The following is a 144,179-nucleotide window of genomic DNA, read 5'->3' on the forward strand; positions in this document are numbered from 1 at the left end:
CATATACAGCTAATTTTATATTCAACCTTGGGCTAGACACTGTGAAGCATACACACAGGAATATGAGAGACTGTTCCCTAGGGTCTTTCCATCTGGAGTGGAGGCAGGACAGATAAAGGACTGATCTGGAAAGTTGAAGAACAAGGAGACAGTCTGTGCTAAGAAACAAAATGCACACCCCCTGCAGGGCTAGAGGACCCCGTGGAGGAGGAACACCTGTGGGCTGAGAGCTGAGCAGCCAGGGAACATGGCCTGAGAAGACAAAGAGGGAGAATGTCCATTCCCTCCATAAATATTAATTGAGCACCGACTGTATGCCAGACGATGCTAGGAGCTGGGGACACATGGTGACAGGACTGACAAAGTCGCTGCCCCACAATGCCATGCTCCCGGCCACCCCAGCCCGGCTCTGAACACAGCACCAGCCAAGCATCCTGTGCCTGAAGAGGGTAGGGGTGGGGAGTCCCGCTGTCCAGGCCCTCACCCACAGCTGTGGGAGCACAAGAGTAAGAGGAGGCCCAGAATTATGAGATGGCCCGGACTCTCGTGCCAGCACTGCCACTAATTCCCAGGAACAGGTCTCTTCCTTCTCCACAGGTCAGTTTCCCCATCAGTACAAATGAGAGCGTAATGATTATGGGCACAGCTCTGGAGACAGAAACTTGCAGGTCCAAGCCTGGCTCTGTCACTGAACCAGCATCTTTACCTCCACCAGGTGGCTTAGCTTCTCGGAGCTCCAGTTTCCTCCTCTGAACAAATGGGTGACGTGATAGCACCTAACTCGAGAGGGTTTGGGGGGTAGCGAGTATTAAACAAGGTAATGCATAGAAAGGGCGCCAAACGTATACTGGGCAAATGTAAACCACAGCTGCAGCTTGGTTTCTTCCACCAGCTCGGGGAGATTCGGAATTCCTGGGGCAGCCCAGCCACGAAGATCAGACCTGAGGTAACAAACAGCACCAGCTCAGCAAATTGAAACCGGATAGCCTAGAATGTGGGAGGGAAAGAGGCTGCAAAACCATTTGAAGAAAACAATCGAGGATAGTCCTCCAATTAGCTTCTCCAGCCCCTTACCCACATACTCAGTCCAGCACTGCCACCTGCTGGAGGTTTGCAGGAAAAGACACCTTTCCCACTGGCTGGGTATCTTTAATCCCAGCTGGAAAAGACGGAGTGGGAACACTAGAAATGGGGTGGGGCAGCATGCAGCTAATTCCATTGGAAAGTTGTGGGTGGAAGAGATTTAAGCTCTGGAGCTATAAGACTCAAGTCCAAAGCCTGGATTTTCTATTTATCAGCTGTCAGACTTTGGGTAAACTATTTAAACCTCCCCACGCCTAAATTTTCTCATCTGTGAAATGGAAATAACAAGGTCTCCTTCTAGGGGGATAATACATGCAAAGTACCTAACACGGTGAGAACTCAATAAAGGGTTTTTCCCTCTGGACCTCTCCTCTCACCACACTGCACCTCTAGGGTTTAGAAGGTGAGGTACAGTGCAGGGGTCAAGTTCTGGGGTGTACCATCATCCCTGAGTGCTTGTCAAAAATAAAGATGCTGTGCTAATTATTAGAGAAATGCAAATCAAAACTACAGTGAGGTACCACCTCACACCAGTCAGAATGGCCATCATTAAAAAGTCTACAAATAACAAATGCTGGAGAGGGTGTGAGAAAAAGGAACCCTGCCACACTGTTGGTGGGAATGTAAGTTGGTGCAGTCACTGTAGAAAACAGTGTGGAGGTTCCTCAGAAAACCAAAAATAGAACTACCATATGATCCAGCAATCCCACTCCTGAGCATATATCCAGACAAAGCTATAATTCAAAAAGATACGTGCACCCCTATGTTCATAACAGCACTATTCACAATAGTAAAGACATGGAAAAAACCTAAATGTCCATCAACAGATGAATGGATAAAGAAGATATGGCACATATACACAATGGAGTACTTACACTCAGCCATAAAAAAGAATGAGATAATGCCATTTGCCGCAACATGGATGAAACTAGAGATGATCATACTAAGTGAAGTAAGTCAGAAGGAGAAAGACAAATACCATAAGACATCCTTAAATGTGGAATCTAAAATATGATACAAATGAACCTATCTGTGAAAGAGAAACAGAATCACGGACATAGAGAACAGACTGGTGCTTGCCAAGGGGGAGGGGCTTGGGGGAGGGATGGAGTGGGAGGTTGGAGTTAGCAGATATAGGCTTTTATATGGAATGGGTAAGCAGCAAGGTCCTACTGTATGGAACAGAGAACTATGTTCAATATCCTATGATAAACCGTAATGGAAAAGAATATTTAAAAAAAGAACATGTATGTATGTATAACTGAATCACTTTGTTATACAACAGTAATTAACACAACATTGTAAATCAACTCTACTTCAATTAAAAAAAAAATACAGATGCTCAGGCACCACTGAAGTTGCTCCAGATCTGCTCTCCAGGGATGATAGTCTAGGAGTCTGCATTTTAGCTAAGTCCCATGTGATTCTTTTTTTTTCTTTCTTTTTTTTTTTTTTTTGAGGTATGCGGGCCTCTCACTGTTGTGGCCTCTCCCGTTGCGGAGCACAGGCTCCGGACGCGCAGGCTCGGTGGCCATGGCTCACGGGCCCAGCCGCTCCGCGCATGTGGGATCTTCCCAGACCAGGGCACGAACGCGTGTCCCCTGCATCGGCAGGCGGACTCTCAACCACTGCGCCACCAGGGAAGCCCCCATGTGATTCTTATACTCAAACTTTTAGAGTCACCAGCACAGTGCAAAGAGCACCAAGGTAGGAGTTCTAGTTCTACCAGAAGGGCATGTCCTTTGGCCTTGCTCAGTTTCTGTGTCCCTGCCCATGAAATGTGGCCAAGAGTCCTGGCCGGTGTGCCTCACAGTGGGGGGGCGGGGAGGATGCACTCTGGAAACTGTTGTGCCAGTGCTAACAGAAGAAGTAGGGGTGGTCAGAACAGCAGGGTATGGAGACGTGATGGGGGAGAGGAGGAACAGGCACGGCTCCCCAGCCCCTCCTTCCGGGAAGGGCCAGGATGCCCAGGGGCTTGGTGTGCAGGGCAGACGAGCCTGATTCTCAACCCTCACAGAGCTTGTCACCTGCAAGCTATGTAACCCATGCCACGGGGAGGAGACAGAATTCCAGCTTTGGGACCCACAGCAGCCACCAAAATAGGCTGGTCCTTTCTGAGAAGAGGGTGGGAAAAAGGGGAAGAACCCAGGTTATTTCTAGAGCAGCAGCCCCTCCACTCCCCCATGCCCTCCCAGGTCACCTTCCTCTCCCCTCTGGGGTGCTGATCTCCTGGCTGGACTCACAGCCTTCCGGCACCCTGGAGGCAGACGGGGTCTTCATTTTGCAAACAGTAAAATCAAGGCCCACAGAGGAGATGAGCGCCACTTGCCCAGCATCTCTTAGTAAATCCTTAGCCCAAGGCTCACGAAATCCTCCTAACAATTACAGAGTAGGCAGGGCAAGGATTAGTATTGATATTTCCATCACAAAGAGGAGAAATCCAGATCAGAGATGTAGATATGTAATTTATCCAAGAACCCATAGCAGAGCTGAGCCTCAGACCAGGCTCTCTTCTTACTACCAAGTCACCTGTTTGTATTCCCACTGCAGGTAAGACACTGGGCCAGGTGACCTCCAGGCCTCCTCCAGTTCTACCTTTTATGATCCCAGGGCTATACCCTGTTCTTTCAGGTTTATCTCCCTCTAGTTCTCTCAACAAACCAACAACTCAGGCCTCCTCTCTGTCCTCTGGGCAAACCTCAAAACTTTCCGCTTGTTTTTCTCTATTCCAAACCTCCCTCCACCCCATCCAATCTCATGCCCACTCTTGCATATTTTTGGAAATTCTCCGGTCCTTCAAAGCCCAGCTCAAGTCCCACCTGCTCCAGGAAGCCTCCTCTAATCCCCCTGGTGAGGAATTTTATCAATTTGGTGTGGACCAGGGCAATGGGATCCGAAACGCCAGCCATTCAATTAATGAGCACATGAGCCAGGCCCTGTCCTGTGCTCGGAAATGCATGTACCTGTATTATACATATTGTGTCCATGTGCATCGTACACTTGTATACACATTCCTTGACTAATCCCCGAAAGCTCTGACAATATGGCCATCTTACAGATGTGGGAACCAAGCCTCAAGTTGCTGACATGATGCACTTGAGGTTATTTGAGAAGCTGTCATCCTGCAGAGAAAGGCTCAGGGGGAAATATTAAAACCCGGTGTGAAGAGGGGACAGTGTTACAGGGAAGCAGGTTTCAGAGCAACATAAAAAGAATGTGGAACTAAAACCCCATGAGGACCTGTGGTCACAGGGCCCAGGGTCCAGAAAGGCCTTAGGGTGGTCATTTTCCTTGGGTGACAGCAGCTGGTTAACTAGCACAGGACTTGGACAAGCCTGGTCTCACTCAGTACAATCATCTTTTTAGAAAGACAGTCTCCTCATTCTACGTAGAAGGAGTTAAAGGCTGGATAAACAGGTTCACCCTGGCCATAGTGGGCCTGGGACTTGAAGCAAGCTGGATTCCAGAATCTGTGTGCTTTCTGATACAGGGGTCCCTCCTTATCCCCATGGGGTCCATTCCAAGACCCCCCGTGGATGCCTGAAACCACGGATAGTACCGAACCCTGTATATACTGTTTTTTCCTATACATACATACCTATGATAAAGTTTAACTTATAAATTAGGCACAGTAAGAGATTAACAACAATAACTAATAATAAAATACAATTATTATAACAATATACTGTAATAAAAGTTATGTCAATGTGGCCTCACTCTTTCAAAATATCTTATTGGACAGATTTAGTGACTTTTCCGTTTTAGCTAAGCACTTATCATGCACTGTGGTCATAACTTTCACAATTTGAGGTGCACAGCAAAACTAGCATGAATTTCTTTTTCCTTCTTTACCATTGCACAGATAGAAGATTCATTCTTACCATAGATCTTAGCAACCTCAGCATACAATTTCATCTTTTCTTAATAAGTTGAGAACTTTCCCCTCTTCCCTTAGATGAAGCATTTTACAGCTTCACTTTGGCATATCCGAATTGCTAGCATCACTGCTCCAGCCATTAGTAAGTAAAATAAGGGTGACTTGAACACAAGCACCGTGATACCTCAACAAGTGATCTGATAACGAAGTTGGCTACTGAGTGACTAATGGACAGTATAGCTAGACAGAGGGATGGTTCATGTCCTGGGTGGGGCGAAGCGGGACAACACAAGATTTCACCACACTGCTCAGAACAGCGTGCAATTTAAAACCTATGAGTTATTTACTTCTGGAATTTTCCTTTTAATATTTTTGGAGCTCAGTTGACCATGGGTAATGGAAACTGCTGAAAGCGAAACTGAGGATAAGGCGGGACTGCTGTCCACGACTGATATATTATTTACAAAGTTACTCAGAAATATTTACGTAGAAGGCCCCTCTGCTGATGGGCTGGCTCATGGCCACAGTCCTGACCTGCTGCCATCCTGGCTACCCGGACACCCTCCTGATGCTCAGTCGACTCTGACGCTCCAACACACTTGATCCTGTGTAAACGCACTTGTGAACCTTCAGGTCTTCATGAAAATGAGCGAGTTTCTGGAGGGGCTCGCTCCTCAGTAGATTCATGGCCCGGTGCCAGAACAAGTCCCTGGACAAACAGAAAGCACCACAGGGAGAAAAAGACTGGAGAAAGGGTGCGCGTCCATTCACCCAGCAAGGTCTGAGGGTCCCTCTGCTGGTGTTGGGGGTACAGTGAAAACAAGACAAACCTGGCCATGGCCCCCGGAGTCCCAGACACAGAAGCTTCCTCCTTCTCAAGTTAGCCATGGAAGAGGAGAGCACAGGAGGGCACCTCCTACCCGGGGACCCTGGTGGTCCCACCCTCCTGGAGCCCCTTCTTAGCAGCTACTGTGGGCTCTACCACTCTCCACAGCCAGAGAGGGGGAGGGGTCAAGGTACCTGTCAAGATACCCCAAGAGTCCTGCCCGCTCTTGGCCACAAACTCTACCTCTTGTTGCCCTTCCAGGCCCAGCTCTGAGGGGACCTTCCCTGGGTAACTTCCCAGAATCCCAGCTTCCCCACCCCACCCCCCAGCTGGAAGTGAGCTCTCCCTCCATCCTGTGTCCCTCCCCCTTCCCTGTGTGTCCATCTGATCCACCCAAACAGAGCCCAGGCCAGGAGCAGGCTCTGATCCCCTCAGGGACCTCTCCAGGGTCTTGGAGGTGCTAAAACCATTTTCTAAAAGAGCGAGTGAGTGCGTGCGGTCAGGCAAGAACAGAAGGGGCCAGCTGTTCCACAGTCCTGACCTTGTGAAGGAACCTGATTGATGACAGGGAATCCAGGCAGAAGAATGCGAGTAGTTTGGGTTAACCTTGTCTACCTGAGAAGCCACCTGGCAGGCAGCACCACCAAAAGCAAACGAAGGGCAGCCAGGTAGGTGTCCACAGGAAGCATTAAAAAACTAGAAACTGTGGTCAGTGGTGACTGGGTTATCCAGTGAGTTCAGGCAGCATTTCTACAAAAAGGGTCCATGGAAGCTTAATTTGAGAGGTGATCTGTAAGAACAGAGGTCACGGTCAAATTTGTTTAGTGAATATAGCACATTTCTCCCCTTCTTACAGACCTGCAGTGCCCCCCCGCCCCCCCCGTCCCCCCCTCCCCCCGCAGCACACTAAGGCACTGAGCAGTCGTGCTGCAAAGACAGCAGTTTAATCTGGTGCTTCCCACACTGAATTGCCTTTGTCTTTTTAAAATTTTTTTTTAGTAAAACCTACTTAACATCCCAAGGAACTAGCATTGCATAGGACACACTCAGAAAACAGGAGGGTGCTGGTTATTCAGATGTCTGTCTCTCAAGGAGGCAATTTTTGATGGTCTGGAAATGTTTTCTTCCTCTGTTTAAAAAAAAAAATCTGTATTTGACAGGCATTACAGCTTTAAAACAAAAGGACAAAATCCCAGTGGTGGACTGTTAGGTGGCGGCTAGCCAAGTGGGAAGGGGGAGGAATCTGTCATGAAATCTCCTTTGCCCTCTGTCCTTGACTATAGACATGACCTTTTAACAAGTGACTTTTCTGTGCCCCCAGTTCCTGTTTTGTAAACAGTCGTGAGGATCAAATGAGTTACTCAGTAACAAGTGCTAGAAGATTCACAGCATCCAAATAACCTTCTATATTATGAATAGCTCTTATTGTCCCAAACATACAAATTCAATGATTTCCTTTTCCACTCACGTGGTAAGTTTGATGGGCTTATAACTTAGTGTAATAGTCCTTTATGTGACATAATTTTGGAGCACTACGCACTAAAGAACAAAAGAGAGAGAAGAGGTACAGTGAACATTTAGAAAAGGAAGGATTCGTGTGTGCCACAAGATGGGCTGTTAGGAAGGCTTCCTGGAGGAGTGGAAAGGTGAGTGGGGCGTGGCCTGGGCTGAGAGGACAGTCCTGGGAAGGGAAGGACGCCAAGTGAACATGGGCCTAGAGGTGACAATGAGCACAGCGTGGGCCTCGTTAACTCAGCTGTGGACAGGCAGGGAGTCTGCTCCCAGGAAGACTGCTGCTGACAGGAGACCAGCCCACCATGGGAGCCGGTGGCTCTGCTGCATCTGCTGAGGAGTAGAGTCATGCCCAGGTCCTGGAGGTAAGGAGAAATGACAGCTGGTCTGATGAGCAGAATGTAGCCTTTGCTTCCTGTGAGCCCCACCCCTCCCCAGAAGCCCCTCCAGGGCCCAGTTGGTTGGGAATAGCATCATGGCCAGAGGCAGAAACCCACTGAAGCTCGCTCAAGTGTAAAGGTGGTTGGAGAGAGATTCCGGGGGAAGGCAAGCAAGGGCAGGGGGGCAGCTGGACCTTGGGAAAAAAACAGAAAAATACCGAGTGCCAGGGGCTCTGTCTTTGTCTCTTTGACTTTTTCTCTTTCATTGTCTCTGTCTCTCTAAGTCAATATCTCTCTCCCTCCCTCCCTCCCGCCCTCCCGCCCTCCCTCCCTCACTCCCTCTCTCTCTCTCTCACACACGCACACGCACACGTACACATCTCTATTCCAGTCTCTCCCTCTGTGTCTCTCTGTGTTTATCTCTCTGTCTTTCTCCATCTATATGTGTGTCTCTGTCTGATGTTTATTGCAATCTCTTTCGCCCTCTAAAGGCCTCCCTCTCCCTCTCCCTCTCTCTCGCATCGCACTGTCTCCCATCTCTGGTCCGTCTCTCTCCGCAGGCCCTCTTTATCTACCTGCTCCTCAGCATGCATGGCACACAAATTGCCACCCCAGCCCCCAACACTGGACTCTGCTTGGCCTCTGAGCCCCAGGGCTCAATAGCATCTGTGACCCTCAGCAACAACTCTATTTCAAGAGAAAATCTGACTGACCCAGCTCAGAGTTCAGATGACCACTCCCAGTCCAGTCAGTTTTGGCCAGGGAGAGTCCTGTGATGACACCACGATGGCTTCATCTAAGAAGGAGTCTGGGATGGGCATCGCCCTACAACGCAGCTTTTACAGCAGGACAGAACTGCACAGTAGGAAGGGCACTCACTAGGAGTCATGGGATTGTGTCTCCTATTAGCTCCCATGGAACAGCTGTGTGACCTGGGGCAAGACTCTGCCCTCTCTGGGTCTCAAATACCCCATCTATAAAATGAGGAGTTGGATAAGGTGTTCTGTTAAGAACACTTCTAGCCCCCAAATTCTATGATGTTCTATTTACAAAACAGGCATGGAGAACAGGAAAAAGAGAGAAGAACCTAAGAAGTGACAGAGCAGAATGCTGAGAAAAGAGAAAATCATGTCCTGTCAGAAAGGGTTGGCGGAACTGTGTCCAGGGCAGGTGCTGAGAGTGGGGGGCTGTCATTCCCGGGGCAACAGAGGTGGACCAATGGCTCCTGGAGCTCACAGATGCAGATTCCAGGCCTGTCCCAGATGGTTTAATTCAGCAAGTCACTCCAGGGGACTGTGGTACAAGTGGTCTCAGAACTTCCCTCTAGCATTATTGAGCGGGACTTTTCAAAGGGTTAGAGCTGCCTTAGGAGGAACTGGGCTTCCTAGGAAAGGTAGTGATCCCCCCACCTTTGGGAGTATGCAAGAAAGGCAGGGCTGCTCTGGATGACCTCAACCATCCCTTCTTGCCTCCAGTTTCTCCATTACTCTGAAGTTCAAACGAAATCAAGACTGCAGTGGGAGCTCAAGACTCAAGCGGGGAAAGGTTTCCCCTCTTCCTCAGCTGCTTCTCTGGCCCTCACTCATCTAAACTAGAGGCCATGGACCTTATGTCCAGACAAGGGAAAGGAAGACACCGGGCAAACTGATCCTCCTCTGCCTCTCCCATTACAGCTCCTGGGCTTTCAAAGGCTAGCTTCTGGGTCAGTGGGAGTGCCTTTAAGAAACTCTCTTAGACTGGGGCTCACTCATCTTCCAGAAATAAGCAGAATCTGGGTGGGAGGGGGGAGTTCAACCTAGACTCTGCAAGGAAGCCCCAGATCCTGAAGCCATGAGATTAGAAGAACGGCTCATCTCCCTCCTCTGAGGAGGGTCCCATAGCCTGTGGGCTAATTGGGTTCCAATTAGCACCTGGGGTTCTGTGTGGCTTAGGGAGGACTCATAGGTCTGGAAATTTAATACTTTCTTAGAGGGCTCAAGAATTCACAAAGCACCTTCACACCAACTATCCACTTAATCTTCTCAGGAATCTGGTGTAGTGGTTGGTTGTGTGTCAGATGGCGAAACTGAGGTTGAGAGAGGCTGGGCTGGAAGTGGAGGAGAGGCAGAGCTGGAGGAGAAGCAGGTCTCTGCCTCCCTCTTCCTTCCATGCCCCCAACTCCTCCAGGAAAGCCCTGGCTTGGAGAGGTGGAAGGACGCCCCACCCAGTCAGGGCTGGAGCTGGGACCAGGAGAGGGTGGGCTGTCATGGGAGCAGGTGGATGGAGCAGCGCGCTTATTAAGCAGATGGTCCTGTCTCAGGAGGATGAGAAGAAGTGACCAGCTGGGATGGAATCCTTGGAGAAGGGGGCTGCTAGGGAGCTAGGCAGACAGCAGGCTAGTGGATTTGGGTATCAGGAGACCTATGTGTGTAGCCTGGAGTGAGGCCCTACTTCTCCCCAGGCCTCAGTGTCCCTGCCTGTCCTTTGGTGGGGCTAGACTCCGTGGCCTCCAGTGTCCCTCCTACTCTGGTGCTGTCCCTCCCTGAATTTCTGCCCAGCCCCTAGCAGCAGAGGGCCAGTGTGACCCAGAGGCCACAGAAATTCCCTGGACTTTCAGGTCAGCTCTGGTTCTGCCCCAGGCACCCCTAATCCCCACAGTGACCGGAAGTTTCCTAGAAGACTCAACATTACCTGATGTCCACAGTGGATGACCACACTGCAAAAGTTGCAGTGATTGGTACAGTCCAGAAGATGGAGCCAAATATCCTGGAAACCTAAGTTTTACTTCCTGGTGAGTTTTTATTTCTAGAGCTACAGTTGCAGAAACTAAACCATAAACACAGTAAGAGATGTACTCAAGGTACCCCACCTGCTCAGTGGCAGGGCTGGAAACAAAGCCCCTCTCTCCTGCCCCTGGGGCCAGCAAGGATCCTTCTACCCTCCCCTCCTCTCTGCTTATGCCACAGGATTCTGGTCCAGCCAAGTTCATTCCAAGATGCCCTGACATAATTGTAGCTCATTTGTGTTAGGTTGATGGGACTGGGGAGATCCTGAGGGAGAGACAGTGAACCTTTAAATGGATGGGGTCGGGCTTTCACGTTTCATGTGTGGATAGGCAATATGGTCAAACACAGTCATATGTGAAGCTATCCTCCCCACATCCCCCCACCCCACAGCTGTGTTAACTTTGGGCAAGTCTCTTGAGCTCCTTAAACCTGTTTTCTCATCTGTAATTTAGAATGATACTACAGACCTACTGCGTTGTTTGGAGAATGACATTAAAAAATTGAGAACAGCTCTAAGCACTATGCCCGTGGCATAGTAGGGGGAAAAAAGACATCCTGGGGCAGTAAAGACCAGGGGAGGGTACACACAACAGAGAGATATAGATGTTAGTCCAAATTCTGACACTAGCTTCTCAAAGTCTCTGACCTTAAACTATGAATGGCTGCTATCAGATTCCTTCCAGAGAGTATGGTAAAGGTGTAAGGAAGGAGAACCTCCACTCCCACCCCTACCACCACCACCACCCCATCACTGAGAGGCTTCACGGGGAGGAAAGAGGAGGAAGAAGCAACCAGAGAAAAATGATGGGGCAGCATCAAACTGTTCCTACTTTAAAACTTTTCCAGGAGCTGCCCAAGGCAGAAGGCAGCTGCATCCATTAATCTGCTTCTACACAGGCTTCAAAGAGAAGTTTGTTCGGAAGGTAAATTGCCAGAGGAGAAGGAGAATGTTATTTGGGAATGCTGTTCCTTGGACACGGGACTTAGACAAATGACCCTTAGATGCAGCTGGGGCCATTCCCCTGACCAGCCAAGGTGAGGCTGGAGAGGAATCAGGAGCAGAGTTCCTCAGTCTAGGCACAGCGCCAGCATCCTCTAAGCATGCCCTATGAAGCCCACAGCCCCTTTTCCCCAGCCTCTCAGCCCTACTCAGTAATTTGTATGAGGTCTTTGAATCCATGTTTACAGCCATGTGACATTGATTGGTCCATTCACCAAGTGCTGAAGTCACTTTCCAGTTGGCCAACAGCTTCCTTCCTGGGTCCTCTATGCCTGAGCAGAACCAGCCTCCCTCATCCCAGGATATCTGCCTGCCAGGAGCAGCTCAAACCGGGACAGCACAGTCATCCCAGAGAGTCTCCACATGAGCTGTGACCCTCGCAAATCTCATTTCCTAACTGTTCTGACACAGAGAGGGCACAGGAGCCTCACCACCTGCTCAGCCTTCTTCTGCTGCTCCTCACAGGGTGTATGCTTCAGCTTCCCCTTCTCTTTCTGCAGCTCCTTCTCTCTTTTTTTTTTTTGTGGTACGCAGGCCTCTCACTGCTGTGGCCTCTCCCGTTGCGGAGCACAGGCTATGGACGCGCAGGCTCAGCGGCCATGGCTCACGGGCCCAGCCGCTCTGCGGCGTGTGGGATCTTCCCGGACCAGGGCACGAACCCGCGTCCCCTGCATCGGCAGGCGGACTCTCAACCACTGCGCCACCAGGAAAGCCCTGCTCCTTCTCCTTGTCATCATCTCTGCCAAACCCTGGAGAGGGGGGTGAAGAGAAAACATGCTCAGGTGAGAGGCTGGCTTGACGGTGTGACCTGAAATCATCAGGGTCTGTTCCTCCCTTGCCCACCTCTCCCCTTCCCCTCCTCCTTGCATGTGCGCAGGTTTTTCAGCTTTCTCAAAGCACTTTCATATTGAATATTCCATTTGAGCCCTACTGCCATTTTCAGAAGGGATTGTGGACCCATTTCACAGAGAAGTTAACTGAGATCCAGAGAAGGTAAGTGGCATCTCTAAAAACATGTAAGGAAATTGGTGCCATGGGTGAACTAGAATCTCGAATTTCTCCCTCCTGGTCCAGGGGTTCTTCCCCGACCACGTAGAACATGACAGTTGAGGGAAACAGCCCAGCTCCCCCCATCAGCGTTGACTGGTGGCCCTAGTCAAGTGCCTCCCCAGGAATGACCTGCAGCCTCTGCCTTTGGGGGACCCTTTGGGGTCAGCCTTTGGGTCTGTGTGGGCTGTGGGAAGGGATACTAGGCACCTGGTGTATGTAATGACAAGTGAGTGTCCACGGATGATATGTGTGCACGTAGCACGCCCGAGCTCGGCCATTCACACTTTAACAACCTACACATGCATGTTCCCCAGTGGCCGTTTCTGCTCATGGCTGCCATGGCCTCTCACCCCAGAGTTGTTGGTCTGGGGCTCCAGATTTCTTGATAGCCATTGTTTTTCTCTAAATCCTAGTCAGACCTCGGCAGCTCTGGGGAGAGTTTCCTGTTGAGATGGCCCCTTCTCCCACCAGCTCCCCGGAAGGTCATGCCCAGGATACAGAGAAAAAAATCCCAGGTGAGCAGGACAAAATCCATCTTAAGTGAGATTTCTTGCTTTTGTGCACACCAAGCTGAGAACAATAGACTGACAGCAGCTGGCATCTTCCTGGCATGTACCAGTTTACAGAGGGGGTTTATGGATGTTGTCTTCTATGATGGGCAGCCCTATGAGGTCAGCACTGCTAGCCGATTGGACAGATGAGGAAACAGAGGCCCAGGGAGGTGAGAGGAACTTCCCAAGAACCCACGGAGAGTCAATGCTCCCACAGAGTTCTCTTTGCCTAAAACCTCAGGTTATCTCCCAACAAAGGAAGGAGGTGGGTCAGGCGGAGAGGTAGAGTGGGGTGTAGAATAAGGACCCTTTGACCCTCCTTGTTTTCCTATTCTCTGTCTCCCCGAGCCAGCCTCCAGCAGCCCAGAAGCCTGGAGGGCTCCCCTCCTCAGACAGAGCCCCACAGGGAGGGGGCCTCCAGACCTGGGAGCACAGGCTCCAGAGACAATGGCCACTAAGGTCCACCCCTCCGTTTTTCATGACTCATCCCCACCCTGCACCCACAAGAGCCACTCTGCTGGATGGCGACTGTGCCCCTTCTCAGACTTGGTCTCGAGATTCTCTCCTGAGAACGCTGACACCTCCCCTCCTGACACCCTCACCAGACAACCTGCCAGAGTAGCAAAGACAAGGCCAGATCAGAGAGCACCGGGCTTTAAAGATGGGATTTCAGACTGCAGAGGACTGGAAAGGATGGTTGTGTAGATGTGAAAACTGAGGCCCAAGGGGGCAGGGACTTGCTGAGAATCTGTTGGGGGCTTAGAGGCAGAGCTGGGCTGGAACCCAGGTCGTGGAACTACCCACGAGTGCACCTGGCCAGGCATGCGCCCCACCTCCACCATCCCCTGAGATCACAGGAACTGATTTTTGCAGCCCCTGAGCTGCCCAAGGTCACCTTTCCTCCTCCCCAGGGAGTCTGCCCTCTGATTTGGGGACACCTCCACCTGGGTTTGGAAGGACACATCCACCCCAGTGAGAAGGGGAAATGAGTTTCTCAAAGCCCAGCCAGCTTAGAGACCTAGGGGCTCCCTTACAATGCACCTTTGACTCACAAGCTCTTACGGGTGCATATTTCTCAAGTCCTCCTGCCCATAGAAGGCTAGAGGAATTGGAGTTTTTCTGCATGGCTCTAATGGACAGAATTAGGACCCGTGCGTGGAATTTATACAGAGGCAGATTCCAGCTCCACATAAGACAGAACTTTCTATGGTCAGAACTGTTCTAAAATGGAATAGTCTGTCTTCTGAGGTGGTGAGCTCCCCAACACTAGAGGCAACCAACCTGCTAGGGATATTATAGAATAGAGTTCCTCAGAGTGTAGCCCACCTGTATCAGCATGAATTATCTGGGGTTATTCTTAAAAGGGAAAATTCCTGGGACCCACTCAACACCCACTGAATCAGACTCTTGAGTGTGGGTCCAGGAATCTACCTTTTTAACAAGCTCCCAGGTAATTCTGAGGTAGGATTCTGACAACTGAATGTTTGAGAATTCCTGCTCTAGAAGAATACCAGATGGAATTTGCTCCCTTTCACCTCTGAAATTCTATGATTCTATCCTTCTATGAAATACATAACTCCCCTAGTTATTTGTGTTGTATAAGGGACATCCTAAAGACAAATTTATTTTGTTTATTTATTTTTTTTCGGTACGCGGGCCTCTCACTGTTGTGGCCTCTCCCGTTGTGGAGCACAGGCTCCGGACGCGCAGGCTCAGCGGCCATGGCTCACGGGCGCAGCCGCTCCGCAGCATGTGGGATCTTCCCAGACCGGGGCATGAACCCGTGTCCCCTGCATCGGCAGGCGGACTCTCAACCACTGTGCCACCAGGGAAGCCTAAGACAACTTATTTTTAAGTTACAAAGTCACAGCTCCATGATGGAAGACAGCAGGCAGAGGAGGTGCATGGGGGCAGGCTAACCACAAAGGCAGCTGTTAATTCCCTGCTCCTCTACCCAGTGCTGACCTGAAGTGACAGCCTAATATTGCAGATCTTTGGCTATCTAAGACTCAATGGTCCCACCCAATTTTATCTCAACGCATTTGTATCCAAGGCCCAAATTCACTAGTCATAGCAGGAGCCAAGAGAACAGAGGAAATATCCACTTACCAATCTGGAGCTGGAGGGCAAACTGGTCTCTGGGCAGGGCTAACAGATACTTCCTGGAGCTTCTCAAAAGTCTTCACACTTTCTACGCTTCCTCTTTTCAGCCCTGAGGTGAACAAACTCATCCAAACATCCTAAGGCCTCACAGTCAGATCATGACAGATGTTTCCAGCCAAAGCCTGGGGCTCAATCCCACTCCACCTCTTGCCCCCCTTGATCTCCCTTGTCAGTGGCAAGGCACACCCTCCATAAATTGTGGACATATTTTATGCCAGCCTTCACAATTCTCTCCCCTCTGACCCAGGAAATAGTCACTTATGTGTTTAAAGATATGTATAAAATGGTAGCAACTACAGTATTATCAAAATAATAGACCTAACAGAATAACCTTAGCTAACACATATACAATACTTATTTGTTTCATTTCCTAAATGCTATTCCTATATTAATTTATTTAATCAGCACAATGAACCACGAACCAGTACTGTGATTATCCCCAGTTTAGAACTTGTACATCCCCTCAGTAATTGAAAAATAATTTGAAACAATCTGAATGTCTAACAATAGGGGATTTGTCAAATAAATTATGGAGTTTCCCTAAAATAGAATATTATGAAGCTATTATAAATAAGGTTAAAAATATTTAATAAGCCACAAATATGCTCGTTTGGTAATATAAAAAGCACAGGAAATAAAACTACATATAACTGAATTTGGGGTGAATGTGCATAAGAAAAAAAAACATACCATGGTTAGGTCCTTGGCAGGGAAATCTTTCTGGAGTGGGCTGGCATTGAGCTAGGGTTTGTGCAGAAAGCTAGTAGGAGCTGGGGCAGGGGTTGTGCTCCTGATGGAAGCTGCATGAGCTGTTGCCACTCACAATCCCAGGTAAGAGGCCAGAGGGGGAGCTGAACCTGAGAGGCTCAACACTGACTGACAATTTGGAGATCACCATTCACTTCTGATTCTGTTACCACCTGCATGGTGAACATGGCCAAGTCCTATCCTTTCTCTGGGCCTCAGTTTCCCCATTTGTACAAAGGTGGTAATAACACCTTCCCTGACTCTCCCATGAACCAGGAAATGCAAAGCTCAAGTGAGGGCTTAAGTTCAGGGATTCCTAAGGTAAGCTGTGGACAAAGCTGGGCTCTCTCTCCTGACCACTTACTGAGGCCTTACTAAAGACCAGAGACCAGGCTAGAGCACATACAGGGCCAGCTTCACGGGTGTGTAACCAGTACAATCACACAAGGCCTACACTCACAAGGGCCTATGCTTGGGGGTTTAATGCTCTGGGGTTATAACCATCGTGAAATGCTTAATAATTTTATATTTGAATTTAGCTCTTGTTAGCAAAGTTAGATAGACAGTGGAACGTGTGCTGGGGGCTTGGAGCCTCGGCCAACGCATGGCCCAGCTCGCTTTTTCTCGGGGTCGGGCCCCGGGCTCCTGTGAGGGTCTGCGTTAGCCTGCCAAGTATCCTTGTGCCTGAGAGAGCACAACATTCAATAGCAAATAAAAAACTCCATGGCAGGTGGACAGAGGAACCATGGAAGAAGGTGAAAAGCTCATTCTTGCTTTTTGAACAAGGAACCCTGCATTTTCATTTTGCACTGGAGCCCACAAATTAAGTTACCCTGGGCAAATCTAAACATAAGGAATGTGCTCATTTTATTTCATTTCACAGGCAAGGAAGTTGTGGTTAGTTTATGATGCCTAAGGAAACATACCTGGAAGTAGCTTAGACAGAATTTGAACCCAGGTCAATTTGAGCCCAGAGCCTGTAGTCTAACCACTGCGCTGCAGGCAGTCAGGTGACTGCGCTGGTGGGGAGCCCCTCCAGAGCAGTAGCCCCTGATGCCCTCCAACCACAATCAAGGCTGTCACGATTCACACCAGGGGCAGCGTCTTCACCTGGACGGAGAAGGCAGAGCCCACCTGGGGGCTGTGAGAGGATTAGGAAAGCCTTCACACCTCAGAATAATTTTCATCAGCTGAGATAGTCTGGCCTGATCTCATCTGGCTGTATGAGATTCTTCTCTCTCCTGGGGAAGCTGAGTGGGCCCCAGAAAAAACCCACAGGGAGCACATTTTCTTGCTGTCTGGTTCCAGAGCTCACCCTGGCTCTTAAACATCTTGCTGTTCTGCCTCCGCAGGGGAAGTGAGCGGGGTAAGGATTGCAAGCCGAAGTGGATTTTATTTTATTTTATTATTATTTTTTTAACATCTTTATTGGGGTATAATTGCTTTACAATGGTGTGTTAGTTTCTGCTTTATAACAAAGTGAATCAGTCATACATAAACATATGTTCCCATATGTCTTCCCTCTTGCGTCTCCCTCCCTCCCACCCTCCCTATCCCACCCCTCCAGGCTGTCACAAAGCACCGAGCCAATATCCCTGTGCCATGCGGCTGCTTCCCACTAGCTATCTACCTTACTACGTTTGTTAGTGTGTATATGCCCATGACTCTCTCTCGCCCTGTCACAGCTCACCCTTCCCCCTCCCCATAACCTCAAGTTCGTTCTCTAGGAGGTCTGCGTCTTTATTCCTGCTTTACCCCTAGGTTCTTCATGACATTTTTTCCCTTAAATTCCATATATATGTGTTAGCATACGGTATTTGACTTTTTCTTTCTGACTTACTTCACTCTGTATGACAGACTCTAGGTCTATCCACCTCATTACAAATAGCTCAATTTCGTTTCTTTTTATGGCTGAGTAATATTCCATTGTATATATGTGCCACATCTTCTTTATCCATTCATCCGATGATGGGCACTTAGGTTGTTTCCATCTCTGGGCTATTGTAAATAGAGCTGCAATGAACATTTTGGTCCATGACTCTTTTTGAATTTTGGTTTTCTCAGGGTATATGCCCAGTAGTGGGATTGCTGGGTCATATGGTAGTTCTATTTGTAGTTTTTTAAGGAACCTCCATACTGTTCTCCATAGTGGCTGAACCAATTCACATTCCCACCAGCAGTGCAAGAGTGTTCCCTTTTCTCCACACCCTCTCCAGCATTTATTGTTTCTAGATTTTTTGATGATGGCCATTCTGACTGGTGTGAGATGATATCTCATTGTAGTTTTGATTTGCATTTCTCTAATGATTAATGATGTTGAGCATTCTTTCATGTGTTTGTTGGCAGTCTGTATATCTTCTTTGGAGAAATGTCTATTTAGGTCTTCTGCCCATTTTTGGATTGGGTTGTTTGTTTTCTTGTTATTGAGCTGCATGAGCTGCTTGTAAATTTTGGAGATTAATCCTTTGTCGGTTGCTTCATTTGCAAATATTTTCTCCCATTCTGAGGGTTGTCTTTTGGTCTTGTTTATGGTTTCCTTTGCTGTGCAAAAGCTTTGAAGTTTCATTAGGTCCCATTTGTTTATTTTTGTTTTTATTTCCATTACTCTAGGAGGTGGGTCAGAAAGGATCTTGCTGTGATTTATGTCATAGAGTGTTCTGCCTATGTTTTCCTCTAAGAGTTTGATAGTTTCTGGCCTTACATTTAGGTCTTTAATCCATTTTGAGCTTATTTTTGTGTATGGTGTTAGGGAGTGATCTAATCTCATACTTTTACATGTACCTGTCCAGTTTTCCCAGCACCACTTTTTGAAGAGGCTGTCCTTTCTCCACTGTACATTACTGCCACCTTTATCAAAGATAAGGTGTCCATATGTGCATGGGTTTATCTCTGGGCTTTCTATCCTGTTCCATTGATCTATCTTTCTGTTTTTGTGCCAGTACCATACCGTCTTGATAACTATAGCTTTGTAGTATAGTGTGAAGTCAGGGAGCCTGATTCCTCCAGTTCCTTCTTTCGTTCTCAAGATTGCTTTGGCTATTTGGGGTCTTTTGTGTTTCCATACAAATTGCAAAATTTTTTGTTCTAGTTCTGTGAAAAATGCCAGTGGTAGTTTGATAGGGATTGCATTGAATCTATAGATTGCTTTGGGTACTAGAGTCATTTTCACAATGTTGATTCTTCCAATCCAAGAACATGGTATATCTCTCCATCTATTTGTATCATCTTTAAATTCTTTCATCAGTGTCTTATAATTTTCTGCATACAGGTCTTTTGTCTCCTTAGGTAGGTTTATTCCTAGATATTTTATTCTTTTTGTTGCAATGGTAAATGGGAGTGTTTTCTTGATTTCACTTTCAGATTTTTCATCATTAGTATATAGGAATGCCCGAAGTGGATTTTAAATGGCCGCTGACAGCTGATGGGTCCACCCACTCTAGGTAGCAGTGTTCTCTCACCCCAATTCCATTTGAGCGGCCCCCTTTTTAAGCCATGCCAACCCTGAAGATATAGGAGAACCAAAAACCACCCAAAGGTGGTCTCCTTAAACCCCAAAGAACTTCAAGATGCAGAAGAAAACCCCTCAGCTTGTTTGCGCTATTGTGTATTGTCTCTTCCCTCCCATTGGATCTTGGTATCTCTCTTTCACCTTGGCCGACAGCCATCCTGTCCTGATTCCCTTCCTACAGTGTATTAACAGCAGCAGTTGCTTTTCTGGGAGGGTGTAATGTGAACTTGAATGAGCCAGCACACAGATATTTTATCTTCCCATTGCCTGTCTTTTAGGTAATCAAAGGAGACAGGCTATAATATGCATTCAACCATCAGGACTCTTTAGAGACCCTAAGTCTATTGGAGAGAAAGGGCTTATTTTTCACATTCAATTGGGATATAACAGGAAGTCCTAAGTAAGTCTCATCCCTTTGAAGGATGAAAAATCCTGTTACTCTCTCTGTCCCTCAACCTGCCCAGGCTTATCTTCTTCCCTGTAAGGCAAGATTGACACTTCTTAAATTATGTCTTTACTGCCCCCTGATAAGTTCAGGTCAGAATTAGCTAATTGGCTCAGCATCCACTGGAGGCATGGAGAATCCAGACCCAATGGTCCAATCTCCTCTTTCCACAGCCGAGAACCAAGCAGCAGTCAGTGCAGTGGCTATGAAGGCAGGCCGAGGGTGGTGGTGAGTCTGCTCTCCCACCACACACCGTGTGACCTCAGGCTAATGTCTTAACCTCTGCAGGCCATCAGAACAGTTCCAGCTTTGTTAGGCTGTTGTGAAAATAAATGGGATGATGTACTTAAAACCTTCAGCACACTGGCCTGGCACATAGTAACCACTCAATTAACAGTAGCTATTATCATTAGCAAGATTAATGCATTGAAACTGTCTCCGTATAAATCCTGTGAGTTAGAGACTAAACCAGCATTAGAACCCAGTTGTCCTGGGTAGGTCCTGTCAAAACCTTTATTTATAAATGGCTTTTATTTAATTTATAATGCTTCTTTCACCTGTTTGATGCAGAATTTGGCTTTAATGATGCTGGTAAAAGAATTCCATAAACATCTTTTCCATTGAGTTGGTGGATTTCAGTGAACAACAATGGATTAGAATCACCCAAGAAAATTTCTCAAACCCCTTCCACTTTGGAACCTGCTCCCCAAGTACCTGTTTATGAAGAGGAGCCAGACGGAGCTGCACTTGCCACCATTCCTGCTTCCGAACACCTGTGATAGGGACGGTCACCTGAAAGAGAGGCCCCTTAGGCCTTTGTTAAACCCAGGAAGTGGGCAACATTTCTTGACTCTTTGGCTCCCTTGGCCCAAAGCCCTCCTCCTTGCTTTTTTTTTTTTTAACTTAAATAGGTATTGAGATAATTATAGATTCACATGCAATTATAAGAAACAGAGATTCTGTGTTCCCTTTACCCGTTTCCCCCAATGGTAACATCTTACAAAACTAAAATAAAATTTCACAAGGATATTGACATTGATACAATCCACCTGTCATTCAGAGTCCTCAGTTTTCCTTGTACTCATTGTGTGTGTGTGTGTGTGTGTGTGTATGTGTGCATTTAGTTCTATACACTTTATCACATGAGTAGGTCTTTGTGGCCACCAGTGCAGCCAAGTTACTCCATCACCACAAGGATGATGTGTTGTTCTTTTAAAACCACACCTACTAGACTTCCCTGGTGGTGCAGTGGTTAAGAATACGTCTGCCAATGCAGGGGACACGGGTTGGATCCCTGTTCCGGGAAGATCCCACATGCAGTGGAGCAACTAAGCCCATGTGCCACACTACTGAACCTGTGCCCTAGAGCCCTCGAGCCACAACTGCGGAGCCCATGCACCACAACTACTGAAAGCCCATGCACCCTAGAGCCTGCACACTGCAACTACTGAGCCCATGTGCCACAACTACTGAGTCCATGTGCCACAACCCGCACGCCTAGAGTCTGTGCTCCGCAACAAGAGAAGCCACTGCAATGAGAAGCCTGCACACTGCAATGAAGAGTAGCCCCGGCTCGCCACAACGAGAGAAAGTCCGCGTGCAGCAAAGAAGACCCAATGCAGCCAAAAATAATTTTAAAATAATAATAATAAAAGCTTAAAAAATACCCCACAACTACCTAGCTACCTCCTCCCCCATCCCCATTCCTAACCCCTGGCAACTATTCTTCTGTTCTCCATTTCTATAATTTTGTCATTTCCATGTTATATAAATGGAATTATATACCTTATGCAGTTTTGGGGGATTCGATTTTTTTCACTCAGCATGATTCCTTTGAGATTCATCCAAGTTCTTACATGTATCAACAGTTTGTTCCTTTTAATTGCTGAGTAGTAACCCATGGTGTGGATGCATTCACCCACTGAAGGACATCTTCGTAGTTTCCAGTTTGGGGATGTTACAAATAAAGCTGCTGTGAACATTCATATACTCCTCTTTCCTCTTTGATCACTAATTGATGCAGATTCACCAAGATCTCTGTTCCTCCTGCTGCAAACATGACTTGTCACTACACCATCCTTTCTATGCCAACTCCTAGTAGCTTTGGATAATCTGCCCAGATGCTCCCCTACAGACACTTATCACTAGACAGGCGCCTTCAAGCCTTTCTCCTAAAAGAAATAAAATAGAACAAACGTGAGTTTGGGAGCCAGACAACGTGAGCTCACACTGCAGGGGCTCTGCCTTTTACAGTGGTGAAGTCTCATGCGAGTTACTTAACTCAGAATCTGTTTCATAATCATAATAAAACAGCTGGTAGTTAAGGTTTCTTTATCAACAACCTGTGATGGCAGTGTAATGTAATGGTTAAAAACAGGAGGTCTGGTACCAAGCTGCCTGGGTTTGAATCCTGACTCTACCACTTGTTGGGTATGTGACCTTGGGCAAGTTATTTGTGACCTTCCTGTGCCTCAGTTTTTCCATCTGTAGATAGGCATACTAATAGTTCCTATCTCGTGAGGATTAAATGAATACACACAAAATGTTCAGAACAGCACCTGACACATAGTATTTACTAAGCATTAGTTCCCACTGTTATGTGGCAGGCACTATTCTAAGCACTTTACACAGATTATTTTACTTAATCCTATCAATGACTTTATAATATACGAGTGCTATTATGAGATCAATTTTACAGATTACCAAACTACAATTTAAGGGATTAAGTCAATTGCTCATGATCACAGGTCTGGAAAATGAGGGAAGTCAGATTCAATTTTGAGTCTGTCTTTGCTTCTCACTTCTACACCATCCTGCAGGCCCATGAACTGGGGGAGGCAGCGCCCTGCCTGGCAGAGCAGTTATGAGAATTTACAAAGTTATGTGTCTTCTGTGGTGCCTGGTAGTCAGTGGGCTCCACATGTGTTAGTGTCCTCTTGTAACTATTGGTAGCTGATGAACAACAGATCATTCTATAGTTCTATACACAGCAGAAATTGGCCTCTCAAGACACAAAGCACCAAAACAGAAGTAGCAATTTGAGGGTTCTGAGGATGCATCTGCAAACATTTGCAATGTGACCTGCCCAACAATCACAATCAGATTTGGGACGAGTCCATCCAGCTCAGCCACAATCTATTACAAGAGAGCAGCTGCCTCACTTCCTTTCTCGGAGGGCTTTGCAGCTACCATGCAGAGATTGCTCAGACAGTGGCACCCACGTGAGCTCCTACAGGACAGAGGCCACACATTCTGCAGTCTGTTCCCCCAGCCCTTAACCCAGTGTCTGGCATAACCTCTCAGTAAATGTGTGCAGAACCCCAGGGAGGCTCTGGTGCAATGGAGAGACTAGGCCGGGATTCAAAGACCCAGATTCAGGTCTACCCTGAGCTTGCTATCAGCCATGTGACTTTGGGGGTCACTTTTTCCTATGAGGCCTCAATGTCCCCAGCTGTGAAATGAGGGTTTTTCACCTTCCATGCTCGAAATCCCTTCCAGCTCCATATCCTCTACTAGCAGCAAAGCACTAAGCAAACTTTCCTCTTTTACTTTTCTTTTTCCCTCCCACTCCCCTCCTTTTTCTTCCTTCTTTCTTTCAGCCAGACAACAAGTATTTCCTGCCATGTGCCAGACCCAGTGCCAAAAGCTGGGAACTCAACAGTGAGCAAGACAAATACAGAAAAAAGGTACTTAATATTTGCTGATTTACTGAATGCACTAAATGCCTAAGAATATTCAATTCTTACTTTGAAACTTTTGCTTCGACATACATGCTAAACATGCAGTTCTCGTTACTCTCAATGATATGCCTGGAAGAAGGAAAGGAAGATCAGGTTGTACTAAACACTTAAGAGAAGGCCTTCAGTTCTGACATAAACAGCTACAATTACTATGTAGACAATTCAGGCTTAAAACAGGTTTGGCTGAAATTGCCGAGTCAGTGCACCAGTAACCCAACTGAGACTGGCTGGTAGACACTGTGAAAAACTACTCCCATTCCAACTTTAAAAACATGTTTTAAAATATTAAGCATACTGGTGCATGCACAGTTGTGATGGGGAAAATGACTTCCTCTTTAGAACTAGCTTAAGAGCGTAGCAATGGCCCGTGTGCACAGAAGGAAAAAAATGTGGGGCTGACAAGAAGACACAGATGATGATTCAGTGCTATTTGTAGTCTCTGTATCTCTCCCTTACAAGAGTCAGCCAGTCAGAAACTTAGACGTCTAGAAAATTCAACATTCATGCGTGAGGGTGAAGTTGATCTGTCACTGCAGCCTTCCTTTACCTTTAGCCTAAAGGACGTGTTAGTTCAGACAATATTCTGATTTATAAAACAATTTCCCTGAAGAGTTGATTGGGGAAGTGATAGACATGAAGGGACTTTGGGATTTGGCCAGATGATGTAGTGACAAGAAAGGATGTAATAACAAGGGTCACAAGTAAAACAAGGAGGAACGAGTGACTGGTTGGTACGTGAGGAACAGGTTGCGGTTGAAAAGTGACACTAATGGGCGAGTTTTCCAAATTCTCCTCATGTATTAGCCAGAGAACTTGATGACATATTAATTAAGAGGTTTGTTATTTTTAGAACTTCCTCATTTCTCAAATGCTTCATTCTAAATCATTTATGAAAATGAACTTCACATTGCAAAGACATAATAAGCGATTTCAACCTTTGACATTTATGAAGAAATATTATGCTTACTGAGAGCCCACTGTGGGTACAATTTTATCTGGGTTTTTCCAACCTGAAGAGTATACTCGCCTTTAAATTCGGAAAACATCTAAAAGTGTAGAAAAATGTCTATTTCTCAACTGATGGCATCAATAGCAACTACTTATAAAACATCTCTCCCTGAAATAGGTCTTTATATAAAAACAAATTCAAAAGAGAGGGTCCTCATTCAAGCAGAGGAACCCACAAAATCTTGTTTCCTGATTGTAGGACTGGAAAATTTACATCTGCGCATCAGTCCTGATTTCAGATTTGTGGTAATGCCACCCATATGAATTACAAATTCACATTTCAGAGACCTGTCAATCTACGTGTCTAACCTTAAAAAAAAAAAAAGAACCACCTATCAAAATTAAGTAAGGAAAAAATAGCTTGTCCTTAACATGTTTCCAAGGTACTGTATAAAGGAAAAAGGAACAAGAATTAGTTCATGGAAATTTCTATTTCTTTTAGATCAAATTAATAAAGTCTCTTTTAATCATAGCCTTTAAAGATCCCAACAGTAGGAAGAGAAACATTTAATCCAGTAAAACCTGAACATTTAACCTATCAAGGTGTTAAGTGAATTGGGAAGGGGAGGTAGCACATACTATGACACAGCAGTAAATCTTAGGTACCAAAAAATTTAAAGGAAGTAGCACCAGAAGAGTAGGTATCATCAAGAAACTACATCATGTACTCACCCCAAATGGAATAATGAAGCATGCACCATCCAAAAACCATCACCATAATCCAACAGGTTCCAATGAGTCCCCTGAATCTACCTATTCCACCTATCAATGAATGTTTATGCTCTTACTTCCCTTACTCTACTGAATCAAAGAACTTTCATTCTTTTTCATTATATTCTAGGTGAAAGGTAGGTAACTGTTACTCAGAATTCATTGGTCCTTTCATCATTTCATTGGTGGTCTCCTAAATCCACTAAAACACATGTGAGTGGGTGGGCAAACCTGATGAGAGGGATGAGAGAGAAAGAAGAGACAGTGACTCACAATGGCCTTTTGTAAGGTCTAATCTAAAACAGGTGAAACTGAGGGCTGCAAAATGGACAGGCATAAAAAGTCACTGTTCTATCCCCCACATCTATACCCCTCTTCTTAAAAGAAAAACCTTAGATGTGTTTCCAGATCAAAGAGTAAAAACTGCAAACTGCCCTTATATGAGAATCTGAACAGGTAGTAGGTAGTGTGGCCAGTTTCTAAACCTTACTCAAGAAATACCACCCTCAGGGATCCAGGTTCAGACACAGCAACTGGGCCTGAGGCACAAATTAGGGCTGGGGACACCAGCTTTACTTACCACAACACAACTGTTTTTCTGAAATTACAGAATTGCTCACTTTGGGAAGGGTTAAATGTTTCTATAAAAAGAAATATTCAAAACCTTTTCTCATCATGTTAGAACAGAATATAAGCAGAGTAACATTTTAGGGATGTTGGTGTATCTTTTTAGTCCAAATCTACTTATTTTCCTCCTTGCTAACAAACTGCCCCCTACCCCACATAAGGTGATCACACAGAAATAGTCTTGATATCAACCTGTTATAGGTTCGCTTTGCTATTTCTGTGGTCTGAGAAGATATCAGGGCTCACATTTGCAAAAGTAAATAAAAGGATCAACTGACACGATTATTATATTTTATTTAAAGGTTTTAAAAGATAAGGGGCAGAGCTCACAAAAGTTACCTGAATCATTAAAACCCACAAACTTGGAGAAATTTTTTTTAAAAGAGTGGATACCAAAATAGCTTTCAGGAAGAAGATAACCTATAAGTCTTTTAGATTGTTGAACAAAGCAAAAGAAGGCTTAAGGTATGAAAGATAAAAGTTATATTTATAAACATGCTAAAGAATACATTAAAAGAAACAAAAAAGAATGAGGAAAAATACACTGTCTTAATCCTGTTATACATAAACATCATTTCTATGGGACTCTACAGTCCACTTCAATATTCAAACAACAAAATCCCCATCATTGAAAGAGCTTCAACACTCCTTTGGAGTTGGCTATTACAGAATTTATCCTGCATATCGGGTATGCATGAAAAACATCCTGGAGACTCAGAATATCTGCAAACATGAAACTGTTTCTCTAAATTGCATTTATTGGTCATGAATCCCGTAAAGGGGGGTCAACTACAACTTGAAGCTTGTCATCTTGCAGTGGGAAAGCAATTTGAAGCCAAAGGGCACCTTGCTATAGTCCATTCATGTGGCTCTAAGTATATTCTATAAGCTTCTCTTCAATGCCAAATATCTACTGAGAATTAAAGAGGAGATGAAACTTTCTAACCAATTCTAAGAATTCATGTAATAAAGGGTAATCATTACAGAGTTTATATATACTCGGTTTTCTTAAAGCCATAGATTTTATTATAGAGAGGAGAAAGAAAATGGCATTAACAGATCAAGCACATGAAGTCCAGAATACTGAATTCCTTTTCCTCTTGCTTAACAACCAATTACATCCATGGACTGCAAAATTACAGCCACTGCAAAATTTTTAGTGTTTTGCCTCTTGTCAAAGAAAGACCAATATTTTTGCCTGAGTGTCCCCTTAACCTTATGAGCTATTATTTTTTAACTTTGTATAAAACTTCTTTTCAAATAATTTATTAATTATAACAACTGGGAAGAGCAGTGTGAGGACCTGAATACTTCAACCAAGCACTGAAGGCAACAAACTTCCTTAAACATGCTCTTCTGCCTGGATTTTTATATATTAAAATAACCTTTCTCCCTCACTTCTCCAGGGGTACCCAGAAAAGAGTGGCATTTGTTGGCCATCACAAGTCTCAGCTAGAATCTTCTCTGTTCTTCAGTGTCCTGACAAAGGCCTCTGGACCTGTAGCTCATGCCTCTGGTAATTCAGTCTTGTTCTCAATAAGAGAGATCTCCAGCACAGGTAGAAGTAGCTGAAAGGCATCCTGAATGTAGGAAGCACTGTTTGATGCCTATAAGGATAAGGATTGAAAAATAAGAAAAAGAAAATACTGCAGTCACTTAAAAGAGAAAATATATTATAAGACAACAAAAAAAACAAATTAATTTTTACAATCTAACTATATCTGTAGCCTGGCAAATAAGATTACATACTTAACCATTTCACTAAACTTATAGGGGAAAGAATAATCTAGCTCTTTTTTTTTTTTTGTTTGTTTGTTTGTTTGTTTTGATCTAGCTCTTAAAATGATATGACAGCACCAAAAAAGAATGTCACCATTTTTGTCCAACTTGCCCATTAGAATGATAGCCATTCTTTGGCATCTTGCTCAAATACGGCATTCAAAGCTTATTTATTCCTTGATTGAATGGGTAGATCCTATCACAGCATTTTAGTCAATTACTCAAAGAGGATTTCAGAAGGATATGAATCCTACATCAATAGGATTTCTAGTCCATTGTGATTGTTCTTCTTCCATGGACTCAACGTAATCAGTGAACATGCGACAGGTGCTCACAAAGATAAAGAAGGAATACTGCTTTTAAAGATGATAAAGTACAGATATGTTTCTGTCTACTACAAGAGACATATGAAAAACTTAGAATCATTATGCTCAGAGTTTGCCAGACTTCATTTATATCTGACAAGTTCTGACTTTCCAGAAGCATAAGAGTTCATTACCTTAAAATAAAAATGTATAATTTCAAGGACAAGAGTGTTTCAAATCTGTAAGCAAGAACAACCAACTCAGAATAACAAAAGGGTAACCATATCAAGTGAGCTTACCTTGTTTTGATTTATCAATGGCAAGAACCCGTTTAAACTTCAGTGTGACGTTTGATACCAAGTTTTGCAGCCAAAAGAGACCTCACAGCACATCTAGTTAAATCTCTTATTTTGTATATAAAGATAACAAGATTGCCAAGAAGGTAAACCCCTGGTCCATGGTCATAGTGCGAATCAGGGGAGACCTAGGACAGGACTGGGCTCCTGGTTTGCAAACTTCTTTCATCTCTACCACTCTGCCATCTACTAAATCATACACTTATTTTTTTTAAAATTGCTTAATTGATCAGAATAATTTCCCTATTAAAGGAAAACTATGCAGTTAAGGAATGAAAGGCATTTCTTCATCGGTAATTTTAAAAGAATCTAAAACTAAAGAAGTAACACTCTGGTGGCAAAAAATTTTTTTCAATTCATATTTAAAACCTAACTGATTATCAAATATATTTTCTCCCCTCAGACTTAGATAAATATGTTTTAAACAAATCATCAAACATCTAAATTTCTGCACAATTAATTTACAAGATAGTTCGTTTTTTTTTTATCTTTCACTTTTTCTGCCTTCTGTGGTTTTCTCTTTTTATCAATATAAATTTATTTATTTATTTATTTATTTATTTTTGGCTGCGTTGGGTCTTCATTGCTGCATGCGGGCTTTCTCTAGTTGCGGCGAGCAGAGGCTACTCTTCATTGCGGTGTGCGGGCTTCTCATTGCGGTGGCTTTTCTTGTTGTGTAACATGGGTTCTAGGCATGCAGGCTTCAGTAGTTGCAGCACACAGGCTTAGTAGTTGTGGTTCGCGGGCTCTAGAGCACAGCTCAGTAATTGTGGTGCACAGGCTTATTAGTTGCTCTGCTTCCCGGACCAGGGCTCGAACCCACGTCCCCTGCATTGGACCAGGGCTCAGACCTGTGTCCCCTGCATTGGCAGGTGGATTCTTAACCACTGTGCCACCAAGGAAGTCCTAAGATAGAGTTCTTAAATCATGGAATCCAGAAAGCATCATACATGGCAGCGATATAATCCATCCATGGACTTAAACCACCTACCTTCTTAAATCTAATGAACTGACACGGATTATGTAAACACAGGTAGCTTTTTGACATAATAAAGCAAATTTCTGCGCAAGAAAATGACAAAATGTTTTGTTTTCTTTTGTTTTGTTTTGTAACTAATCTCCTCTGCATAAACCTTACTCCTTTAAGGAGCAGTGCTAGCCTATTTGTAATTTTCAGCGCATCATGTTTACTAGCTAGTCTCCAGAAGATGTTTCATTAATGAGAACCGTCCATTAATTACAAAGGGGTAGTACTAAGTAATGACAGCCTACCGCTTCTTCCACTGCACTTTACCTGGCACCTTCATCTTTATGGTTTATAATTAATGAACAGGAAATATGATAAAATATACACCATTTTGGTCATATCTGCATCAACACGCTAAACTAGTGAAAAAAACAAAAAATGAAAACTTAAAGAGTTATTAATACATAATGCCCTAGAAGTTAGAGACTTAAAAAACAATTAGTACTACTAACCTCTAGAAATACTGCAGTGATTAACGGATTAAGGACGTCTGCCTTTTCCTTGACCTAGAACAAAGGATAATGTGTTAAGCGAGCATAGCACATTAAAAAACAATAGGTAAAATATGATGATTGGTTCAAGATGGCGGAGTAGAAGGACATGCTCTCACTCCCTCCTGCGAGAGCACCGGAATCACAACTAACTGCTGAACAATCATCGACAGGAAGACACTGGAGCTCACCAAAAAAGATACCCTACATCCAAAGACGAAGGAGAAGCCACAATGAGATGGTAGGAGCGGCACATCACAATAAAATCAAATCCATAACTGCTGGGTGGGTGACTCACAAACCAGAGAACATGTAACCACAGAAGTCCACCCACTGGAGTGAAGGTTCTGAGCCCCACGTCGGGCTTCCCAACCTGGGAGTCCGGCAATGGGAAGAGGAATTCCTAGAGAATCACACATTGAAGGCTAGCAGGATTTGACTGCAGGACTTCGACAGAACTGGGGGAAACAGAGACTCCACTCCTGGAGGGCAGACACAAAGTAGTGTGTGCATCAGGACCCAGGGGAAGGAGCAGTGACCCCAGGGGAGACTGAACCAGACCTACCTGCTAGTGTTGGAGGGTCTCCTGCAGAGACGGGGGTGGCTGTGTCTCACTGTGAGGACAAAGACACTGGCAGCAGAAGTTCTGGGAAGTACTCCTTGGCGTGAGCCCTCCCAGAACCCGCCATTAGCCCCACCAAAGAGCCCGGGTAGGCTCCAGTGTTGGGTCGCCTCAGGCCAAACAACCAACAGGGAGGGAACCCAGCCCCACCCATCAGCAGACAAGCGGATGAAAGTTTTACTGAGCTCTGCCCACCAGAGCAACAGCCAGCTCTACCCACCACCAGTCCCTCCCATGAGGAAACTTGCACAGGCCTCTTAGATAGCCTCATCCACCAGAGGGCAGACAGCAGAAGCAAGAAGAACTACCATCCTGCAGCCTGTGGAGCAAAAACCACATTCACAGAAAGATAGAAAAGATGAAAAGTCAGAGGGCTATGTACCAGATGAAGGAACAAGATAAAACCCCAGAAAAACAACTAAATGAAGTGGAGATAGGGAACCTTCCAGAAAAAAACATTCAGAATAATGATAGTGAAGATGATCCAGGACCTCAGAAAAAGAATGGAGGCAAAGATACAGAAGATGCAAGAAATGTTTAACAAAGACCTAGAAGAATTAAAGAACAAACAGAGGTGAACAATATAATAACAAATGAAAAATACACTAGAAGGAATCAATAGCAGAATAACTGAGGCAGAAGAACGAATAAGTGACCAGGAAGACAGAATGGTGGAATTCACTGCTGTGGAACAGAATAAAGAAAAAAGAATGAAAAGGAATGAAGACAGCCTAAGAGACCTCTGGGACAACATTAAAAGCAACAACACTCACATTATAGGGGTCCCAGAAGGAGAAGAGAGAGAGAAAGGACCCAAGAAAATATTTTAAGAGATTATAGTTGAAAACTTCCCTAACATGGGAAAAGAAATAGCCACCCAAGTCCAGGAAGTGCAGAGAGTCCCATACAGGATAAATCCAAGAAGAAACATGCCGAGACACATAGTAATCAAATGGGCAAAAAATAAAGACAAAGAAAAATTATTGAAAGCAGCAAGGGAAAAATGACAAATAACATACAAGGGAACTCCCATAAGGTTAACAGCTGATTTCTCAGCAGAAACTCTACAAGACAGAAGGTGGCATGAGATATTGAAAGTGATGAAAGGGAAGAACGTACAACCAAGATTACTCTACCCAGCAAAGATCTCATTCAGATTCGATGGAGAAATCAAAAGCTGAACAGACAAGCAAAAGCTAAGAGAATTCAGCACCATCAAACCAGCTCTGCAACAAATGCTAAAGGAACTTCTCTAAGTGGGAAACACAAGAGAAGAAAAGGACCTACAAAAACAAACCCAAAACAATTAAGAAAATGGTAATAGGAACATACATATCGATAATTACCTTAAATGTGTGAATGGATTAAATGCTCCAACCAAAAGACACAGGCTCGCTGAATGGATACAAAAACAAAACCCATGTATATGCTGTCTACAAGAGACCCACTTCAGACCTAGGGACACATACAGACTGAAAGTGAGGGGATGGAAAAAGATATTCCATGCAAATGGAAATCAAAAGAAAGCTGGAGTAGCGATATTCATATCAGATAAAATAGTCTTTAAAATAAAGAATGTTATAAGAGACAAGGAAGGACACTACATAATGATCAAGGGATCAATTCAAGAAGAAGATATAACAATTATAAATATATATGCACCCAACATAGGAGCACCTCAATACATAAGGCAACTTCTAACAGCTATAAAAGAGGAAATCAACAGTAACACAGTAATAGTGGGGGACTTTTAACACCTCACTTACACCAATGGACAGATCATCCAAACAGAAAATTAATAAGGAAACACAAGCTTTAAATGATACAAGAAACCAAATAGATTTAATTGATATTTATAGGACATTCATTCCTAAAACAGCAGATTACACTTTCTTCTCAAGTGCGCACAGAACATTCTCCAGGATAGATCACATCTTGGGTCAGAAATCAAGCCTCAGTAAATTTAAGAAAATTTAAATCATATCAAGCATCTTTTCTGACCACAATGCTATGAGATTAGAAATCAATTACAGGGAAAAAACGTAAAAAACACAAACACATGGAGGCTGAACAATACATTACTAAATACCCAAGAGATCACTGGAGAAATCAAAAAATACCTAGAGACAAGTGACAATGAAAACATGACAATCCAAAACCTATATAGCAAGCAGCAAAAGTAGTTCTAAGAGGGAAGTTTACAACAATACAAGCCTCAAGAAACAAGAAAAATCTTAAGTAAATAATCTAACCTTACACCTAAAGGAACTAGAGAAAGAAGAACAAACAAAACCCAAAGTTAACAGAAGGAAAGAAATCATAAAGATCAGAGTAGAAATAAATGAAATAGAAACAAAGAAAACAATAGCAAAGATCAATAAAACTAAAAGCTGGTTCTTTGAGAAGATAAACAAAATTGATAAACATTAGCCAGACTCATCAAGAAAGAGAGGGAGAGGACTCAAATCAGTAAACTTAGAAATGAAAAAGGAGAAGTTACAACAGACACCGCAGAAATACAAAGCACCCTAAGAGACTACTACAAGCAACTCTATGCCAATAAAATGGACAACCTGGAAGAAATGGACAAATTCTTAGAAAGGTATAACCTTCCAAGACTGAACCAGGAGGAAATAGAAAATATGAACAGACCAATCACAAGTAATGATATTGAAAGTGTGATTAAAAATCTTCCAACAAACAAAAATCCAGGACCAGATGGCTTCACAGGTGAATTCTATCAAACATTTAGAGAAGAGCTACCACCCATCCTTCTCAACCTATTCCTTCTCAAATTCCTCAAATTCCAAATTCCTTCTCAAAAAATTGCAGAGGAAGGAACACTCCCAAACTCATTCTATGAGGCCACCATCACCCTGATACCAAAACCAGACAAAGATACTACAAAACAAGAAAATTACAGACCAATATCACTGATGAATATAGATGCAAAAATCCTCAACAAAGTACTAGTAAACAGAAACTAACAACATATTAAAAATATCATATACCATGATCAAGTGGGATTTATCCCAGGGATGCAAGGATTCTTCAGTATATGCAAACAGATCAATGCAATATACTATATTAACAAACTGAAGAATAAAAACCATATGATCATCTCAATAGATGTAGAAAAAGCTTTTCACAAAATTCAACACCCATTTATGACAAAAGCTCTCCAGAAAGCGGGCATAGAGAGAACCTACCTCAACATAATAAAGGCCATATATGACAAACCAACAGCAAACATCATCATCAATGGTGAAAAACTGAAAGCATTTCCTCTAAGATCAGGAACAAGACAAGAATGTCCACACTCACCACTATTATTCAACATAGTTTTGGAAGTCCTAGCCACAGCAATCAGAGAAGAAAAAGAAATAAAAGGAATATAAATTGGAAAAGAAGAAGTAAAACTGTCACTGTTTGCAGATGACGTGATACTATACATAGAGAATCCTAAAGATGCCACCAGAAAACTATTAGAGCTAATCAATCAATTTGGTAAAGTTGCAGGATACAAAATTAATGCACAGAAATCTCTTGCATTTCTATACACTAATGATGAAAAATCTGAAAGAAAATTAAGGAAACACTCCCATTTACCACTGCAACAGAAAGAATAAAATACCTAGGAATAAACTTACCTAGGGAGACAAAAGACCTGTATGCAGAAAACTATAAGACACTGATGTAAGAAATTAAAGATGATACAAACAGATGGAGAGATATACCATGTTCTTGGACTGGAAGAATCAATATTGTGAAAATGCCTATACTACCCAAAACAATTTACTGATTCAGTGCAATCCTTATCAAATTAGCAATGGCATTTTTTACAGAAGTAGAACAAAAAATCTTAAAATTTGTATGGAGACACAAAAGACCCCGAATAGCCAAAGCACTCTTGAGGGAAAAAAATCAGAGCTGGGGGAATCAGACTCCCTGACTTCAGACTATACTACAAAGCTACAGTAATCAAGACTATATGGTACTGACACAAAAACAGAAATATAGATCAATGTAACAGGATAGAAAGCCCAGAGATAAACCCATGCACCTATGGTCAACTAATCTATGACAAAGGAGGCAAGGATATACAATGGAGAAAAGACAGTCTCTTCAGTAAGTGGTGGTGGGAAAACTGGACAGCTACATGTTAAAGAATGAAATTAGAACACTCCTTAAACACCATACATAAAAATAAAGTCAAAATGGATTAGAGACCTAAATGTAAGACCAGACACTATAAAACTCTTAGAGGAAAACATAGGAAGAACACTCTTTGACATAAATCACAGCAAGATCCTTTTTGATCCACCTCCTAGAGTAATGGAAATAAAAACAAAAATAAACAAATGGGACCTAATGAAACTTAAAAGCTTTTGCAAAGAAAACTACAAACAAGACGAAAAGACAGCCCTCAGAATGGGAGAAAATATTTGCAAATGAATCAATGGACAAAGGATTAATCTCCCAAATATATAAACAGCTCATGTAGGTCAATATTAAAAAAAAAAAAAACCCAATCCAAAAATGGGGAAGACCTAAATAGACATTTCTCCAAAGAAGATATACAGATAGCAAAGAAGCACATGAAAAGTTGCTCAATATCACTGATTATTAGAGAAATTCAAATCAAAACTACAATGACGTATCACCTCACACCAGTCAGAATGGGCATCATCAGAAAATCTACAAACAACAAATGCTAGAGGGTGTGGAGAAAAGGGAACCCTCTTGCACTGTTGGTGGGAATGTAAATTGATACAGCCACTATGCAGAACAGGATGGAGGTTCGTTAAAAAACTAAAAATAGAATTACCATATGACCCAGCAATCCCGCTACTGGGCATATACCCAGGAAAACCATAATTCAAAAAGAGTCATGCACCCCAATGTTCATTGCAGCACTATTTACAATAGCCAGGTCATGGAAGCAACCTAAATGCCCATCGACAGACAAATGGATAAAGAAGATGTGGTATATATATATACAATGGAATAATACTCAGCCATAAAAAGGAACGAAATTGGGTCATTTGTAGAGACGTGGATGAATCTAGAGACTGTCATACAGAGTGAAGTAAGTCAGGAAGAGAAAAACAAATATCGTATATTAATGCATATATGTGGAACCTAGAAAAATGGTACAGATGAACCGGTTTGTAGGGCAGAAACTGAGACACAGATGTAGACAACAAATGTATGGACACAAGGGGGGAAAGATGTGGGCGGTGGTGGTGGTGGTGTGATGAACTGGGAGATTGGGATTGACGTGTATACACTAATATGTATAAAATGGATAACTAATAAGAACCTGCTGTATAAAAAAATACATTAAATAGAATTCAAAAATTCAAAAATAAATAAAGTATGACTCCACTTTGAAACACACCCACACATACCCAAATATAAATATAAGCATAGACAAAGTCTGGATCAGACTCAAGAAGGGCTTTAAATTTCCTTCTATCCAAATTGAGAGTGTATGCCTTTGTAGTTTTTTGTTTGTTTGTTTTTGTTTTTCGGTACGCGGGCCTCTCACTGTTGTGGCCTCTCCCGTTGCGGAGCACAGGCTCTGGACGCGCAGGCTCAGCAGCCATGGCTCACGGGCCCAGCCGCTCCGCGGCATGTGGGATCTTCCTGGACCGGGGCACGAACCCGTGTCCCCTGCATTGGCAGGCAGACTCTCAACCACTGTGCCACCAGGGAAGCCCTGCCTTTGTAGTTTTTACTAACTTTAAAAAGTATATTCATTTTGGAAGGGAGATAGAAATGGTATATTTGACCACAAAAACTTTAGAAAAATTTTAAAACAAAATATACAGATATGAAACATGCGCTCAAAATACTCAACTCGTTTTTAAGATGGGCTGTTTGGAAAATGTGGAGACAAATAATGCAAATTTAATACTTGCATGTGTTAGCACCTTAGAGTTGACTTGCTGGGTTAAAGTATCTTTATGAAACACATGGAAAACTTTAGCCTCAGAAGATTAACTTCAGGAAACCCAGAAGCTCTTTTAAAGAAAATACTAAGAGGAAAAGAGAAACTATATCACAGAATTATCCCTTATAGGAAAAATCTAAACTCAAAGTGAGAAGAATTAATTTGGGCCATGCTCTTAACTAAAATAAATTTAAGGGCCCAGAATAACTTTGCTGCCACACTGACCCTTATACCCTTAACTACGAGCTGATTTTTTTTAATTGAGGTATAACTGACATACAACACTATACTAATTGCATATGTACAAACTAATGATTTACTATCTGCATACATGGCAAAATGATGATAATAAGACCAGTCAACATCCATCACTATACACAGTGAAGTAATTTTTTTTCTCGTGATGACAACTTTTAAGATCTACTGTCTTAGCAACTTTCAAATATGCAATACAGTATTATTAACTATAGGTATCATGACATACATGACATCCCCAATGCTGTACATGCTGTACGTTATTTATTTTATAACTGGAAGTTTGTACCTTTTGATCCCCTTCACCCATTTCACCCAGCCCCCACCTTTGCCTCTGGCAACCACCTATCTGTTCTCTGTATGTATGTGTTTGGTGTACTACAAAGTGATTTTTATCTGTCCATTTCAAATGCCCTTGATTTTATGCCAATTCATGATTACTGATGTCTGAATCATCTTCCATAGTTCACACACCTTCAGTAAATTTTTACAATTCCTTAAAACAAAACAAAAAAACTTTAGCTTTAATTACAACTCTCCTACTGGCTGGCAACTGCAAAATATGAGAGTTGCCATAGTCTAAGTAAGGCGCTGCCCCTTTAAACTAGAATCCAACTTTGGGATTTTTATCTTATCAAGGTCTACATTCTCAGTACAGGTCTTGAGAGCGAGCAGCACAAAATATACTGAAGACTGTATAAAAAAGAACAACGAGTTGCAAAATTCAGTTAGACATAGACAAACTGATCCTAAAATTCATATGGAAATGCATAGGGCCCCCAATAGACAAAAAAATCTTGAAAAAGAAGAAGAAAGTTGGAAGACTTACACTTCTTGATTTCAAAACTTACTACAAAGCTACAGAAATCAAGACAGTATGGCACTGGCATAGGATACCACAGATCAATGGAACTGAAATAAGAGCCCAGAAACAAATCCCTATGACTATGGTCCATTGATTTTAGACAAAAAGGGCCAAGACAATTCAACAAGGAGAAACTTTTCAACAAATGGTGCTGGGACAACTGGATAGCCACATGAAAAAAAAAATGTTGGGTCCCTACCTCACACCATACACAAAAATTAACTCAAAATATATAATAGATGTAAACATAAGAGCTGCAACATAAGACTCTTAGAAAAAAACATGAATAAATCCTCATGATCTTGGGTGAGGCAATGATTCTTTAGATACAATACCAAAAGAACAAGTGATAAAAGAGAATATTGACAAGTTGGACTCTATCACTATTCACTATCAAGAAAGTGAAAGGACCGCCCATGGACTGGGAGAAAATATGTGCATACCATATATCTGGTAAGGAACTTGTATCCAGAGAAAATAAAGAACTTCTATAACTCAATAATAAATAGTAAATAATAAAAAGACAAATAATTAAAATCAGAATAAATTATAAAATAAAAAACCAAATTTATAAAATAATAATAAAAAGACAACCCAATTTAAAAATAGGCAAAGGACTGGAAAAGACACTTCTCTATAGAAGACATACAAATGGCTAACAAGCATGTGAAAAGATGCTCAACATCATCAGCCATCAGGGAAATGCAAATAAAACCCATAATGAGATAACACTTCATACCTACTAGGTCTGGTAAAAGTTTAAAAAACAAAAACAAAAACACAAAACCAGACAATAGCAAGTGTCAACAAGGATGTGGAGAAATTGGAACTCTCATACATTGCTGGCAGGGGTGTAAAATGGTGCAACTACTTTGGAAAACAGTCTGACAGTTCCTTAATGGTCCATATTACCCATATGACCCAGAAATTCCACTCCTAGCTATCCACCCAAGAGAAATAAAAACATACATGCATGCTCATAGTAACATTATTCATTACAACCAAGAAGAGTAAACAATCCAAATGTCTATCAATTGATGAATAGATAAATGTGGTATATATCCATATGATAGAATGTTATTAGGTAATAAAAGGAAATACTGATACAATGTGGATGAACGTCAAAAACATTATGCTAAGTGAAAGAAAACAGACACAAAATACCATAATATTGTATGATCCCATTTATATTAGATGCCCAGAATAGGCAAATCTATAGACAGAAAGTAGATTAGTGTTGCTTAAGGCTAGAAGAATGTGGAGGGGAAGGGAATGGTAAGTGACTGCCAATGGTATGAGGTTTTCTGGGAGATGATGAAAACGATCTAAAATTAGATTTTGGTGACTGTTGCATGGCTCTGTAAATATATTAAAAACCATTGAAACGTACACTTAAATGGGAAAAATTTTATGATATGTAAACTATATCTTAATAAAGCTGTTCTAAAAATAAAACAAAACAGACATTAGCCCAATAAAAATCATGAATTCTTACCCCAGCAGTTGTTAGGCAGGTGGTGAACTCTTTAGACAGAGAGGACAACTCTTTACACAACACAACTGTCATCCTAGGAAAGAAGGGAAAAAAGGAGAAACAGGTCCTAAGTCCCCATATATGTTCCAACAGGTCCTAGGTCCCCATATATGTTCAACTACATATATGGGGACCCATGTTATAGGAGGAGAAGGTTCAGTCCTTAGAGAAATACTTTTCTACAAAATTCTCTAGAAAATACTATGCTTTCAAATTAAATCAAAGGAAATAACTAAGATACATTTTAAGGAGACAAGGTCGTACTTAAAAGATCCTACATTCCATTTAGAAATATATTTAAATTAAATATTTATTCATTCATTCGACAAATACTTACTGAAAGGCTTCTATGTACCAGGTACTTCTGAGCACTGGGGATATATTAGTAAACAAGCAAAGCACCAGTTTTCATGAATACTAACTTACTTGCTGATTGACAGGGATACTATAAATATAGAAAGAGATGGATGTTTGTATATGTTTATAGTTATATATGTATACATTTATACACACACAAAAGTATACATATATTTATATATATAATATGTACTAGATGGCGATATGAAAGCAAGTAAAGAATTCGAAAATGTAACAGGGAAATGCAAATCAAAGCCACATGAGGCAGCAACATGGATGGACCTACAGATCGTCATACTGAGTGAAGTAAGTCAGACACAGAATGACAAATATCATATAATATTGCTTATATGTGGAATCTTAAAAAAAAGAGTAAAAATGAACTTATTTACAAAACAGAAGTAGAGTCATGGATGTAGAAAACAAACTTATGGCTACCAGGGGATGTGGAGCGGGGGGGTGGTGGGGGTGAAGCGATAAACTGGGAGGTTGGGACTGGTGAATACACACTACTATATATAAAATAGATAACTAATAATAACCTGCTGTATAGCACAGGAAACTCTACTCAATACTCTGCAATAGCCTACATGGGAAAATAATCTCCAAAAAAAAGAATGGATGTATGTATATGTACAACTGATTTACTTTGCTGTACAGCTGAAACTAGCACAACATTGTAAATCAACTATACACCAATGAAAATTTAAAAAACAAACAAAAAACCACACGAGATATCATCTCACACCTGTCAGAATGGCTATCAACAAAAAGAACACAAATAACAAATGTTGGTGAGGATATGGAAAAAAGGGAATGCTTGTACACTGTTGGTGGGAATGTAAATTGGTGCAGCCATTGTGAAAAGTAGTATGGAGGTTTCTCAAAAAACTAAAAATAGAACTACCATATGACCCAGGAATTCCACTCCTGGGTATATATCAAAAAAACAAAAACACTAATTTGAAAAGATACATGCACTCCAATGTTCACAGCAGCATTATTCACAATCGCCAAGATATGGAAGTAACCTAAGTGTCCATCAACAGATGAATGGATAAAGAAGATGTGGTATATATACACAATGGAATACTACCCAGCCATAAAAGAGAACGAAATTTTGCCATCTGTAGCAACATGGACGGACTTGGAGGGCATTTATGCTAAGTGAAATAAGTCAGACAGAGAAAGACAAATACTGTATGAAATCACTTATATGAGGAATCTAAAAAAATACAACAAACTAGTGAGTATACCAAAAAAGAAGCAGACTCACAGATATGGAGAACAAACTAGTGGTTACCAGTGGGGAGAGGGAGGGAGGGGCAATATAGGGGTGGGGAAGTGAGAGGTACAAACTACTGGGTGTAAGACAAGCAAGCTCAAGGATGGGGAATATAGCCAATATTTTGTAATAACAACATGGGGAATATAACCAATATTTTGTAATAACTGTGAATGGAAGGTAACCTTCAAAAATTTTATAAGACATTTTTTTATTAAAAAATAAATTAAAAAACAAAATAAAAATCCTACCCTTGAGGAGGTTAAACTGATCAATGTAATAGTGAATTAGAGTTAGAGAAAAGAAAAAAAGAATGAGAAAATGGTAGAAGATAGTATTAGATAGGGTGGTGAAAAAGGACCCTCTAAGAAGTAAAGGAAATTCAGTGAAGGAAAGAGCCATGACTGGAAGAGCATTCCATGCAGTGGAAATAGCTAGTTTTCCAAAGAATAGTCTGCTTTGGGATTGTGAATCCCTCATCCTAAGGATGTTTAAGACAAAACTAGGCCCCTCCTTACGGGATGTTGTAGAGGGGCAGTGAAACCGTAGGTGAAGAAATGGCTGAGAGAACATCAAAGGCCCCTCCTTACGGGATGTTGTAGAGGGGCAGTGAAACCGTAGGTGAAGAAATGGCCGAGAGAACATCAATGTCCGAGAGAACATCATGTTTTTTCCTCCAATGAAAATTCTCATTATTTAATTAGGAGATTTATTTAGAAAACAGTAGGGGTTTTTTTCCTCCTGTGACTACCTACATTCTATCATTTTTCAAATTTTTGTTCAAAACCAGCAATATACTGGAAAAATACGGTTTGAAACTTAGATAGACCTGGGTTTAAATCCCAGTCTGCACAACCGGGGCATAATTTACTTAACTTCTCTTATGTTTGTGTTTCCTCATTTTTAAAGCTGGACTGATTATTTATCTTGAGGGTTGTTTTTAAAGATTAGAAATGATACACATAAATCCCTTAGCATGGCACCTGGCATATAATTAGCACTCAATAACCAACAACTGTTATTAAGAACTGAGGTTATTAGAACTATTTTCTGTTTTCACTTATGCAAAATTCTACTTCAATTAAGGTCAGTGATCTGAAAAAAAAAAACTAGTTTTCCGAGTATGAGTTGGTTAATAAAAAAGGGCAGATTTATAATATAGATTTATGGCTCAATGAAAATAAACAACACCCTTGGCTACTTATTAACTAAAACCCAAAATGAACAAACCTCTAAGATGTGAATGGTGCAATGTGAACAGCATCTTACTGAGAGGAAAGTTTCTAAAACTTTGGAAAGAAACTGAGAAAGCTCTTTCAGCAAACTGTATCATTTAGAGGGATACTCATTACACTTACTGGGAAAGGGCTCTGCTCCTTTCTATGGCTGTTACTTCCTGCTTCCTGCCATGCAGAACCAGAGCCGCTGTTTTGTGAAACAGTTCAATTGAGCAGGCAGTCAGTTCTGCTAGGCTCCTGATTGCAAATGCATGGATATCCTGGACGGAAAAACAAAACAAAGCATAACAACACAGAGCATTGTTTTTTTTAATACAAGAGGAAATGACACCACCCTGCTTCTCCCATACTGAAGTATACAATATCTTGAAAGCAACAGAGACTAATAGCTGCCCTTCAATAAACCTCCTTTTCTTCCATAGTAGCTATATAATTTTATAACTGGGCTCATAGCTATAAAAACAGAGGCTCCCCTGAAGTCAGGTGTGACCATGTGACTAAGTTTTAGCCAAAAGATTTGAATAAAAAGTGTCATGTGCAGCTTCTGGGAACCTTCTCATGACGCCACATACATGCACCCTTTGTCTCTTTTTCTTCACTCCTTGCATCCTATAGTCTAGAACTAAGATGTTGCGATCTTGGATCACAAGGTAGAAATTATGGATAGCAGTACAACAAAATAGGTGCTTACATCCCTAATTGCGATACCACATTGAAAAAAAAAAAGCCTTAGTTGTTTTCATTACCTCTATTGAATTGTTATTGATTTGCTCAATTTTTTCTGCTTCCAACTGTTTTTTTCCTTCTTCCTTCTCTTCTAATGGTTTGGCCAGAGATGTCCTGATCCATTCACAGGCTGTATTTCTTGCCTAAATAAGAAAAAGATTATAGTTGGCCCTCCATCTACACAGCTTGCACATCTTCAGATTCAACCAACCACAGTTTGAAAATATTCGGAAAAAAAAAAAAAATCCAAAAAGTTCCAAAAAGCAAAACCTAAATTTGCCAAGTGCTGGCAACTTAAATAGCATTTACATTGTATGTACAACTATTTGCACAGCATTTACACTGTATTAGGTATTATAAGCAATCAAAAGGTGATTTAACATATACCAGAGGATGTATGTAGGTTATATGCAAATACCACACCATTTTATATCAGGGACTTGAGCATCCCTCAATTTTGGTATCAACAGGGGGCCTTGGAACCAGGATACCTCTGAGGATATCAAGGGATGACTGTACAGTCCATCAGCAATTCGATTCAGCTCACCAAGATTACTGTGCACCCACCAGGAACATTTTAGCATCATGGAAGTCAGTGTTCTTGTTCTCACCCAAACAAACATACCATCTAGCTTTTCAGTACTTAACTTACTAGATCTCCTTACAACACTTAACATTTGTGACCACACATTCCCTCTAATCCTTTGGCTTTTTTTAAGCTGAGGTGTACCTTACACACAGTAAAGTGTGCAAATCTTCAGAGCATGACAGGTTACATGTGTATATGCCTGTGTAACTGTGACCCAGATCAGGATACAGAACTTTCCCATCACTCTAGGAAGTCCCCCATACCCCTTCTTAGTCCCAAATAGCAGCCTTGGCTCTCTACTTATCTCACCCTACTCCCTCCCCTCTCCATCGATCCTATTTCAGTAATTTTAACTATTCCCTACCTGCTGCTGACTCCTGAATCCTTATTTCCAGCACTAACTTCTGAAAACAACATATTCCAACTCCCTTCTGGACATACGCATCAGGATATTCTATAGGCATCTGTCTCACATATAACATGTGCAAAATTTAAATTCATCATCTTTCTCTCCCTGTCCCTAAATTTTTCATCCTCTCTTATTCCCTTGAGCTTTAGAAGAACCACCATATACCAGTCATCCAAGCCCAAATACACGAGCCATCCTAGATTCTTCCTTTCCAATCACCAAGATAGTCTGATTTTACCCTACGTATTTCTCCACTTTGCTCTTCCTCTCTATTACCACCATTTAAGTTCAAATCTACTCTATGGCAAGAGCACTCTGATTGGTCTCCCTGCTTCTGATATGGCTCCTCTTAAATCCATCTTCCACAATGGTACCAGTGATCTATCTAAGCCCATAGCTGATCACTCTGCTTTTCTTCAATGGCTCTCCATCCACTAGATCATGCTCTTTGACATGATCTAAAAAATGCCCATGACCTACTCTACCTACTTCTCTAGCTTCATCTCTTACCACTTCCCACTTTATGATCTGGTAATAATGACCTGTAATATGCCTGTTCTTTATTCATGGTATTCCCTTAGTCCAAAGTGTCATTTCCATTTTTTTTTTCCCTAAATCAAGGCAACTCAATTTTTTTTCAATCCTCCACCCAAACACTGTCTGCTCCAAGTAACTTTCAAAGGCATCCCAGGAGATTGGGCACTTCAACAACCCTTTTCTGTACGTCCACAGTCCCCTAAGTACACCTTCAACTTAGTACTTACCAAAATACACTGGAATTAACTATGTGTTATCTCCTAAATAAACTACATTATTACAGAACAGGGGTGGTATCTTATTTGGATTAGTGCACCCAGATGTTCCCTATAGCATTGAGAGATATCTACTGTTTTTACCTAGTTGGCATATATATCTCCTTTCTTTTGGTAGTAAGTTCTAGATTTTTCTCAGTTCATGTGGTTTGGATGGGGTTACTTTCATCCTCTGACTCCAAGGGTTGGCAAATGATTCAGGTTTAGCTACCAAGAAATTAATCCCCCTGGGATTAATTTAATTAATTAATTAATTTAATTAATTAAAACCAGCTGGGATTTTAAGAACTGATAAAGCACAGAGTCAGCCTTGAAGAAATTTAAGTTTTAGAATGGGAGGTAAGAGACACACATTTAAAAACAAACAAACAGGGGCTTCCCTGGTGGCGCAGTGGTTGACAGTCCGCCTGCCAATGCAGGGGACGCGGGTTCGTGCCCTGGTCCGGGAAGGTCCCACATGCTGCAGAGCAGCTGGGCCCGTGAGCCATGGCCGCTGAGCCTGCGCGTCCAGAGCCTGTGCTCCGCAACGGGAGAGGCCACAACAGTGAGAGGCCCGCGTATCGCAAAACAAAACAAAACAAACAAACAAAAAGCAATGATAATTTTATGAAAATACATTTGCATACAGTTAAGTGAATAAAGTGCTGAAGAATACATATATTAATAGTATGTTAACTTTTATATAAGAAGGAGATAAGAAAATATATCTGCTTGTCTTTAAAATATATCTGCTTATCTAAAAAAGAAACACAGGAAGGATATGCTGGAAAACAAGAAAGTTTAATATCTAAAAGGAGAGGGGAGAGTGAAGTGGGTGGGAATTGAGAGGAAGTGACACTTCTGAATATATTTTTTGTACAGTTTTGACTTTTAGTTTTTGAAAACATATTAATACTCTATATAGTTTTGAAAACATATTAATACTCTAATAGTTTTGAAAACATATTAATACTCTATATATTCAAAGATGAAATTAAATTAACATGGGGAGACAATAAATATATCATAAATTTTTTTATAGTTTGGTTTTATAGTAGTATAGGCAAAGCAAGGGAAACATTTCAGATGCATTACAGGACTAGGGAAATTAGGAAATGCAGTAATGTTGTTGGGAGACAGAATTCTTACTATGAAAAAGAGATACAAATGTATAATGGGGAGAGGCAAGGAAGAACCTGTAAGAATGGACTGAAACTGGACTTATCAGTGTGAACTCATGATCTCTAAAATATGTATGTGAGCATATACATGGACACACACACACACACACACACAGGTGCACGTATGTGTACTTGAATACATTTCCTAGGCCAACAGGGCCTAGAAGCAAAGATACCCCAAGCGATGAGCACACCTAGCATCCAGGTTTTGTCCTGTAATATCAAAAAGGAACCATGGCTCCTTGAAGAAAAGGTTCATTCTGGAGAGAAATATGGAAGGTACAAGATCTCGTTATGCCAGAAAATAAGGAAATATTCAAATAGCGGGGGCATGTCACACAGGAGTCAGCTTGAAGGACAATTTGAACAGCAAAATAATTAAGGACAGTAATGAATTACAAACCAATGGGGGAAAAAATAGAAACCCATGAGACCATATCAATAACAAACAGATAATAAAGAGATAAGGGGAGAAGGGAGAGCTCTTAATTATAAGTAGAATGCCGAGAGCTCACTGGTAAATGTGGAGCATGTACTGGGATTGAAACAAATCATCATTCAGCAACCATCACAGTAAAGACTGGTGCAGCAAGAATCATGAATAGTTGCTAAATCTAGGATGCTAAATCATGAGGAGCAGGATATTTGTATGGTCTTAAAATGTCTCCCCACAGAAAGCTCATTAGCAGCAAAGGAACAAAATCATAACTATACAGTGAGAAATCAGACAACACATCACCAATAAGGGACAAATGGACATCGTGTGCCTCTAGATATGGTACCCTGTGCAGGATACAACATCACTTACAAGAATGCATAACCTGATTTTAATCATGAGAAAACAACAGACAACACTCAAATGAGGAATACTCTACCTTTATAAAGGGGGAAGGGGCTTGTATTTCTCAAAAATGTCAAAATCATAAAAGACAAAGAAAAGCTAAGGAACTCTTCCAGATTAAAAGAGACTAAAACAAACAAAAAAACAAAACAAAGCAAATATAGATTAAAAGAGACAAAGTACGTGACAACTAAATACAATTCGCAATCATGTACTGGCTCCAACATTAGAGGAAAAAGTTGGATATGAAGGACATTATCAGATCAATTGACAAAACTGGAATGTGGACAACAGATTAAATAAAGTATGGTATCAATGTTAAATTTATTGCAGTTGATAATTTGTGTGGTTATAGAAGGGAATATCCATATTCTTAGGAGATACATATTGAAATATTTAGGAGTACAGGGCTATAATGCTTACATTTTACTCTCAAAAAATAGTCCCAGGGACTTCCCTGGTGGTCCAGTGGTTAAGACACCACACTTCCAGTGCGGGAGGGCATGGGTTCTATCCGTGGTTGGGGAACTGAAGATCCCGCATGCCACACGGTATGGCCAAAAAAAAAAAAAAAAAAAGTCCCAATAATAGTAATAACTTGTGTGTGTGTGTCTATGGGGGAGGTGGAGAGGAAGGGATAGGAAGAGGGAAAGAGAACATATTTGCAAGCACAAATGATGAAGCAAATGCAGTGAAATGCTAATAGATGTATCTGCATAAAAGCTATATGAATGTTGTTTGTACTTTTTTTGCAACTTTTTTCTAAGTTTGCTATTACTTCCAAAACAAAAAACACTATAACACAAGCTAGAAAGTGCCATAAAGTGCTACAGACAAGATGAGGGAGAGGAGCTGCTGACGAAAGGTTCTGAAAAGCTTTCTTGGAGAATGCAGTGTTTTTAATGGGCATGGGAGAGCGGGGTAACTTCCCTGAAGCATCCTATTCCTTACCGTGGGGTACGCAAGAGGTGACTCTGATGACTATACAATGGCTATCAGCTCTCCCTGGCCAGGAAGCAATGTGTGCTGCTGCTAACCGATCCTAAGATATTTCTCGAGAAGAGGGTGAAGAGGCAGCAAGCAGCCCAAGACCCACAGAATACTGTCCCAAGAGCTGGCACTGGTGTATATGCTAGGCGGGTACTACCCTGGAAACAGTATCTCCCGACCCACTCTGAGCTTTGACTGAGGACAGCTCAGGCATCACTACCAGAGACCAAGGTTCAGGCCATGGACTCTCTCATTTCCACAAGCTAAGTGGTCATTATCTGAGTTACTGGGCTCTGGGAAATGGCAAACTCCAGCTACCTAAAGGCAGGGGCCACATCCCATCATCTCAGAATCACTCAGAGCCCTGAGAACAGTGAGCCCTCAATAGAGCACTAGCCCATTGGTATCATGATGGCTGATGAGTGCTGCCAACTTTAACTGACCAATGCTATGGCCTAACTTAAGCTTTCAGACAAGCAAAGCATTCCAAATGGAAACAGGTGAGGATGGCAGATGTGTTGGGGGGCTGGGGGTAAGGGGGTGCAGTGTGAGTTTAGCACACTAACCTGCGAGACCAAGAGGGAGACAGGAGGTATGGAACTCAGAATATACCTTCGGTTTTGGTGACATCCTTACCAGGAATTTACAACCTTACATTCTTTATCCACTAAATATATATGTAAAAAATTGAAAATCAGCAAGAAGGAAAACTTACCCTAGTAAGCTTCTCTGGTTTGGAGGAGACATGCAGCTGGGAAAATACCTCTGTTATCTCTTTGGTAAAGTCTTCATCCCCTAGAAAAACAAGTCCCACATAAAACACTGCAGAAAGACTGGTGAGGATCATTGCAGGGAGAGAGAAGAGGAATGATAGTAGCAGCTGTAGCAGTAAAAACAGCAGAAGCAAATTATATGAGCAAGGTGCTTTAGTGCTTACAGAATCCTTTTATGTATATTTTACTGATGAATTCTTCCAATAGGCTTCTAAAAAAAATGCGTCATTATCCCATTTTCGAGATGAAGAAACTAGGGCTTGAAGAGGTTAATTTATATCCCCAAATCTCATAACAAATAAGGAGTCAAACCTTGGGCTTCCCACCCCCAGTCCACAGCCTATGCTCTTTGGATTACATCCTAGAAGTATGAATGGAAAAGTGATGAAAGCAGAGTACTAAGTGGGTAAGAGGCATGTGCTTCCAAAGAAATGGAATTTAAGCTGGGACATAAAAAACAAGTACAAGTTAGCCAGGAGAATGGAAGAGCTTCAGGCAGAGAAAACAAGTACAAAGATCCAGAGGTGAAAGAAAGCGTGGCAAGAAGTTTAACATGGTTGGGAGTGTCCTAATGGAAGAAAGAGAAGAGGGGTAGAATGAAGCTAGGAAAGTAAGCAGGATCCAGGTAATAAAGGGCATCATAAACCATGGTGAAGAATTCAAACTTTTATTAAGAGAATGAGGAGCTGCTGAATAGTCTTATACAGAGACAGGTAAGTCCAATTAAAATTTTAGAAAGATCACTTTAGCTCCTGGTGGGAATGAAATAAAAAGAGAAACATGAAGGGAGGCAGGAAGCCTGAGGCAATATTCCAGGATCCAGATAAGAATAAGGGTAGGTAATAAGAAAGGAAGAGGATTCCAGAATGTTGGAAGGATAGTAAGGAAGCTTTGGAATAAGCTTGATGAGCGATGATGTGGAACATGGAATACTTAATACCTGAGAAACATGCAAACAGGTGAGTCAAGATCAAAAACAATCAACACATCCAAACAAATGACAGGAAATGGCTCTTTTCCTCTCTATTCATCTAAATCCTATCCAATCTCCTCTTTGAAGCCCAGCCCAAGTTTTCTCTCCACCAAAGACTACAGAGAGAAATCCTGTACACAGAAATCTCTTAGCACTTACAATCTATGTGAGTATTTCTTAGACACCAGTTCATGGTTACCAAGGCAAATTACTACTGCTTCATACATGCTTTCTCCCCAGAATCCTTAGGAAAAAAAATCTGTCTTGGTTCTTCTCTCTCCATCTGCTCTTCTGTCCTCTCTTGGCATTCAAGGCAGAGAATTCAAAGGGTTTAGTGATCCCAGGTATAACATAGTTTGGGAAAAGCCGATCTCACTAAATGATACAACTGTGACCTATATAACTCATGTAAACAACTCCTAAATCATATTCTACTAAAAACCTGACTCTCAGGAAGGCATTTTGCTTTCCCAGTTAAGCTCTAAATTATGTGAGACACGGGATGGATCTGAATCCAAGTGGGATGCAAGCACCTCAAAGGGTTCACAAAAAATTGAGTGCAGGAGGAAAAAAATGCAACTTTTACTTGTAGTCATTTATCTCATTCTTCAAGAAGTACTTTTTTAGGATGTACTTTAGAATGTAAATAATATATTACTATGGTAGTATATGTGTATAATTTATACACATTCAAATATACACATATTGGGTCTAAGTGCTCAAAAACCTTTTACTGCTAAGCATTGATCAAAAAATGTTTGCATTTGCAACATGTATAGACCTGGAGGGTATTATGCTTAGAGAAATAAGTCAGATAGAGAAAGACAAAAACTATGTTATCACTTATATGTGGAACCTAAAAAACAAAACAAATTAATATTTTAAAAAATAATAAGGTAAAATAAAATACAGGGGGAAAAAATGGAGATCCTTGTCGTGTACTCCCCAGAGACTTGAGCATAAAAAGCAGTTGCTGCATTAGAATAAAGCATGTAAGGATGGAAGGGAGACAGGGTTAGTGCTTTGGAGGGACTCAGCAGAGAGGCTGGCACCTCAAGCAGGAAGTCTCCTAAAAAAGTGAAGGCATTGAGTATATAAGATAGAGGGACAAGGGCTAAGGATGCTGATAGAAACTGAAGATGATCAACATCACCAGAACTAGGTTCTGTGGTTTTCTCTCCCCTCTGCTACCACTTTTTTAAAAAAAACTTCATTGAGATATAATTAAATACCAAGGTCAGTGTTGCATTCTCAACCAAAATCACTGAGGAGGGCCATTGGGAAGGGTGGCATGCAGCACTCCAGTGCTATCTTTGCAGAATCCTGATCTCAGGCGAACAGGGAATAAAAATATTATAGACACAAATCCATCTGTTTAGAAATTCCCTTAGAGTCCTCTGAATGGTATTTAAAGATCAGGATTTCTGATCACTATGTGAAGCCAGATGTCAACTAAATTAAACAAATCCTATTAGGCACTATGTACAAATAACCTTAATTAAGTTCATAAATAACCAGGGATTGTCACACCAGGGCTTAGTTAAGAACAATGGAGCAACTTAAGCAAATCAAAATTAATTTATAGGTTTCCTGCTAAGTGAGACTTTGAAAATGCAGATCTTTATTTATTTACTTATGCCATCCTAATAATGAAAATAATAGCCACCATTTGTTGAGTGTTTACTATGAGCCACACATTAAACATAATATTTCATTTAGTCCTTATAACAAACTGAGAGGAATTAGCTACCTCTACTCACAGTTGAGGAACCAGACACTCAGGGTTAAGTAATTTCACAAAGTTGCATGGCTTAATAAATGGCAGATCTTGATTTAGAACTCAGGTCTAACTCCAAAACCCATCCTTTTATCCACCATGCTTATTGCCTTCTCAATACCTCAAGACAGCTTTAAAAACTCATATTCAAAGACCATTTCATATCAGGACTCTTTTACATAGAGTAAGATACCATTTAGCAAGATATTACATAACCAGACAATTGGTTTCAGAAGATGTGGTATATATACACAGAAGGGACTACTACTCAGCTATAAAAAGAATGAAATATTGCCATTTGCACCAACATGGATGGACCTAGAGATTATCATACTAAGTGAAGTCAGAGAGGCAAACACAAATACTGTATGATAGCACTTTTATGTGGAATCTTAAAAAAAATAGTACAAATGAATCTATATACAAAACAGAAACAGACTCACAGACACAGAAAACAAACTTATGGTTACCAAAGGGGAAAGGGGAAGGGGGGATAAATTAGGAATATGGGATTAACAGATACAAACTAGTATACATAAAACAGATAAGCAACAAGGATTTACTGTATAGCACAGGGAATTATATTCAATATCTTGTAATAATGTATAATGGAAAACAATCTGAAAAATATATGTATATAATTGAATTACTTTGCTATACACCTGAAACTAACACAATACTGTGAATCAACTACACTTCAATTTTAAAAAAAAGAGTTAATGTAATTGGAGAGATTTATTTCAAGGACAATCACTGCATATAAACACACTACATCCCTCCCACTCAGATGCTGGATTTCCATGTTACCTTTCTTCTCTTCCTCCTCTTCCTCACAGAACTCTGCTAGGGAAAATGCTTCTTTGAGTTGCTCCAATTCACATTTTAGAGTCTCCAATTCTTCTCCACTTAGAGAATTAAGAATAGATTTCACCTGAATTGATATAAAATAGTAAGTGGGAGTATGAGAGAAAAAGAAAAACATTCTCAAATGAAGAGGCTTTGGATCATATTAAAATTAAAAGTATGAGTTCACAAGCTCTTCCTCAAGAACCTTAATACTCTTAAGAGGCAGGTCATCAAAGAAAGGTACGGAGAATTGTGCTTCCAAAAATAATATAAGCCAGAAATGTCTGGAAATTATTAGTGCTTAACAACAGCTTAGAAATTAGGAGGAAATGGAATAGTCTTGAATCAATTAAATGCTAACAGGTAACTGTATCCGAACTGGCAGCTTAAACCAAAGAAACTTATAAAAAGAAAAAAAAAAAGAACAAGATGAAGGAAAAATAATAGATATGCTATTAAGACCTCTTTGTTAACCTGTCCTTTTTTTTTTTTTTTTTTTTTTTTGCGGTACGCGGGCCTCTCACTGGCGTGGCCTCTCCCGTTGCGGAGCACAGGCTCTCAGCGACCATGGCTCACAGGCCCAGCCGCTCTGCAGCATGTGGGATCTTCCCGGACCGGGGCACGAATATGTGTCCCCTGCATCATCAGGCGGACTCCCATCCACTGCGCCACCAGGGAAGCCCAATCTGTCCATTTTTGTTTAAATTTAGAGAAACAACACTTGACTCATTCTATTTCTAGCAATTAGTTCAAAAATTAGTTTTTTTGTTTATTTTGGTACAGTATTTTCAGACAGTCTCAAGCCTCTACCTGACATACATTTCATCCTCCAACTGCACAAAAGGAAAAGAAACTATGCAGTGTGCTTCTGCTTAAAGACTACTCCAGTTGAAATTTTTGGTTTGGAATTACCTTTATTTCACTTTCTCGGGAGAGCATCTCCAGAGCTTCTAGATGTGAAAGGCCTTGAAATTCATCAAAGAGTAGCCCATAATGAGTTTTCTTGTCCGTTTCCATGGTAACCTCATTGGTGGTCCATAGCTCTTCTTTCTCCTTCGCCTCTCTTAAAACCTGAAAGAGATCAAGGCATTACACTGCAACAAGTAACAAGAGCTTAAGGGTGAGTTCTGAAAGTCAAGGGAAGCAAACTGAGACGGGTAACACTGCCCTTTCATTCTTGGAATTGTGATTCAAATCGGATAGGCTCAGGAGCTGCAGGGAAAATATAATCACATAATTTGCTCCTAGACAGGGTAAATAACACCCCAGGAACCAGGTGTTTCTCTGACAGTGGTTTAACCATTAATCTAATAACAACCCTGAAAGGGCTTGGCATCTTATATTGCACTGACAAGAGGCTCCTGTAGAAAGGAAAGAGGAGGAAAAAAAAAAGAACTGGGCATTTTTCTAAGCATTAGAGCTGTGCATCCCCTTACCAAAAACAAAACAAAACAAAACAAAACAAAAAACACTGAAAAGTCCTCAAAAGGAAATAATAAGAAGGTCCCAAATTACCAAAGGCAAAAATACAGATCAAAATACAGACAGGAATGCAAACAGTACCTGAGACAGTGTGGAAGTCCGGTTCATCAGACCCTTGGTTCTTTTAAATCCAGGATCCCCTTCTGCTATTACATCCATTGTCTTTTTCCCAATGAATTCTAAGGCATCCAAACCCCCACTGATAACACTCTTTCCCTAGGAAACACACGCAACCTCATTACAATAATACTGAAAAAAGACACCTGCATGTTTTCATTTCATAAAATAGTGGCTAACAATAGCAACCACTGGCAAGAACAAGGAGCAACTAAAACAATCATACAGTGCCTGTGGAAATGTAAAGCAGTATACCCACTTTGGAATATTATTTGTCAGTATCTACTATAGCTGAACATGTGAATATCCTATGACCCAGCAACTCCACGCATGGTTAAATATTCAAAAAAGTGTGTAGAGCTTCATCAAAAGTCATACAAGAACACCCATAGCAGTACTATTATAAAACCTAAAAGCTGGAAACTACCCCAATACTTACCAACCCTGGAATGAGTAAATGTTACATAGTCACTCGATGGAATACAACAAAGAAAATGGAATACACCACACAAACTATACCGTGGATAAATTATATAAACATAATGAGTGAAAGAAACTAGATACACTAGAGTACATTCTGTATGATTCTGTTCATATAGCAGGGAAAATTAATCTATGATGGCAGAAGACTGGATTGTGGTTATCTTAGATGGCAAGAGGGGGAGGCACAGAAGACTGGGAGACAGCACAGGGGAGACATCTGATATACCACCCTGCTGTTTCTTAGTCTGAATGTGCTCATGTCGTGAAAATTAAAACTGAACACTTATGATTTCACTCGTCTGTATACAGATTATACTTCAATAAAAAGTTAAAATTAAGGGCTTCCCTGGTGGTGCAGTGGTTGGGAGTCCGTCTGCCGATGCAGTGGACACAGGTTCGTGCCCCGGTCCGGGAGGATCCCACATGCCGCAGAGCGGCTGGGCCCGTGAGCCATGGCCACTGGGCCTGCGCGTCCGGAGCTGTGCTCCGCAACGGGAGAGGCCACGGCAGTGAGAGGCCCGTGTACCGCAAAAAAAAAAAAAAAAAAAAAACACAAAAAAGTTAAAATAAATAAGTACTAGCTATCTATCCTCATGTAGGAAAGATATTAAGCTTCCTATTTAATCCTTTCAAAAATGTTTCTAATCATCTATAGTTTTATAAGTATTTATCATAAACATCTCATTTTCCCTTTGCCTAAAAGATATAATTATGACAAAAATATTTTTGTAAAGCAGAGACGTTTTTCTAGGGCCACCAAACTAAGAATTCTTAGTCCATAAAATATTAGGTACATTGCCTATTACTCTGCATTTCCTGCTCCCTCTTTTACTTCTTTTAAGTTTTCAAGTTAGCTCTCACTCTACTCTAAGATCAAAGTGAATGATCTTCAGCAATTTGAATTCCCATAAGAGGAATCAGTCCCCATGACTTTTCAAGGAAAAGAAAAAGAGACAAAAACCCGTTATAATCATGGAAGGAAGCAGGCCACCTTGCAATTTTTACTCACTGTGCTCTGAACAGCAGTAGAGATGGTAGAGAATACCCCAAATGGCCCACTCATTGGAGAGGAGTTTTCATTCTCTTTGGCATTTGTGTCTCCTATAGTGGGGAAGGGATGTGTAAATATGAAGAGACAGTCCGTAAATAGTTTTGCTTTATTAGCATCTATATGAATTTTTAAAAATTAGACTTTATTTCCAACACACAAGGCCTTAGTACTTTTTGTTTTATTATTTTAAACCATTTGCCTATTTTAAAATAAAAGTTAAGGCAGTTTTTCATTTTCATTTCAAAAAAAAAATCCAGTCTTTTGAACAACCTATGACATATATAACAGACTATATACTGTGTGATTCCATTCATATGATCTTCTGCACGGGTAAAACCACAGGGTCAGAAAACAGATCAGTGGTTGCCAAGAGCTAAGAATAGGTGGAGGGGAGTGACTACAAAGGGGCATGAGGGGATTTTTTTTTGGGGGGGGGAGGAATGAAAATATTCTCAAGTCTTGTCTATACAAATATAAGAAATATTCTATATCTGTATAATCACAATGGACTGTGATTACATAGCATAAACAGGACAGTATGTTTGTTAAAATATGTAAAACTATATACAGTTGGCCCTCTGTTCTATGGATGCTGAACCCATGAATACTCATTTTACATAAAGAACTTGAGCATCTGAGGATTTTGGTATCCATGGGGGGGCTCCGGGAACCAATCCCCCCATGGATATCAAGGGATCATTGTATCTAAAAAGAGTGAACTTCACGTAAATTATAACTCAATAAATGTGACTTTTTAAAAATCCAGTCTACTTTAAACTTTATCCTGGAAAATTATGCTTCTTCACAGGATTCAGACATGCATTACAAAGATTTGTTTAAAATCTGTTCTATTTTATTAACACTAAAATCTCTTACAGGAGATCAACAAATAATCTTTTGTAGGGAGGACTTCTGCTTCCAACTATGATGGATTATCTGGTGTCAGACTTGCCCTTCTACCATAGCATCTAGAAAACTGGACAAATATAAGAAACAATTATCTCCAGACATTGGACTACAGACCGTACTGTACTATGGTTCAGGAGAGAAGAGAAACAAATGATGAGAACTCTATGATTGGCTTGCTTTCCAGACCACAGCACGGGGGGGGAAACCCAAGCAGAGCATGGCAGTCTTATTAAGTAGAAGAGACAGAGACTGGAATCTAGGAAAGCTGAAGCACCTGGAATTTGCAGGTCAGAGTACAAGCATACCTCATACCTTGTGCATGAAGCACAAGCACTTTATTGTGCTCTGCAGATATTGCTTTTTTTTTTTTTTTTTTTTTTTACAAACTGAAGGTTTGTGCAATCCTCCGCTGTCAGATAATGGTTAGTATTTTTCAGCAGTGAGGTATTTTTTAATTAAGGTATGTACATTATTCTTTTTGACATAATGCTACTGTACGTTTAATAGCCTACAATATAGTATAAATTTTTATATGCACTGGAAAACCCAAAAAAGAATTTGTGAGACTCGTTTTTTGCGATATTCACTTTATTGCAGTGGTCTGAAACTGAATCCACAATATCTCCAAGGTATGCCTGTACTGGAGAGGAGGGAGATACAGAGGTAAAGAGTTCCAACTATATACACACGAGTGCCCTTGAGTCTTTGGCTGAATACTAAGCTGTTCCTGCACTGGAAAATTCCACGATACTGGGCAAAGAACTGCCATGGAGCTGTAAACTAAACAATGCCCAAAGCTCATGCTAGGCTGAGAGACATTTGACTTCCAACCAATCAAGTAGAGAGACCTAGTTAAACACCTGGAAATTAGGTAGAGATCTCAGAAGGGTCAGAGACTTGGTAGTTGATCTAGACTAGCACTTAACAATAACTGCTACTCTAGAAATCACCCTCAAGAAGTTTAAAATCGAGACCAAAAGATCAATCTAAGCTACAAATATCTTAACTGCCTTCCAAACAAAACTCACACCCTTTAAAGGACTACAAAATCCACTCAGCAAGGTAACATTTCTAATGTGCAGCATCCAATCAATGAAATGAAAATGTTATCTCTAAGCAAGAAAAAAAATGGTCAATAGAAACAGATTCAAATGACAGAGATGACAGTCAGGGACACTAAAATATATACATGAGGAGGTGAGAAATGGAAGACAAAAAAAGAAACAAATGGAATTTTTAGAGTTGAAAAATATATCTAAAATTTAAAAGTCACTGAATGGACTTAACAGCATTAGACACAGCAGAAGAAAAGATCAGTAAACCTAAAGCCACAACAAAAACTATCTAAACCAAAGCACAGAGAAAAAAGGCTTAAAAAAATGAACCATGGAACAGCACCAAAACTAACACATTAAAACATTTTTTCATGCCACAGTAGATTCAAATTCATCTAACTCTTACTGGGCTCTTACTCAATTGTGCCAAGCACAAAGCAAGGCAATTTTTACAATCTACATTCATGGCTTTACTTATTTAATGTTTGTAACAGTCCTCTGCAATATAAAATATCACCCAATTTCATAGATGAGGAAAGTAAAGAGACACCTGAGTGGTTAAAGCCAAAGATTCCAAATCCCATTTCTCATCAGCCCCATGATGCCCTGAATATCAGACAGTCAAAAACATCTACTGAAAAAAATGAGCTTAACTATTCCATTTCAGTTTATAATTCTAGGCCTTAATGTTTCCATATACTGACCTGTTGCATACTGGACTTCAGATGAAATTTCACTGGGACTAGGGATTCCAAGGGAAGTCTCTGCCTTCTCAATGACATTTGAAATACCTTGTCCTAATGAGAAAAAAATAACATTTTTATATTTGAATTTATTTGCTACTAGTCACCAAAACTGAAGAAACAAGCTGAAAATTAAAACCACAGATTTTAAAATTCATTACAACCAGAAGACATGTTATTTTGACCATATATAACTCATCTTTGGGAGTGTATCCTTACTAAAGGAAAAAAAAATTGATTCATTATCACCAATGAATAGTTTTATATTAATTCCTAAATGTCAACCTTCTAATGAAATACGTTACCAATTCTAGTGGCAGTATAAATCAGCCCATCATTACTAATGTATCTTCAAACTATAAAGCCTTTGAGTAATCATGGAAGAAGAATGATTAACAAAGTTGTTTTGAACACACATCTGTAGCAAAATGCACACAAAAATGAATAAAATGACTGATGACCTTACCTACTGTGGCTACTGTAGCTGAGGCTGAGGAGAGCAAGGACTTGCCCCAACTTCCCCAATAGCCCCATCCGGTCTGGGGTACATCTTTGGAAACAGTCTCCTATTCTTCCCAGTAGCCAGAAAAACAAAGGCAAAGAAAAATGGAAAAATTAGAGGAAAATAAGAGTGTATATACAAGGTAGCTAATTATTGGCCAAAAGTATGGGTGAACAGATACATATTAGTTGGCTCAAAAAGTGTATTGCTTGGCTGACAGATGTATGTTACCTTCAATGTAAGCACCACATAGCAAAGGTAACCACTCATAAAAGCATTTATAGAACTGAGAAAATTGTTTTATGGTTATAAAAAGAAAGAAATAGGTGCAATCCCAATTTGGTACTGATTCCGTATTCCTTTTAACCCTAATACTTTTTAATCTCAATGTTTTAATAGATACTTTACTTTGCCTGCAACCTGTGATGTCTGAACAGGGAGAACGTCTGAAGTCTCAAGGTCACTGGAAGGTTTGGACTCTGGTCTTTTCCGAGTAGAAGCTACAGGTTCTGATTCACTCTCTGACTTGGCACTTTGGTCAACTGACTCAAAATTCTTGGTTGGCTCACAGTTCTCATCTTCAAGGATGGAAGTTGCTTCAGTTATCACTTCAGTCTCAATATCATCTTTATCCGACATGATTAGATCATTGCCTGGTAAAATAAAAGCCCCCCAACCCCAAAAAATGAATTATATAAGCTTGTTTTTGGTAAAAGTTACTTGAATAAACTTTTTGAGATTATCGAGTCACATGCAGGTGTAAGAAATAGTACAGAGAGATCTAATATACCCTTCACCTAGTTTCCCCCAAGGGAACAATTTGTGTAACTATAGCATATCACAACCAGGATGCTGATAAGATACAATCCCCCAACATTACTCAGATTTCACCAGTTTTACATGCACTCATTTGTGTGTGTGTAATTAGTTCTATGAAATTTTATCACATGCACAGATTCATGTGATACAGAATAGGATTACCACAGTCAGGATACAGAATAATTCAGTTACAAGGATCCCTTGTGTTATCTATTTTTAGCCATGTTCCACCCTCCTCCTAACCCACAGCAACCACTGATATTCTCCATCTCTATAATTCTGTCATTTCAACATGTTATATAAATGCAATCACACAGTATGTAACCTATTGAGATTTACTTTTTTCACTCAGCATAAGTCCCTCAAGATTCATCCAAGTTGTTGTACCACTAGTTTCTCCCTTTTTATTGCTGAGTAGTGTTCTTTGGTATGGATGTATCTCAGTTGTTTCACCATTTACCTGTTGAAGGATGTCTGGGCTGTTTCCAGTTTAGGGCTATTACGAATAAAACGGCTATGAACATTTATATACAGGTTTTTATGGGAATATAAGCTTTCATTTCCCTGGAATAAATGACCAGAGTGCAATCGATAGTACTTGCTTAATTTTATGAGAAGCTGCCATACTCTCTTCCAAAGTAGCCGTACCATTTTACATTCCCACCAGCAATGTATGAGTAATCAAGTTTCTCTTCATTCTCACCAGCATCTGGCAGTGTTATTTTTCATGTGAACCATTCTGATATAGGTGCACTATGACAGCTTAATATGGCTTTAAGCTTTAAGCTGCATTTCTCTAATGGCTAATGATATTGAACACCTTTTCATGTGTTTATTTGCCATCTGTATATCCTCTTCAGTGAAACAGCTATTTTTATCTTTTGCTCATTTTCTAATTGGATTTTTTTTTTTACTGTTAAGTTTTGTTTTGTTTTGTTTTGTTTGCGGTGCGCGGGCCTCTCACTGTTGTGGCCTCTCCCGTTGCGGAGCACAGGCTCCGGACGCGCAGGCTCAGCGGCCATGGCTCACGGGCCCAGCCACTCCGCGGCATGTGGGATCCTCCCGGACCGGGGCACGAACCCGTGTCCCCTGCATCGGCAGGCGGACTCTCAACCACTGCGCCACCAGGGAAGCCCTACTGTTAAGTTTTGAGAGCTCTTTTTATATTCTAGATTCAAGTCCTTTGTCAGATATGTGGTTTGTAAACATTTTATCCCAGTTTGTAGCTTATCTTTTCATCCTCTTCATAGAGCTTTTCACAGAGCAAAAGTTTTTAATTTCAATTTATCAACTTTTCCTTTTTTGACATTTAAAAAAAATCTTATTACTCATTAATCATTCCTACCTCAATTTTTCAGAGAGAAGATTATGAAATGTAAGCTACCAGAATAAGATTTACATCAGACTAGCTTTTGAACAGCAATGTTAACAAATTCAATTCCTTCCAGAAGTACAGCTCTTTGACAATTAAAGTCAAGATATTATTGGTGTTTTTATAAGGAGGAGATGCTGGTTTCCAGGATAACCAAGTATTACCAGGGGAGAAATAAACATATCCCACACATACATAGACACACACATACACCCAGACCTCGGTATGTATAAGCACATGTTTTTACCAATATACACTAACCACAAAATTAGACCCAATCCATCAATGCCATCAAAACATTTCTAACATACTAAAAAAGAGACATACTAACAACTAAGGCAGGCTGGAAGTAGCACTATAACTGAGGTACACACAAAATGTTAAAAGAACAGAGAGCAAGGAAAAGTATGCTAGGATCAGGAAATAACACTCATGAACTTTAAATACTTGAAAAAAGCATAAAATAGTGATCACAAACTGGGATTTTGAGTCCCAAATCCAGCCTACAGATTTTTTTGTTTGGCCTGCACAGTGCTTAAACTTTTTTCTATACTAATTGGTAACATTTAAAAATCAGAGTTTGTTTACAAATAGAAATTTCTAACTTCCATTGTAAAACTGAAAGATCTGGCGACACTGGGCCCACATTCGACTTGTTAATAACTAGCTCATGCCAAATATTTGCTGGGGATCTTTTAGACAGGGTAGAGTAGTGCTCTCTAGTTCCCCATAATCTCCACCCAAGTTCACTTGACTCGTTTATGTTACCTGATTAGCCCCTGTAGGCATCTGAACTTGTAATACCTACCTTAAAGGGCACTTAGGATTCTGACAGATGAAGATGCCAATGAGAGAATTCAAGGGTGTGTAAACAACACAGGGGAAATCTCAAAGGTCTGAGGTATGACAGCGTGGAATACAGACAGATACCAGGAGTAGTTAATACGGCAAAGAGAATGATGGGGAGGCGTAAGGCTAGAAAGGTAGATTTATATAACATCCTGGATCCTAGACCATATGGTATATGATATACATACGTTTCCGAAACACATAGAAAAAAACAATCTAGATACAACTATCCATAAACATAAAAACCAACTGTGAAACACTCATTCATTTACTTGCAAACATTTTTTTTGACTACCTGTTGCATGCCAAGCTCTGGAGACTGAGAACTAATTTAAGACACTATTTCTGCCCTACTTACTCCAGAGGCCAAATAGGAAAGGCTACACAGTGCTTGCACAAAGTTCCATCGATGTTTCGTGTAGCTGAAACATTGATGGAATATTTTTTTGCTCTCCTTATGCTGTCTCCAAGTTACAACACACGGTAATATGCATGTAACATACACATTATATACTATATATAATACGTAGTTAGGCTGACACTCTTCCAACTCTGTACTTGAGTGACTGTGAGAAGTCAGTTCACCTCTCTGCGTCTCCGTTTCTTCATCTGTAAAACGAGAAGAGTACTACCTACTTGCCAGGATTCCTGGAAAGACGAAACGACCCGGTGGATGTGAGGGGTTCGGAACGGAGCCTGGCACGTAACCCCTCACGGGTAAAAGCTGCTGTTAGTACCTGGTGGTTGTCTGGAGGGAGCATTACTATTTTCACTAATATAACGATTTGTCTCGAGATGTACAAAATCCGTTCTCCCTTCTTCCTAATTACAAGAACAGGTGCCAAACCGGAGTTCTGGTGTAAACCTGTGCTCCTAAGTTCTCCGACGCTGACAACGACGAGAATTCCTCACGCAAGCGGAGCGCTTCAATAACCAGAGCACTTCCGCAGCCTCAGCGTCCACCGCGAGGCGCCCGCCCCCCAGCCCCAGGCCGCTTCCTCCCCTTCCGCGGCGACCCCGAGACCCCGCACACGGCCTGCCTCCTCCCAGAAAGCCCCGTACCCAGCCCGCCGCCATCCGCACCGCCACCACAGCCGCAGAGAAGCCACTCCCTACTGCCCCGGAAGTCCTCCTTCAGGACGGAGAAGGCCTTGCCTACCTGAGAGAACTTCCGGGTCAAGCAGCCGGTCCAGCCGGAAGGAGCTTGGCGAGGGTCTGGTGAGTGAGGGATAGTTCGCGGTCGTTGTCTAGGGCTGGGGCGGGGTGGGGGTGGGGGTGGGTTACTAGCGGTGTCGAGGCGTGGGTTTGAGCGGTGGGTTGGGGTACAACGTGAAGGAGGGTGGGGTATCCGCTGCCCTTTTGCAAGCCTGGCCTGGGCTGCAGGAGTTCGGCCGTCGTATATTTACGGAGCTCCACATACCTGCCAGGCACTTCTTTGGGCGTTTGGGACATACTGGTTTACGAGCGACTGTGGCTTTGCTCACAAGTAGTTGACAGCCTAGCGGAGGAGACCGACTATAAACAGGTGAACAAACAAACACGATTATCTAAGACGGTAGTGAGTGCTTTAAACAAAATTAAGCAGAATAAAGTGACGGAACGAAGCGAGGGAGTAAACCTTTTGAAGATCTGGTGAAGAGTATTAGAAGCAGAAGGAATAGCAAGTGCAAACGCCTTCTTGTGGGAACAAACCGAGCCAGGCCAAGGAAGAGGAAAAAGGCTACTGCGCGTGGAGCAAAAAGAGGAAGATGAGACCAGAGACTTAAACTGGCCAACCCTTGTAGGGGCTGTGAGCCAGGAGAAGGATTTTGACTTTTATTTGGAAAGCAGTGGAAAAGCACTGAAGGTTTCTGTGCCCAAGAGTGACATGCTGTGATTTATGACTTTAGGTTACTCCTGACCCTTCATCAGAAAGATGCACCTCTTCACTTGCCCTTGGACAGTGGAATGCATGAAACCCAAAATGACGGCCAGAAAAGCATTAGAGACAGCCTTCCTGTAGAGATGTGAAAAACTAAGTCCCAGAGAGGTGAAGGCACCTGGCCTTTTAAGAACCAACGTCTTCCAACTCCATTTAATGCTTTCAGAATGACCATTTTAATGTCTATACATAATTGTCACTTCCTAAAACTCTTCAGATGGTTTCCTTTGCTTTGATGGTGCTTCTCTAAATTTAGGGGCATCAGTATCACCTGGGAGCATGTTAAAAATGCCTATTCCCAAAAAAAACAAGAACACTTTAAGTATAAAATAGAACATGTTTTCCTCTGATTTTCTGTTGTAATGAAAATGCATAAAATTGGAGGTTTAAGAATAGAATCTTGGCAAGCCACTTAACTGTCTTATCCTTAAAATACTGCTGATGATAATTATAATAGAAAGTGTTCAAACTTTTTGGTCTTAGTATCCCTTGACACTTTTAAAACTTATTGAGAACGTCAGAGAGTTTTTGTTTGTGTGCTTATAACTATCAATATGCCATTTTTCCCCCTCACCCCTTCCCTCGTCCAGAGTTCCCTCATACCCACCCTCACCCAGCACTCCCTGACACCCTCCCTGTCCCAGAGTTCCTCAGTATGCCATTTTATATATCAAAACAGCTTTTCAAAAATTGTTAATTTATTTAAAATGATACATTCATTACATGTTAACATAAATAGCATTTCTATGAAGAATATTTTCCAAAAAAAAATTATGGGAAAGAATGGCACTGTTTTACATTGTTACAAGGTTTTTTTTAGTATCTGGCTTAATAGAAGACAACTAGATTCTCATATCTCCTTCTGCATTCACTCTCTTGTGATAGCATTCATTATGTAGCCTCTGGAAAACTGCACCATATTGTGTGAGAATGAGAGAGAAAAGAGCAAATAATTTTCTAATATTAATACGAAACTCATTTTGAAAAAGTCTCTGGGACCCCCAGAGGCCCCTGCACCACACTTGGAGAATCGCTGAATTACAGTAAGGTTTTGAAAATCAAAAGATACATGATTTGTAAGTCATTAAAACTACATGCACGGCAAAGATGCAGATGCCCAAGAAATCTGCATCTTTATTTTTTTAATAAATTTATTTTATTTATTTATTTTTGGCTGTGTTGGGTCTTCGTTGCTGTGCGTGGGCTTTCTGTAGTTGCAGTGAGCGGGGCTACTCTTCGTTGCAGTGCACGGGCGGTGGCTTCTCTTGTGGAGCACGGGCTCTAGGCGCGCAGGCTTCAGTAGTTGTGGCTTGTAGGCTCTGGAGTGCAGGCTCAGTAGTTGCGGTGCATGGGCTTCTCATTGTGGTGGCTTCTCTTGTTGTGGAGCACGGGCTCTAGGCGCGCAGGCTTCAGTAGTTGTGGCTTGTAGGCTCTTGAGTGCAGGCTCAGTAGTTGCGGTGCACGGGCTTAGTTGCTCCGAGGCACGTGATATCCTCCCGGACCTGGGCTCGAACTGGTGTCCCCTGCATTGGCAAGCGGATTCTTAACCACTGCACCACCAGGGAAGTCCCACATCAGGCACTGTAACGCCAGAGTCCATGTTCCTGACCACATAGCCATGATGACACTGTAACTTTGATCTTGCAAAACTGGAAGAATTGTATTGTGTGGCTATCGTTTGAACTATGTATATACTGGACAGGTAGATCTGAGCATGAGAGTGAGGAGTTCTTTTTTAGTTATACTGAGTTTGAGATACTGGGAGGGTGTGGGGGCAGGGGGAGGTTCAGACTATAGAGAAAAAAATGGGCAAGGAGATCATAAGTCTAAGCTTGTCATATCTATGTCTTTGTGTAGCTTCATAAGCAAATGCTTATGGCAAAAATGATCAAAGTCAAGGGCATAACAACTAACCATGGTTTGAAGCACAGCTTCAGCAAATACAGAGGGTGTTCCTCAGTGTACCAGAAAATATGCTGACATTTGAGCCAAGTGCCCAAAGGCCAGTGATGAGGTGTGTGATGGCTCTAAGATGCTGTTGGGAGCATAAGGGCTATTCAGAAACTTTTTGGAAAATGACCCTCAAAATGATGATTTCTGTTTGCGTATTACTAACCTTTTAATGTTATCTATAGCAGTGGTCGAGTATAAGCACAACAGCTTTACATTTGTTCTCTGAAAGGATAGAGGAGTGCTAACAGCCTGCTCTTCATTTTTTTTTATCCCCTTTGCCAATTCAAAATGCCACTCTGACCATTTGTGTGCCTCGTGTAAGGAGCTTCTCCATTTTTCAAGTGTAACAGTGCAGGCTGAGGAGAGTGGATAAGCTGTAAATACAGCCTTGAACGCAGTTAGCTATGGAGAATGAACCGTTAATATCCCAGTATACTTGCAGCAAAAACCAATACCATCTGGGCATCAGTGTTTTTCCTTCCTTTGAATTATCCCAGAACTATTTCTGCAAACAGCTGTTTCCTCAGCCAACTTAATATTGAGCCACAAGAATGGAAGTTAGCCACATTACTTCCTTATTTACTTCTGTTGAAAATTGGAAGAGAATGGAAATATTTCTTCTCTCAGAATTTGGCAGGAACAGCAACAAGGCAATCTGTTAGGGATGATAGCTTAGGCGCTTTTCTTTCTTTTTCTTTTTTAATGATCTAGCCCATATCCAGAATGATTCTGGAGGGTAAAATCATCTACATTTCTGATTATTCATGATCCTAGAAAAGCTAACGTTTTAGTGTACCTGAAAGATGAAAAAGGAGTTAGATTAAACTTAAATATCACACTTTTCAGTTATCCTATTCATGCTGAAGAAAGGTAATAAAACATTCTACCAAGTAACTTCATCCACAAGCATAGCATAGCCCCTTTTAACTGTTTACAGGAAGGTGGCACTTTGATTTTCCTTTTTGAACTCTTTCTTAGCCTCCAAATGTCAGCTGCTCCATTGAGAATAGCAGGCATGATATTATGCAAAGTCCCAAACTTTTAAGTGAGTTGCATTTCTAAAATTCATGAAGTCCTCCTTTCTCTTTTGTTTTCACAGCACAGTTACACTTCTCTTCAGTACTTCTCTTGTATATAGTTAGCTGTCTCTGCCCCTGCCTTCCAGGTTTTGCTGAACTCAGTCTTTTTTCTCCTACCTGACCGTTTCTCCATTTCCTTCATTGTTTGCACAGTCAGCCTTCATTTTTGTGGTTTTAATTTTGAATAAAATTAGATAAAGATGTTTATTTCTTTTAACATCTTTATTGGAGTATAATTGCTTTACAATAGTGTGTTAGTCTCTGCTGTATAACAAAGTGAATCAACTATACATATATCCCCATATCTCCAAGATGTTTATTTCTCAAAAAAAAAAAAAAGGGCTTCCCTGGTGGCGCAGTGGTTGAGAGTCTGCCTGCCGATGCAGGGGACACGGGTTCGTGCCCCGGTCCGGGAGGATCCCACATGCCGCGGAGTGGCTGGGCCCGTGAGCCATGGCCGCTGGGCCTGCGCGTCCGGAGCCTGTGCTCCGCAATGGGAGATGCCACAGCAGTGAGAGGCCCGCGCACTGAAAAAAAAAAAAAAAAAAGTCATATTGAAGCCAGGAAGTAGAATTCTATCAGGAGCCAGAGCAGCATGTGTGAGTCCCTCTTTCTCTTACCCTCTGCAGCTCTTTCCACCACCAGCAGCCCCTATCTCCTGTCTCCTCTCTCTTTCCCTTCTCCACCCCTGTTGTCCTTTCTCTAACCTGATTGCCTCAGCTCCCTATAAGGCTTCTGTTCCTCAGATGGCCCTAACCCACAGTGTCTCAATCCAAATTCCAAGAACAAGATTCTTCTTAGCCAGTGGGTTGACTTCCTCCTGGGCCCAAGAAGGCAGGGCTCCAAAAAGGGAAACACGGGCTAGGCAGATCACAACAAAAGCTCTCTACCACAAGCTCAGGACACATTAAAAACAATGTAATATAATGGCTGGGCTCCAAGGTCAGTTTACAATTCCTGTTTGATTCATATAATTGTAAAATATTTATTTGCAATGAGAAAAAGAGGAGTGTGAAATTTAAAGACTGAAATTACCTAGTGGTGTTTCCCCTCCCCCCTCCATGATTTTTAAATGGTTGCATGGTATTCCAAGTAAAAGTGTTTTATTTATCTTAAATAATGGCTTTGCTGTAAGGTGTAGATTTTAGCACCTGAAAGGACCATCAACAATAATAATATCTAGAGCTTATTCAGTGATTACTATTACCAGACTCTGTGTTTTTTATATACTGTCTCATTCAGACCTTGCAATAGTCCTGTGAAAATAGATGGTATTATTTTCCCTGTTTTAAAGATGGGGGGACTGAGGCACAGAGAGATTAAATCATTAACAAAAGTCATAAGGCTGGTTAGAGTCAGAGCTAGGATTCGAGCCCAGGAAACCTGGTTCCAGAGTCTGTACTCTGAACTTCTCTGCTACCCTGCCTTTATCAGAGGCCAGCAAGTATGATGTTCCAGGGTAAACAATCCAGAATGTAATCTGAGTAATAGTTATCTCGTATTGGAAGTGTTCAGACAGTCTGGAGCAGGGCTATTGTAGAGGAAATGAGGAAGTATATTAGTGGTTGCTAGTCCATGGACCCTCTGCCTCAGAATCACCCAGGGAGCTAATTAAAAACCATGAATTCCAAAGTCCAAACGCAGAGGTTCTTATTCATCAGGTCAATAGGTCTGGGGTGGAACCCAGTAATCTATATTTTTAACAAGTTCTCTAGGTGATTGTGATATTCAGCCTGGCTTGGAAACTCTGGACTTGGTAATCTTTTATTGCCACCATTATCTCCTAGGACTAGATGGTAAATGAAGACTTCGAGGGTTAGTGGTTGGTTCAAGGAATGCATTTAGGCATTATGCCTTTAGGATCTTTCGAGATTACAACATTGGTTCTTTTTGTCTCAGAGAATATAACAAGTGCTAGTAAATGCATGTGGGCCTGAATAATTATGATCCCTGTCGTATACCATTCTTCAATTTACAAAGATCCATAACATACTTGGTTATATTCAAACTATTCTCTATCAGTAAGTATTTATTGAACATGTGCGAGTTACGAAACATAGCATCAAAAAAATACAGTCCCTGTGCTTAAAGGGCTCATAGGTGAGATGGTGTAGACTGCCTGGTAGTACAGAGCAGCATATACTAGAGCCAGGTGAATAGTGTAATGGTGAGGGCTACAGGGGTCAGGGAATAGCCATCCTGCATCCAGGTATACTCTGGATCCATACGGGAGGAAGAGCCAGGCCTTGAGAGGAGGCTCAGGGAAGCTGCATGAAGAAGGGATTCCATACAGCAGTAACACTGCCAGGACACTATTGCCCTACAGCCCTGTCACGTGGAGGCTGTCACGTGGAAGCTGTTCATTCCCCTGAAGCTCCTGATCTCAGAGCAGGGAGAGTGAGTCCATGTCTTCTATTTCCAGTGTCTTCTACCTTAGCTGCCTTGATCCTGGGGGAACATTAACACCCCCTTACATGAGGTACCCCACTTTTGAGCCTCTCAGTTCTTTGACTGCTTCACCTTGGACAATTATCTCTTTCACTCACTTCAACCTGCCACTCTAGTTCCCAAAGTCTACCTCCAGTTTTGCTGTTGGTCGAAACTGCTCCCCTCCAGAATCAGGAATCAGACCCATTACTCTCTGGCCACACTTGTAGCTCTTTTTCCTGAACACCTTCTAACCAGTGACCCCTCTGCTTTTTCCCTGCCCCCATCCCTTTACCTAGATGGCTCTCTTGCATTCTCGATTCCCATTTATCCTCAGGTCCTATTGCACACCTTACTTTCTCAGGGAGGCTTTCTGCGACATGGTTAGCTCTCCATGTTGGGTGCTCCTGTGGCATCCTGTACTTTCCCTTGGGTAGCATTTAGTGTATTTTGTATGTACTTAGTGTCTGTGTCCTCTACCTGACGGAGCTCCGTGAAGGCAGAGACGGTGTCTGTGGTAGAGTAGGTTGGCACAAAGTAGGTGCTCAGTAGACACAGTTGAATAGATTAAAATGTATACCTCTGGTCTAAAATAGTAGGTTCTAAACTCTGTAGTAAGAAGCGGTGGGGAGCAAAGGAGTGGCAGAATAAGAAATGAGGTGGTATTAGAATAAAGTGGAGTTCTGGGAGGTTGGTTTTGTTTTGTTTTTTTCAGTTTGAAAGCAGTCACTGTTTATTAACTGACCAGATTACAAAAAGAATCGTGGTAGATACCTTAGTTCATCCTTCTAATAAGCCTGTTGATCTGGTCTTCCCTGTTGCCAGCATCTCCACCTTCTACAAAATGGGTGGTCTTTTTCTTCATTCCACCTCGTGGAGAAGACAATTTGAAGGGCCACAGGAAGTTGTTTGCTTCTTTGAAACGTTTTCCAACAGTATAGATCTCATGAATCAGATCCTCCATGCAGATAATACCGTATTTGCCAAGAGATTGAGCAATCAACACGTTATCCATCAGGGCATTTCGCTTCTTGTTGCTTTTGCCATAACCATGCTTGTAGATCAGTTCATTTACTGACTTCAGGTTTGGGTACCCCCATGCAATCAATGTATGGTTCCACGATTCTCATCATGTTAATTGAAGCCTCCTCGTGCTTCACAAACGTGCCATTGAAAATCTGACGGAGGCGAAGAAGCTGCAACACCTTTCGAACCTTTGGGCTCACACCATTGATACCTCTGATCCTGATGACAAATGCCAATTTGGGTTCCGTGGGTACGTGGAAGTTGCCAGCTTTTCTTGCCATCCCAGCCGTTCGAATTTCAGTTCTGTACATCTGCCGGTATTCCCTGTGATAGTGCTTAGCTTTTTCATAGATCAACTTCCTCCGTGCCTTTCGAAGCATCTTTTGGGCAAATTTCTTCCTCAGGCACTTGATCTTAAACTCTGTGAAATTCACTTTTTCTTAAGGGTTTCTGGCACAGCAGGAACCTTCTTTTTCTTCTCTTCTGCACTCTCCATGGTTCCGGCCAGGAAAGAGCTGTTTTGTTTTGTTTTTGTTTTCTCCACAAAGAGAGCAGGCCTCTAGCTCAGAGCCTTCAACAGATGGCAGTATCTCTAGAAGTTAATAGCATGACTTTGTTTGCATTGTGCTTATGCGTACAGTTACTTTTATCTACAGATGTGATACAGACTTTCCTTTTAACATAAATGTATGAAAGAAAAATTAGTTTTTTAAAGAAAAGCGTAACTAATAATAATTTGGTTCATGGATATAGCAAAAAAAAATCATAACGGTAGAAGAAATGAATGAAATTTGGGAAATGCCAACTTGGATGAAGCCACAGGTACTCGTTATGGAAGTCCTGGGGAAAACTTGGAGCGCTTTTTCAGCACACTCATTTCCTGTCACTGTTGAGAACCACGAGTCTAGAATAAAGGACAAAAATCACATCTGCCAATTGTAGTGAAAAAGTTGGGAGCTTACATATATCAAGCCCTAGCACAGTGCCTGGCTTACTTCAGTCATTTAATAAGTGTTATTTCCATTGTTTCCACCCTCCACTCCCTCCTAATAGAGACCAGGATTCTCCTGCTAACTTACAGTATGCTCTTAAAGAGCAAGTCACAGTGAAGAGGTTAGACCAGATCACTTCTATAATCCCCTGCAGTGCCTAAGTGCTTTGTTTCCTTTAGTGTCATTTTAGTGGGGTTTTGGAAAGAAATGGAAACAAGCACATGTGTTTATCTATTTATGTATAGCAAATTCTGAAGTTCTTTGTTTTACTCTAAATAGTCCATACTTAAATTTGAAAGAGAAAATTACTGTCATCATCCAACCATCCTTTCAAGGTCTAATGAAGATTAAATGATATTTACAACTTAATGTAATTTAGACTTTGAGTAGTTTAATGGCAAAATACAATGATCAATTGATTTTTATGTTGTATGATCAAGCAGCTTTCACGTGAGTATACAGGGGAGTAAATGTCATTTCCAAAGCTAATTATTTTGGTCCCTCATAAGAAATAAAGCTAGGTGTTTCATCCCATATTTTATAGAAATAGAATTTGAAATATTTCTTTAAGAGTCAGTGATTTTAGGGGCTTCCCTGGTGGCACAGTGGTTAAGAATCCTCCTGCCAACGCAGGGGACACAGGTTCGAGCCCTGGTCTGGGAAGATCCCACATGCCACAGAGCAACTAAGCTCGTGTGCCACAACTACTGAGCCTGCGCTCTGGAGCCCGTGAGACACAACTACTGAGCCCGTGCTCTGGAGCCCGTGAGACACAACTACTGAGCCCACGTGCCACAACTACTGAAGCCCGCGCACTGCAACGGAGAGTAGCCCCCACTCACCGCAACTAGAGAAAGCCCGCGTGCAGCAGCGAAGACCCAACGCAGCCAAAAATAAATAAATTAAATAACTAAATTTTTTTAAAAAGAGTCTGATTTTAAAAGAGGAATCAAATTACCAGGAAGTTCATCATAATCACATAGATTCTTAGACTGGGATATCATTTTGCTTTTATTTATGATATTTTACTCTTCTTTTAAATGTGTCTGACAATCTTTCCCTGTAGTTTACATCTGTATTTCTACCAACTAGACATTTAAGGTGTCAGTTCCTCCCTTAGCTAATTTTATAGACTGAGCTAGAAATCTGGTATTCTTACAAACTTAAATATACTGAATTTTGTTTCTTGATATTGAAGAAATTATTAAAGGAAAATTCTTTTGTCTAACATTCTTGCCCAAGAGGGAGGTTCTATAGCCTCAGAAGTCAGTAACTATTTATGTACATGTAGTAGTGCAGTTTTCTTTCTGATGTTAAAACAAAAAAACTACTTTAGGTAGCCCTGTATTATTTATATCTTATATGTCTGTATACTTGAATTACTCAAATTTTGAGCTCCATGGTTATGATTATAATGTACCAGTTGATTTAAATTATTGATATAACAGCATTTGGTAATGGTGCAGGTGGAATAAAAGATCATTAAGCTAAATATTTTAACCTTCATTGGCTCCCTGTTGCTTGGAGTTTGTCAGAGTGAAATAGAATCACAGCATTTCAGAACTAGAAGGGCCCTTAGAGATTGTCTCATCCAGTCCCTCATTTGACACATGAGAGAACAAGTCCTGCTACTTGCCAAGGACCTACAGCTAGTTAGTAGCAAAGCTAATACCAGAATCTAGGTTGCCGTTTCCCAATTCAGTGCTCTTTCAACCGATTCCGTTGGGATTTTTAGGTGGTGGTCTCTCTGTTTCACTCCCTAATGTTGATGCCAATTATTCTAATCAGTTTCACATCTGTTTATTTTTAGGACATAGAGTTTCACCCCGTTATGAGTCTTTCCTGGTTAAACTTTATATCTGGCTTTCTTTTAGGTTGGTCTCCACTCATCTCTTTTAATCTTGAAGACTTCAAAATATACCTGGATCTACCATTTTTTTTGAAAACTCCAATACCAAGCAATCAATGACCCACCGTGCTCTTGTTATAATATAGAAGCTTTTCAGTTCTCCAACTCTAGACAAGATTTTCTCCCATTTTCCCATGAAGCCACATTGTTGTTTATTCACTTTAGTGGTGAGTGTTACTGTGCCAGCTGCTTTTGCTTTGGAAGATGTAGGCTTCAACCAAATGACCCCTCTGGGAGCAAATCATAGTTCTTCCAATGCATCATTTCTCCCAAGTTTTGAACTCTCAGCAGATTCCCACTCAGGTGATGATGTCATCATAGCCAGAGAGGGAACTAGTGTTTTAATTGAGTGTCTTCTCACAGTCGACCACTATGAAGGTGTCTATTGGTACAACTCAAAAGGACAGCAGCTGGATAACAGAGGCAGAGGTAACTATGCCAGAGTATAATTAATCAAGGTTACTCATTTCCTATTCTTTCGTCTTGGTTTTAAGGCATATTCAACAAGAAATCTCTAAGATGAGGTACTACAGTAAATAGTTAAAACTTTGGAAGGCCTGGAGTATTATACCTATCAGAAAAAGCAAAATAATGGTAATTACTTAACCAGAAGAAAATAAATAGAGAATAGTTATAAATTTAAAAGGTGTTCACATAATGATGGTGAGCTATTTTCTCTCCTCTTCGTGAGCTGGTTTCCTTCTTCATTCAAGGTAGACTCCATCAGGGTTGCTGCATACAGCTGTGCAGGCTACACGCTGCACAACTCCAGGGGCGCCATTCACCTAGACTGTAATGTGAGTAGTACAGAGTGCTGGCCCTGTGTGAATACAGAAAGAAGGATTTGGGTTAGACTTAGAGTCATAAATAAAAATGTTTTGCTCAGAAATGAGTTACTAAAAATGTTGGAGGAAATCCAGGATGTTTTTAAAAATAGTTATAAAGATCTGTGCATAAAACTTTAAGTCCCTCGGAATCAGAAGGGCACTGAGGAGGAACTCTATAAGCACTTTCTATTCTATACCTTAATTTACTTGAAAACAGGTGAGTTTCCCTTGTATTATTTTTTTGTTTGTCAGTCTTAAAAAATCACACAAACATCATAATAATGTGACCAAGGTCTTCTTTTTGACAGGTTTTTATTTGATTATGCTGTTTATGAACCCGTAAACACATCTTAATCAGAATACTATTTCCTTTAATTAGTGTTCTGTTAGAAAGATTTTTTTTTTTGAAGACTACTTGTGTTAAAACACCTTAGGAAGAAATCTCCATGAAATATCAATGGGATAAAGATTAAATTCTGGGATCCTCACAAGCTACACTTTTCGGAAAAGGCCCCTTTATATTTTTTGCTAGAAAGATAGTCTAATCTCTTGGAATATAAGGATATTTGGCTATTCATATTAGAGTGGAAAACAGAAAAGGAGACAGACGGTGCTTCCTTCTAAAGTGTACTCTAAACATTTTAACCTTCTGCAAACTGAGTAACTGGCCACCAAGGGATTGAAGAGTTTGAATGTTAGAAAGAACAGAGCTTCTTAAGAATATAGACCTAGTAAATCAGAATCTCTACAGTGGTGCCCAGAAATCAGAATCTCTAGAGTGGTATTTTGAACATGGTTTGGGGTTCCCTGTTTGGATCCACTGAACTAGACTCTTATCTCGTTTGGCTCTAGGGTCCTAACAAACCCATTTAAGATGTGGGTTAATCAATATGATTATTACGGACTGACTGTATAGACAAAGCTTTGGTCAGAATGAGACCAGCCAAGTGGAATGACAGTTTTATTTTCCTATTTTGCCCTTACTTTGAAAACCACTAACATCTGTCATTGATGCTTTCAGCAGCAGCTCTGGACAATTATATTAAATTTTATGAATCTCAAGTGAGAAGAGTTTAAAGAGCATATTAGTCTAGTATAAGGTTCATAAATCTTGAGCTATTATCAGCAAGTGAGCTAGAGAGTTCAGATTGTGGTTATAGTGGTTGATGAATGGAGTCTATGTAGTTCATCATACCGTGGATTCACAGGGTATCCTTTTCATAGCTCCAAGTTTATAGAACAGAAGTTTATAAAATAATGACTCTATTCATAACTACATGTTTTCCTCTTTTTACTTTAGTAAAAATATAACTAGAATTTAGATAAATTTTGATGATGATAAGAATGGGCACAATCCACAGTACTTACTAATTGATGTGCCACCCAAATAATCCTGAACCACAGAATCTCAGGGATGAAAGAGATCTGGAAGATTAGACCTTGAAATGGTGCTTAACAAGCAGTCACCCAGCCTCCTCTGGGACACCACCTCTAGGCATTGGGACTCATACCTACACTGCACATCTATCCCATCTTTGAATGGCTTTCATAGTTAAAGCACAGAGTACACTGAGAACTTACCACAAAGGTGAGAATTGTGCAGGCAGAGCCAAGTTGGTTTTTCTTTTCCAAGTTATTAAAGGATGTTGAATCACGGTGGGTGGTCAGTGTGCTTTGTTTTTCATACTCATGTGCTTTTGTATACGCGTTCCCTGAATGAAGATACCTTCACGTATGGAAGAGAGGCAGCATGTTTTAGGTTTAAGACAAGCCTAGGCATCTTAAGGGCAACTTTTTTCTCTCTCCCAAGCTGGTCATTTAGCCTCGCTTGTGAAACATATCTTTTGGCTTGTGCTTCATTTACTCCTGCCAGAAAAACAAGATACTATCATCAACCAACCTTTTCTAACAAGACAAATTAACATGTGCAAGGCATGCCAGATTAGCCACTTAGTAATTGAAGAAATGCATTAAATTGGTAGGGTTTTTTAAAAATAGTTTTTGTCTCAAATAGATAAGTTCATTATTGAAAGTAAACAGTTTAAAAGGAAGTAAAAATTACTCATAACCCATTATAAATAACCATTGTTTTATATTTCTGAGGCACATCCTTCTATTTATGAGAAAGTCTAGGTAGAGACTGTGATATAGACACACACACACACGTAAATATTTCTTTTTAAGTTTAGTCATTTAGCATTATGTCGACACACCTGTCTCCCTGAAAGGCTTCTTACATCTGGCAGTGAAAAGGTAGTTATGATAATCATTAGTGTCAGGAAGATCTTGATTCCCTTTTTTAAGTCCCAGGCTGTTTAAATTCTGACTCTGAACATAAAAAGTCTGCCCTTTCTTACATCTTTTAAGGAAATAGCAGAGCCTAATAGAAGAGTTGATTTAAAGTACTCTCATGAAGAGGTGGAATATTGATAAGGCAGTTGGCATATTTAGCAATAGTATTCTTTATGCTGTAATTTTTTATTTCTGTTGGGTTATCAGGTGGAAAATGGTTGGTTTCTGATAACTTCCTGAATATCACGAACATAGCCTTTGCTGACCGTGGGCTCTATACATGTTTTATCACGTCTCCGATCCGTGCCTCCTACTCGGTCACCCTGCGTGTTATCTTCACCTCGGGAGACATGAGTGTCTACTACATGGTGGTTTGCCTGATTGCCTTTACAATCACTCTCATCTTGAATGTCACACGGCTGTGCATGATGAGCAGCCATCTTCGTAAAACTGAGAAAGCCATCAATGAATTCTTCCGAACTGAAGGGGCAGAGAAACTTCAGAAGGCCTTTGAGATCGCAAAACGCATCCCCATCATCACCTCAGCCAAGACTCTGGAGCTCGCCAAAGTCACACAGTTTAAAACCATGGAGTTTGCTCGTTATATTGAAGAACTGGCAAGAAGCGTCCCTCTGCCACCTCTTATTCTAAACTGTCGGGCCTTTGTAGAGGAGATGTTTGAGGCTGTGCGAGTGGATGACCCTGATGACATGGAAGAAAGAATTAAAGAGAGACCTGCCTTGAATGCTCAGGATGGCATCTTTGTCATTAACCCAGAGATGGGCCGGAGTAATTCACCAGGAGGAGATTCAGATGATGGTTCCCTGAGTGAACAAGGCCAGGAGATAGCAGTTCAGGTTTCTGTCCACCTTCAGTCAGAGACCAAAAGTATTGATACAGATTCTCAAGACAGCAATCATTTCAGCCCGCCTGATGATACAGGATCTGCTGAATTGAACTCTAACTACAAAGATGGGGCATATGAAAGCTGCCAGCTGTGAGCTACCCCAGTACCTACAAAAATGGCTCTCAGAAAAGGAACCTGTTTCATGCAGGAAATAACATTTTTACCAAAAGATAAGTAGGACTTTCCCCTTGCTCATGTTAAGCACATCAGGACATGAATTGTTACCAAAATCTTTCTAAAAATTCAGTGTTTTCCCTATCTGATCTTTCTCAGTCATTTACCGTGAGCTTGATTAAATGACACATGTTGAGATTTAAAGGGGCCTGAGACATCAGCCTAATGGGGAAAGTACCACACCCAGAATTACATGGCTTCTCTTCTGGTCATGGTTCTTCCATTGTTAGGGCTGACACTTATCTTTAGGCCTCAGTTTTCCCACTAACAAGATGAGGGATTTGCACTGGATGATATCTAAAGACTTTTCTGGCCCTCTAACTTCTTACCTGCCACCTTTAAACCAAAAGAATCTTCAGCCCATTTCTGAATAAACGCTTCCCTAGACTTTGAGTCCCTTTTTATGGAAAGGACCAAGCTGAAACTTTGTGATTTGGATTCCCACACCAATGCTATGCATAGAGGTGTGGGTGTTTTTCAGATGTCTTGCTGGTGGAGCATACAGTTGTATATGCTAGGTTGAATGTCTCCAGTGTAGCCCATGTCTGTATCATTATACAGATACCGGGGAGCTAACTGCTCATTAGTAAGCTACTTTCCATGAGTAAATTGGAACTTGTGGGGGTGTATCATGTCTTTTTAACTTACTGAGGCATCATTTAGCTCATTGAGCCGGCAGTGATTTCCCAAATGTTCTCCAAAAGTGAACAGTTCGTTCCTAAAGAATAACGTCTTCATTGTTTTTAGAATAAGAAACAATGTCAAATCATCTGTGTCTGGTAAATTAATGGATTTTGACATTTCTGTTCATAGAATTTCTCAGGCTTTCCCTGTTTAAAAGTACTGGACTCTATGAGATAGTTCTGTGTTTGGGATCCCATTCCAGGAGAAAACCCACAGCTGAATTCCTCTTCAGACCTCTGTCAACACTCTTGCCCTCCGTGGTCTTTAATATGGTGCTAAAGGTTGCATGCCTTTATCTTGTTCATCTTGTTTATATTTTATTGTTGAGGTTTTTATTTTTGTGTACTTCAGGTGTAGAATTTTGAGCTAGGGCTGCTTTTGCGGCCTTTCCGAGAAGCACTAACCTGAAATAAGATTAGATAATGGTGTGTGGTGTATGTTACTATATTAAATATATAGATACTAATACAGATGGATATATATATACACACATACAGATGATCTAGACATAAAGAGGGAGAAAAATTATGAGGGATGCCACCTGATTCAACTGTGTATAATAAACACTTAGGACAGTATTTCTTGCCTGGCTGAGATCTGATATAATGGAATTGTACATACTCTTCAGAATAATTTCTTCAGCTACAGTAAGCTTGGCGTCATATAATTTTAAGAACTTGGCAGTGGAGCTCCATGTGCTTCACGTTTCTTCATTTGGCTTCTGATTACTGAAGCATTACTTGAACAGAGGTTCCTGAGAGAAATGTTTGGGAGAGGTTTTTATCAGGATTTTAATTTCAAATGGAGGAAGGCAGGAAATTCGAAGTGTGACCAGATAGAACTCCTTTCTCCTTTGTGAAGGCTTATCAGAAGTAATACATCTGCTCTCGATAGCATGAATGAATCGATGTGCAGTTTTATCAGATGGCATTACAGATAATGATAATGCTGCCTTTTCTGTCTCTCAGGCTGTTTCCATGGAAACCTCCAGAGCCAAACAAAAGCTACCCGTCATTTAGCCAAAGCTTGTCTTGGCTCATAGACCTGTATTTCTTTAAAGAACACTGTTTTCATACATTTGGCTATGAGAGCAAGGGCTCTTGAACATGCCCTAGATTATAGAACACTTTTTCCCTTCCCAGAATGTTTCTCTTGAAAATGTAAAAAATTTTTAAATCCCTTGTCTGAGGTCTATCCCCTGAATGTCCCTCAGATCTTTAGATAGCACCTTGCAACCTGTCCCAATATAGCAGGTTTGGGGTCATTTTTAGAATGTAGCTTGTCACATTAAAGAGAATGGATTTATACCACATGTTCTCATAACAGACATGGGCATTTGGGACCTTAATGTAGACATATTTAATGATCAAAGTCCTGAGAAACAGGGCTTTGGAAAAATACAAGAAATATTGGGAAAAAAATAAGTTTGCACAATACTATATAACAAGTATAGGCTACTCCAGTGTATCCTAGATAAATCACTTTAGAAATGTAACGGTGACTTAATTTGGTGGCCAAAGTAACTGGATTACTTTGAATATTCCAGGTTAAGGTGCCACTGATAAGGAATTAAAGTAGGTCAAAATTTAAGTGGAGCTGGCATTACTTTCTAAATCTAGTTGTTCAGAGGAAGAAAACCACACTCACTAACATTTTCTGTAGCTAATCAAATACTCTTCATATATTATTAATACTCATGCTGTCTTTTTGTAAAATCCTTAACCTTTTGAACTTAAACTCCAGTAACAGTCTTTTGACAATAGTGGTAGTGTAATTATCCTTCTGTCTTGCTAGATTTTATGGTTAGTGAAAATGCCTTTACTCAACAAACTGTATTTGAAATAGTTATGTCATCTCATTTACAAATTCTGTCTTGTATTGTGATTTAATGAACCTTACTGTCCTTATGAAATGAAATGGTGGCTTTGTGAAATAAATTTACCAAAAATAGACATGTGAACATTTTTAGAGATTCCTTACCAGCTGAAATCAGACAGACAGGCATCTTTTGAGCTGATACCGCGATTAGTTTATAGGCAGTTTGATAAGCCTGTCCTCAAAGTCGCATCCGTTCTGATAGTTTAGTTCTTGAGTCTGGCCCAGTGAGCGTTTATATTCCCTACCAACTACCTTGATATAAATATCTTGGGAGTCGCTGACCTGGAATGGTTTGAGGAGGCTCCCGGCTTCTTCACCTCACTTACCACGTATTTTAAAGTCGAAATACCCAGCTTTCCTTTTGTCCTCCAGCCACAGTGAACCCCTTGGCACAGTCCTCTCCACGCCCTGCATGTAGTTTCAACCTAAATCAGAGTTTGTATTCTGTGTCACAGAGCAGCATGGGAGCGTAAATGCTTGTTTTCCAGGGCCCGGCCAGTCATGGGTGCTAGCCTTGCCTCCTCACACCAGCTACGGTAACACAAGTATACCAGATTTCCTGAATCACTATTAAGGGAACACAGTCTTTTGTCCCCTACGCCAGCAATGTTAGAAGTGCTAAGCCTTGGGCTTCCCTGGTGGCGCAGTGGTTGAGAGTCCGCCTGCCAATGCAGGGGACACGGGTTCGTGCCCCGGTCCGGGAAGATCCCACATGCCGCGGAGTGGCTGGACCCGTGAGCCATGGCCGCTGAGCCTGTGCGTCCGGAGCCTGTGCTCCGCAACGGGAGAGGCCACAACAGTGAGAGGCCCGCATACCACACACACACACACAAAAAAGTGCTAAGCCTTATGCATAAACTCCTAGATTCTCAACACATTTCATAAGAGTAAATGAGTTGTTTAATATGGTTCAGATGATGTTTAAATGGTTACCATGTTAATGAATACTTACATTATAATTTTGTCCTTTTTTAAAAAAAGTTGTACTTGAATTTAATGTATTAAATGTTCAATGGAGTGTATTTCATTTGTCTGAAGTCTTCTATAGAGATACATTCTTTTTTTTTTTTTTTTTTTTTTTTTGCGGTTGACAGTCGAAGTCTGTACCTTTTTATCAGGAAGGCGATAGCTTTCCAGAAGCCTCACCTGACTTCCACTATACAGCTTCCAGAACTAGGTTACATGACTACCTGCAGTAACTGTAAGAAAGCTTGGGAAGATGAAATTGTATATTTTTTCACTGGACATATTGCAGCAAAGTGTTTTATTATTAAGAAAGTGAAGAATGGAAGTTGTAGGCAACTGGTAATGTGCAACAAGGTCAACTTCACTTGAATTACAGGAGCAAAATGTGGTTGTGTGGTGGATATAGTTGCAAACCATGTTCCTTGAAGATACTCACATGTATGGATGAAGAATGTTGTGTACCATATCAGTAAACAAAGGATGTTGCAGCCGTCAAGCCATCAGCCACTACAGCCACCCTGACTGTGCACCCTGAGGGGATTCAGGATGGAGAAAAACAGGATACCGGCCTAGATAGTTAAGGTGTACATCAAAGGAATGGTTTCGATGAGCCCAGGCTCTTACATCTTCCCATACATAGAGAAGTATTAAGTTCATTAACTTGAGATGTCTGGTTTTTCTTTAGTTAACTAATCTTTTGCTGTTCTGACTACCTGTTTTTTGTTGCAAAAATTCATGTATATCCTGGCTACTCCCTTACCTCTTCAGAACAGTCCCTCAGCACTATCTGAAAGGCCGCTTCCCAGGCTTAAGTCCTCAGTATGTCTGCTGAATAAAACATAATTCTCAACTTTTAGGTTGTGCATTTTTTTCAGTCCACACATGCATGAACAAAGCAAGAATCAGAAGCATTAAATCTTAGGTTAAATCTTCAAGCCATCACTTATGTAGTCTCCCATACACGTGGCTCAAACAGCAGACAGACAAGTTATGGGATTCTGCTGGGGCATAATTGGCTTATCTTAACCTATTTATTCATTATCAGATACGTACTGGCCACCTGCTATGAGCAAGCGATAACAAAGTTCCTAGGGGACAACAAGGTTGGCCTACTGGAGAAAGAGAAGAAATAAGCCTGTGTGGCTGTGAGGGGAGAATGTCAGAGAAGCAGGCAGGGGCCGGGAATAAGGTTAAAAGATTTAAAAGCTCTTTTTGGCTGTCCCCAGAAATGTGTTTCTTAGAAGAAATGCTAGCAGTGCCTAATTTGGAAGAGGAGATTTACCAATTTAGGGAGGGAAGTTTGATCATTCAGTAGTACTATTCGTTTTGTCCTGAAATCATCTGCAGCTAAAAAAAACAAAACACAACTCGATTGTCCTAATTTTCTTTAAGGAATCAAACTCCTTCAGAGCCCCTTAAATTCCAGTCGTCTCCTCGAGTTTTCATGTTTTCACTGGAACCTATTGATTAGGAAATATATATGTAAATATACATATGTTGCTCCATCTGCCTGGATGATCGAGGCTGCTGCCAGCGTGCTGCTTCTTCCTGACAGTTGGAAACACTCTGCTTTGCCTCCTGCTTAGCCGTGTGAGAAGGAGGACTCAAATGTCCTAAGTGATGATAAATCAGCCTTCAAGGGGGCCTCCTTACAATAGAAGAGCCACCCCCTGGGAAAGAGTTTGTCCCTAAGCAGAAGGGAAGTTTATCAGGAGGAACTCCCACTGAGGGGTAGTTTTGCCATGTGAATTTCATTGCTCTTTCAGAAACTACAGGCAGTTGGACCATGCCTGAGTCTACTCTGCTCAAGTCCCTTGACCCTTTGAACACCTAAGGCTATGCCTATTCAATTTTTCAACAGATGTTTGTCACACATAAACTAGGGACATTATCATGAGTAAAATCAGAGGTGGTCCCTGCTCTTTGGGAACTGACAGCCTATGGGAAGACAGATCCTATTCAAAAAGTCACACGCAGGGTAGATAATTAAAAACTGAGAAATGTGCTAGAAAATGATTCTCTGAGAGCTTGGAACAAAGGAATCTGATCTCATTAGAGGTCAGAGAAGAATCCCCTGAAGAAGTGACACTAGCAGCTGCAGGCATTGCTTGAGGGCTTATTATGTTTCTGTCCTCAGCCAGAGACAGAAACGTAATCGAATGCTGCTTAGAAGGAATTTATAGATCTGTTTAAAAAGTAAGATGTTCCTACAAATAAACCATCTGAAAGAGACAGTGTGGCATCAAGTGCTAAATGGATTAGCACTAGATAATAAACGCTTAAGGAGTTAAAGATGAAAAGTGAGTGGTAGCAGAGGGTGGGCAATACCTTGTGGATGGGGTGAGATTTGAGCCAGGCCAGGAGGATGAATAAGCCTTGGACAGTGAAGGAAGGGCGTTAATCTGGTCATGGAACTCAGAAATCTTCAATGGTGCCCTGCTGTCTTAGCAGTAAAAAAAAAAAAATCCAATTTCTTGACCCTCCATGACCTGCTCCCAGCCTATCTTCCCAAGTTTACCTTTTAAAGACCCCTGCACTCTCTTGGAAATACAGTAACATTCTACCTTTTATATTATAGTTACTCCTTCCTTACAAGTTTATGAGCAACTTGAGAGATGGCATCATGTACTAGTCACCTGTATTTGTAGCCCCTTATTCCTTAGGGTAACACATTTTGTATAGAAGAGACAGTAAATGTTTGTTTAATGGGATGGGAGGGGGGACTAAACGGTTGTGCTGTAGTATAGGACCACATTGGTTAATGTGGGACTTGGGGGTGAGGGCTCAGGAGGTGTGGCTGCCCCTTTTCCAACAGCACTCTCTTCCTTGGAGACATCACTGACTTTTAAATGTAAAACTTTTAAAAAGTTTTAAATACCATCTTCACACTGGTGACTCCAAATTGATATTTCCAGCTCTAAATGCTCTCTTCCAGACCTGTGGATCTAACACCTCCCTACTTGCCATCACCAATTGGCCAGGCACCTCTAAAAGGCATCTCAAAATTAATATATCTGAAACAGAATTTTTGATTCCCTAACCTGATAACAAAAGCATACATCAGTTTCTACCTCCACCATCTTCTCTCAGTAAATGGCACCACCATCTAGTCATTTGCTCAAGACAAAAATCAGTTGCATCCTGGACTCAATTTACCTTACTCTCAGTGTCCAATAGATCAGCAAGTTCTCTTGTTTTGCTTCAAAAACCATATATGTAATCCACCCACTACTCTCTTCCTCCATTGATGTCATCCTGTTTCAAGACACCATCATCTCTTGCTTGTACTATTTGATGTTCCCCACTATTGTCCCCAGGTGATCCATTCTCAGCAGTGCAACCAGAGTGAACTTTCAAAAGCATGTCATCTCCTGCTAATGTTCTATAGTGTCTCCTGTCACTAGAAGAAAATTCTAGAAGAAAATCCATACTCCCCACCATAGCCTATAAGACTCCCTATGAGCTGCTCCTTCCTGTGTCCATGCTCATCACCTACCACCCACCTCACTATACCTCCCAGCCACCCTGACCTCCTTGCTGTTCCTCAAACACACCAAGCTTGCTCCCACCTCAAAACCTTTGGTCTTGTTCTTCCCTCTGCCTAGAATATCTTCCCCCAGATGTTCCCTTCACTGGTTTCTTCTTGGCATTCAGATCTCAGCTAAGCTGTCACCATTTCAGAGAGGCCTCCCTGACCATACAACAGTAGGTGCCCCCAGGGTTGGAGTTAGAGTCAGGGCTAAATAACTGTAATAATAACTGTTAATTTTACCATAGTACTTGTCACTATTTGTCTTAGTCCACTGGGGCTACTGTAACAGAATACCATCGACTGGGTGGATTAAAAGATGGAAATTTCAAAAAAAAAAAAAACGGAAATTTCTCTCTCACAGTTCAAGAGGCTGGGAAGTCCAAGATCAAGGTGCCAGCAGATTTGGTGTATGGTGAGAACCAGCCTCCTGGCTTGCAGATGGCTGTCTTCTTGTTGTGTCCTCACGTGGTGGAAAAGGGTGAGAGAGCTCTCCAGGGTCTCTTTTATAAGGGCACTGATCTCATTCATGAGGGCCCACCCCCATGACCTAATCACCTCCCAAAGACCCCCACCCCCTAATACTGTAGCACTGGGGATTAGATTTCAGCATATGAATTTGGGGGAACACAAATTCACTCTATCACTCTATTAGATATTGGTTATTTATTTACTTGTTTATTATATTATTTCCCCCACCTACAATATCAGCTACATGAAAATAGGGACATTACTTTATTTCCTATTATATTATCAGCAACTAAACAGAGCTTGGCACCTCTAAATTGACAATCACTAAATATTTGTTGCATCACTGATATAGATGGATGGGTGAATACTGGTTAATTGTGTAAACTTAAAGAAATAATTTAGAATCTTTGCCGCAATTTACCTCCTTCCTTGATGTAGATGGAAGGTAATATACTACTTATGTTTTCTGGAACACAAAGGACGTGGTTAAGATAAATGAGAAGGCTGAAGGCTTTACCACTTATTATGAGAAAAATATTGGAGTGTATGGGCAAGGAGCCATTTGAAAGTGGTGATGACAGGCTAATGGAGAAGAAATTCATTTGTTTTATTACCCGTGAACCTCCTGGATACTGAGTAAGATGGAGGAAAATGAAATGTACCCATGTGTAATATAAAAATTCATAAATACAGCTTTTGTTAATTCAAAGTAGAGTAATACTTTGTTTTTCTGGCATCAATAGGTATTCTGCTAAGTGTTTTGTTTTTTCAGATAGTTAATGTTCCCGTTGTAAGAAGATTTTTTTCAGTTTGACTGTTTTAATGGAAATAGTTTTCAAATGAGTTTCAGTGCCACTTTCTCTGGCAGCACACTGAGCAGAGCCTTTTGTCAATAACTTGGAATATCATTACAAGCTTACATTACATACTTGGGTATAAAATAGTGATAAACTCTGAAATCACAGATGTGTAGACCTTTTATACTTCCTGCGATCTTTTATGTATATTGCATAGGTTTTTTTTTTTTCTCTCTTCTTTCATTTATTTAATCAACAAGTAAGACACACAGTACCTGCAGGCTGGCCACTAAGAACTCTGCCCAGAGTGATAAACAAGAGAAATGTGATTCCTGCCCTCTTGGAGCCCACAATCTGCTGGGAAAGATTACAGTGACCAAGGAAGTACAAGTGCGACAAGAATCTCAAAGGCCTACCCTGGGGCTTGGAAGCACCTCCCCAAGGAAATGGCCTTTAAGCTGATTCCTACAAATTGCTCAGGGGAAGAATGTTCCAGGCAGATGGAAAAGCATGTTCAGAGGGTGTGAATGGTGAGACAAAGGTGCATTTGAGCAGAAAAAGTAAGACCAGCAAGTCTCCTGATGATGCTTTAGTGTCAGGGAACCAGATTGCAGACCCCTCCTCCCATAAGCCCAGGCTAGGAATCTGAGACTTCATTCTAAAAACAAATTAAATGCTTCTTTTAAAGAGGGGAGTAACACGATCAGCATTACCCTTCAAAATATGTGTTAGAAGAAAATAACCACTAAACCTATGCTTTCACACATATTTTTGGTTTAAATGAAGTTAAGATAAGTGATGCCACAGTTATCAACCTTCCACAAAGTATGGAATTGACAGGTGATGCTCAGGGCCATAGGGACAGTGCAAAAATCGAGAAGAGGATGTTCAAGTTTGGGAAAATGTGGGTTTCGGAAAGGAACCTCATTATTGGAGGCCTCTTACAATACGGTATATATAAGAGCCTGATTTAATTCGGTTCGACATTATCTGAAATACCCGCCATATACCCAAGAGCTAAAGGAAAAGTTTAAGTGGATGAACATGCACTGGGAGCAGATGCCTGAGTTCCAGGCCTGCCTTGGCCACTACCAGGATGGACCCTGGCCTTCAGCAAGTCTCTTCCCCCATGGACCTTAGCTTCCTCTCCTGCAGAATCAGATGATGCCTGTGCAAGCCACTCCGCCTGGAAGGCTGAGATGCACATAGCTTAGAAGGCAGGAAGCTCAAAGGGGGGCTCCATCACCTACTCACCAAGTGACCTTGGACAGATTACTTAACTTCTTTGAATATCGGTTTACCTATTTGTGAATGCCCTACCTCACAGATGATTGTGAGAGCTAAAACGCCTGGCACAGACAACGCAGTCAGGAAATATTAGGATCACTCTGTAATTTTACAGCTTAATATCTGCTGGCTCACATGTTAGCCCACTAAAGCAGGAAAAAGAATTTGGAAATGAATGTTTCCTTCAGGAAAAAAGTGGCCCCTTATGAATTAAGAACTCATTCCACATATTTCATTTTTCTGTATCCTTTTGAGACTTAGCAACATTTTGGGAAACATCTTCCACCATCCATCTGTCCAACATTTGTGCTCTGGAATATCTTTCCTCTAACAACTTGGCCAGACTCTGTTTTGAATGTGTCCAGTGACACTGTCCCTAGCCTATCTATTCTGAGCATGTTATTAACCTGAGCTTGCATGTATCAGTATAAATTCTGCTAAGAGCCAACATTTCCTTACTTTCTGAGCATCCATGCGGAAATAAGCTTGCATGGTTTCTTTGTGGTCTCTTTGTAGACCCCAAGGGTATTAATAGCAAGTCATACACCCTCCATTTTTCTTCTTATTTTTAAACAACTGGGTTTTAAATGTTTCATATATGCACATTGTTTAAAAATATGAACAGTATAGAAAGGTTTTAGGTTCAAAAATCTTTTCTTTCCTTCCCGCCCCCTGATCCCTAGTTATACTCCCCATATATGAACAGTATTTTATACATTCTTCCAGAAATCTTTTCCCTCCCTTCCTCTCTTTCTATATATATTCTACGTAATTATCTTTATCTTACAGAAATAAGACAATAACATCCCACCTTCCTTTCTCTATGTATTTTATATCATTGTACTTATTTTACACAAATGGGACTGTACTGTTCAGACCTTATGTCTTAGACATTTTTCCATAGGAATACCTATAGATCTGCCTCATTCTTTTGAGTGGCTTTCTGGCATCCTATTAATGGAATGTACCCTTTAACCAACCCCTGTTGTTGGACTTTTTAGATGTTTCCAATCTTTTTCTCTCACAAACAGTTTCCTAAAAAATACCTCTGGACATACTTCTCTGCACACTTGATAAACTTTATCTGTAAGATAAGTTCTTATAAGTTTTAAAACCCAGAAGAGCATCCTCCTGTGTGTTCACCAAGCCATCAGCCTGTCTCTGCTAACGTCAGACCTCCAAAAAGAGCTCCTTCCAAGGCTGGTGGCTGCCTTATTGGACAACACAGGTACAATCAATACTTTGAAAGATGTTATCAATCTATACTGTGAAGACAGGTGATAATGTAGCAGAGTGCCTAACAAATATCCGAACATCTGACATACTGTAGTTACCTGTAAATTGTGGCTCTTAGTCATCTTGCCTTTATGCTTGTGAACAACCGGTGAGGAATTTATCTCCAAGGCCCGAAGCTAAACACAACTAGAGTCAATGGGTTGGTATAATATTAGCAAATTTAGGTGGCACTATTTTTATGAAACAGCCATTTACTGAAGATGAATGTCCAATGGAACAGGAAAGTCCTTCTTAGGTAGTAAAGGAAAACCTATGAGGCATTATGCTTCAGTTTTAGAAATTTTCTCTGGCTGGATCTCCAAGAAGCCTTGACATTTTCAACAATAAAACTCAATTCATAGCTGGTAGGTATTAATCTTAGCATTTTGGGAAAAAGAATTGCCAATTTAAACAAAGTAGTGTTGATTTTGATCTTGAGAACATGAGAACATGATCAGGCATTTGGGTTCCATTCATTCATTCCTTCATTCAACAAATGTTTATTGAGCACCTGCTAGGTACAAGGCAGGGTTCTAGGTTACAGGGGATGCAATGTAAACCAAACAGATATGAGCCCAGCAATTAAATAGCCATGTGACCTTGGACAATCCTCTTGCCCTTCTTGGACTTTATCTTCCACATCTTTAAAAGAAGCTGGCTGAACTACATTGTCTCCAAGGATCCTCCCAGATGTATCATTCTGTGCCTCTCCTTAATGCATTCTTAATGGTGATCTCAATGCAGTGCTGCACTAATTGCATAGCACATGGGGACACCACATAATCCTTCACAGGAGTACTGCCAAGTTTTGACCAATGGGTACTGTATTAGTTTCCTCAAGCTGCCACGACAAATTACCACAAATGTGGTGGCTTAAGACAACAGGAATTTATTCTCTCACAGTTCTGGAAACTCAAGTCTGAAATCAAGGTCATCAGGGCCATGCTGTCTCTGAAAGATCTATGGAAGAATCCTTCCTTGCTTCTTCCCAGCTTCTGGTGTTGCCAGCAATTCTCAGTGTTCCTGGGCTTGTAGCTGCATCACTGCAATCTCTGCCTCAGTCATCACATGGCCTTCTCCCTGAGGGTCTGTGTCTCTGTTTTCTCTTCTTATAAGGACAACAGTCAGTGGAGTAGGGCTCAGCCTAATCTAGCGTGAACTCAACTAGTTACACCTTCAAAGACTATTTCCAAATAAACTCACGTTCCTAAGATTCCAAGTAGACATAAACTTTGGCCGGGGGGGACACCGTTCAACCCAGTACAGATACTATTTCCTTTTGCTTCTACCAAGGGTATGGACTGTTACAGCAGTGTCCACCAGTGGACACTGAGCTGGGGAGGTCACCCAGCCTAGTGCAGAGGGGTGCTCTATGAGGAAGAGGTAGGCAGTATATCTGAGCATCAAGGCTGGCACAAAGAACGGAAACGTGTTTAATGGAACCTGTGAGACTGTGCCTTGCAGACAGGTACAACAGGACGAGCAAAGCCAGCTTGTGCGCCCAGGACGTTCCAGGCAATAAACAGCAACATCGTGTTGGGCATGACAGTGTAAAGGGAACGATAACTGAAAGCTTTCCTCCCAGTTATACCTGGGAGACTTTATAACAGCGCTGTAGGCATGATTACTTCCAATTAATTGTTGGTTTCTTTGGTACCGTTTTGAGTCATTTCTTCCCTTCTAGTTGAGCACCCAAAATGCAGGGATTTTAAATGGTGGCCCACATGCAGGAAGGTCGACAGCTGGGCCTTGCAGAGTAGGGGTCAAGGGCTCTAGCTCTGGAGGCAATTCCAGGATGGAACCTCTGCTCTTCCCTCTTACTGGCTGTGTGTCTTTGGGAACATTAGTTCGTTTCTCAGAGCTCAGACTCCTTGGCTGTAAATTGGGGATAATAATAGAAACGTCTCATAGGATTGTGGTGAGGAGAAAATGTTATGTTGTGAGGAGAATAATTCATGTGCAACATTAAACAGTGCCAGGAGCATAAAAATGTGCTTAATGTATGTTGTTGCTATTAAAATATCTACTAATCTTTCCCTGAGCTGGAGGAGCTTTCCCAACAAAGATAGAAACATGTTGTTACTTCTCTCATATTAAAAAAAAAAGACCTTTCTAGACTGTATCTTCCTCCAACACCTTCCCTTTACAGCAAAATTTCATAAAGGAATTGTTGGTCCTGTGTCTCCAGTTCCTCTCCTCCCATTCCACAAACAGGCCTCTGCCCTTCTCCCAACCCCTCCACTGACACTGTTCTCAGTCAGTGTGGTCCCCCGTGACCTCAGTGCTGCTAAACCCGGAGGTCATTCTCAATCCTCACATTACTTGCCTGGTCAGCCGTTTGTGACAGTTGAGCAGCACCTTTCTCTTGAAACACTTTACCACTTGGGTTCTTGGGATACCACTGGCTCTTGGTTCTCTTCCTACTTCCTCTGACATCGGAGCGCCCCTAGGGCTCCTCTGAACTTCTCTTTTCTATCTACGCTCCCTCCCTAAGTAATCTCAGCCAGCCTTTGTACCTTAAACACCATCACCGACAGCTCACACACTTAGATGTCCAGCCCGGACATCTCCCCTGAACCGAGTCCGCATCTCCATTTGAATCTCACATAGACATTTCCAAGTCAGCATGTTCAAAATCAGATTCCTGATCCCCCTCCATGGGGAAACCTCTTCCTCACTTCGTCTGCCCCACCTTAGCAAATGGAAACCGTGTCCTTCCAGCAAATGGAAACCACGTCCTTCCAGTTGCTCAGGGTAAAAACCTGAGAGTCATCCTGACTTTTCACTTTCTCTTACACCCTGTCTCAAATCTATGAGAAAGTCTTGATAGTTCTACCTTCAGAATAGATCCAGAATCTGGATCTATTTCCTCCACTGCTGCTGCTCTGGTCTAAGCCCCCTTCATTCCTCGCCTGTATTACAGCAATACCCTCCCAACTCAGCCGTTTTACATCAGTAGCCTCCCAGCTTAGCTTCCTGCGTCTTCCCTTGACCCCCTGCAGCCTATTCTCGACCCAGAAGCCAGAGGGACCTCATGCTTGGCTGCACATTAGAATCACCTGGAAAAGTTTCAGAAATGTCAGTGCCCAGCCCATATCACTCTAATCAAATTAGAACCTCTGGGGGCAGGACCAGAGGGCACAAGTGTGGTTTTGTTCTTTTATGTCAGATCATGTCACTCCTCTGCCCCAAAACTTCTAATGGCTTCTCATCTCAGAGTAAAAGAGTTCCTGAGATGGCCCAGGAGGACTCGCATCAGTGGTTCTCACACTGCGACAGCATCTGACTCAGCCAGAAGGCTTGTTCAAACACAGCCCGCTGGAACCCATGCTCAGAGTTTCTGACTCAGTAGGTCTGCTGGGCGGGGGAGGAGGGATGGGGAGGGGCCACACTTGGAGGCCCAGTACCTTGTGGGATCTGGTCCCACACCTCTCAGACAGCATCTCCTGCTGCTCTTCCCCCACTCAGTCTGTTCCAGCCAAACTGGCCACCTTGTTATTCCTAAAACGGCCAGGTGCTTTCTCACTTCAAGGCCTTTAATCCTTGATGTTGCATGTACCTGGATTCCCTCCCTCATCTCTCTCAGGTCCCTCTTAGATGTCACCATGTCAGTGAGGCTTTGTACCTTATTGAAAAGGGCTATCCTCCTCCCCCTCCCTAACCCTCCTCCCTGCTTTATTTTTCATATAGTTCTTCTGAACATCCAACATACATTTACACATATATGCACATATATTTTCTGTCTCCCACCCCCAACTCACACAAGAAAGCTTAAACCTTATGAGGGAGAGGACTTTGTTTTGTTCACTGATATGTCCAGGGTGTCTAGAACCGTGGCTGACACGCAGTAGGTCTCAATACATCTAAACGGAAAAAAAGGCAGAAAACCCGACCAGACAGGAGTGCCTTAGTTCTGTTGATAGCCACGAGGGGCCGCTGTGGCGCCGCAGAACGGACAGGAAGGCTCGCTGCTGCTCTGCCTCCCACAGCCAAGGGCTTAACACAGACCCTGGGAGGGAAATACCTGGGTGGCCAAGCAGGCCAGCTGGGACATGGAAACATGTTTGTTATTGCCTCCTAAAGCCTCATGCCCAACAACAAGACAAGCTGCTCCCGGAGATCCGCCGCAGCCCATATCCAGTAAGCTTTTGGAAGGCGGCATATCAGGGTGAAAGCATTTGAACAAGTCCCCAGTGGGGTTTGATGGATACCAGGTCCTGGGGAAAGGCTGAGGGGAAGGAGTGAACCTGGCCTGGTCCAGGTAGACACAGCCGAGAGGCAGAATTACACAGAGTGGGGTAGTCACTCCAAGTTTAAATCCAGAAGCCAAATTCTCAGAGGGGAGAGGTGAGCCTAGCTTGAATGTATCCCTCCCTGGATCTGGGATGTTCCAGGGCTCACTCTTTCCTCCTTCCTCATCAATATAGCCATCTATCTATCCAGACGTGCATGCATGCATATACCTGAAGGCTCTAAGAGAATTCGTTTGCATTCTCCGTGACATAGCATATAAAAGCTCTGGGCTTAGGAGTTAAAAAAAAAATGCTTTAGTTTCACCTCCAGCTGTGTGACTCAAGTCTTACCTTATCTGTGTTCCCTACCTCGTGGATTTGTTGTGCTGAAATATTAGTTGAAATATTGTGAAAGCTCCCTGCGAACCATCTAAACATCAAAATGTTTGTGTTTTTTTTGCGTGTGGGTGGGGCTGCTTTCACAAATGGCACTTGAATCCAGCAGGGATTTATCAGAAGACCCCACCCAGCGTAGAATCCAAGTGAACCACAGATTTATTTGTGTGTTGGTTTGCATACAATTTAAGGACAATATTAATAATAATAATAGCTAAAAATTATGTAGCATTTGCCTCAGGCCAGTAAACCCATTACACACTTCATCTCATTTAATCCTTACAACAAATCTAAGAGGTATGAACTATCCTAATCTTCCAGTATATAGATGAGGAAACTAAGGCTCAGAGAGGTTAAGTAACTTGCCCTAAATGACAGGCTTGTAAATGAGATTTGGGCTCAGGCAGTCTGCCCCCTCCCCCTCCTACACCAGAGCCTGTTCAGTGACCTGAAGGGACAGTGAAATCATCCTGGTGGACCAGCCTTGGACCTTAGACCTGGTGTGCATCCCAGCTTTGCTACTTCTCAGCTGTATAAACTTGGGCAAATGATTTATCTGCCCTAAGCTGCTGTTTCTTCCTCTGTAAAATGAAGATAATATTTCCCTTGAAGGGTCGTTGTGAGGATTAAATGGGATAACACGTAAAGCACCCAGCCAGTCCCTGTGAGAGTAGATGTCCATTAAACATTACTCCGCCCCTGACTCCTCATTAAAGATGAAAAAGCAAAGCACTGAGAAGCTAAATGTCTTAGCTGACATTTTCCGGTGTGTTTTCCCAGACTTTGTGGTCAGTCCCTGGGCCATCTCCAGGTAAGGTTTTTCTCTTTGCTGCAGTTGGTAGTCAAGGATCTTGACTTTTCTCAGTTCCCTCTTAGCCAAGGTGGGACCCTGGCAGATAGGGCCCATCAGAAGCCTTTGCCCAGCCACCCTTCCCTCTTACTGGCCCTTCTTTTCTGCCCTCTCCCCATAGGTTGAAAAGAAGAATAGGACAAGGAGAAGTTAAAAGCTCCCTTGGTCATCAAGAGAATTCAGGTGAGGAGGAGGGATAACGCGGAGGGGAGAGATTCGTGGTTTGGGTCATGCCCGCACTCCAGTCAAGAGCCTCTTAGCTCTAAGCCACCCACTTAGGCACAGCAAGATTCACTTAGTCACGCCGTCTAGAATCGCATTTAGTATTAAAGCTGAAAGACCGCAGAGATTATTTCATTTTCAGCCAAGCTTCATGCTTGGTAGATGAGGCGTCACGGGGTGACTAACTTGCCTGGCGTCCCACATTAGCAGTCTCCCCAGCCACCCAGGGTCCGAGTTCCCTGGCCTCTTTGCCTTTTACCACTTTGACTCCCATGACCTCTCCATTCTCTGTGGATTCATTGCCCTGGAGCTTTGCGTGGTCAAGGCTGCAGTGATAGACTTTACCCCTCTAGTGCCATCTTCTCCCCCAACACTCTTGCTCTGCTGAGCACCACTTAGTCAAAACCTTTTTTGCTGCCTCCTGGCTGCCCAGGACCCCACACTAAGGTAAACTCCTTTGGCAAAATCCCATGCGCTAAAGCTTCCCCTATGCCCATTTCTCTATCACAGCTTACCTTTCTTACATCCCAGCCAACAGTCAAATTCAAAAGGAAATCTGATATGTAATAAGTTCCACCATGTTTACGACTGATAATGAACTCAGATGGTTCTAAGGTTGTTTATTTTTAAAACTGGGCTCCTAGAGGAATGAAATGTTTACCCAAAGAGGTAAGGCCTTTAGGGTAGAATTCTGGGAATTCTGATGCAGAAAATTCTCCCCAGCATGCCTCCAAGTGTCCAGTGGAGACAGCTCCAAGCACTGACCCCATGTGATACTAGCCTTGAATTAGAGGTATGTGTGGTTTCAAGCATTAGCCTGATGATGGTCTGGTCTCTTTTCTGAATCTAAGAAATTCTTGGTCTTCTTACCATAGCAAATCTAAAGTCGTTTATCATCTCCATTTCCTTGCAGTCTTTTAACCTCTCTTTTTCACCCAGTGCCTGCAGTCAGAGAGTGAAGGGAAACGGGGTCTGTCACAAAGCACCGAGCTGATCTCCCTGTGCTATGCGGCTGCTTCCCACTAGCTATCTATTTTACATTTGGTAGTGTATATGTGTCCATGCCACTCTCTCACTTCGTCACAGCTTACCCTTCTCCCACCCCGTGTCCTCAAGTCCATTCTCTACGTCTGCGTCTTTATTCCTGTCCTGCCCCTAGATTCTTAAGAACCATTTTTTTTTTAGATTCCATATATATGTGTTAGCATACGGTATTTGTTTTTCTTTTTCTGACTTACTTCACTCTGTATGACGGACTCTAGGTCCATCCACCTCACTACAAATAACTCAATTCTGTTTTTTACAGCTGAGTAATATTCCATTGTATACTTTTTCTGACTTACTTCACTCTGTATGACGGACTCTAGGTCCATCCACCTCACTACAAATAACTCAATTCTGTTTTTTACAGCTGAGTAATATTCCATTGTATATATGTGCCACATCTTCTTTACCCATTCATCTGTCGATGGACACTTAGGTTGCTTCCATAGTCCTGGCTATTGTAAATAGTGCTGCAATGAACATTGTGATACATGACTCTTTGAATTATGGTTTTCTCCAGGTATATGCCCAGTAGTGGGATTGCTGGGTCGTATGGTAGTTCTATTTTTAGTTTTTTAAGGAACCTCCATACTGTTCTCCATAGTGGCTATACCAATGTACATTCCCACCAACAGTGCAAGAGGGTTCCCTTTTCTCCACACCCTCTCCAGCATTTTTTGTTTGTGGATTTTTTGATGAAGACCATTCTGACTGGTGTGAGGTGATACCTCATTGTAGTTTTGATTTGCATTTCTCTAATGATTAGTGATGTTGAGCATCCTTTCATGTGTTTGTTGGCAATCTGTATATCTTCTTTGGAGAAATGTCTGTTTAGGTCTTCTGCCCATTTTTGGATTGGGTTGTTCGTTTTTTTAATATTGAGCTGCATGAGCTGCTTGTATGTTTTGGAGATTAATCCTTTGTCAGTTGCTTCATTTGCAAATACTTTCTCCCATTCTGAGGGTTGTCTTTTCGTCTTGTTTATGGTTTCCTTTGCTGTGCAAAAGCTTTGAAGTTTCATTAGGTCCCATTTGTTTATTTTTGTTTTTATTTCCATTTCTCTAGGAGGTGGGTCAAAAAGGATATTGCTGTGATTTATGTCATACAGCATTCTGCCTATGTTTTCCTCTAAGAGTATTATAGTTTCTGGCCTTACATTTAGGTCTTTAATCCATTTTGAGTTTATTTTTTGTGTATGGTGTTAGGGAGTGTTCTAATTTCATTCTTTTATATGTAGCTGTCCAGTTTTCCCAGCACCACTTTTTGAAGAGGCTGTCTTTTCTCTATTGTATATTCTTGCCTCCTTTATCAAAACTAAGGTGACCATATGTGTATGGGTTTATCTCTGGGCTTTCTATCCTGTTCCGTTGATCTATATTTCTGTTTTTGTGCCAGTACCATACTGTCTTGATTACTGTAGCTTTGTAGTATAGTCTGAAGTCGAGGAGCCTGATTCCTCCAGCTCTGTTTTTCTTTCTCAAGATTGCTTTGGCTATTCGGGGTCTTTTGTGTTTGCATACGAATTGTGAAATTTTTTGTTCTAGTTCTGTGAAAAGTGCCAGTGATAGTTTGATAGGGATTGCATTGCATCTGTAGATTGCTTTGGGTAGTATAGTCATTTTCACAGTGTTGATTCTTCCAATCCAAGAACATGGTATATCACTCCATCCGTTTGTATCATCTTTAATTTCTTTCATCATTGTCTTATAGTTTTCTGCATACAGGTCATTTTGTCCCCTTAGGTAGGTTCATTCCTAGGTATTTTATTCTTTTTGTTGCAATGGTAAATGGGAGTGTTTCCTTGATTTCTCTTTCACATTTTTCATCTTTAGTGTATAGCAATGCAAGAGATTTCTGTGCATTAATTTTGTATCCTGCTACTTTACCAAATTCATTGATTAGATCTAGTAGTTTTCTGGTAGCATCTTTAGGATTCTCTATGTACAGTATCATGTCATCTGCAAACAGTGACAGCTTTACTTCTTCTTTTCTAATTTGGATTCCTTTTATTTCTTTTTCTTCTCTGATTGCTGTGGTTAAAAATTCCAAAACTATGTTGAATAATAATGGTGAGAGTGGACAACCTTGTCTTGTTCCTGATCTTAGAGGAAATGCTTTCAGTTTTTCACCATTGAGAGTGATGTTGGCTCTGGGTTTGTCATATATGGCCTTTATTATGTTGAGGTAAGTTCCCTCTATGCCTTCTTTCTGGAGGGTTTTTTTAATCATAAATGGGTGTTGAATTTTGTCGAATGTTATTCTGCATCTATTGAGATGATCATATAGTTTTTCTACTTCAATTTGTTAATATGGTTTATCACATTGATTGATTTGTGTATATTGAAGAATCCTTGCATTCCTGGGATAAACACCACTTGATCATGATGTATGATCCTTTTAATGTGCTGTTGGATTCTGTTTGCTAGTATTTTGTTGAGGATTTTTGCATCTATGTTCATCAATGATATTGGCCTGTGGTTTTCTTTGTGACATCTTTGTCTGGTTTTGGTATCAGGGTGATGGTGGCCTCGTAGAAGGAGTTTGGGAGCGTTCCTCCCTCTGCTATATTTTGGGAGAGTTTGAGAAGGATAGGTGTTACCTCTTCTCTAAATGTTTTGTAGAATTAGGCTCTGAAGCCATGTGGTCCTGGGCTTTTGTTTGTTGGAAGATTTTTAATCACAGTCTCAATTTCAATGCTTGTGATTGATCTGTTTACATTTTCTGTGTCTTCCTGGTTCAGCCTTGGAAGGTTGTGCTTTTCTAAGAATTTGTCCATTTCTTCCAGGTTGTCCATTTTATTGGCATAGAGTTGCTTGTAGTAATCTCTCATGATCTTTTGGATTTCTGCAGTGTCAGTTGTTACTTCTCCTTTTTCATTTCTAATTCTGTTGATTTGAGTCTTCTCCCTTTTTTTCTTGATGAGTCTGGCTAATGGTTTATCAATTTTGTTTATCTTCTCAAAGAACCACCTTTTAGTTTTATTGATCTTTGCTATTGTTTCCTTCATTTATTTTTCATTTATTTCTCATCTGATCTTTATGATTTCTTTCCTTCTGCTAACTTTGGGGGTTTTGTGTTCTTCTTTCTCTAATTGCTTTAGGTGTAAGGTTAGGTTGTTTATTTTTTAAGATGTTTCTTATTTCTTGAGGTAGGATTTTATTTCTATAAACTTCCCTCTTAGAACTGCTTTTGCTGCATCCCATAAGTTTTGGGTTGTTGTGTTTTCATTGTCATTTGCTTCTAGGTATTTTCTGATTTCCTCTTGATTTCTTCAGTGATCTCTTGGTTTTTAGTAGTATATTGTTTAGCCTCCATGTGTTTGTATTTTTTACAGATTTTTCCTGTAATTGATATCTAGTCTTATAGCATTGTGGTTGGAAAAGATACTTGATACGATTTCAATTTTCTTAAATTTACTAAGGCTAGATTTGTGACCCAAGATATGATCTATCCTGGAGAATGTTTCATGAGCACTTGAGAAGAAAGTGTATTCTGTTGGTTTGGGGATGGAATGTCCTATAAATATCAATCAAGTCCATCTTGTTTAATGTATCATTTAAAGCTTGTGTTTCCTTATTTATTTTCATTTTGGATGATCTGTCCATTGGTGAAAGTGGGGTGTTAAAGTCCCCTACTATGATTGTGTTACTGTCAACTTCCCCTTTTATGGCTCTTAGCATTTGCCTTATGTATTGATGTGCTCCTATGTTGGGTGCATAAATATTTACAATTGTTATATCTTCTTCTTGGATTGATCCCTTGATCATTATGTAGTGTCCTTCTTTGTCTCTTGTAATAGTCTTTATTTTAAAGTCTATTTTGTCTGATATGAGAATTGCTACTCCAGCTTTCTTTTGATTTCTATTTGCATGGAATAAGTTGACCTGTTTTTGTTTTCCATACCTATGAGCCTCTAGCAGAACCTGTATAGCCTGCTGACTATTTTTGTAAATAGAGTTCTATTGGAGCACAGCCATGCCCATTTGTTTATGTACTACCTATGGCTGCTTTTTCTCTGCTGTGCCAGAGATGAGTGGTTGCAACAGAGACCACACAGACTGTAGAGGCAAAGTATTTACTATGTAAACCTTTACAAATAAAGTTTGTAATCCTGCTAGACAGTAAATACTGCTTAAGTTTTAATAATGATAATTACAGTAATACCTGCTGCTATCACGTGCTTGCTCTGTGCCAAGTACTGTTCTAAGGCTTTATATGTATTGTCTAATTTAATACTTGCAACAATCCCCTGGCACACACATACTTTTATTCCCGTTTTATGAGTGAGGAAACTGAGGCAGAAAGAGATTAAGTAACTTGCTCAAGGCAAATGACAATTGGAATTCTAACCTAGGTAAAGTATTAGACTTCCTTAGAAACTTTCACACCCATTTTCTTTCCTGATACACTTAGTCACTCATCATATGAGAGAGGATTTTAAGTGGTCCACAGCACATTAAAAAACATCCTCTCCTGCGAATTCCCTGGCGGTCCAGTGGTTAGGACCCTGCACGTTCACTGCCAAGGCCCCGGGTTTAATCCCTGGTCAGGGAACTAAGATCCTGCAAGCCACGGTGCGGCGCAACCAAAAAAAAGAGTCCTCTCCTATTTAAAAGGTATTCCCTTTAAAATTCTCTTTAACATTGTGACTCTCCCTTTTAAAAGAAAGAATGAGTGGTCTCTTCACATATAGCGGTAACTTGCTAAAATTTGTATTGCTTTGTTTCATAGCATTTATTTTTATGGTTGCCTTTTATTTGTGGCAAATGATCCTTGCTTTCCCTTTGCACCAGTTTCCTTTCAAAATTAATTTATTTAGGAGTAAAAAATAGAGTCAATTCAATTATTAAAGAAACAATGTTAATAAATGTACAGATGGTGTGTAGATATGACAAAAATCATGACACCAGCACAGAAATGAATGACAGCACCCAGAGCGCTGGCCCCTGTCCCAGCCAGCAGCAGTTTGGTTTGTGGCTGTGGACACACCAATGCCCCTTCTCCACCCCCTGAGCCTCAGGTTCCTTATCTTCTGAGAGAAGGAGTTGAATTAAATTATCTCTAATGTTCTATGGCATGCCAGTTTATTCTTCCTGGCCTGGAATTCACCATACCTTCACTTGAGCCAAGATTAAATTAGACTTGTTAGAGCTCCATCCTTTCAAGCGCTGTAAACACAGAGGACTCGATGGCACTCCTTACGTCTCTCCCTGTTAGAGTGAGCCCGTTAATCCCCATCTAGATTCTTGCAGAAAAGGGAGAGACAACAAATGCATATGGTACAGAATTCAATTTGTGCTTCTGGCCTAGAAATTAAACAGGTCCAGCTTCGTCCAGGGCATTTACCAGGAGAAAGAGAAAGCCCTCGACATTACCTCATTCATAGTTATTCCACCTGGGCCCCGCAGGCCTGGCCTGATGGGCTTTCTCACCCTCTGGAGGGCTCTGTGTCTCCTTACCCAGAGACAGCCATGGTCACAAAGCTCACAATGGCTGGAGGGGAAAGAGTAGGATTTCTATTAGAAAATACAAGATGCAGCACTTCAAATGGGCTCCAAGTCTATATGAAAAATATCCTGATCAGTAGTGGCGAGAGTGGAAAGACCCATTCTTCTTCCCTTTAAGGAGACTTAGGGGTGGAGGGGCACCCGGGATGGGCCAGGGACAATAACCTATTTACAGCACACTGCTATATTTAGTACTTTAACACACCCCTCCTCCCTCCCGCAACATCAGTTCTGAGAGGTAAGAGTGATCACCAGTGTCGTCATCATCATCATCATTTATCATTCATTTTATTACATTATATTGTATAGATGAAGAAATTAAGACTCAGAAAGGTTGCAATCCCCTCTAACTTCAGTATAGTCCTAATCGGATAGGTGTTATCACTCCCTATTTTATATTTAAGGAACTTGAGATTGAGGGTAAGTGACAGAGTCAGGTTTTGAACCCTGGTCGACTCTCTCCAAGTCTGTTCCCTGTGCTTCCTCTCATGCAGGCCTCGGGAAACTTTGAATTATGGCCTTCTAGCCCTTAGCAGGAGAGAGGGAGGGAGAGGGAGAAGCAGGCAGGCTGGATTCCAGTGGAGATGATAGTAAGAGAGGGCAAGGGGGTTTCCCCCTCCGGTCACGTCTTCATAAGGGCACCGACCCCACCCAACAACACTGTCATTTTTCATTCCTCATGTATGTCAAAAATTCCTACATGGTCAGTACAATGCACACTTCCCCCCAGCCACTCATGCAGATTTGAAACCATCTATCAGTCCTTCCCAATGATAGCTGACGGAGGTATCTGTGGCCAAAAGCCACATGAGTCCCTCCTCCAACTGCCAGCAAGGAGCAGGTTAAGAGCCATGTTGTCTGTCTTGACTAAAGTTCTTTCCTACGGGCTATTACTTAAGCCCCATCCATACACAGTCTGTGAAGCCCAAGTTATCTGAAGTGCCAGGACCTCTGTCTGCAGGGAGTCTCCATCCGTAGTGGGCACTGTCAGTGTTCCACCCAGAGTCCTCAGATCCCCTTCACCATTTCTGTGATCCCTCGGCCAGCTTCTGTGTGCTCTGTTTCTGATGAATCACACCGCTACTTTCTGCAGAGGCCTGCCTCAGGCTGTCGGATTTGCTCTGCCCTCACTTTCAGAGAGCCAGAAGTGCCTGAGAGCCAGTGACCAACTAGGGCAGGAGCCTAAAAACCCAGCTCTCTTGCCGCAAGTCAGGGCCAGCTCTAAGGTGTCAATTACATTCCAGAGATCCCCCTGGGATCAGGCTCGGATTGAGCCTGAAATCACACCTTTGCCTGGCCTCTTCCTCATCATGTTTTACTGCCCACACTCCCTCACCTTGGAGCGCTCCCTTAATAAACCACATGCAAGCACACTATCACCTGCCCTGAGACACCATCTGCCCTAAGACACCATCTCTCATCCTTCATCTACCTTCTTTTCCTCCAGGCCCACAGACTATATTCCCTTGAATAAATATTCCCTCCCCATGATCATCTGCATCAGTCTTCCTTATGGAAATGTGTCTCATGAATGTAAACATGGTAAATGGGAATGTCACTGTTAAAGTTATCTACTCTATCAGCAGATTTCTACACAACAATAAACTCAACTTGGTGGTGTTCATGTCCATCTTATATATAAAGCCTTTTCAATAAGGAAATTTCACTACACATAATGGTGACCTCATCCCATTCCTTTTATAGAAAAGAAAAGTGAGAAATTTACCTTTTTTTTAAAAGTTGAATATTCTTTTTTAAAAAAATTTTATTGGAGTATAGTTGATTTACAATGTTGTGTTAGTTTCAGGTGTAAAAGTGAGAAATTTAGAGTTGAGTTTTTGTTTTTGATCCATCCACTTATTAACTTGTCCATTCATTTATTAACCATTGGTAAGTGGTATGACCTTTATTTTATTTTTAAAAGTAAAAGGTTTTTTTCTCCTGATTCTTAAGGTAATATACATATATCCTTTGTGAAAATTTTTATTAAATTTAGAAAAATATTATAATTCAAGCATGCTAACATCAATCAGTGCTTTTTGGTAAATTTCTACCCAATTGTTTTTTTCTATGCAGATATTCTTAAATAATTGTGATAGACATTACTCACGCCCATCACCTGCTTCTCTTCTCCTTCTAAATACATGGGACAATTATACTTCCTTCCCCCCTTGATATTAGGCATGGTCATATGACTTGGTTTGGTCCATGAAATGTGAGCAGTGTATTTAAGAGCTTGTGTGCCGTTCTCCATGCCCTCTTCCGTCACTAAGGTGAACCCTGAAGCTTCAAGTTGAGATGGTGGCTCCTCCATCATTCTGGGTACCTGCAAGATTACAGACTCTCTGATAGCAGAGCCCCCTGCCAACCCAAAATGGGCATGTAGCATATGCAAGAAATAAACGGTTGTTTCAAGCCATTGGAACTCAGTGGATATATTAGTTTGCTAGTGCTGCTGTAACAAAGTACCACAAACTGGGTGGCTTAACACCAGAGTTTACTGTCTCATAGTTCTGGAGGTTAGAGGTTCCAGTTCAAGTTGTTGATGTGGCCTGGTCCCTTCTGAGGCCTGTGAAGGAGAATCTGTTTCATGCCTCTCTGCTAGATTCTGGTGGTTTACTACTGATCTTGGGCATTCCTTGGCTTATAGAAGCATCTCCCTGATTACTGCCTTCATCTTCACCAGGCATCCTGCAAGTGTACTTATCTGTGTCCAAATTTCTTCCTTTTAATAAGGACACCAGTCATATTTGATTAGGGCCCACCATAATGACCTCATCTTAACTAATTATGTATGTAATGACCCTACTTTCTTATAAGGTTACATTCTGAGTACTAGGGAGTAGGACTTTAACATATGATTTTTAGGGAGACACAATTCAACCCATAACAGTGGATGTTTGTTACAACAGTGTATCTTAGGCTAAACTGACCAATATAGAGCTCATCCTTCTTGTGCTTTTTTTTTTTTTTTTTTTTTTGGCTACGTTGGGTCTTCGTTGCTGCATGCGGGCTTTCTGTAGTTGCGGAGGCTACTCTTCGTTGCGGTGCGCAGGCTTCTCATTGCGGTGGCTTCTCTTGTTGCAGAGCACAGGCTTCAGTAGTTGTGGTGCACGGGCTTAGTTGCTCCGTGGCATGTGGGATCTTCCTGGACCAGGGATTGAACCAGCGTCCCCTGCATTGGCAGGTGGATTCTTAACCTCTGTGCCACCAGGGAAGGCCCTCATGCTGCTTTTTAACTTCCTATTTTCAATTTATGAGGCTAAATAATTTTCCCAAGGTCACAAAACCAATAAGAGGGAAAACTGGAATTCTAATACAGGTTTTTCTGATTCAGTAGAGTGTACTTTCAACTAGTCTCCAGAGGTTGATCCCTGACAGTCCAAGTGCTTTGCCACTCAACACAGTACCTGTTGTATCCCAGACATTGAGGGTCAGTACTGTTTGTCTTGGGCTTGGCCTGTTGAGTTTCCTACATGAATCAATTTATTTGTTTATGTTACCTGTTTTCTCCCTGTGGGCATTGCTTTTGCAACCTTGCACTATGCTATAGTTCCTCTAAAATAAATATTAAAAGTATAACACATGACCTTCCAGGTCACCAAAAACCCTAGAGTCATTAAGACAATCTGAACCACTCTCACCCTAAGCTCCCCTTGTCCCTGACTCTCTCCTCCCATGAGCACAGACCCATGGACTAGGTCCCCATTACCCTTCTTGTACCTGTTTTCTGCCAAGCAAATTTCCCCTCGAAGGAATGAGCCAGGAATAAAAATATTTGATCGATTAAAGCAAACAGGTTGTCAGGTAATGGCAGCTCCTCCTGTGTACGTCCTTTATAAAAGAATCACCCCATTACAAGGGACTCAATCAAATGGCAACTTTTTCTCATTCCTGATGCTCGCATCTCCCAGTGAAGAGAAAAGAAGAAACCCCACTTTGTGAAGCTTATACTCAGGCAGGGAATCACAGAAGCTCTTCAATCTCTTATTGCTTTTTCCCTCTTGCCATTCCTATTGAGCATGATGTCTTTTTTATCTGACACTGAGAGGCTTTGTGTGTGTGCTACTCCTCATTAATTTGATCACAGAGGGCAGATCTAAGATGTGATTCAAGTAAATGAAAGGTTCTCCAGAAGCTATCCAGGTATAGGCATTCTTTTCTAAGCCCTTATCCGTGCCTTTGAATTCATTAGCTCGGAGAACATAGCACTTCCAAAGAGACACATAGACCACATGTACACACCTCGGAGAGCCTGACTCTGCAGACTGGCACCAAGTCACCTTCTCCTAACCCAAGTCGATGAGACACACATCGTGTTTACTCCAATTTTCTCATTAATTTTGCTGGCTGCCTGACAGCCTCTGCCTCCCCGGATTAGATTTCTGAAATTAGGCTGATCTTCATGCTGTGACAGGCCCAACTGCCTCCTTGCAGGCAAAAAAATCCCCATCCCCATTTTGGCAACTGAAGCTCTGCCAGGAAAGATCTGTCTGAAGTGGTAAATTCTGGGGAGGCTTGCCTTCGCGTGCAGGTCAAGTGATTTGCCTAACCAGAAAGAAAACCTTACCAAAACATCTCTCAGATGCCTGCCACTATGCTGCAGTGTACAGCATTGGTCCAAGATTTAAATGAGGTGTGTTAAAATGCAGCACTTCCCCGGAAGGATTGCTATAATAAGCCATTAATGCTTTAGTGCAAATGAGTTTGATCAAATTGACTTTAGCCACCTGGCAGGGTCAGGAGGGACACAGCGAGATAAATTCTAGTGAGATAAAAGGATTCAAAAAAGGCAGCAAAGGCAAGAGGAGTAGTAAGGTGCCCAGGACCCCAGGAACATCAAATGGACATTGGGTCCATGAATTGTGAGCAGTGTATTTAAGAGCTTGTGTGCCGTTCTCCATGCCCTCTTCCGTCACTAAGGTGAACCCTGAAGCTTCAGGTTGAGATGGTGGCTCCTCCATCATTCTGGGTACCTGCAAGATTACAGGCTCTCTGATAGCAGAGAGCCAACAGTTTACTTCTTGCATATGCTACATGCTCATTTTGGGTTTTGCCAACCCAAAATGAGCATGTAGCATATACAAGAAATAAACTGTTGTTGTTCCCCCACCAGGTGGGGGAATGAAATGGAGAGGCCAAGAGAACGTAGGGAGATGGTGCAGACAATCCTTAATCACCTAACGGTCTTGGTGGGGTGGAGGCGGGGGGGGGGGGGGACTTGAGATGATGTCAAACAAGCTGTGACCTTGAACGAGCCCCTTAAAAGTCTCTGACCCCATTGCAACTATCAGAAGCAGAAAATAGTGGTTTATCTAACCAAAGGCAGAGGGGCGAATTAAAAGATCCCTTTCTCCAGGAAGATTCTGTGAGTCAGAGTGAAGTCCAGTCAGTGAAGAAATCCTCTGGTTTAATCCTTCCAAGCCTTAGCATCATTGTTAGAGCCAGGTAGACTTGGTCTCAATTCTTTTTTGTTTTTTTTTGTTTTGTTTTGTTTTTGCGGTACGCGGGCCTCTCACCGCTGCGGCCTCCCCCGCCGCGGAGCACAGGCCCCGGACACGCAGGCTCAGCGGCCACGGCCCACGGGCCCAGCCACCCCGCGACACGCGGGATCCTCCCAGACCGGGGCACAAACCCGCGCCCCCTGCATCGGCAGGCGGACTCCCAACCACTGCGCCACCAGGGAAGCCCTGGTCTCAATTCTGAGCTCTGCCGCTGCACAGTTCACTGGGCAACCGTGGGTGAGTCTAAATCTCTATGGGCTTCAAGTTTCTCATCTACCTCCTGACAACCTCACTGGGTTGTCAGGAGGTTTCAATAGGACCATGTATGTACAATCACTTAGTAACAATGATGGGCAGAAAATAAACCCTCAGTAATAACAGCTTAGCTTCCATGTGTCATCACCATCACCACCACCACCATCATGCCATACCCACCAGTGATTGTGTGCCTCCTGGTGGGTGGAGTTCAGCAACATCATGGTGAAGGGAGTGGGTTCTGGAGTCAGACCATCCTAGTCTCAAATCTGGGCTGTAATGGGGACCAGATAGCTGATCTTGGGCAAGTTATTTATTCTCAGCTTCAGTTCCCTCATCTGTAAATGGGAATAATAAAATTCCCTACCCCACAGGTGAGGATTAAGTGAGACAATTCATGTAACTTGCTGAGGCTGGTGCCTGGCACACAGTCAGAGTTCAATAAATGGGAGATAGGGACCCCAAAACTCCCTTTCTCATCCTCTGCCTTTCTCTGCAGTTCTTTTTTGTTTTTTTGTTTTTTTGTGTGTGTGACAGATGTGGTTGGGTAGGGGTTATGAAATCCAGTTCTGTGGATGATCAGAGTAGATGCAAAAAACATTGCTTTCAACCAGAGAGACAAAGAAGACCCCCGTGAGCCAGCTCAAATCTGGTTTCATCCAGCTCCCATAGTATTCTGGCTTTTAGGCTGCAGTATAGAAAATTACTTCTCCTGAAGCTGTCCCCTTCAGAGTGCAACTGGGGAAGATAAAGAGTGGCGAAAGAGCTCTGAACAATGGCTAATCTTCTAATTAGCACTTCAGAGAGAATTGGTAACAGGAATCCACTCTCAGCCATAAACCCCAGGGAACGGCAGGATCTGATCAATGTTTTCCTGGAATCTGACTCAAAACCACTGAGCTCCTGCCTTCTAAGTTTGTGTCTCCCTCCTGGAAACTTACCTTCTGTCCCTCTCTTTTTTTTTCTTTTCAGTACGCAGGCCTCTCACTGTTGCGGCCTCTCCCGTTGCGGAGCACAGGCTCTGGACGCGCAGGCTCAGCGGCCATGGCTTACGGGCCCAGCCGCTCCGCAGCATGTGGGATCTTCCCGGACCGGGACACGAACCCGTGTCCCCTGCATCGGCAGGCGGACTCTCAACCGCTGTGCCACCAGGGAAGCCCCTGTCCCTCTCTTTTATTATCTTCTCCTTTTTCTTTTTCCCGTTTTCAATCTTCCTGTTCCCTTCTAACTCTCAGAACTAGGCAACCCCTTTCCGTCTCTTTCTCTCATAACTACCATAATATGGGGTGCATGTAATCAGGTGTTTGTTCCTTCATTCTTGAGACATTTACTGAATACTTACTAAGTGCTAAGGATATAGAAGAGAATAAGATGGTCTCTTTGTCCACAAGGAGATAGACTAACAAACAATGGACAGTGCTTGCAAACAACCTCAGCTGCTTCAGCAAGTGCTTTTTCAGAAGTATAAGTGGGGCGGGTGTATATACGAAGTGCCAATTTCTGGCTGAGTGGGGCACAGAAAGCTATTCTAGAGGAGCCGGTCCTGAGCCTGAGACATGAAGACTAAGTCTAGGCTTTTTTTTTTTTTTAAGATTTTTTGATGTGGTCCATTTTTAAAGTCTTTATTGAATTTGTTACAACATTGCTTCTGTTTTATGTTTTGGCCCCGAGCCATGTGGAACCTTAGCTCCCCAACCCGGGATCGAACCCACACCCCCCTGGCGAAGTCTTAACCACTGGACCGCCAGGGAAGTCCCTAAGTCTAGGCTTTTAAACAGTATAATCATTCAATCAATTGCAGTTCTTGGTCTTCATTCAAACAGCTGTGACTTCGATGTGCATTTGTCTGTCACACAGGAACCATATTCCTAAACTAACCAATTGAGTTGTTTCAGACATTTGTATAACCCTCAGTTTTCCCCTCTATATATGTCAGTGACCCAGGAGGAAAAGGAGCTTCCTCTCCTTCTGGGCTCCTTAATCCCAGTGAGCGTAAAAGGTGAGGTGAGTGGGGAACTGACCAGGAAAGTCAGTAATAAGGCTCCTCATTCATAGTATCTGTAGAATGAGGGTCCTGTACTTTTAAATCTCTAAGGTTTATTCCTTGTGATTAAGGCAAGGTTTTCAAAATAACCCAATGCCTTCTCTCCCCCATCCCTCTCCAAGGCCAGAGATAGCAAGAAAGAGAAGCATGGACTTAAAAGGCAGACCTCTCCCTATCCAACCATTGATTCATCCTCACTCTCCCCAGATCAATGCTTGGAGCGATTTCTGAGTGACAGCTCACAGAGACAGCATTTTACATTTAAGCCATTCGGGTTTTGAAGCCATTTAAGTTTGTCAAAACAATGCCACCCCCTGCTGTGTCTCTGGCATAATAATAGGGCTGAGCAGGCCAAATCTTGACTCAGCTTGCCTGTGACCATTTGAACGTATGGGGATAAAAGGAGAGAGAGAGAGGGAGAGAGGGGGAGGGAGTTCTTTTTTCTTTTCTTTTCTTTCTTTTTTAAATTCTTAACAGATACAGGGAACTTTTGGGTCCAGTTTTCCCTCTGATTCACTGCCATGCACCAGTAAATATGGATCTAAGTAGAGCCCAGTTTATCTTGGAGTATTAAGAATTTAGCGAAGCAAAGAAAATTCACTCTCAGGGTTTAGAGGAAGTTGAAGAATATACGTTTACCTCTATCATGGTGGGGACCCTAAATGCCTTATTCACTGGTGTATTCCACAGATTTTCCTGGTACCTGAGGTGTGGTAGATGCTCAAAAAATATTTGTCGAAGGAATCAACGTTTTTACCAACACCAGCTCTACCACCCGCCCCCCCACCAATGCCATACGGGCTTTCTCCCCATTAGTCCATTCCTGGTGGTGGTGTCATTCATGCCACTGCCTTGTGTTTCTAGGGAGCTGCTCTGAATGATCCATCTTCATCTCATATCTGAGTAGTTTTCTATCTTGCAGTTGAAACCATTTGTTTGTCAACCCTATATTTGTAAGGAGGGATTCTTTGGGTCAAGCTTCCAATTAGTGACAGGAATGCAAAGGTAAGAGACATATGGGAGAGGCCCTTGAAGAGATGACAGTTTGGTAGAGGAGACAGGGATATGGACATTTAAAATCAAGGGAGGGCTTCCCTGGTGGCGCAGTGGTTGAGAGTCCGCCTGCCAATGCAGGCGACACAGGTTCGTGCCCCGGTCCGGGAAGATCCCACATGCCGCGGAGCAGCTGGGCCCGTGAGCCATGGCCGCTGAGCCTGCGCGTCCGGAGCCTGTGCTCCGCAAAGGGAGAGGCCGCAACAGTGAGAGGCCCGCGTACTGCAAAAAAATTAAAATAAAATAAAACAAAATAAAATCAAGGGAGTGAGCCTGGGCAGGGATGAGTAAAGATGGAAACAGGAAAAAGAGGACAAATCCTCAAGGCAACCTCATCAAAGGGTTTAGAGAAATGAGAGCTGTCTAGTTTGTGGGGTTTGGAAGTTAAGAGTGTGGACCTGTGAAAGAACTATAAAAGGAGTGGCTTTGGAGTTGGGTACATGTGTTGCCTAGAAACAAGCTAATTAGGACCAGGATCACTCCCCATTCGCACAACCAAAGGGGCTGCACCCAAACTCAGCTCCCCACAGAACTGATGGTTTCCTTCATCTGGTAAGGAGAACTCTAACTTTCTACGGACCCCAAGTTCAAGTGCAGGGTAGCTAGTATCCCAGACTATTCTTATAAGTGGTTGGCACCCCACGTGTGGACTAATGGCACAAAGTAGCCTGTGTGTTCCTCTACCAAGGCTGTTTTCTCACTTTTGCCCTATAAATGGGAGAAGAGCAGGGAGCGGTTTTTCCCTGCTGGAAATCACACCTTAGCTGTGGGCCCCTCAGTGGCTTCTCTCTGTGGGGTATGGAAGCACTAGCTATGAAAGTTTTCCATTTCCCCAGTAAAGCCTGTTTCTTAACCCACAGCCAGTTGAACCCAAACCCTGATGCACAATAGGCAGGGACCAGGAAGAGGTTCCCTTTCCATGATATGGGCTTGGGGAACATACAGAGGTAGGCAGGAAGGGCATCCCAGAGTGAGCAGGACACAAACCAGAAGAAATGGGGAATATGGTAAAGAAGAGGGGACAGCATGTGCTGGGAGTCTTGGGAAGTAGGCCAGTAGGGTGGCTGGAACCTCTTCATGCAGGGCCTTTGTGCAGACAGCTGCTGTCTCTGCCTGCCTTCATCCTTTTTTTTCTGGTAGCAGTACATCAATATTTCTTTGGGGAAACCTGCTTCCCCATAGCATGCAGACTGGCGGGCCTGTCAGTCCCGACACACACTGGGCAGGAGAGAGCTGACCTACACCATAAGAGTCTCTCAGGGATTTCAATCCATGAGCAGAATGACACAGAGACTGAAAACCATTGCACCAACTCACCAGATGGTGTCCCCAGGGAGTGAGTTCATGTTCATTTCTGCCCTGGATCTCAGAGCTGCCTTTGCCGGCCCTGTCCAAGGTCTCAGCCCTTTTTTGTTTTGTTTTGTTTTGTTTTTTATTCTGTCAGCCCCACAGTCTTCCATTAGGCCCCCTTTGGGCCTGAGTTAGCCGTTAGCCTGAGTCAGTCTGGGCTTGCAAACAAAGAGCCTTAACAAACAGCCTTGAACACCAGGCTGAGGCAAAAGAACTGCAGCCCAGGACCCGAGTAGTGTCAGAATCCGTGCCCTCCATCTTTACAGTGCTGGGCAGTTCCCTCACATGGTCCCCCTAAAATGGCACAGTTGGAGCATTTTACCCACCCTAGAGACACTAAAATTTGTGATTCAGAGACTCAGGTAGACCTCCCAGCCTACCACTGTGACTGCAGCCTCCTGTTGGGGGAGTTCAATTAGAGAGAGATGTGTTGGTGATCAGGCATGGCTCTTTATCTTCCCAACTCCAAGCTGCTGGTGAAACTTTATAAAGAAATTAAAGTTCTGTGTGAGTGTGTAAATGTATGCTGAAGTGTCCTTGGATAGTATTCCAAGAAGCTGTGCAATTTATTTGTCATTGCCATTTACAAACATTGATCTTACTGATAAAATTCAAACCTGCCACATCCTCTGGTGACCAGCGCTCCTCCCTGGAGCTCTGCCTGGCATCAGGCTTGCCCTGACTCTGCTCTGTGCCTTTCTGGGTACAGTCCTGAGGGTGGGGAGATATTTGATGTGGTCCTGGGAGGAGGCCCTCCTGAGCAAAAGCCTTCAATCTTCAGGTTCACCTGTCTAGAGACAGTGACCTGTACTCGCCTATACCCTCCCCAGATTTTACTCCCCTGAGTAGAAAGAAGGGCACCCAGCATCCCAGGTGCCTATCAACAGACAATTGGATTAAGACGATATGGCATATATATATATATATATATAAAATAGAATGTTACTCAGCCATAGAAAAGGAAATACTGCCATTTACAGCCACATGGATGGACCTAGAGAATATTATGCTTAGTGAAATAAGTCAGACAGAGAAAGACAAATAATGTATGATATCACTTCCAAGTGGAATCTAAAAAATAATACAAATGAATGTATATGCAAAACCGAAACAGACTCACCTATATAGAAAACAAACTTGTGGTTACCAAAGGGGAGAGAGAAGGAGGAAGGGACAAATTAAGGGTATGGGATTAACAGGTACAAACTACTATATATAAAATAGATAAGCAACAGAGATATACTATATAGCACAGGGAATTATACCCATTATCTTGTAATAAATTTTAATGGAATATAATTTGAAAAATACTGAATCACTATGCTGTACACCTAAAACTAACACAATAGTGTAAATCAACTAGACTTCAATTTAAAAAAAAAGAAAAAAGGAACCACATTTGGAGTTTCAGAAGCTCAGGAAGTGTTAATTCCAAAACTCTTGAGAACATTGAGCAGATGCTGGGGCTTGATTGCTGGGGCTCCTACTCCTTGGTATTGTGCATAATCAGCAACAGGGGCCTTTTTCCTGAACACAGTGGTTTTTGCTGTCAAGCATAGTTGTCTTGGAGCCTGCTGTCATCTTATCAACCATGCATTCTGTGTGAAGCATACTGGGTAAGGAAATTAAATCCAGGTGAAGGAAGGCAACTCAGGACTCTTTTATCATCCTAGAATCTCAGAGCCAGAAGCAATTTTAAAGGTCATCTATTTCAAACCTTCATCTAATCCCCTCAAATTAAAAAACTTACATACATGGGTACGTATATACTGAATGCTTCCAGGCACGGTACTAAGTATTTTATATGGATTCTCTCATTAATAGACTTTGCATCCATTCAACCCTCTGTAATAGCCACCAGTATTCTCTCCACTGTACGGACTGGGAACCTGAAGCCCCGAAGTTTCCATATTTCACTCCAGGTCATGAAGTGAGTAGGTAGCAGAACTTCTTCAGAGATGGTGGCCTGGCAGGTCTCAGCCAACTCTTACTTGTATGTGTGTTTTTTTAATTTTCCAATATATTGTCAGTAATATAAAATAGGGAGTTTGACATTAAAAGTATCCAGATTTCCAGCTTTGCCTGAGAAGTCAGAAGAGCTGGGCACACTGGGCTGTGTGGCACATTTCTACAAGGCAAGCGTGGGCTGCAGCTGAGAAACCATCGCCCCTTTGGACACGAATAAGATCACATTAGCAGCAGGCTTCGACTTTCCAGTGGCTCCTGACCACACTTGGAGTAAAATCCAAAGTCCTCATAATAGCCCGCGGGGCCCACGGGCCCAACCCCTGCCATCTGCTACGCCCTCATCCTGTCTACTCCCTGTGCTCCCACACCCCAGGGCTCTCTCCAGTGCTTGGACTTAAAAAGCTCTCTCCTCGGGGTCTTTGCCCTCGCTGTTGGCTCCATCCAGAAAGCTGTTCCTTCTACTCTTCTCATTTCTGACTTGTGCTCAGTCTTTAACTTGAATGTTATTTCCCCAGGGAGGCTTTCTTGACCCCGTGGTAGGCAGAATAATGCCTACTCCCCCCACCCCACACAAGATGTCCACATCCCAATCCCTGGAACCCGTCAACACGTTACCTGACACGGCAAAAGGGACTTTGCAGGTGTGATTAAGGAATTTTTTTTTTTTTTTTTTTTTTGGCCACGCTGAGTGGCTTGCAGGGTCTTAGTTCCCCGATCAGGGATTGAACCTGGGCCCTCGGCAGTGAAAGCGCAGGGTCCTAACCAGTGGACCACCAGGGGATTCCCTGATTAAGGATCTTGAGATGGGGAGATTATCCTGGATTATTTTGGTGGGCCCACACAGAGGTTGGCCTGGTTCCAGGAAAGGGTCCTGAGCCAAGGAAGGTGGGTAACCTCTAGAAGCTGGTAAGGCAAGGAAACATTCTCCCCTAGCACCTCCAGAAGCAGCCCCCAGACACCTTGACCTTAGCTCTGTGCGACTGATTTAGAACTTCACATCCATAACCGTAAGAGAATACATTTGTGTTGTTTTCAGCCACTGTTTGCGTTGATTTGTTATATCAGCAACAGGAAACCCGTACAACCACTTATTCTAAAATACTCCCTTCCCCCTCATTAGTCTCCAGCTTAGGCCTTTGTTAGTGTCCTTCCATGAATTTATCACAACTTGAAATTACTTTGATTGTTTGCTTAGTTTTGGTGCCTTTGGCTGCTAGCCCAAAGTCCCAAGAGGACAGTGTCTAGCACATTCTAGGAGCTTGACAGATATTTACTGAAAGACTAAATTGGTTATTGAATAATTGGCCTCATTATCCATCCCAGGTGCCTTCATCTGAGCACACTGAGGTTGTAAATGTCCCTATTTAATGGTGGAACTTAGGATCGAACTCAGCCAGGTACAAGTGTTTCTCTGAAGCATAAGAAATAATCAGAGTTTTAAGGAAATTAGGCAGCAAGCCCAATGACAAAACAGGCAATGAGCCCAATATGAATTCATTTTCTGTTTCCTACATCCTTGCTACTCTCAGCATCACCTGGGAACTTGCTAGAAATGCAGACTATCAGGCCTCGCCTGAGACCTACTGAATTAGAATCTGCATTTTAACAAGATGCCCAGGAAATCCACATGCATACTAAAGATTCAGAAAAGCTGCACTACATAATTGGTTGGGGGGGGCACTTTTCTGAAGGACAGGCTACAGGTATGTTTGCCACAGGCAGGTACAATAAGCATTAGCTACCCCATCACAGCATGAGCAAGCCCATGAGCCAACAGCCCTTTGCTGCCACATTCCATCACCTGCCCCATGTGCTGAATTCTCTGACTCTGCTGATGAAACTCTCAGTCCCATCTCTCCACCCCCAGCCACCTGCCGAGTCTGTGAAGACAGGCAAACAGATCCTGAGTTTTTACCCACAAGCCCAATGAGAACCAGGCCTAATCAGGGGAAGAAGCCCTTGCCACCAATGCTGGCGATGGTGGGGTCTGGCTTTGTTGAATCCTGCCCTGCATGATTGTTCCAGGGAGTGAAAGAAGCTAGAAACTACTGAGGGCCTCTGGGCAGCTCGGTCTGCAGTTGGAGACAGTAAAAATATCAGTAATTGCCAAGAGTTGGGTGGGGGAGAATAAATGGGTGGAGTGCAGGGGATTCTTAGGGCAGTGAAACTATCCTTTTGATACTGTAATAGTGGATACATGTCATTATATGTTTGTCAAAACCCATAGAATGTACAACACCAAGAGTGAACCCTGAGGTAAACTATGGACTATAGTTAGTAACCATGTATCAATATTGGCTCATCAAATGTACCACACCAATGCAAGATGCTAATAATAGGTGAAACTGTTGGGGGAGGGACAAAGATAATGGGGCATATGGGAACTCTCTATACTTGGCACTCCCATTTTTCTATAAGCCTAAAACTACTCAAAAAAGTAAAGTCTATTAAAAGTAGTAATAAAAGAGGGGGGAAATGCAGACCACTTCAGTTTCGATCTGGGTTAGGCACTTAAAAACTGGGAGATCTTAGGCAGGTTGTTTAATTCCCAGCCTCAGTTTACTCAGCTGTAACATGAGGCTGTTAATACCCACCTCACAGGGCTGTTGTGAAAGACGAATTAATGCACGAAGTGCCTAGCATAGTTCCTGGCATCACGTAGTAAGCACACAAAAAGTGTTAGGCTTGGAGATTGGGCAGTAGAGGTGTTGCTTGTTTTCTGTAAACACTCAAGAAGCCTTGGAAATTTCATATGCTGGGAAGCTGCTGCTCAGAATTCCCCTTCAGTAGTCTTCGAATGGCAGCTCCCTACAGAATGGATTGTCATACAGAGAAGGTAGAGGGAGGAAGATAAGTTAGGACATTATTCCAAAAGGACGTGGCAGTGGAGGTGGAAGAGAGGTAGTGATAGTGGAGGTGTTGATCAACGGTGGACATGGAAAGGGGCTTTGGGAGGGGAACAGGGTGCCTTGTACGAAGACTGGAAGTGTGAGTGTGGAGGCAGCCCGCACTGGAATCTTCAACTGGTGAAAGAACTGGCTGGATTCCTGAGATTGTTTACCTCTTCCTCTCTGGCTGAAGGCAGTCCTCCTTTCTGACGGCTGTCAAAGAATCTTACATAATCTCCTTGCTCTAAAGCAGAAAGAGGATTTTTACGCAGAAATTTACCTGCCAGTTGCACTGCTGCCTTGACATTTTAAGTGGTACCTGCCCTTCTGTGTCGGACATTTCCCGCAAACGAGAAAGTGACAGGCTTCCCTAATGGGCGTGTTCAGCGTTCAACCCAGTGAGAACCCTGCTAGGGATGGGGAAATGTGGTGCCTGCAGAGACAACGGGAGCACCAGCAGCAAACGTATTCTGAGCAATTATCTTGGTGCCCTCCCACCCAGTCTCCCATGCTCGGCCAAGCAAAGGCTTCAGGAGGAGGGCTGAGTGGATGGGCGCCTCCTCCCCGCCTCCTGCTGAGCCACCAGAGCAAAATACAGCAGGCAAATAGAACTGCCTTGCAATCGGCACGGCCGAGCTTCAGGGAACACAAATGCTGGCCTCTTATATTTTAAAATAGATGAAAAAACATATTGGCATCAGACTCTCATAGGAGAGAGAACCGTAAAGGTCATGGCGACCCATCTCGCCGTCCTGTGATTGAATCCCCTCTGTGACTTTGTTGCCGTGGACTTCCCTGGCTATGACTCAAGCTTACATCCAATGATAGGGGGCCGACCCCTGAACCAAGGCTACCTGGCCCATTGGAGGATTTAGAGCCGATCCACTAATTTACCTGGAGAATTCAAAACCCAGATGAGAAATTTTGCTTGCCCTAAGTCACCCGGTGAGCTGGAGGCTGACCTTCCTGGGTCTTCTAGAATGCAGTCTTTTTTTCTCCCCCCCGACCAGGGATCGAACCCGTGCCCCCTACAGTGGAAGTGCCGCGTCTTAACCGCTGGACCGCCAGGGAAGTCCCCTAGAATGCAGTCTTGAGCACGTTCACTAGGCCTAACATAGTAGCTAAAAGGTGGGTTATGAGGTCAAAACTCAGCCTCTGCCCTGGGTCAAGTCATTTTTCTTTTCAAGTTCCAGTTTTCTTGACTAAAATATCAGGGCAATAATAGTACCTAACTTACTGGGTTGTTGTAAGGATTAAGTGATAAAATTGATACTGAGTACTTGGCCTGGCATCTAGCAAGTATACAGTACTAATAGCTGCTAAATATAATTAATACTGATTCTTCTTATGTTTACCTACAATTCCAGTTGAACGTTAGAAAGTCATATTTACCATCCTGACTCTTTACTGCTCATCATTTGGTTCCATTTGGACCCCAGCATCTCAGAGAGTCATGATGGCTGTGAACTTCCAAGAAGACATGCTGTCAGGAAACAGCCCAGGATAGACAGGGGCGTCCCCTCTTTACCAATCTTTGCAGCCCTGCACCCCACCCCGCAACCACTCATCTCTTTGAGATTGAGATCTGTGCACATTGCAATCTTTGAGATCTCCTCTGAGATTTCCATAAGAATACCAGTTATCAACACCTCGGATAGTGTACAAGTGATTCCGCATCTCTAGATATCAGGGAGGTGTCAGTTCTTTGACACAATGCCAGCGTGGCTAAGATATTTGGGAGCCAAAGGTTTCCCCCCTACCCCCGAGACCAAATTCTAAGGGAAATTGTACTGACAAGGGAATAAAACAAACAAACCAAGAATTAAACCTCCCAGATATATAGCTTTCATTCTCCTCTTTCCACAGAAAACCCACTGCTTATTAAAAGTTTGAGATGGAAAAACAAAGTTGGTAGCCATTTCAAAGAAAGTGATTGGAACAAGGTAGGCACATTTCGTGGGACAGGCTGATCTGCCGGCTCCATCTCTGTGGCACTGTTACAATTACAGCTATTCTTGTGGATGCAATTCATTATGGACCCATTATTCCCAAGAAGCAGAGAAGAGCAAAAATCAAAGATTTATCATCTGGCTGTGGTACATAGAAGACAGCAGGCTGCCTGCTGGGCACATGCCGGGTGGCAATCAAAAACCAGAGATCAGGGACAAATATACACTCCACTGAGCTCCTGCATCCACCCAGATGAAATGATACCATTTGCAACAAGGAAAGAAGGCTGTTGGCCTTCTGGGCAATTTCCAATCAGCTGGCCAACAGAGGAGAAGCTGCTGCTTGCAGAGAGAGGGGGATACTACCCTCACTCCCAGAGCTCAGAGGAAGGAGGACCATTACCAGTGCGGAGCTCCCACTCTGGGCCAGCGCTGTGCTAGACATCTTACATGTGTGGGAGAGGTACCGTTAAACCTTATTTAGCAGAGGACAAACCTGAGGCTGAGAGAGGTCCTTTAGGACTCTTTCGGTGACAGAAACCCAACTATGACCAGCTTAAATAAGAAAGGGAAGATATTGGCTCAAGTAACTAAAAGGTCTAGGGGTAAGTTGGTCTTCAAGTTCAGCTGGATAGAGGGGCTCAAAGATGACACTGTCCATCTCCTGCCTTGGCTTTTCCTTTCCCTCTGTGTTGCCGTCACCCCAGATAGGATTTTCCTCTTGGTTGCAAGATGGAGGCTACAAACTCCTGGCTTCATTCTTCTAGTCTGGCAATGTCGATAGAGAAAGAACTTCTCTTCCTTAACAGTTCTAGTAAAAGTTCCAGAAATGACACCCACTGGTCTGTCATGGGTCACGTGCCCGTCTCTAACGCAAACCCTGTGGTCACTGTAGGTCAAGTCTGTCCGACTTGAAGTTAATGTTCTTGACTATGTGCAAAAATCTTTAGGAACCTCCGTTCTTGCCAGGAGATGAAGTAAAGTTTTTTTGGAGAAGGTAGCATTTGAGGAATGCATCAGTCAGAAATTTGGGGCTGTAAATGACAGAGATCCCACTCATACTGGCTTAAACAGAAGTAGAGGATTTTTTTTTTTTTCTGGCTTATGTAACCAAAAAAAAAAAAACCAGGGAGAGATGGAACTGTAGGCACAGGCTGATCCAGGGACCCGTGTCGGCAGGACTCACTCTCCGTCTCTTGGTCCTTCTCTTTTCTGTGGGAGCTGTGTGAGCACTCGAGGCTGACCTTCTCCTGGCTTAGCCACCCTGCTGGAAAAAGAGCATTATTGTTTCAGGAATTTCAACAGAAATCCCAGATCTGAGTCTTATTAGACCATTGGAGCCATGTGCCCATCCTGGTGGCCAGAGATACACTGATTGACAGTCCTGCAGTCAGAGGAGCAGGTAGACTAACTTCACCAGAAGCATCTAACTTAGAATGAAGGAGGATGTTTATCACTATAAAAGCAGGTTGCTAGCACCAACAGAAGGGGTAAGAGATTAGACTGATAAGACCCATTGATGGCTGCATTAGGTATCTATTGTGTTTAAGAAACCACCTGAAAAGTGTTACTTAAAACAACGACTATTTATTTAGTACAGGATTTTGTGGTTGGCAGTTTGGGCTCACTCATGCATCTGTGAACAGACACACGGTCTGCTTGGGGCTGACCGGTCTAGGGCCCTTTGTTGAGCCATCATTTCTGATTCACAAGGTCTCTCGGCTTCCAGCAGGCTAGCCCCGGCTCATTCACACAGAAGCAGAAGGTTTCCAAGAGAAACAAAATGAGTACAAGCACTTTTCAGGCCTTTGCTTGCATCCCATTTGGTAATATCCCATTGGCCAAAACTATTCACATGGATGAACCCAGAGTCAGAACGGGAGGGCACGCAGGGTTATAGGTGAGGGGACGTGGATTCAAGGAGGGGAAGAATTTGTGGCCTTTTTTGCAGTCTGGCCATTTCAAACAGCATCAGAATAGTCTCTGCCACATAACAGACACGCCAAGCAAATAAACTCTTGTCTAATAAGTGACGTGATTAGGATGAGGAAAGAACAAGGAAGGCCTTCAGGCAGAGGAAATAGCATCAGCAAAGGCCCAGAGATAGTAAATAGGGGTTCATTTGCAGTGAGCATGTATGCTGTGGTTAAAACATGGAATAGAGGAAGGAGTGGCCCTTATGGGCCATATCAGGGTAAGCCGCCTTGGGTGCTGAGTTTAGAGTTTGGACTCTATTCTGTATGTTTGGGGCAGTTGTTGAAGGTGTTTGAGCAGTGACATGATCCATCTAGCAAGTCCAAAGCAGGGTTTTGAAGGGTAGCTGTAGGTGGGGGACTCCTCTGGCAGACAAAATCCTGGGGAAGGAGGAGGAACAGTGACATCCTTGAAGTCACAGAAGCAGAGCAGCTGCAGCGTCCACTGTTCTCCAGTGGGTACCACAACTGAGTTTCGAGCTCATTTCGCCTTGGCATATCCCAGATAGTGAGCTTCCTCCTGCCTCCCTCAGGCTGTGAGAACTTGGAGACGCTCTGTATCCTGAGTGCCAGACAAACACGGGTTGCTTCCCATATCACCTTGTATGCAGCCACCCCCAATACCTGGGATCAACTGCCTGTTGATCCTCCCACCCCAGATGTTTCTTGGTGGGTTTTTAGTGCACTAGAGCCTCCTTGGGAGTGAGATTTCAGCTCTAAGTTCCCAGCTACTGCTCCGTTCTGAAATCCAAACTTCCAATCACAGCTAACTTGTTCCTGTCTTTGCCAGCCCCTCCCACGTGATGCCGGCAAATACCAAAGACGTGAGACCCAAATAAGCATGGAGTTTCTGTGCAGAGCCTCCCCAAGCCCAGTCACAAGCGCAGCAGGCTTTGAATCTGGCTGTGATGGATTGTTACTGTCTCCTGATTTGCCTAAACATGCGTCTCGCCTCTCAGTGCTTTGCAGTGTGGACTTTTTGTTTGTTTGCGTGTTTTAGCAAACGAAATAAATGTTGGAAAACAAACCCACAGGCCATGTGGTTGTCTTTTGAGAAATAATAAGCCTCACGTTCCTATACCCAAATGATATCCCACAGCAATCCTCCCAGCAGCGCTGCAGATTAACCATGGCATGGGCTGCGTCCACAGACCCCAGCTCACTGAGGCTGGACGTGGCTCCTGCAGCTTTCAGGGGCAGGATTCGGAAACTGCAGGCGTCTGGGTTGCTGCCGTGGCTCATTCATACCCAGTTTCCACCTGATGGTGTCCTCTGGGAAGGAAGGCAAGAATCACAGCATACAGTGTAAGGCCTCGTTCTAACCACTGTGTATATTTTAACTCATTCAGTCTTCCCAAGCCCCCTTTGAAGAAACTGAGGCACAGAGAGGCTTGAGGATCTGCTAAAATTCACACAGCTTTGATGATAACGCTTTCTTCATAACTACATATTCAAGCTTAAACAAAACTGAAGCTAAAAATAAATAAGTGAATTTTTTTACTTTTAATAAAATGAGTTTATGCAAATGGAAAATTTGAATATCTTTTACTAGAAAGAGCAGGAGAAAGCTCAAGCATGACCTTTGCATTAGCCCTTCAAGACCCCACCCACCGGCCTCCCCTCTCTACCACTGCAGAAGTATAGATTCCCTACTTTGGGGACCCCCAGAGGTCACCCACACCTATTCCTATCACATCCCTTCTAAGGTAAATAACACTCATAACTGTTCATGTTTCTTTCTTTCTCAGAAGACGTGAGCTCATCAGCATTTAGTACAGCACCCGGCACATAGCAGATACTCAACACTTGGTTGAAGACCAAGACTTAGAAGGGTCCCTAGTCTAGCCAGAACTCATAATTGCAAGTGACTATGAGTAAGTCATTGCCTGGTCTGTGCCTCCATTTTTCCATAAGGAAAATTTTAGACAGCAGGTACTACTGATGAATTTCGAGTGGTGGTAAACTCAGAGACATTATATCTATGGAATCCTGAGCTCAGAAGCCAAAGACGGAGAAGAGCATGTGTGCTAGGCTGCACGTGGGAACCAGACTGCCTGGCGCCCCCGCGCATCACTGGTTCTGCGTCTGGAAGTGAAGGCCCTCCCTCAGTGCTCATGCTGTGGGTCTGTGGCTGCCACCTGTGGCAGGGAGGTGTGATTGAGTTAGCAGTGGCGCTCCCCTGAATCACTGCATCATCCAAAGGCTGCCAGGTGACAGCTGGCATCTTTGGCTGCCACAGTGGACCAGGCAGTGTGTGCTGCTCCAGGCTCCCAGCTGTCTCTCTTAGGGAAGGACTGGTGAGGATTGCCTTCCTCCTGCTGGGTGTATTGGCTGGTAACACTGGGCAGGTGGGTCGGGGGTCATCAATGACACTGCCTTAAAGAAGGTCATATCCCCGACGTGGGAGCTGGGGGTTAGGGTGGGCGAGGCATTCACCTAGATTCCTGACATCCTCATCTGAGGTCTTCTGCTGCCCGGTGCCTTCTGGGTAACCTCCAAACAACTGATTTTAAGTCCTAGTTCCTTCCTCTGCTACGTGGGGCATGGTATCTGATTTCTCTGAGCCATGGGTTCCTCACTGGAAAAAGGAGAGGAGGGGTGAGAGAAATAAGAATAGGTACGTGGCAAGGTTGTTATAAGATTCCAAGATAAAATATGTCACCTCCATACTCTAGCTAAACACCTGGACTCCTGTCCCTTTGCAGTCACTGGCCCTGATAACCCATCTAAAAAGTGCCCTCAATCCTTCCCTGTCACTCAATCCTGTTCTGTTTTCTCTGTTGCACTTACCACAGTCTGTTTAATTAAGCTCTTATTTAATTATTTGCTTGTAAAATATGTACTTTTAAATATTTGTTTAGAATATTAAGTTAATTAATTGTTCAGTTGTGTGGTCCTTCCTGCCTGGAACACAAGTCCCATGAGGGCACAGGCTTCCCCAGTCTTGGTCACTGCTGTTTTCCCAGCACTTTAGGCACTGCCTGGCATCTAGTGGGCATTTTAAAAATAAAATTTCAATAAATGAATGCTGAATGAATGAATTGTAACTCATTTCATAAGCTCTAAAATGCTCCTTAGAAGTTATGGATTATTATTACTCTTAAGGTCAGACCAAGAGCTGCAAATGAAACATATCCATGAGTTCGGGTGTTTAAGAAACAAGCTAGAAGAGTCTACCAAGAAGATTCCTGGGGTACAATGCCAAGCGCACCCCAACTAAAGTGCACAGAGATGGCCCTCGCCAGAGTTATCATCATTTTCATCATGGTCACCATTTATTGAAAGCTCGCTGTCTACTTGGCACTGCATTAAGAGGAGGAAAAACTATGGTAAGAAAAAATATTGACTTGCTCTTTAGATCATCTATACGTTTGTACGCACTTACACACGTGTTTGAAGTTGAGTTCCTTGGGAGTAGTGCAGACTGAACAAAGCAGTGGTATACGGAGATGCCAGCAGCCAGGTAACACATGCATATTCTCAGTTAATCCTCAGTGTTGTAACTTCTCTGTATCAGTCAGCTATGGCCACAACCATGGTGGTTTGTGCATAACAAACTCCCCCTCAAAACCCAACGGTTTATATTAAAGAGCATTTCATGCTCTAGTTTCTGAGTCTACAGGCCAGTTTGGGAGGGGCTCAGCTTCAAGCCATAGGTAGTCTCCAGGCTGTTGATGGTCTCTAGTCTGTTCCACCTGTGTCCTCATTTTCCTTAGACAAGACACTATAATGTTCGTGTTCTTTCCATGGTAGGTCATAGATGCAAGAACGAAGCCAAACCTTGGAAGCACATTTATGGCCTCTGCTCACACCAAGTCCTTATCGTTCCGTTGGCCCAAGCAAGTTATATGGCGAAGCCCAACATCCATAAGGTAAGAAAATATATTCCTGTGCACATGTGTGCCCTGCAAGGTCACATGGAAGACCGAGGGTGTGAAGAATCAAGAACAACAATCCCATCTACTACAGCCCAACTTTACCCCATGGTGAAGCCGAGGCTTCAAACAGTTAAGCTATTTGTCTAAAGTCACAAGTGTGTGTGGAATGCATCTGGGTTTTGGACCCAGCTATGTCTGACACCAAAGCTTGTGTGTTTAATATGCTGAACTCTGCTAAATGCAAGGTGAGCTAAGCCCCACAGGGAAGAGGGTCCTGGAGTTCAGCCTCAGAGGCTTCTCCTCCACCCAGCACAGTGTAAGAGCACCCAAGTTAACCAGAGATCACCTGTCTGGTCAAGGTCATGCCATGGGTCAGTGTCAAGGAGACCCTGGAACCCTTTTTTCCTGCTCTTTGCACCATTCTCCCTGGGTAGAATCATGTGCTCTTGGCTTTAAAATGTTACCTAGAGGGTAATATTTCTCTCTGAGAAATGTTACCAGAGGCTTTTGAAGCAGGCCCAGGAGACTCAGAGGTGACAAATAGTTCCCTTTTCACTTCCTGGAAATTTCTCCTAAATGTGCTTACTCTGCCAACCGCACCTGCAAAAGGAAGAGGCGAAGTTTACACCCAGCTGTTACCATGCAGCCCATCCAGACACCAGCACGCCCGGGCAACTCTGGCTGCTTTTGCAATGGAATCAAAGTGGGGGAAAATAATCAGCAGGGGAGCAAACTCTTGTTTAAATGCAAATACCTTTGAGAGGAAGCAACTGAGGGAAAGGAGATTATGAAAACCCCAGTTAAGAACACAGAGTTGGGACGAAGGCTGATAAACCATGGCAGTCCCCCAGCGGGATTGTCCCTGCTCCATCTCCCGTCAAAGTGGGACACTCGTTTCCAGAAGCGATTTGCCAATGGTACACATCCCAGTCACCCCTAACAAAACTCTTAGAATGGAGCGGAGCGGACTTCCCGATGGGCAGAGAGCCTGTCAGAGCCGAGGGATGCTGATGGAGGGCTGAGCTGGTTTGCACTAGAATTTAAAGTGAAGGAAATGAAGGTTGAGAACTGGGGCCCAAGAGGGAGGTTTCAGAAGGCAATGTGGGTACATCTATCAGGCTCCCCAGAGAGGAGGATGCCTCAGGGGATGTGGATGGTGGGGAGGGCATCTGGAAGCTCAATCAGAGGCAGCAATGCTTTAGAGCTTTCTAATAGGAATTATAGTAGATTTTCATTTGCTAATCTTGTTTTTATTAAAAATAAAACTATCCATTTTTAGCTTAAAATGTGCTGAAGCTCGAGGATTTAACCACAAATGAGATTATATTTTATAATTATATTGCATCAAGGATTATTTTGTCCTGTAACCTTTTAAAAAGATACATTCCAACTAAAACTCATTTTGTAGCTGATCTCAGGGAAAGTGGGCAGAGACGGGAGGCATGGAGTGAGGGGAACAGCTGCGAACACTCAGAATCACCCCTGCCCCGATCTGAGCCACTGTTGGACTGTGGGTGTTATGCAGGCACATAGGTAGAGGTTCTGTGCATCATCTCAAAACACAGTTATCTGTAAGCACTGCAGGAAAAGACATGGGAGAAAAGCAAGGATTGTGGCTCCAGGGCAGCTCACCATCCAGGCTGTGAGTTTCTAGAAGGATTCCTGTGACTTGGCAAAAGGGCACCAAACTAAGTGTCAAAAGACCTGAGTTAGAGTCCCATCTTTAACATAATAAAGCCGTGCAACATTGGGCAAGTCATTTCACTTTTCTTAGCCTTGGCCTCAGTTTCCATACCTGTAAAACTGGGTGGTTGAGAGTGCTTGAGAGTGCTAAATAAGACGACCGGGGTTTTCCCCATCATTCATTGAGCACTTAATGGTTACAAACTGAGGTTACCAACTGAAAAACTGTGGGCCACATCCTGGCAGCAGCCATGTCTTATTTGCATGTTTAAAAAAATAAATGTGAGCCAGTATTTTAAGATTAGGCAATCTCACATAAAAATCCAGATTTCTGGTTTCTCTTGAAAAAGAAAAAAATCAGATCTGGCAACACTGAGACCTACAGTGTTACAGTCAGCTGCAGTAAACTGACCCATTTGGCCTCAATCCCCACTGCTCCACATGTCCCTAATCTCAGGACCAAGCGTCATTTGCCCATGTATCAGAGAAACTATGTTTTATCTTACTGTATGATAGAAATTTGGAAAGCACTGTGTATTTATTCCTCACAATGACTGTAAGCAGCAGGCATTCTCTTCACTCCCATTTTACAGATAAGGAGACTGAGACTTCTTGCTTTTCTGCCTAAATAGAACTATCCATGCTTCATGTTGATTGGCACTTGCTCAAGGCCACACAGGTAGTAAGTGATAGAGACCAGATTTGATTCCAGACTGCCTGCCTGAAAGCCCATGCTTATAACTACTTTGCTACCCTACTGGTCTAGAAAAGACACCCTTAAACATGTTAACTTTATTCAGATCACAACACTGAGGTTCAGGGAGATGGTAGACCACCTGAGTTTCTTTTTCCACCTCTCACTTGTTGCTAGAGATAACTGACCTGCACAAGGATCAAAGCCATGAATGAAAAAGACAGAGAAAATGAGAGCTGAAGGGGCCCAAGGAGATGATTCAGTCGGAGGTCTGCATTTTAAGAAGGGGAAACAGACCCTTGGAAAGGTTAAGTGACTTGCTTGTGGTCACATATTGCTTAGAAATATCAATGCTAGGACTAGATTAGGAAAATGAAGTGAGGAAATTATTTAGCTTGCCAGATGTATTTTAGGCTCCCAAACTCACTTAGGTTGCACATGTGTGGATTTTCCAGTACAAATGTGTTGAGAGGCGGTGAGAATTACTGGGGAGTTGCCTCCATTTTCCCCTTTGTTCTTGATAGAAATCTTCCCCAGAATCTTACCAAAGCAATAATGTAGCCTTTTGGAGACATAGAATGTCAGAAGAACAAATGTCATCATCTACAACAATCATTTCATTTTACAGGTGAGAAAACCAAGACCCATAGGTGAGGGGACTTGTCCAAGACTGTTGGCACAGAGCTAGACAGGAACCATTCCCTGCCTCGCATTCCGAGCTACATCGCTTGGTGCTGGTTCTGCCGTCAGATTCTCACCTGCTCGGCTTGAGTTTCTTCTTGGGAAGCATTTTAATGATGTTGTTCAGAGGCTCTGCACCTCATTCCTCAGGGGCTCACGATGGTCTAAAAAATGCTCACAGCTGGATTAATAAGAGGAGCAGCACCTCTGGGTTCCTTCACTTCGGCAGGAGGGAAGGAAACGCAGCTGTTTCCCTCTCCACATCCCAGATGCTCCCAGGGAGGTGAAGATGGTCCTCGCTTTCCTTTGCTTTCCCGCCTGACCAGAATTATGTGCTGGGCATCTAGATGCCTCCCCCTCAAGCAGCCTTCCCTTACTCCCCACTGGAGTCAGCCTTCCCTCCTCTGAGCCCTGTCGGCGGAGAAGCTATGGCACCCTTGCAGACTAGATATTGCTGATCCCCTCAGCGATGTTAGAAGCTGCTTGAAGGCAAGGACCAAAGCTGATTCATTTCTGTCCCCGGCTCCCAGCAGCGGTGCACCTTGCCCAGTCATAAAACCAGTTGCTGCCATTTATTCCAGGATTGCAATAGACCAAGTTCTGGGCTAAGCACTTTATCCTAAAATGGCATATTTTATCTCAGTGAATCCTCGAAGCCACTCTGCAAGGAAGGTATTTCTATACACATTTTATGGATTAGGACACTGAAAGTCAACCAGTTTACAGACTTTATTACAGCATTAATAAATTCAAAACTCCCCATTATGTGTTGCTCTCCTTCCCTCACCCTTCACTGTCTACACTCCTCCAAAGTCCTCAAACTTACCCAGCTTCCTTCTGCCTCAGGGCTTCATCTGAACAGATTCCTTTGTCTCCATTATGCCCCCATTTTCCACCCAGTGCAGCCTCTCCTAACCCTTAAACTAGTTCATGCCCTCTTGGAATTTGCTCTCATAGCTTCCCTGACTTTTGGTTCATGGCATTTGCCACATTTTGTAATTCAATATATTGTGGGATTATGCCGTTCCCTTCTGTCTCCTCCATCAGTATAAGCTCCTTGGGGACAGGCCCCATATCCGTTTTGCTTGTCATTTTGTCCCCAGTGCCTGGTTAAGTGCCCAGCATAAAGTAGGCGCCCAGTAAACATTTATTGAAGGAATGACCATCTGACTTTAAAGCATATGCCCTAGTTACCATGCAAAGCAGAAAAAGTAGATGCTCACTAATGACTGTATCAATGAGAGAAGAGATGGAGGAGATGATCGGCCACAAGGTGCCAGCTAGGAAAGATCAAATACTCGGCTAGTAGAGAATATGAAGACCCAACAGGCGGCTGGTTCACTTTCAGCAAAGTAGGCTTCCTGTATGGCAATCATGAAAATGATTTGCTCTCCCGCTTTCTCTTTTCAGTAACTGCTGGGAGCCCACGACTAGAACAGCCGTCAACTGCAAATGAAGGAACAGCTCAGCTCATGTCAGAACGGAGTCTTGAAGGGCGTCTCTATTACTTCCTCCAAGCACTTCACACCCAGCCTCCTGGAAGGGCTGCTCCATCAGCCCAGCCTCTGAAATCACGTGGGTGATCTTTTTTTTTTTCTTTTTTTCCAAATCGCGTTTTCAAACTTTCACTTAAAGGAAGATGACGGGTGGGAGTGTATGACCTGAAGTGACAGGAAAATCAATAGCAGACTTTCAGAGTCATTCTGGATAAAAGGCCCAGGGGTCACATGATAGAAAGGAAGGGGAAGGGAGGGACAGTGGGGAATCCGCTGCAGGCCTCCCAGGTCTTCTCAGAAGGTGTGCTCCCTTTGCCCTGGGGGTGGGAAGAAATCGGCACACACAGATGAAAGGGGTGGCTAGATAGAGCCCCAAGCATAAAGCTTATGTATTGAGTCCTAGAACGTGGAGGCTGGGAGGCGCCTGTGAAATGGATCACATCCTAGCCCTTCGTTTTATTCAATATATCTGCCAAAAGCCCAGTAAGTCAGACTTACTACCCACAGTAAGTCAACCCAGGGGCCAGACCAGGACCCTGGGTTCCTGATTCCCACACCAGGGTCTTACCGTTACATCAGGAGAGTCCAATGTGTGAGGCACAATAATGGCCCCCCAAATACGTCCATGTCCTAACCCCAGAACCTGTGAATATGCTACCTGACATGGCAAGACTTTGCAGATGTGATTAAGTTAGGATCTTGAGATGGGGAGATTATCCTGGGTTATCTGGATAGGTCCAGTGTAATCACAAGTGTCCTTACGAGAGGGAGGCAGGAGGGTCAGAGTAAGAGGAGATGTGATGACAGAAGCAGAGATGGACCCAGGCAGCCTCCAGAGGTTGGAAAAGGCAAAGCAAGGGATTGTCCCCCTACAGCCTCCAGAAGAACCATAGCTGCCAGCCTATTTTAGACTCCTGACCTCCAGAACTGTAAAGTAATAACTCTGTGTTGCATTAAGACACTAAGTTTGTGGTGATTTGTTATAGGCTACAATCAGAAAGTAATACATCCTGTGATACCACTCAACCCACATGCTAATCCTGCAAATCCCCCAGAGACAGGAAGAGTCAGGGAGTGCATCCATACTTGAGTGGCAGTATGTCATAGTGATTATGAGCACACTCTGCAGAAACAAGCCCAGAGACCATCCACAGGAGAATGGACAGATACATCGTACATACTCACACACTGCAGAAAAGCATACGACAGTTCAAAAGAACAAACTTCTGAAACACGCAACGACATGGATGAAGCAATGACATTGGAGAGAAAGAAGCCAAGACACAAAAAGATTATGTAATGAATGATTTCAGTTGCATAAAATTCAAGCACAGACTGGGGACTTCCCTGGCGGTCCAGTGGTTAGGATTCTGCTCTTCCACTGCAGGGGGCACGGGTTCGATCCCTGGTTGGGGTACTAAGATCCCACATGCTGCATGACGCAGCCAGAAAAAAAAAAAAGAAAAAAAAATTCAAGCACAGACAAAGCAAATCTATGGTGATAAAAGTCAAAAATGGTGGTTATCCTGGAGGGAGAGTATCAAAGACAAGAGTGATAAAAAGAGCCAGCTGGGACTGGAAATGTTCCCTATCATGATCTGCTCACATATGGTATACATACCTAAAACTCCACTGAGCAGTGTGCTTAGGATTCGCTCACTTTCCTGTAAGTTATACTGCAGTTTAATCTCAGCTCCATCGTTGCCTGTGTGACTTTGGGCAGGTTACCAAGCTCATCTGTGACTGCATTTCTCATCTGTGTAATGGGAATATTAACAGCTCCTGCCTCATAGAGTTGCTGTGGGTTAGTATATATGAAGGGCTTACCACTGGGCCTGACACATGGTAAGTGCTTCCTAAACCCTGCTCATTGTTCCTTGGGTGTGAATGCAGGGGTGAGCTGGAGCCAGTGCCCACCTGCACATGGGGGCCGATCTTGTGCCTCACCTCCCAACTCCACAATCACACATTATGCTGGAAGCACAAAAAAAATCAGCCGTGGTGGGAGTATTTACACCCCCACTACTGGCCAAAGCGACAAGTCAGTGCCTTTTGTGTTGCCTTGTTTGGAGAGCCCACATACTGCTGTGTACATGGCTGACACCAGACCTCTCTGGACAGTGTTTCACTTTAGGAAAGGGGAAGAGAAGATGGGGGACCTGTGGTGACGAAAGCAGGACCTGCCACCTCCTCTCCACTCCTCACTGGCCCAGGAGGCTGGAAGGGCTCAAAGAGCCAGCCCCTAGAGACTTGAGTGTGGGCCTCGTGATGGCATCAGAGTCCCCCACCAAAGTCTCTTTTCTCTTCTCTCACCCCTGGGCTTTAGCCACCTAACCCAGCCTTTCAGACCCCATCTCCCCTTAATATGTGCCTTGTGAGAGGCCTGGCCCACCTTCCCACCCATCCCCTAGCACCAGGGACCCCTCCAGCCAAACTCTCCCCAGCCCTCAGAGAACTTGCCCAGAGTCACACTCCCTGTTCCTTCTCTGCCCTCAGATCCTCTTTGAATCAGCTCTTTCTCATCCTTAATGTCTTAGCTCAAAGGTCACCTCTTCAGAGAAGCCCTCCTTGGCCTCACTCTCTCACTCTCCATCACGCTACTCATCACTGACTGAAATTCTTGTATGTGTGACTGTCTGCCTATTTAGTGTCTGATTCCCAACTAGGATGTTAATTCCAGGATACACACTATTTTCATCATCCCTATTCTATATATCAAGAAACCGAGGACTGCAGAAGTTAAATAATTTACCCATATGGTCACAAAGCCAAGAAGTGACAGAGCTGGGATTTGAACCCATACAAGCCGACATGCTTAGCTGCTCTGTCATGATGGACTGCCAGAAAAGCAGGGCAGTGTAGGCAACTGGTGAGTCCGGAGAGAAGTCAGGGGAGCAGGAGCCTAGGTTGGGTGTAGGGGGTGAATAAGGGGCACACCTGCCAAGCTAAGGAGTTTGACGGTCTGGCTGGAAGTAAGTCTGACGTCCCAAGGCCAGTGAGTAACAAGGTGTAGAGAGCAATAAAAGGCCCATAGGAGGCGTCGAAGCAGTGCGTGCAGAATGTGCCTTTATTCACTTATTTATAGAGGATGAGAAATTAATCAAGGGCCCAGGCTTTGAACTACCAGCGCCTTCTCTTCTCCTGCAGCAGGTCAGTTGGTATGATGAGCTGGCACCGGGGAAGGAAGCCAAATTCTCTGCTTTTCTCTGAGACTCACAGACTCCCTGTTACAGGGCCTTCCCCAAGCCAGGAAATCAGTCCTTTGGCCAGAGAAGCATTGGCTCCATGCAGGAAAGCAGGGATCAGGAGTGGGAATGGGGGAAGCCAGCTGGGGCAGTGAAAAGAGTACTGGACAGGAGGAATCCTCAAGCCCCATAGGACCATGTCGAGCACTTAGCACAGTGCCTGACACGTACTGAGCGCTCAGGAAATGCTTGGTGGCCGTGGTGGCCCCAGGTCTCTGTGACCTTAGGCAAGTCATAGTCTTTCTGTGTTCCCCTTCCCTCATATGCAGAAGACAGTTGAAAAGAATTGCCTGCTGAGCCCTCCTCTCAGAGAAGCTAGGGGGTGCTCAGCACAGTGAGTGGTAGCAGCCTCATAAATGCTTATGGAATGACTATAGTGCGTGTTAACCGTAAAAACCTTTAAAAACCTAAGTTGTTATTACAACAGCCATCTGAAAATACGATAAGATGTCTGGGCAGGTGCTGAGGTCCCCTCACTGGGTTCACTCCGAGAGCAGCTGGGAGTGCCGGCTGAGGCTCCCCTCTGGGGACAGTGCTATTTAGAGAATTGGCTTTAGAGCCCAACAGTGAGAGTTCAACTCCCAGCCCAGCTACCTGTTAGCTGTGTGGTTTTAAGTTCCTTCCTCTCCCGGATCCTTGGTTCCCTCTCCTCAAAAACTGCAATAATAACAGTAACTGCCTTATATGATTGTTTGGAAAATTCCTTGATACAACGGACAAGTAACTGACATATTGGGCCATTAACACGAAATGGCTTTTTTTCCTTCTATTTCTGCCTCTAGTTGTACCCAGTCAGATCCATCATCTTACCCACTTGATGATGATCACTTCAGCAAATGCCAAACATTCTGGTCATTTAAAGCCCATTTCTTCCCTCCTCCTAGTGTGGGTTGGACCGATGGCTCGAGAAACAGGACCAGAAGTGGGCAGGGGCTTGGCCTGCTCATTCATGCCCCCTCCTCCCTGCACCTCCCTCCCTCTCTGAGTCTGGGTCTTTCCTTCCTCCTGTGACATCTAGTGTCCAAGGTGGGTAGCTGATGTGTCACCCATCTGACCTCCTGGGGGTGGGGGGAAGTGTCCCTGGCCTCCCAGAGGGTCAGCGACTTTCCACGAGGTGCTGGTGGTCTCTGCGGATGTGGTGGTCCTTGTTTTGGTGGTGCGTCTTCTTTTCTTAGGGTGGTATTTGACTTCACTTAACGGCAGCTCTGCAGACCCCCCAGAGGGCAGCAGCCTACTCTTCCTCAGCCCTGCCAGGAGTCCACGATGGCCCTTCTCCTCTCTTGCCAGCTTCAGGCCCTGCCATGTGAAGGAAGCCTCCGGGCTCCTTCACATGGAGCTGCAGGACCCAGGCCTTTGGGTCCTTAAGCATCTACTACACACCAGCTCCCTACTCACTGTAGGGGAGGGAAAATTTTTCCTCAACCCTTTTAAGGTCCCTGACTGGGTCTGAAAATTAAACTGACAGCCAAATTAACAGGCGAAAAGCATACATATATATTTAAGTAAGTTTTACATGCAAGCCTTCCAAAGGAAATGAAGACCTGAGGAAATGATTCAACCCGCATCTTTTTAAATTTTATTTATTTATTTATTTTTTACGGTACGCGGGCCTCTCATTGTTGTGGCCTCTCCCGCTGCGGAGCACAGGCTCCGGACGCGCAGACCCAGCTGCCATGGCTCACGGGCCCAGCCGCTCCGCGGCATGTGGGATCTTCCTGGACCGGGGCACAAACCCGTGTCCCTTGCATCGGCAGGTGGACTCTCAACCACTGTGCCACCAGGGAAGCCCTAAACCCGTATCTTTTCATGCTGGGTTTGATAAAGAGTGGACATCGTGGAGGAATATGGCAGGTCGAGGAGTACGAAGCCAGTGTAGGGAACTGGAGGAAACTTAGCAAGGCCAGTGCATTTGGATTCTTCTCCATGATCCTTTGTCTTCAGAGATGAGGATGCCCCTTTCCTCAGGGTGCAGGCAGGCAGAGACCAGGTCAGTGGCAAACAGCTAAATTGCCACGAGCATTCAGCACCTTGTCTGTTGTAAACTGTAGCAGCACTTCCGCGAGGGGCTGCAGCCAGCAGGTGAGGGGCTCGGGGCGCCCTGAGAGGAGAAGGGCTCTCATATGAGTGCCTTGTGACCCATCTCAGGGGAGGGAGGATGGGGTCAGAGTGACCTTCCTGCTTCTGCTGTCTTCTCAAACTCCTTCGGCCTAAAATATTCAGCATGCCAAGGTGCTCTCTATGGGGGTAGGTGTCCTGAACCCCCCTCATCACTCAGTTGGGCCAGGCTGCTCCACCTGTCCTCCCTGCCTTCCTCAGCACCAGTCTCCACGTTCATGACCGCCCCCAGAATCCGGGGACCCAGGCTGAGTTCACCCACACTGGCTCACCACGTTCACGGTGGCGTAGACTCTGCCGCTCAGCAAATGTCCACCTGTGAAACTCTGTCCACCAGAGTGACCTGTCAGTCTCGCCTTCTTGCAGGACCGCCCCCATACTGCAGGAGGGATTCCCTGGGAGTCCTCCCACCCTCCACCCTTTGACTGGCCTCTGGGGTGTGTGGTACGAGGGAGGGGGAGCCGGGGGAGCTCTCAGGGGAGCACTGCTCCCCACGAGGCCGAGGCCGCAATTCTGACCCTCTCCTTGGTTTTCGATTACAAACCAGAAGGGGAATGCGGGGCTGGCGGGGGGTGGCTGGACTAATCTGCTGCCTTCCAGTGGGCCCTGGGGGGTGGGAGTCTGGACACTGCTGCTGGCAGTCCTCATCAGAACAGGGAGAAAGCAGCACTTGCTTCTCTACTCTGAACTCTAGGCGTCAGTTCAAGGGGGAAAGGACAAGTTCCCTCAACATCTTGTTATGCGGAGAAGTGTTTACCGCAGCAGATAGCAAGTGCTCACCTCAATCCCAGTGTTAGCTGCTCCACCCTCCTCTGACTGCCTTCTCCTGGGCCCCTTGTCCACATGCCCCAGTCTACCGAGCTTCCTCCCGCTCTTCAGACCTGCCTCTGGGTCCTCCCACATTCCACCCCCTCTCCCTCCTCCCCTAGCTCACTTCTTCTCATCAGTTAGGACTCAGGTGGAGGGTGGCACCCTCAGGGAAGCCCTTCCTGACCATCCCTGCATGAGGCACCCCTACTAGGTATTCCCACACCCGTCCTGTCCTGTTAGAATGCATTTTTCCAGAGAAAGAGAGCTTATATGAGGAATCTAAAAAGAAATGGTACAAACAAACTTATTTACAAAACAGAAACAGACTACAGACTCACAGACTTGGAGAACAAATTTATGGTTGGGGGGCGGGGCGCAGGGGGAAGGATGGGGAGAAGGGATAGTTAGAGAGTGTGGGATTGACATGTACACACTGCTCTATTTAAAATGGATAACCAACAAGGACCTACCGTATAGCACAGGGAGCTCTGCTCAATATTATGTGACAACCTAAATGGGAACAGAATCTGAAAAAGAATAGATACATGTATATGTGTAACTGAAATACTTTGTGGTACACCTGAAACTATCACAACATTGTTAATCAACTATACTCCAGTATAAGATAAAAAGTTTTAAAAAAATGCATTTTTCTCACAGGCTTATTTTTCAGTTTCTGCTACTAGAATGAGGAACATGTCTACTGAGTTCTCCAAGGCCTTTACTGCTAGCACAGTGGCTGGTACAGGAAACTGCTCAATACCTGTTTGTTGAATGGAAAAAAAAATAATTAGCTGTTCTTTTTTAAGGCAATTTACTGGTAAAGCTCCCATGTCCTGGGGGGTTGGGAGACCTAAGGCCTGAACAACTTGAAGCCCTCTGCTCTTCCCTTTAAAGAGGCAAGGAAACCCCTGAGCAGAGGACACAGGCTCCCCCTTGCCCTGCCTTTCTGCAACTCTCCCCCAGGGTGCTCGCTGTCAGCAGATTTGATGAGGCCTAGGGGAGCTATGTGTAAAGAGAAAGAAAAAGAAAGAGTCTCAAACCTAACTCTATGAAGCTAAAAGGTCACCAGGGCCCATTTCTCCCCTAAGGTTTCAGGCCTCCCTCCCTCCTGTCTGTGTTAATGAGGCAGTTACTAACTAACGTTCCATCTGAGAACAACCAAGTTGGTTAAGGGCTTGGGACCAAGTCTGCGGCTATTAACCAGCTAATAGGTGAGAAAGAACGCGTGGGCCAGCACTTGGATGGCTGTCAGACACCGCTGGGCCGTGCAGCAAAATAGATCCTCCTTTTGAATCTCTTCCTTGGCCACCCCCTGGTCATGTGACCTTTGCTAAGTCAGGGAAGCTCTCAGAACCTGATCAGCAAACAGGGATTCATTCATTCCACAAATATCTGCTGAGCACCCACTGTGTGCCAGGGCCAGACAGAGATTTCACTCTTTCCATTTTCCAGTGGTTTTAAGGAGACGAACTACTGACTCAAATGCTTCCAGGGCCTAGACAGGTAATGGAAATGAAGAGGTAGGGGGAAAACTGTGGTGTGCCTGCCTGGTCTAAAGGGACAGCAGATACTCAGCTCCAGCTGCTTGTTGCCAGGAACTTCCATTACTTTTAGAAAATCTGAAAACCTGTATTTTTATGTGAAAATCTTATAATTTTTCAATGTTGGCAACTAATTCAAAATTTTAAAAATTTCCATGCAGGTCAAACACATGGGCTAGATTTGGCTTGCTAGATGCTAGCTGGTGACCCCTCGGGAAAGGCTATGAAGTAACTGATGTGATGCAGCCAGCTCAGAGTCTCTTGCTTTTAGCTTAGCTTTTATCAGTATACCTGTGATTTATAATACATACTCAGGGCTTCCCTGGTGGCGCAGTGGTTGAGAATCTGCCTGCCAATGCAGGGGACACGGGTTCAAGCCCTGGTCTGGGAAGATCCCACATGCCGCGGAGCATCTAGGCCCGTGAGCCACAACTACTGAGCCTGTGCGTCTGGAGTCTGTGCTCTGCAACAAGAGAGGCCGCAATAGTGAGAGGCCCGCACACCGTGATGAAGAGTGGCCCCCGCTTGCGGCAACTAGAGAAAGCCCTCTCACAGAAACGAAGACCCAAGACAGCCAAACAAACAAATAAATATATAATACATACCCAGTTCCCAGAGAGCTCTTAGCCCAGAAGGGGAAATGGGGTATACATATGTAAAGATAGGAGCTATAGTTGAAAATGTTCATGTGAATCACAAGATATCTGTAGAGAATGGAGAGATCATTTCCCTAGAAAAGAAGACAGGCTTCTTGGAAGAGGTGGCATGGGCTGGGCTCAGGAAGACTTGTGAAATCCAGTGGTCCCCAGCCACATGATCATACAGAGAATTTCATCAACTCCTTAATCTGAAATGTAATCAGAAATGTCACTTGATACTGTGTTTTTGACTGGGAAGACTCAGTGTCATAAAGATGACAATTCTCCCTAAAGTTAATGTATAAAAACTTGGTAGTCCCAATAAAAATATCTTCAGATTATTCCTGCAGCTAAACAAGTTGATTATAAAGTTCATTTGGAAGAACAACAAATAATAGTGAGAAAGATCCTGAAAAAGAAGAACAAAGAGCGGGAGCTTAACCCTACTAAATACTAAAACATGCTATGAAGCCTCTATAATTAAAATGAAACAGAACAGGAAAGTCAGAGAAAGACCCATTCATATGCAAATTTAATATGCGATAAAGACAACAGCTCAAATCAGAGGAAAAATGATAGACTTTTAAATTATATTCAGATCATTGGAGAGCCATATAGAAAAAGATAAAATTGCATCCGTTCCTGTCACACATCAAAATAAATCCCAAATGGATCAGAAATGTAAAGGTAATAAAGCAAACCATACAAGCACTAAAGAAGAAAAAACATTGTTGAATTCTTCTGTAGTCTGGGAATGGGGAAATCATTCCTATGACTTAACAGGGAAAATATAGCTAAATTGATTACATTCCAAAAAATTTTGGGCACGGCAAAAGTTGTTATATGCAAAGTGAAAAGATAAACAAACTGGGAATAATATTTGCAACTTACATTGCAAAGAGTTCATGTATCTAATATATAAAAGAACTTCTAAAATTAGAGAAGAAAAAACCTATAAGCCTATAGAAAAATAGGCTAGAGAATTGTACCAACGGTTCACAGAGAAAGAAGTGCAAGTGGCTCTTATTTTGAAAGATGCTCAAATTTGCTCATAAGAGAAATGTAAATTAAAACTATACTGAGATATAATTTCTCACCTGATATTCAACTGGAAAAAATAAAAGTTTGACATTGTCTGTGGGTGCATCTCTGGAGAAACAGGATCTCAAGCTTTGCTGGTGGAAATGCATATTGTACAATCCCTATGGAGGAGAATTTGACAATATCTGGAAAACTTACACATTTACCTTTGAACCAGCAATCCCATTTCTAAAAATATAACTCAAATATACACTGGCAAAACATGAAAAGATATATACACAAGGCTATTCACTGAGAACTGCTTGTAGCAGTGAAAGATTGGAAACAACCCAAATATCCATCCAAGGAAAACTGATTACATAAATTACAATACACTCATACAATGACAGGGCAACCAACCAACCTGGTTTGGGACACATGGAACTTTCAGTGGTAACACCAGGAGAGTCCTAGGCAAACCAGGACACGTTAGTCACTCTTACAATTGAGAACTATGCAACTGTAATGAAGGAATGAGCAGTATCTCTTTATACCAGTATGGAGTGATCATCAGGATACATAGTTACATGAAAAAAAGCAAAATGGAGGAAAGTATCGATATGTAGAGTATACTGCTACTACTTATTTAAATAAGGGGTGAATACAACACACACACACACACACACACACACACAACACTGCTTATGTTAACAAAAGAAAGAATAGAAAATAAACCATGAATATTATTTTTAATTGTTATATATAAGGAAATGGAGTGAGTAAGGTGGAAGGTATAGGAATACCAGCTAGACTTCTATGAATAAATCTTATTTTGTAGATTCGATTTGGAATCTTGCAAATATTCTATATAATTATAAAATAAAATTATAAAAAGAAACTCCAAAAAATAAAAATATATGACCTCTGTTTCAGACGACGGAGTAACTGGGACTGGACCAGCCCTTCCACCATGGGAAAGCATATGCAGTAACTACTGTTTTTAGATGTTTCACAGCAGGCAGTAGAGGACTGTAATCCATAAGAGAAATTGCCCTGGCTCTCTGCTTGGAGGTCCTGCTCCAGACCATGCAACACAGGGAGGTGGATTGCAAGCAGAGCACAGAAGTTTTGCTTGAGATGAGGGGGCACATATTAGAGTTCAAGGCTACTGAGGCAGTTGGAACTGCAAGACTGGGTACCAGATAGGAGGGACTTGTGTATAGAAAGAGTTGTGAAATCTGCATAGGGTGCCCTTAAGTCACCTTAAGTCTTTAGCCAAATGTAAAGAGTAGACACACAAGACTAGATTCTGGAAAGCCTGGCAGAGAACAGCTACAGAGGAACTGTGAGCTGAATGCAGATTCCAAAAGTCACAGCTCTGGGATACATATGAGATCTGATCATCCAGAGCAGAGGGACCTGCTGAACACTCTAAACATTCAGCTGTGATACTGGAAAAACCACGCCTTACAGTGTAGAGCTGTTATAGCTCCAGGGTAAAGACTACTCTAGACATACCTTAATGAAGCTTAAAAACAAGACTTCAAATGATCGAGCTGGCCCACTAGTAAATTAAGTGCCTGCCAGAAAAAAAATTCAAAACTCTTTAAAGAAGACACCACCAAATCCCAGACTCAGCAACATATCATCCACAATACCTATCATACAATCAAAAATTATGAAACCTGTGAAGAAACAAGAAAAGGAGACCATAACCAGGAAAAATAATTAATAGTAATCAAGAGAAACAGATCCATAGGTGACACAGATATTGTAATTAGTAGACAATATCTTTAAAATGTCTATTATAAATACATTTTAAAGATTTCAAGGAAAATATAAATATAATGGGTGAACCTATAGAGGAATATCAGTAGACAAATGGCAACTATAAAACTGGAAATTCTAGAACTGAAAAGTATAATATAGGAAATGAAAATTTCAGTGGGACAAAACAGAAGATTTAGCACTGCAGGAGAAAAGATCAATGCACTTGAATATATATGACAAGAGAATCAATTCAAAATGAAGCACAGAGAGGAAAAGGTTTTAAAAAAAATGAACAGAGCCTCACTGACTGTTGGCATAATATCTAGCAGTCTACCACATGTGTAATTGGGATTCCAGAAGTAGAGGAGATTGAGAATGGAAAATAAAAAAGATTTGAAGATATACTGGTCAATTTATTTTCCCCAAATTTGTTGAAAAATTCCAGTTTCCTTCAAAGAACTCAATGAACCTCAAGCGGGATAAACACAGGGAATAGATAAGCTACATTATAGACAAATTGCTTAAACCAAAGATACAAAGAACACCTTAAAAGTAGCTAAGGCCAAAAGACAAGTATATGGTGGAGAAAAATGGAAAACCACCCACTTTTTATTACAAATAATGTGAGGCAGGAAAAAATATAAAGACATATTCAAAGTGCTGAGATAAAGGGGGAAAAACCACCCTGACAAACTAGAATTTTATATCCAGGGAAATAACCTTCAAAAATAAAAGCAAAATAAAGACATTTTCAGAACAAAAGCTGGAAGGATTTGTCATCAGAAGATCTTCACTGCAAGATATAGTAAAGTTCTTCAGGTGAAACATGAATCTAGCTGAAGAAATGGAGAGATGAAAATAGTAAATATGTAGGGAGATATAAAAGGTTTTTCCCTCCTTGTTTCTTAATTTTTGAAAATATAATGGGTGTTTTAAAGCAAAAGCAGTAATGTGTTGTGGAGTTTATAACATGTGGAAGTAAAATGTATCATAGTGACAGAAAGGATGAGTAGGGAGTAAATGGAAATGTACTGTTGTAAATTTTTTATATTACATGTGAGTTAATACACTATTAACTCTAAGTAGACTATGATAAGTTAAGGATGCATACTGTTTCCATAAATCAACCATTAGATATAAAACAGGGAAGTCTAACTAAAAAGCCCACAGAGGAGATAAAATAGAATACAAAAAATAGAATACAAAAAAAGAATGCAGGAAAGAAGGCAAAAAGGAAGAAAGAACATATGAACAAATATAAAGCAAATAGCAAGATTGTAGACATAAAGCTCACCATATCAATAATTATATGACTTCACATTAAATAGACTGAACACTCCAGTTCAAAGGCAGACATTTTCAGACTGTATAAAAAGGCAAGACCCAAGTACAGGCTGTCATCAAGAAATGCTCTTTAAATATAAGAGCACAGGTAAGATTGAAAGTAAATAAATGTGAAAGGATATGTCATGCATTATTAAGCATAAGAAGGCTGGGGTAGGCAAAGATTCCTTGGCTAGGACACAGAAAGTACTAACCATAAAAGATTGATAAATTTATCTTCCCCAAAATCAAAAACTTTGCTTATCAAAAGACATCAATTAAGAGAAGGAAAATGTAAGCCACAACTAGGAAAAACTATTCACAATTACATAAGTCTGACAAAGGATTTTCATCTAGAATATATAAAGAACTCATATAACAATAACCAAGACAATTCCATTTTTTTAATGGCAAAACAATTGGACAGACACTTTCCAAAAGAAGATATTCAAATGACAAATAAACAACTGAAAAAGTGCTTTATGTTATTAGTCGTTAGGGAAATGCAAATTAAAACCATAATGAGATACAAGTACAAATGCTTCAAAAAGGTAAAATTGAAAAGATGGACAACTTCAAATGTTGGCAAGGATGTGTATTGCTGACAACACTGTAAAATTGGTCAACCACTTGGGAAAATGGTCTGGCAGTTTCTTATAAGGGTAAATATATACCTCCCAGCAATTCCACTCTTGGGAATTTACGTAAGACTGCTCAGAAAAAGACTATGTACAAGAATGTCCTGGATGCAGCTTTATTTATAATAACCAAAATGGGAAGCAGTTTAACTGTCCATCAATAGGAGCTTGGATAAACAAACGATGAGTATTTGTCCATGGAATACTATTCAGCAATAAAACAGAACAAACTACTGATACACACAACATGAATGAATCTCAAAAACATTATGCTGAGTGAAAGGAGTCAAACACAAAAGAGTTCATACTATAAATCCATTTATGTACAATTCCACAGCAAACTGATCTATGGTGAAAGATATCAGAGGGGTGGCTACTTTGGGGTGGGGTATCAGGTGGGGTAAAGGCTGATAGTGACTAGGAAAAATGCACTGTGTTTTCTTTTATTCTCCCACTCACAGTACTTCTGAAACAAGATGTGTGGGGTTTTCCCCACATGGACCAATTCTCCAACACGAGTGGGATGTCCTACAATTCAATTCATTTCTGATGCTATCTACCTAGAGTTAGTATCAGATGGTCCCACAAGTTAAGGGCTCAGTCCCACAAGGCTGCCTCCATTTCAGATGCCAATTTCAAGTCCTATGTTGTCACCTGTACTTCTGACAGAATGGCTATAAATGGAGTTCCCATGATCCCTCCTTGGGTTTAATAATTTGTTAGAATGGCTCACAGAACTCAGGGAAACACTCGCTTATGTTTACCAGTTTATTATAAAGGATGTAATACAAGATGAATAGCCAAATGAAGAGATACAAAGGGTGAGATTCAGAAGCACAGGAGCTTCTGTCCCTGTGGAGTTGGGGTGTGCCACCCCCCTGGCGCAGGATGCGTTCATCAACCTGGAAGCTTTCTCAATCCCATACTTTTGGAATTTTTATGGAGGCTTCATGACGTAGGTGTAATCAATTACTGACTGAATTTCCAGCCCCTCTCCCTTCTCTGGAGAATGGGTCCTGGGGCTGAAATTACCAAGCTTCTAATCATTACTAGTTCTTTCTGGTGACCAGCCTCCATCCAGGATCCCACCAAGAGTCACCTCATTAGAACAATGAATGCTCCTATTGTCCAGAAAATTCCAAGGGATTTAGAATCTTTGTGTCAGTAACTGGGGTCAAAGACCAAATATTAGAACAAAAGATGTTCCTAACATCCCTTTTCAGAAGAGATTTAGGAGTTCTTAATCAGAACTTGGAGGCAGAGACAATATATATATATATATATATATATATATATATATTTAACATCTTTATTGGGGTATAATTGCTTTACAATGGTGTGTTAGTTTCTGCTTTATAACAAAGTGAATCAGTCATACATAAACATATGTTCCCATATGTCTTCCCTCTTGCGTCTCCCTCCCTCCCACCCTCCCTATCCCACCCCTCCAGGCGGTCACAAAGCACTGAGCCAATATCCCCGTGCCATGCGGCTGCTTCCCACTAGCTATCTACCTTACTACGTTTGTTAGTGTGTATATGCCCATGACTCTCTCTCGCCCTGTCACAGCTCACCCTTCCCAAATATATATATTTATTATTTCACAAGGAGCTTTCTGGGCTGTGGACAAGCTATATCCTGATTGGGCTGTGAGTTACATGGGTATATGCATTTGTCAAAGGTCATCAAACTGTAAAATCATTTATAATGTAAAAACTTTAAGATCTGAGAATGTCACTGTGAAAATTATACCTCGAAAAACAGAAATAAAACAATTAAATGGACTTAATTATGTATGTATTTGTTGGCATAACCATACATACAGAAATATTCCAAGTGACTTTAAAACACAATAATTTGACTGTACATCCTAAAAAGTATGTACTCTAAGGACAAAAATATTTGCAAGAAAAGATCATAAGTCTTTTCAGTAATCACATCACATTGGTGATGGTACTGTGGTGTTGTTATTTTCAGACTGTATTGTGTGATAAAGAAAATGAATAATTCAGTGATACTCTAATGCTATCATTGAGAACCTGGATTCTCATCTTAGGAGAAAGGAGATACAGATAGAAGGTTTTTAAAAGTTAAATAAAAAATTCCTAAAGTACTGAACTTAAATAGAAAGCATTGCTATTGAACACATGACATACTTTACCCTTAAAATAATTATCAAGCCCTGTCTGCTAAAAAGACCTAAAAATAATAACCAGTGTCAGTGAGCTCCCTTAATAACTATATTACTGTCTTGAAATATCATTTCCCACCAATAGGAACTAGGGGTTCTTGGAGAAGTGGCTGATTCAGGTCAGGTGTAATAAAAAGAAAATGTACAAGATGAACCTAGAACATCTTATTCTCGATAACAAGGAGACTATTGACAACTACAAGGACATGTCAAAAGAACTCCATAATCAACTTGAAGAAGATGTTCCCACTAGTCAAATATGGGATAATTTGAGCATCAGTAAGGACAATAACTGCAAAGGATTGAAACATTCAGTATGTTTAAATTCATGAATTCATTATGATATTAAAACAAAATAAGACTAATTGAATGGCACAGAAAATGCAAGATAATCAACTTTTGCAAATTGAAAATTGGTGAAGAAATGGAAAGAATCAAGCATTTATTCTGCATTCTCTTTTCAAAATATATCACTGGAAACCTAATAATAAATGGGGAGACATTTCTCTCTCTAGAAATGTTCCACCTAATAAATGAAGAAGAATATTACTGCTTTGAAATCCCTAATGAACTAATGAATCTGGCAATGGGCAGCAACAGCTAACATCACAAGCAAGTCAATCAGACATTATGAACCTCCCAGTGGAAGAACACAGCACCACCTAGGAAACAGTTTTGCTGAAAAAAATTGAAATGGAATCAGATCAAGCCTCTAGATCTAATTACAGAGAATAGGAGAGCATGTTAAACAACACCATGAGGATGCAATCTTAAAGTTCACTTCTCTGTGAGCTACTCTACAAGATAATTTGGTTTCTTCCTCAAACAAATTGCAAGGCAGAGAGAGAGTGAGTAGCAATAGATTAAAGAGGCCTAAGTGACATTTCAACCAAACCAAATATGTAGAGTTTATTTGGATCCAAATCCAAATAAACAAAGAAAAAAAAAAACATTATGAGGCAATTGGAAACAGGAACACTGACTGAAAATTTAATAATATTAAGGAAATGTTATTAAATTTTAGACATGGTAAGATACTGTAATTTTATTTTACTTTTTATTGAAGTATAGTTGATTTACAATATTGTGTTAGTTTCAGGTGTACGGCATAGTGATTCAGTATTTTTGCAAACTATATTCCATTATAATTTTATAAGATAATGGGTATAATTCCCTGTGCTATATGGTATATCTTTGTTGTTTATCTGTTTTATATACAGTACTTTATATCTGTTAATCTCATACCCTAAATTTGTCCCTCCTCTCTTCCCTCTCCCCTTTGGTAACCACAAGCTTGTTTTCTATATAGGTGAATCTGTTTCTGTTTTGTGTATACGTTCATTTGTATTATTTTTTAGATTCCACATTTAAGTGATATAGTATTTGTCTTTCTCTGTCTGACTTATTTCTATTAAGCATAATATTCTCTATGTTCATCCACATTGCTGCAAATGGCAGTATTTCATTCTTTTTTATGGCTGAG

The 144,179-nt window shown here is 42.4% G+C and overlaps 2 protein-coding genes and 1 pseudogene across 6 annotated transcripts; 1 reads left to right on the forward strand and 2 right to left on the reverse strand.

Moving 5' to 3' along the window:
- Positions 1-26,459: 26,459 nt before the first annotated feature.
- Positions 26,460-62,450, reverse strand: FAM114A2 (family with sequence similarity 114 member A2). 3 transcript variants are annotated; one of them, XM_070045214.1, is made up of 14 exons: positions 62,404-62,450; positions 58,722-58,954; positions 58,266-58,365; positions 57,761-57,853; positions 55,051-55,142; positions 53,523-53,657; positions 52,872-53,030; positions 51,921-52,044; positions 48,306-48,385; positions 42,810-42,932; positions 42,184-42,323; positions 39,145-39,217; positions 29,913-29,966; positions 26,460-27,600 (listed from the first exon to the last, which is right to left on the reverse strand). In XM_070045214.1, the coding sequence occupies exons 2-14, from the start codon at positions 58,938-58,940 to the stop codon at positions 27,499-27,501; spliced, it is 1,494 nt and encodes a 497-aa protein (XP_069901315.1). In that variant the 5' UTR covers positions 58,941-58,954; positions 62,404-62,450; the 3' UTR covers positions 26,460-27,498. The 3 variants fall into 3 exon arrangements, with proteins under 3 accessions (XP_069901315.1, XP_030690049.1, XP_030690047.1); XM_030834189.3 differs by having other exon boundaries at positions 58,710-58,954; XM_030834187.3 differs by lacking the exon at positions 62,404-62,450 and adding an exon at positions 61,978-62,317 and having other exon boundaries at positions 58,710-58,954.
- A 62-nt stretch (positions 62,451-62,512) lies between these two features.
- On the forward strand, positions 62,513-80,470 carry MFAP3 (microfibril associated protein 3). 3 transcript variants are annotated; one of them, XM_030834192.2, is made up of 3 exons: positions 62,513-62,559; positions 72,614-73,077; positions 75,975-80,470. In XM_030834192.2, exons 2-3 carry the CDS (start codon positions 72,783-72,785, stop codon positions 76,766-76,768), a joined length of 1,089 nt encoding a protein of 362 aa, XP_030690052.1. In that variant the 5' UTR covers positions 62,513-62,559; positions 72,614-72,782; the 3' UTR covers positions 76,769-80,470. The 3 variants fall into 3 exon arrangements, with proteins under 3 accessions (XP_030690052.1, XP_060152502.1, XP_060152501.1); XM_060296519.1 differs by lacking the exon at positions 62,513-62,559 and having other exon boundaries at positions 72,702-72,815; XM_060296518.1 differs by lacking the exons at positions 62,513-62,559; positions 72,614-73,077 and adding an exon at positions 73,130-73,692.
- Positions 69,493-70,243, reverse strand: LOC115840802 (large ribosomal subunit protein uL30-like; annotated as a pseudogene).
- Positions 80,471-144,179: the final 63,709 nt, after the last annotated feature.

Source organism: Globicephala melas, chromosome 3 (genome assembly GCF_963455315.2).
Source record: "Globicephala melas chromosome 3, mGloMel1.2, whole genome shotgun sequence".
In the NCBI taxonomy this organism is placed as follows: domain Eukaryota; kingdom Metazoa; phylum Chordata; class Mammalia; order Artiodactyla; family Delphinidae; genus Globicephala; species Globicephala melas.

Excerpts from the sequence above, each read along its gene's own strand:
- MFAP3 (XM_030834192.2), top strand. The coding sequence starts at position 72,783 with ATGAAGCCACATTGTTGTTTATTCACTTTAGTGGTGAGTGTTACTGTG. Across the intron at positions 73,078-75,974 it reads GCTGGATAACAGAGGCAGAG|GTGGAAAATGGTTGGTTTCT; the intron begins GTAACTATGCCA and ends TTGGGTTATCAG.
- FAM114A2 (XM_030834189.3), bottom strand. The coding sequence starts at position 58,940 with ATGTCGGATAAAGATGATATTGAGACTGAAGTGATAACTGAAGCAACT. Across the intron at positions 48,386-51,920 it reads AGAGGAGGAAGAGAAGAAAG|GGGATGAAGACTTTACCAAA; the intron begins GTAACATGGAAA and ends TTGTTTTTCTAG. Across the intron at positions 29,967-39,144 it reads CCTGCCTAACAACTGCTGGG|GTCAAGGAAAAGGCAGACGT; the intron begins GTAAGAATTCAT and ends CCTTTGTTCTAG.